General features: G+C 39.7%; 1 protein-coding gene and 1 long non-coding RNA gene across 5 annotated transcripts; one reads left to right on the top strand and one right to left on the bottom strand.

Annotated features, from left to right (window-relative positions):
* Positions 1–31,770: 31,770 nt before the first annotated feature.
* Positions 31,771–56,716, bottom strand: LOC129472417 (uncharacterized). Of its 4 annotated transcripts, XR_010118732.1 has the most exons (5): positions 56,632–56,716; positions 56,035–56,268; positions 37,707–37,832; positions 36,466–36,588; positions 31,771–32,355 (listed from the first exon to the last, which is right to left on the bottom strand). It is a non-coding gene; the product is annotated as an uncharacterized lncRNA (long non-coding RNA). The 4 variants fall into 4 exon arrangements; XR_008653925.2 differs by lacking the exon at positions 37,707–37,832; XR_008653926.1 differs by lacking the exons at positions 31,771–32,355; positions 36,466–36,588; positions 37,707–37,832 and adding an exon at positions 44,629–45,770.
* Positions 56,224–143,294, top strand: DARS1 (aspartyl-tRNA synthetase 1). Its single transcript, XM_055262027.2, has 16 exons — positions 56,224–56,745; positions 58,685–58,742; positions 62,807–62,899; positions 81,245–81,347; positions 101,143–101,245; positions 112,145–112,225; positions 113,295–113,354; positions 124,616–124,727; positions 126,194–126,328; positions 128,505–128,652; positions 133,023–133,169; positions 134,899–134,941; positions 137,140–137,220; positions 138,201–138,312; positions 138,484–138,555; positions 142,574–143,294. The coding sequence occupies exons 1-16, from the start codon at positions 56,680–56,682 to the stop codon at positions 142,663–142,665; spliced, it is 1,506 nt and encodes a 501-aa protein (XP_055118002.1). The 5' UTR covers positions 56,224–56,679; the 3' UTR covers positions 142,666–143,294.
* The last annotated feature ends 885 nt before the right edge of the window (positions 143,295–144,179 follow it).

Below are 144,179 nucleotides of genomic sequence, written 5' to 3'. Positions count from 1 at the left end.
CTATTAGTGGGTAGAGACCAAGGATAGTGTTAAGCACCCTACAGTGCACTTCAGCCCCCTATAACAAAGAATTATCTGTCCCCAAATATCAATAGTGCCAAGGTGACTCTGACAACAACCTCGGCTTATCACTTGGAGAGAATTCCCATGCTGCAGCACATAGAGAGGGACCCAGGCAGTGCCCAGGGCCCTTTTAAAGAAAGTATATTGACATGTTTAGAGAGAAGAGAGGATGGAATCATGTAAGATGCTCAATTAATAACAGAGAAATCAGAAAGGGAAGAGAAGATAAATGGGATGTAAAAAGATATACCATGCTAACACAAACTAAAATAAAGCTGGAGTAACTGTACTAATTTCAGACAAGCCAGAATTTAGAACAAGGAAAGTTTTCAGGAATGAAGAAGGACACTATGTAATGATAAAGCGGCTAATTCTCCAAGAAGATATAACAATGCTTAAATGTATATACCTAACAACACACATCAAAATACATGAGGTAAAAACTGATAGCACTGCAATGAGAAATAGACAAATATTATAATTGGAGACTTTAACACCCTTCTTTCAGTAATTGATAGATCCAGCAGGCAGAAAAACCAGTAAGGACATATTGTAGTTGAACTGAATAGTACCATCAATCAACTGTATCTAATTAACACTTATAAGTGTACTATAGAGTACCGCATCCAACAACAGCAGAGTACTCATTCTTCCCAAATTCACATGGAACATTCAATACAGACCACATTCTGGGCCATAAGACGTGCCTAAGCAAAATTAAAAGAATAGAAATTATACAAAGTATGTTCTCAGACCACAATGGAATTAAACTAGAAATCCATAATAGAAAGATGGTTGAAAATCCCAAAATATTTGGAGATTAAACAACACACTTCTAAAAAGACATATTGAAAAGAATGAAATCATGTCCTTTGCAACAAGATAGATGCAATTGGAGGCCATTATCCTATGCAAATTAACACAGAAACAGAAAACCAAATACCACACATTCACTTATAAGTGAGAGCCAAACATCAAGTACTCATGAACACAAAGATGGCAACAATAGACACTGGAGGCTACCAGAGCCAAGAGAGAGGGGGGCAAGGGTTGAAAAACTAAATGTTGGGTATATGCTCAGTGTCTGGGTGACAGGATCAGACTCCAAACCTCAGCCTCATGCAGTATACCCAGGTAACAAACGTGCATGTATACTACCTAAATCTAAAATAAAAGTTGAAAAAGAAAAAAATTATACCAATAACTCATAAAAATAAAAATAAAAAGACAAATCATATCAAGTATTAGTAAAGATGCTTAAAATCGGACCTCTGATACCCTGCTAATGAGAATGTAAAATAGTACAACCAGCTTGGAAAACCGTTTCATGGTATCTTAAAAAGTTAGACATGCCAGGCGTGGTGGCTCATGCCTGTAATACCAGCACTTTGGGAGGCCAAGACACTTGAATCATTTGAGGCCAGAAGTTCAAGACCAGCCTGGCCAACATGGAGAAGCCCCAACTCTACTAAAAATACAAAAATGAGCCGGGTGTGGTATCATATACCTGTAATCCCAGCTACTCAGGAGGCTGAGGCACAAGAGTCCCTTGAACCCTGAAGACAGAGGTTGCACTAAACCAAGATTGCACCACTGTACTCCAGCCTGGGTAACAGAGAGAGACTCTGTCTCAAAAAAAAAAAAAAAAAGGAAAAGAAAAAGAAAAAAGAAAAAAAAAGTTAGACATAAACTTATGATGTGTTCTAGCCATTCTACTCCTATGTATTTACCTGGAGAAATAAAAGCATGTATCTATATAAAGACTTAGCCATGAATGGTCATGCAGTTTTATTATAACAGCCAAAAACTGGAAACAACCAAATGTCCTTCAGTGGGTATACGGACAAACAGTTGTGATATGTCCATACAATGGAATACTCCTCAGCAATAATGAGGAATGAACTATTAACGAATGCTACAATCTGGGCGAATCTTAAAATAATTCCTGAGTGAAAAAAAACAGCCAGACAAAACAAGAATGCATGTTGTATGGTTACTTTCATATAAAATTCTGGGGAATGCAAACTAATCAACAGTGACAGAAAGAAAATCAGTGAATGTCTAGAGATTGTTGGAGGAGGAGGGGATGCAGTAGGGTAGGAGGCAGGCATTAGAAAGGGGAACAAGAGAGTGCAGGGCTGTAATGCATATGTCCTTTATCTTGATTGCAGCAGTGGTTTCATGGGTGTATACATGTGTTGAAATTTATCAAATTTTACACCTAAATATATGCACTTTATTGCATGTCATTTATACTTTAAGAAAGCAATTTTAAAATACATATAATGCAAATATTCAAGAAAATTGAATTTTATATAATGCGAATATTTCTTTTGCATGGAGGCAGATTAAGGCATTTTTCAATCTAAGCTTATTTTACTGGTTAGTTCCATTGTCTATCACAGACCACCGAAATGCTAAAAGTATAGTGAAAAACTAACTCAGCACCTTGTCTCATTTTGTTTTGTTCCATGAATTATTCCTTTGGTAAATGTGTGTTTTGTTATGAGAGTAGCTGGGTAAGAGTATGTAGATAGAAAAGAGGCTCGAAATGAATGATGATAGGTCATTTAACATTATCTTCTTATACAAAAGACAGCATATTGTATTTCTACAAATACGTATTTTATATCTACACTTTTACCAAGCATCTTCTTGCAAATGTCAGCTTCTAGAGACAGAAATCACGTTATTTATGAGTGCTTCATAGAGCATCTGGGACCCTAAACATGCTATTTGATGAGAAAGATGTTTCAACCAAATCTTGATTTTGCTCTAAAAATCTATTTACTTATTTTGCAGCTGCTTAAAACAAGTGTGGCCTTTTAGGGCTCTAAAAAAGGCAAACGAGCAAACATAACCCATTCTTTTAGACACCATGTGAATATCATGAGGTTCATTTTGTGTGACTATGTTTTAGATTCTGGGCATGTGGACCTTTATTTACTTTCATGGAAGCATTAAGTACTCTCACCTTTGTAGGCTTTCCCTGGAGATCTGTTGATGGCCAGTTTAGTTATGAGTTTCTTAACCAAAGGGTACTTTACTCAGGAATTAACGTGCCTCAGCCTGTCACCTCTACATATCATTAGCTTAATCATATTTTAAGCTTATTTCACTACATTGAAAGGAAGAGAGGAAGATTAATATATTTTATAAAGACCAAGTTAGGTGAATATATTAAACAAAGCAATGCTTCCAAAGGTTTCCATTTTAACAGGTCACATAAATAACTTTTCTCCAATGAACCGGCTTCTTTGTTTCCCTCTTTCATGAGCTGGCTTTTCTTTCTTGACATCTTTGAAATAATCACCCATTGAGAGGCGCACTTGGAGGGGTGCAGACTGTTCAGGACAGCAAACACTCTTCACTCTGAACATGGATTTAACACACTGTGTGAACTTCTCATATGGACCTTAGCACAGTCTACTGAGCACTGTTGTTTGTATTTTCCATATATTGAGCCAAAAAATGTAGGTTCCTGGGCCTTTTCTATGATGCAACAAGTCAGAATCTTAGGGGGAGGGGCCTCAGGAACCTAGCTTTGTAAAAAGCTTCCCAAGTATTTCTAGAAACTTCAACTTTTCTAGGAACTTCAACTACAGCCGAATTTTTCGGTTTATGGGTAGACCCATTATAGCATATAAAATCAATGCATTCAGTTATAATAAGCATTTTTAAAAATGAAATACAAAAATAGAATAGACTAGAATATATCAGAATGCACCCAAGTTATAAAGATATGGAACTAGGGAAAACACACTTTAGGGTAAATTTTGTGAATACATACGTATTATAATATGAAATACATATAACAACATAAATAAAATGTGTTCGTATGTGTGAGCACATATATCACATAGTGATTATCAGATATACATGACATCATGAGATTATATATTATAAATATATATTATTATATATAATAAATATAATATATAACGTTATATAATAAAATTATATATCTATAATCTCATGATGTCATATAAATACATATATATGAGAAATCTCATGTATTTTTTCCCCATGAAAACCACTAGCCAGAGGAATTCTTCAGACAACCCTCCCATTGGGCTGCTTCTCTGAACTCCAGGCAACAGTGAGTCTGAGGTCATACCTGTGAGAAGAACTCTGTAGCCAGGTAGTTGTCATGTGTCCTAAACCATCAGCCCAAGTGGGGCAAAAGTGAGTCACATTTGTGAGGAGCTGAAGAGCTAAACCAAAATCAGAAACTGAACGTGAGACCAGAGATCTCAACAAACTCCCTGAAGACTGGCCCAAGAGTCCCCTCAAGGCAGAATTTGGGATCTGCCTAGCACCAAGGTAGAATGAACAAGTCTAGGTTCGTCTCTGTGGCTGAACAGCGAGCGCCTCCCCAATCTAACCACTTTCTCTCCCTCTTCTTATATATGACCTCTTCTCCCACTCAGGAAAAATCTAATCTATATGAGTCTAGGGTTTACAGCTGAGACGTCTATTCCCTGCCTTCTCCACCTGAGAAATGCCCATGTTACAATTCCAAGCTTAATTTCTATCTCCTTGGTAAAAATTTTCCAAGCCACAGTCAAAGTTCCCTTCTCTGAAGTTCTACATTTTTTAATTCATTATGATGATTTTACTTCTATGAATGTATGCATTCATTCAAAACAAATATTTATTAAGCACCTGCTGTATGTCAGATACTGTGTTGGTAGGAAATTAATCACTCAGGCAAATGACGTATATTGTTTGACTATAAATAAGTCAAACAGAAATTGTTAACTAATTGACTATTAATATGCATTTTTGCTTCCTACCTATGTTTTTTTCGTTTTTTCTCTCTTGTCCTTTTCGTAGTTTTTAAACTGGGTAATAAGAGATGCAGTGAAAGAACATCAAAGTTCAGAGCCAATTGAGTGGCGGGTAGTTGTGCTGATTTTCTTGTAGCGTTACAATATAGGGCTGCTTTTGTATAGATGTGATCATATTTAATCAAACTAAAAACACTTACAGGGAATGTATCTGAATATATTCCAAGCATATCTATCCTAAAAAAGCAAGTCTGCTGAATGCATAATATATTTTTTCATTTGTTTCAATTTGATCAACTTGGGATGCTTAAATGAGTACATAATACACTCACATCTCCATAGGAATATCCTACACCAAAAGCTAAGAACGACTTGCTCCTTTCTTTGCTACATAAGCTTTAGGAGTAAAAAATATTGCCTTTTGCATTTTTAAACAAGGAACTAAAATTAAAATATCTTTATATTTTGAAAAAAAGGGATAAAAAATTATACTATATTTCAGTAATTGAGTAGTTTGAAATAGCTAAGAAGCTGAATCCACAAACCCTCTTACAATAAAGCTTTTGAAATACACAACAATATATATTAATTACAGAAACATTTGAAAACAGATAAGTACAAAGAAAAATTGTTTTTTAAAATCATCTGTAATCCTACCACCTATGGAATAACACTTGGACTATATCAATAGGTCTTACTGAAGAAGTCTTTAGATTTTTTTTTAATATTGATTTGAAATCTTTGGATTTGCTAGCTCTAAGAATAGAACTATGTCATCCAGCCTTTGACATAATGGTAGAATCAGATAGAAAAAAACCAGTATGGAACAGGCAGTATGTTCCAAGAAAATTCCTATGCACCTTTCTTAATGCAGGTATTAAAATGGGGGAGAAAAACTGTTAACAAAAGGTAAATTTATCACCAGGACAAGATATGCTATTATTGCCTTAATAATCAAATTACTCTGTGATATTACTTTCACTCAAGAATGTTCTATGCTTAATAAGAAGTGTCAGGATGGGATGTGCTTGGCATTTTCACGCTCATTGATTGCAGCGCCTCTGAGCATTATAGAATGTTCAATTGAAATGTAATTTTCCAGCTAAGTTACAGCTCTGCAAAGGATTAGGGAAACTCAAACCTTAGATTTCATCCTACAGATTTTGAAGTTAATGTTATTATGACTATCTCACATGCCAGGGTAAACCCAATAGTGTTAAGTTACACTCATGAGAACAGAGTGAAACTACAATCACCAACTTACAACTGACGTACAAAAAAGAAAAAATTTACACAGACTAACTGCTGCTTTAAAGGAAACTTAACTAATGACAGTATTGCAAAGATGAACGCAACTTGATCTCTACATATTAATGTCAACATGTCCATGCATATCCCACTATAATGACAATATAAAAATGGAAAGATGTCAGGATATCTAAGCATGGTGTTAATATCTAGGCAAAATTAAATTTGATCAAAGAACAAAGATATTGTGACTATCAATCTTAACTTCCTTCTGTTAAGTTTAATTATGAGTGTACCCATAATTTATTTCCAAGATCTCCGAGACGTTCTGACTAGTACTCTGGAACTTTTTACTTGGCAGTTCAGAGATTGAGATATTTTAAGAATATAAGCCTATAATAGCATATTTATAGATAATTATATATATAACATGATTCCCTGATCTTTTGATAATGCTAGGACCCGTTGAATGAGAGCTTGAGTGAAAGCAGTAATTCAAAATTTCCTTCCTTTGTGATTTTTTTCATCTAAATCTCACCATGGCTTTTTCATTGTTTGGGCCTTATTGTATAAAGGACAGAGTGAGCCTGATAAGAGCAAAGGAAAGGCTTAACACAGTTTGGAGAAAGCAGTGTGGATTTCCTCCAAAATCAGCACAGGGACCCGCCCTGGGGGCCTGGAACCATGGGAATTTCCTACTGAAGGATGTACCAGACTATAACATAATTTTCACCATAAGATTAATGGGACTTGGACTATGGAACATTCTCTGACTCTGGGTAAAATCAAATACCACAAATTAGAAGTTGAATTTTTCTTTTTTATGGATACCAGCATATTGTCGAGGAGACCCACAGACTACATACAGGGAGAAAAAAAGATTTCTCCTGCATCCCCTATGAACTGTGAAGAATTAAAATTCTATGCTTGAAGACAGCAACCACACAAAGCTTCAGAAGAAGAAAAAACTTTAAAGCCACTTCTGAAAACCGATGAATGTCACATATTATGCTCACAGGATATCCTATCCAAAAGGATTTGCTCCTTTCCACTGTCAGCTTGCAGCTGTGACTGTCACATTCTTGGGGTGAAACTATGCTCCACATCCACTTAAGCCTGATCTGTCCAAGAAAGTTACCAACCACAAAAATGCAGCCACTGGAACATCCTGCCCTCCCATTGCTACCATAAACACTTTGGATACTGCTTCATTTATTAACGTGGTAAGTGATTCTCCTAGAACAGTGGTTCTCAACATGGGGCGATTTGCCCTTCAGAGGACATTTGGCAATGTTTGGAAACATTTTTGATAGTCACAACCAGAAGGTGTTTGAGGCTGCTACTGGCATCCTGTGGGTAGAGGCCAGAGATATTGCTAAACATCCTACAAGTCATAGAAGAGCCCCTACAGCAAAGAATTATTTTGCCTGACATGTCAACAGTGGCAAGGTTGAGATATGCTGAGCTGGAGTTTTTTATTTTTATTTTTTTTACCACTGCTCCGTGGAAATGATTATGTATGTGGATGTGTAGGGATGAAATAAGAGTATATTTATTTACTCTCATATTTCTCCACCCATCAACACCCTACTGTCTACCTTTATATAAGTGGTCACCATTCTGCTTTCACCTAAAGCCATGGCTTCCTACTGAAAGACACAAAGAGTCACTTTTAGCATAAAACAAATGCTTCTCTCTTCTAGGGGCCAAATGGTAAATGCTAACTTTTCAAGTGACTTCAACTATTTTGATGATGAATTGAGCTTCTTCTCTAGCCAGTGATGAAAAACAACATAGATAATAGTCTCTGCAGCTGTTGGGAGGCCTCTCTCTCTCTCTCTCTCTCTCTGTGTGTGTGTGTGTGTGTGTGTGTGTGTTCTGTCTAGATTAGCTGTCCTGGCTACATCAATTCATGCGCTTTACCAAGCAAAATGTCTCATTCCTAAAATAGGGTAGTCAAAGAAACCAGATCAACCTGGAAGGAAACATGAAACCATGGGAAAGAAGATAAGGCTGACCACACCACGTAATCATCTTGTTTTCAGAAGAATCAAAGGCTTGCAATGCCAAGGCCACCTGTTGAAGTCCAGGAAAAGAAACATTGGAAGAAGACAAAAATGCCCATGAGGATGCAATGACAGGGCAAACCAGAAATAGAGGTTGGGGGACAAAGAGGGCCACATTCTTTTACCAGAACTACCTCAGAACCATGCCCCAAAATCTAGGCATTGCCTGCCTTCTTTTAAAAGTGCCAACGGATAATATACATCCTCCCTTGATTGCACATCACAGAGTTTACAGCCCTATTCTGATAAAAGCAGATATCTCTATTTCCTGAGATGTTTGAGTCTAAAAAGCAGAGTGGCCTGCATGACATGATAAGCCCTTATCTGGTATCATCTTTTGACATGGAGCACATTTTTATTCCATGTGCATGGATTATAGAAACTATGATGTGAAGGAAAAAAACAAGTCCTTGCCAAAAACCAGAGCCCCTTATCGGAGAGAGGACTTGAACTTATAATGAGGCAAAGTGACATAAAGAAATATCCCTTGCTCAGAATGAGTTTTCCACTGTCTGTCATAGTGCTTGAAAGTCACCATCACTGATTCATTCCTCCTTTCTCCTTACACTCCAGCTACAGAAGGAAATGGGGGTTTCTCCTTACACTCCAGCTACAGAAAGACACTTCGGGATTCTGTGTCCTGCCCCCATTCCCTTTATCACTCTGTCCCTCACCCTCATCCCCATCCTTATCTTCTCTTTTATTAAAATAGGCTCAGGTGTCATTTTGATTCTTCTTTTTTTTTTGAGACGAGTCTCGCTCGGTCACCCAGGCTGGAGTGCAGTGGCGCGATTTCGGCTCACTGCAAGCTCCGCCTCCTGGGTTCACATCATTCTCCTGCCTCAGCCTCCCGAGTAGCTGGGGACCACACCCGGCTAATTTTTTTGTATTTTTAGTAGAAACGAGGTTTTCACCGTGTTAGCCACATGGTCTTGATCTCCTGACCTCGTGATCCACCTGCCTCGGCCTCCCAAAGCATTGGGATTACAGGCATGAGCCACTGCGCCCGGCCCCAGGTGTCATTTTCAGGGAACTTCCCTTTTGATCCTACCCCACCACCCCCTTCTATGCTTCTATAATAATCAGTTCATAACATCATCATTATACCTAAGATATTTCACATCCATTCACAAATTCCAGTGGTTCTCAATTGTTTAGTGAGCAAAATGTTCACTTGAGGGAGTTGCTAAAATACAGATTCCCTTGCCCTGTGCAGATTTTGATTTAGCAATTGTGAGGTGGGCCCAGGAGGCAACATTTGTAAATAAAACCTTCCCCAGCGATTCCTTTTTTTTTTTTTTTTTTGAGACGGAGTCTCGCTGTTGCCCAGGCTGGAGTGCAGTGGCGCGATCTCGGCTCACTGCAGGCTCCGCCCCCCGAGGTTCAAGCCAGTCTCCTGCCTCAGCCTCCCGAGTAGCTGGGACTACAGGCGCCCACCACCTCGCCCGGCTAATTTTTTTGTATTTTTAGTAGAGACGGGGTTTCACCGTGTTAGCCAGGATGGTCTCGATCTCCTGACCTCGTGATGATTTGTTAATCTTTATTGAAGTATGATCAACCAATTTTAAAAATGTATATATTTAAGGCATTCAACATGGTGTTTTGACATAAGCATACCTTTATAACGATTTCCACAAACAAGCTACTTTTGTGTGTATGGTGAGAACACTTGAGGTCTACTCTCTTAGCAAACTTCCAGTATCTAATACATGATTTTTAACTAGAGTTACCATGCTGTACATTAGATCCTCAGAACTTGTTCATCTTATAATTGAAAGTTCATGCCTTTTGACCAACATCTTCCCATTTCCCCCACCCCCTGGCAACTGCTATTTCTCCGTTTCTCTCAGTTCAACTTTTTAGATTTCACATATAAGTGCCATCATGCACTATTTGTCTTTCTGTGATCCCTAGTGATTCTGGTGCTGGTGTTCATCAACTACACCGAAGAAGCTGACCTTGTCTACACTCCAAGCCCCTTGATGCTCAAGGCTACAAGCCATGTTTAATTTATCTTCATATCCCTGGTGCTGGCCCAGGACCTGACACAAGGAAAGTCCATGCTTGATAATAGCTGTTGAAGGAATGGGTCCTGAAACATCTGCAACTGAAAAGCCCAATTAAGGCCAGGCATGGTGGCTCACGCCTGTAATCCCAGCACTTTGGGAGGCTGAGGTGGGAAGATTGCTTAAGCTCAGGAGTTTAAGACCAATCTGAGCAACATAGTAAGACTCCCCTCTTCTCTATTAAATATTTTTTAAAAATTAGCCAGGTGGCTTGGGCGCAGTGGCTCACACCTGTAATCCCAGCACTTCGGGAGGCTGAGGCGGGTGGATCACAAGGTCAAGAGATCAAGACCATCCTGGTCAACATGGTGAAACCCCGTCTCTACTAAAAATACACAAATCAGCTGAGTGTGGTGGTACACACCTGTAATCCCAGCTACTCAGGAGGCTGAGGCAGGAGAATCACTTAAACCCGGGAGGCGGAGGTTGCAGTGAGCCGAGATGGCACCACTGCACTCCAGCCTGGCAACAGAGCAAGATGCTGTCTAAAAAAAAAAAAAATTAGCCAAGTGTGGTGGCATGCGCCTATGGTCCCAGCTACTTGAGAGGCTGGGGTAGGAGGATTGCTTGACCCCAGGAGGTCAAGACTGAAGTAAGCCATGATTGCACCACTGCACTCTAGCCCAGGCAACAGACTGAGACCTTGTCTCAAAAAAAAAAAAAAAAAAAAAATGTTGATTGAGATGTCAAAGTCTTAAATGTGGAGTTGCTGAGAGTGCGAGAATAAGAAGGAAACTAGAAAGCAGGGGTGATGGAGAATTCCTAAAATCAAATTTGCATTTGCTTCACATTTTGTGAAGGAACACTGCACCTGTCCCTCCTTTACTTTCAGCATCAACCCACTACTGAGCTTCCCTCGGCCCACCATGCCCATGGTTACACCAGTTAGCTACCCGTGAGATTTTATATCATCTTTCTACTGTAGCCCACACCCTCCTAGTATTGCAGTCGGGAAGTAGGTGCGCTTTAAGCGCCCCCCGTGTACTGTCTCAGCATCCTTTTTATTTTTAGCTTTATTGAAGTATAATTGATATACCGAAGTGTGCACACATTGAATGTGTACATCTTCATGACTTTGGACAAATGCGTATACCCATGATATTATCATCAAAACCAAAGCATGCAATATTTCCATCATCTCCAAAAATTTCCTTGTGTTTATTTGTTATTATTATTATTTTGTAAGAACACTTGCAATGAGATCTGTCCTATTAACATATTTTAAAGTGCACAATATAGTGTCATTAGCTATAGTTACTAAGTTGTATAGCAGGTCTCTAGATCTTAATTATCATCCATTCTTAATAACTGGTAGTGCCCAGCCTAAGATATAATGTTTAAAAGCTCAATTTGAAGGAATGCAAGGAGTGGGTCTCATATTATACTATTTTTGGACAAACATAAAGGAAAGTTTGTATTCACACAGCTAGTAAAATCTGGAAAACAATATAGATCCTGGTTTGTAAATCAAAGTCTTGTGTATGCTGTTTGGCATAGATGTTAGCCAGATTAGAAAACAAAAAGGGGTGCCCGTGTGTGTGTGTGTGTGTGTGTGTGTGTGTGTGCAGTTAAAAATGAGCTGGCCAACAATTTTCTAGTTTCCTATTGGAGCAAAAAGTTTAGTTCTTTGTTCCAGTGTTCCCATCCTGGTTCATTGTGAGCTGAAACTGTTCGCCTAACCCTCAGGGTCAAAGAGTTCTGTGTAATTGGAATGCTATTTTGTTTTCAGGCTGTTTGATGTTAATGGCTTGATTACCAATACAGTGGTGTAGCAAGGAGTTTCATTTTGGGAGGTCTTAGCACCATATGTCAACAAATAACAAGAAAAACATTCCTTCATGTCTCCAAAACGCGCGCACACACACACACACCCCAAATCCTGATTTACTCCCCCAACAACAAATCTCTTTCTAAACACTCCATCTAAAAAGCTTTCCAATTAAATACTTTTTTAAAACCAGCTTTTTATTTTGGAACAACCTTAGATTAACAGGAAGTTGCAAGGAGAGTACGGAGAGTTTTTGTATACCCTTCATCAATTTCTCCTAATGTTCCCTTTAACATAACTTTGGTTCATTTGTTCAAACCAGGGAATGACAAACTGTAGCAGCCTGTAGGCCAAATCCAGCCCACTGTGTTTTTGTAGGGCCTGCAAGCAAAGAGTATTAAATGTTTAATGCTTAAACAATCAAAAGAAGGCTAATACTTCATGGCATGTGAAACTTATATGAAACTGAAATTTCAGTGCTCATAAATAAAATTTTAGCCAAACAAGTTGGCTCACACCTGTAATCCCACCACTTTGGGAGGCTGAGGCAGGAGGATCACTTGAGGCCGGGAGTTTGAGACCAGCCTGGGCAACATAGTGAGACTCTGTCTTTACAAAAAAAAAATTTTTTTTAATTAGCCAGGCAGTGAAGTGTGCCTGTAGTCCTACTTATTTTGGAGGCTGAGGCAGGAGGATTGCTGGAGCCCAGGAGTTCAAGACTGCAGTGAGCTCTGCCATTGCACTCTAGCCTGGGCAACAGAGCAAGACTGTCTCAAAAAAATAATGATGATAAATTTAAAAATAAACATTTACTAAAATAGAGCCCTGCTCATCCCTTTATATATTTGTCTGGTTGCTTTAGCTCTACAGTGACCGAGTTGAGTAGTTGTACACAGATCATCTGGACCACAAGCCCCAGAGTCTCTGCTCTTCTCCTTTACAGAAAAAGCTTGCTGACTTGGGGTCTAAACTAAGAAATTAATGTTGTTACATTACTATTAACCAAAGGAGAGGCTTTATAGCACCAATGTTTCCGATTTCACGATGCAATCCAGGAACCACACTACATTTAACAAATGTATTTTTGTACGGTGAGCCTCCATCTATTTATCCACCAGGTGCATGGTAGGTCCTACTTTGGAAAAGTTTCCTGACTCACAAATGAATTTCAGCTGGCCACTTGAACAAGGTTTGTTTTTGTTGTTTGTCTGGGGTTATTTACGTCTTTCACACAATAGGCAGACAATGGAATACAACATCTGGGCTAGGAATGTTGTGCGAACTTGGAGATGGAGGAAGAGCTGTATTTGTTCAAGCAGTTCATGCGCAGGGCTAAGACAGGGCACCAATTCAGGGCCTTGAGAAAAGAGGGTTCCCAATGTCCCCCCTCGCACGGTGTGAGGCCTTCTCCTGATCCCACGCAATCCCTGCCTCAGCTCCCTGTCCTTTGTTTCCTGTTCCCCGGGACTGGCCTGTGAACCACGCGGCTCTGCCTTTCAACCCGGCTGCGGCGGCTTTCAGTGCGCTCTGCAGGCGCGATCGGGCGGCGTCCAGTTGCCGGGCAACGGCCTGACAGGCAGCTCACGTTGCCGCCAGGGCCAAGACACATCCGCACCAGCCAGTCTGCACCGCGAGTCTGTGGCCTGATTTCTCCCCCTCCATTGTTGTCGCTAACACAAAAGGCTACAACTCCAGTGTGGTCACCGGGCCTGCATTGAATTACACGCCAGGCCATTCTTCGGGCCGGAGCCTTTGTAGGCTGGGATGCGTTTCCTCCCAGGGCCAGAACTCTGGGCCTCGCCAGCCTTTGCGAGTTGTCTGCCTCCCTCCGCCACTTCCACCCACTTACCGCCTTTATTCCTTTCAGTTGGCAGCCAGGCCCTCGCTTGCCTTTTGGCTGGTATGAGATCACTGGCGGCGGGCTTGGGCAGTCCTTCCCACCCGCTCCCCTCACTCTCAATTAAGCACTGCACATAAAATCCCAGGCCTATTCAGTCATCTCTTCTTATCTCTTTCTCAACCATCCCCCAACCCCTATCCCTCTCTCTCAAGTTTCCAAGGCTGCCGTTGCTAGGGAACTCAAACCTGAGGGCTGAAGGGAGGTTTTCTACGGTGTCTGCCAAACTCCCAAAACTCAGAGGGCAGAGGCAGCACAAAGTCTTTGGGATTCCCCAAACGCTGAAGAGAGTTACATGTAACTCACCACCCTCTACCCCATAACCTAGTGTTCAGCATCATGTTTGGATTCCGGGAAATTCAGTGGTGAAGTGGGAAAAGAGATTTCAAATCACACTAAGAAGCAATTGCTCCTAATCTAAAAGCTGGAAGGGGTCTCCTCTCAAAGGAAAAACATCCCAAGGTATGAGTTTATTTTTCTTCAACAGAGTAACATGGACAAAGAGTGTTCTTACATCAGCTATTTGATAGAAATCCTTACTTAATGAGGGAGGAATGCATGAAGATAACAATATGATATCTGGCTTTTTAAATACTAATACCAGGCTTTACATGGTGGCTCATGCCTGTAATCCCAACACTTTGAGAGGCCCAGGTGGGAGGATTGCTTGAGCCCAGGAGTTCGAGACCAGCCTGGGAACAAAGTGAGACCCATGTCTCTACAAAAAATAAAAATAAAATTAGCCAGTTATGGTGGCCTGAGCCTGTAGTCCCAGCCACTATACAGGCTGAGGCGGGAGGATGGCTTGAGCCCAGGAGTTTGAGGCTGCAGTGAGCCTTGATCTCTGCAGTGAGCCATGATCGTGCATTCCAGCCTTGGTGACAGAATAAGACCTTCTCTAAAAAAATAAATAAATACTATTACTGTTGTGAAATGCCTCCTCAGCCGGGGTCCCCAAGTGTGGGCTCCACTCACAGCGCCATCCGCAGGCCAGGGGTGGGAGTGCATTCTGGCTACAACCAGTGTGGGAATCCAGGTCTACCTTGCTCCTGCAGCCTTCTGCCATCTCTTTGTGTTTCTCCAATTATTCCCTCTACCCTCCGTATAATATTCTGTTAAAACCTAGGCATAGGGCTGGGCATGGTGGCTCACATCTTTAATCCCAGCACTTTGGGAGGCCGAGGCAGGTGGATCACCTAAAGTCAGGAGTTCAAGATCAGTCTGGCCAACATGGCAAAACCCTGTCACTACTAAAATTACAAAAATTAGCCAGGCGTGATGGTGGGCAGCTGTAATCCCAGCTACTTGGGAGGCGGAGGCAGGAGAATTGCTTGAACCCGGGAGGCAGAGGTTGCAGTGAGCCGAGATCATGCCACTGCACTCCAGCCTGGGTAACAGAGCAAGACTCTTTAAAAAAAAAGAAAACCTAGTCACAATGAAGTAAGGTAGGCCATGAGAGGGATTCAAACCATACATTGTAACTTATTCTTAATATGCAATTCATATTATGAGGGTGGCAGGGAGAAAGTCAAAGCCTGTATACCTTTCCTCTATTTTAACTTTTTCAGTTGGTCAAGGCTAAACTCCAGTTGCCATAAATCAGTCAAGCAGGGGTGATGTGCAAATATTTGTCAACCAATGTGGCACAAGCACTGACCCATCAGAACAGATGCCCTACGGAGGGGTCTGGACCCTGGCTGGTAGCTGGCATGAGCACAACCCAGCTGAACAAGACTCCTGATACCCACTGAGATCACAGCCCCATACTAGGCAATTGCTGGGCTTCAAAGGGAAGCCCAACAGGCAACACATTGTCTTCTCCTCAAGATATTTACCTTTTGGTTAAAAAATAACTAAAACTAGCATACATGAAATGATACCAAATATTAGAAGAAAATAAAATTTACTTCATAGCTTGGCATTTTCTCATTAATAATAATAGCTAAACTTTCACAACAACCCTATGAAATTATTAGTATTATTATTACCCTCCATTTACATATATGGAAACTGAATCACTACAGACTTCTTCCCCCGGCTTTGGTATATGTAAGATAGATGGAAAAAGAAGAGGGAGACACTTATTAACCACTGCAGTGTTTCAGGTGCAGTTCCAGGCAAGATGGGCCATGCCTGCAAATGACCACATTGTAGAAACATAGATTTAATAGGTATGTGTAGGACAAATAGGAGGAAGAAAAGCTGTGATCAAGAGCACTAATTAGGAGAAGATTCGAAGAGTCTAGATCAAAAATTATAGGAAGGAAACTAAGGGAATCATAGTAAACTAGTTTCAGTTATCTAGCAAACTCAGGGGAGCAAAATCAGAATGCTTTGAGGGAAAAGAGAAAAGAATGTCAGGGCTATAGGGGATCCCTGGGAGGAGGGGCTTCAAGCCTCAACCACAGAGTGGCAGTTGGGTAATAAGGCCTTCCTTCAAGACAAGCAGATGAAGAAAGGAAAGAAGTGATGTAAGAGGCACTTGGGAAAGAATCTTAGCCACTGATTTGTAAGGGGGATGAGACAGAATAGTAAAAGTGGTGGAGGTTTTAAACATGCAGAAGTTTGTTATAATAAATAGCTCAAGTGGGCACCAAGAGTTAACTCAGCAGCCCAAAGCACCTAACTCATCTCTGAGTAGCTTACCAACAGAAAAACTGAACTAATGAATAAATATTAAATTACTTTATGTTATGCAAAACAGTGCTAGGCACACAGTAGTGGCTAATCGAGTATTTATTAATTGCTTAAATAAATTGAGGAACAAAGATATGTGCCAATCCTAAACTTTTCTTCAAATCAATGTGTTTTCAGCTTCTGCCCTGGGTGCAAGGCACGGAGGTACAATAGAAAGAAGCAGAAGACTTGGGTTTGTATCCTGGTTCCGGCTGTAACTTGGATGTAACACCTTAAGGTCATTTCATTCCTCTGTTCTTGGGTGTCGTTGCCTGTTGAATGCTGAGGCTGGACTAAATAATCTAAACTATGAAAATCCAAATTTTACAAACATATATCCATCCAAAGTACTTGAAGAAAAATGAAGCATTTTGCAGTGAACAGAGCTTGGCAATTTTCTCCAAAGGCAATAGAAATGCATCTGACTAAATGGTGAAGGAGATGATCATAGGCTCTTTTCCTATAAGAATCCTGGCAATTTTCACACTCCTGGAGAGATTTTCCCATCAATTTTGATTCCCATGATTTCACACTCATGGAAATTTCCTCATAGAAGCAGTTTCTTAGGCAACTTCATGCTCATGATCATCATAGCATCAATAGGAGTGACGCAGACATGTCAGCAGGAGAATAGGCCTCTTCTGAGCAGTGGGAAAAGGCGCTGTCTTCTTTTGTTACCAAAAAAATAAACACAGAAGACACAAAAGATTTTTACCACACTTGTCACATATGGTGGCATCAGTGGAAGATGAAGCTAAAATAATCTCCATGAAACAAAGGCTTTGTGTGTGTTTCAAAGACATTTTATGTTGCACAACATGAAATTAACTCTAGCTCTTTGAGCATTACATATATATGAGTATTAATGCTCATATATGAGCATCATGTGTGTGTGTGTGTGTGTGTGTGTGTGTGTAATGCTCAAAGAGCTGGAGCTAATATATTCTGAAATGAAAGTATATTGGATTCTTCCTTATGCTTCCCCTCCCAGGAAAACAGGATGCCACTTAAAAAAAAAGACTGAAAGGAAACATTGTTTGGGGAAAGCTTATCTATAAACAATGAGTTGTCCTCAATAATAAATAGTTCCACCAAGTGGTACCGGTGGTCACATTCCCTATGCCTTGGCTTGGTATATGTTGTACTAAAATCTCGACTTAGCTTTGATTTACTATTGTCTGTTTAGTTGCATGTTCTTCTGATTGCGGTCTGAGGATCAGCAGCAACAGCATCATCTGGGAGTTGGTTGAAACACAGAATCTCTAGCCCTACCCAGGCCTACTGCAGCAGAATCTGCCTTGTAAAAAGACCCCCAAGTGATTTTTACATTACTACCAGAAATAGACTGCTCTAGTCTACAACACCCCCGCTATCAGAGGATAATGTTCAAAAGTGGTTTGATTATTTTGAAATGGCATTTTCCTTTCTGGGGAAAAAACTGTAGAAATCATTGACTACATTGGTCAAAAATGGCACTAGTACTCTAGTGACAGAGAACAATGAAATATAGCATGCTATCATTAGTATAAGAAAATGCCAACAGACACCTGTGATCAATGAGGCTTGCATTTGTGGTAATTTTGGGACTCCTCCATCCACATTCTCTTGACCCAGCCTTCCTATGACCAAATGTTCACTTTTGCAAGATGGCTGAGGTTAAGAGTGCAATCTGGCCACAGAAAGGAGAAAAGCTTGCTGACCCATGCTGACCTCTGACCTTGACCTCATTAGCTAACCAAATGAGCTAACCAGCCATGGACATCAGAGAGCATTATGTGTTGATTGAGCCAAAGCATAAGAAGGACCAGTAAAAGATCAGTTATACAGACGTTTCTACCTTGATCACCTATACTTATTAAAACGATATAAGGAGCACATATGCGATTTCTTTTCTATCTTCCTGCATTTTTCCCCATTGTACAGCAGGACTTGAAGACAACAAAAGGTTCTTTTCTTTCATAGCTCTCTACTCTTTTCCTTCAAAGTAATTAAATTGTAATTATAAATTTATTCTTGTCTTTATTCATTTATGATAGTCTCTACCACTAAAACCCCTAAAGGCAGAGATCTTCTTCCTCTGGTTTGTCATCTATACCCAGCACTTATCAAGATCTCCAGTGCCCAGTAGTAGTTTAAGAAACATTCGCTGAGTAATGGACTAAATGAATAAATGAGTGAATAGTGGCGTCAGAGCTCTAAAACCAAATCTACCTAAACTCTCCTGTAACATTCAAGAAGCATTGAATATTCTATTATGCTAGGGATTGGATATACAAATTTGCCCTTCCTTTTTTCCACATTCTTGTGGAAAAGATAGATTTATAATAATATTAACAGCTAATATTGTAGTCACTGCTCCAGGCACGTTACACATATTAACCTTGATCCCAACAGCAGCTCTAGGAGACATTATCTCCATTCTGCAGTCTGAGCCACAGAAAGGTTAAGTAACTTGCCCAAGGCCACACATCTAGTACCTGTACATGAATGCAGGCTGGCTGGCTCCAGAAGCCATACTCTTAATAAGGCACGTTGGTTACTTGCCTTCCAATAAGCCAGCAGCAACTGGATATCATGAGAAGCGGTCAAAGAGGTAGATGCAGGATCTAACGAAGCAAAGAAGGGACAACTGGTTCCAAACCCAGCCTATGCTCTTCAGACAAATAATCAAAAGCGAGCACTTGCTGCCAAGGAAGAATTCCCTGGCACAGTCTGTGTGGTGGCTGCAGTGTGCAGCATGGTGTTCCTTGGGGTTGGGGTCAGCCTGTCGGAGGGTCAATTTCATCTTTTCTCAGCTTGCTCTTTTCAGCCTTGGTAGCAACAGAGATCCCAGTCCAATAAAAACGTGTATTAACCTACACTGTGAGTTTGAGGCAGGAAGCAAGCTCTGGCTTCAACAGTTTAGTGGATTCAGAGGAAGCTGGAACAGGATATCAATGACATCCAGATTCAGAACTTAGGGCACAAGAGGATAATCACATACCTAGGCACAATGCATATAACTGTTTTCCCTCTTGGCCATCTCTCTACCTTTATTCTTCCTTTCTCCCCTGGCCAGGGAGGGACCTGTCTCCTTCAGTCTTAACATACATTAGGGTCTTTCAAGTGGAATCACTTCCTTTAATTCCTGATAGGTTATGAGCGTGACCTCTGGTTCCGCTTCATGTGTTTCAAGCTGAGATACCATCAGAAATCACATTTCCCTTCCAGGACTTCACAAATTACTCTGGTGTGCAGATGACATAAAAATATACTCTCAGTTCCTCGAAGTAGTTTAACAGAATTTGAAATTTGGGGGAAATTATACACCGTGGCGCAATTTTTAAATAACTTGCTTAAACCAGTTAAGTTGAAAAAGGAAGATGTCATTTAATTCAAGTCTTCTCGAAGGCAACTATCTTTGAGTAGCTCCTTGGTCACTGAATCCATAACTCTGGGACCTTTTTCTAAGGAATAAGTTATAAGAAGTAAAATAAAAGAAATCTTCCACTAAATTAAAAGTTACTTAAGTCCAAGCACAGTGGCTCACATTTGTAATCTCAGGACTTTAGGAGGCCAAGGCAGGAGGATCACTTGAGCCCATGAACTTGAGACCAGCCTGGGCAACATAGTGAGACCTCATCTCTACCAAAACAAAATTTTAAAGAAACATTTTTAAAATTACTTGATATAGTCTTGGTCCATTTTATGTCTTTTTACCTTCTGCCTCCTTTTTTGGTTAATTGTACCTTTCAATGTGTTTTATTTTGTTTCTTTTCCTATTCCTTTTGTACTTAAAAGGTACCTGCATTTTTTATTCAAAAGAAAATCTCTCTTACAGCAATTCCACTTACCCTTTGCAGTTTGGTTGTACTTCCTCTTTCCCCTTCTTTTTCACCAGCCACTCCCAAATTCTTTGCCTCTAAACTTCTCTCTATTTGTTTGCTTCTCCCACCACCAAATTTATCTTATTTCTCTCTCCCTTACATGCCTGGATGGCACAAAATGAACAGTACAAGGTGATAGTATTTTTCTATGTGCCATTAAATTTATTTGTATTTTTTCCTGTCTGTGCATATATTATCACAGAACTTGGTCATTCCTTGGAAAACATTACCAATGACTTGCAATTCAATACTAAAAATTTCTATGATTCCCATCATTTTAGAAATATACCAGCTACAGCCATATCAAGTGCAACTGATGACCAGGGTGAAGGCTAGATAGTGGTGAGTGTTCTCTCCTTCCAAGTCAGTGCCCTCCCTGTAGTGGCCTGGGTGAAGGGGGCCATTTAAGTAAGGGGCACACTGAGTGGGAATGGGGTAGGATGCAATGGTAGTAAATATTTTTATTAGAAACCATTCTGTTGGGCCAGGCTCAGTGGCTCACACCTATAATCTCAGCACTTTGAGAGGCCAAGGAGGGTGGATCACTTAAGGCCAGGAGTTCGAGACCAGCCTGGCCAACATGGTGAAACCCCATCTCTACTAAAAATTAAAAAATCAGTCGGGCGTGGTGGCTTATGCCTATAATCCCAGCTGCTTAGGAGGCTGAGGCAGGAGAATCACTTGAACCCAGGAGGTGGAGGAGGTTTCAGTGAGCCGAGATCGTGCCACTGCTCTCACTCTAGCCTGGGCAACGAGCAAGACTCCAGCTCCAAAAAAAAAAACAAGAAACCGTTCTGTTGATCTCATTTGCCCTGCGTGGCCTGACAGAAGAAACTGAGAGCTTTAAATGTGACATGAATAACCACTTACTTATGATTTTCCAGCCATGTCTACTTTCTGAGTAACTGAAATACTTTTCTGTTCCTAATTTCAGACAAGCAGTACCTTCAATGTGCCACTGTCTAAGACACACACAAAAAATAATTTGAAAACTCAATACAATTAGGTAGAAATATAAATGCAGTCATGTAATGTTTTATTATTAATACCTTATGCAGCACAGAAAGAATGGTTCAAATACTTTTTTTTGAGATGGAGTCTCACTCTGTTGCCCAGGCTGGAGTGCAGTGGTGCAATCTTGGCTCACCGCAACCTCTGCCTCCCAGGTTCAAGTGATTCTCCTGCCTCAGCCTCCCAAGTAGCTGGGATTACAGGTGCCCACCACCACACCTGGCTAATTTTTTGTATTTTTAGTAGAGACTGGGTTTCACCATGTTGTCCAGGCTGGTCTTGAACTCCTGACTTCATATGATCCACCTGCCTCAGCCTCCCAAAGTGCTACGATTACAGGCATGAGCCACTGTGCCCAGCCGTTTCAAATGCTTTTAACATTTGGGTAACCACTTGCTAAATTTAACTTTTAACTAATGCATGCTAGTAAGAATAATCCTAAGCTAACTGAAGTTTTCATTACCTTCCTATCTAACAGCATTCACCACAGTTTAACTCTTCAGCCCACCAAAGGAATAAGCAAGACTAGTGGGCAATTTTATTTTCATTGTATAATACCAGTTTTATTTACATCCCAAGAAAATATGGATGAAAAATTACAGTTGAGCAGTTAGACTAAGGTGGTATGTAGTATTGCCTAATACATCAAGTTTTCTGCTAATAGTATTTCTAAATCTATTACCCTATTAGAATAGAATAATTTGCTATGCTTGTATAACAATAGAAATCAAGTTGGAAGCTTGTTTCTTCCATAGGTCTTCTGCACTGTCACTGTTCAAAACAAGGTCTCTTTCAACAAAATGCCCACATCCGACGAGTGATGTTGAAATGTTAAGTGATTTGTAATTCCTAATAATAACTTTTGTTTTGTTAAGTCTCTTTTTTCTGCCCATTAGCATCCTTCAAAGCTTTAATGATCCATGTAATTAAATTACAACCCAGAATGAGAACTTTCTGGAAACATATAATACTAGAAATATAGATTTTGATTAAAATCAAAGCAATGTAACTTAAAGACAAATGTCTAAATGTCATTAAAACTGGGGGAGCCTGGGCCTAAAACAAGTGCTTCTGATAAAGAAGCGAATTGAAGATGTTTAAGAGGGCAGAGAACCACACCCCTGAGGCCAAGGTCAAGATTAATTCACTTTCTAACTAAGACAGATGAGAATCATTGCACAGGAGCCCACAGAGATGAGGGCCATGCATCAAGCCCTGATGCCTATGGATCCCAAATGCTGCAGATAGCCACTGAAAATTCATCAATTCCAGTTCAGAGGAGCAGTCTTAATGAACAAGGAGCAGGGCTCATGCAATCACATAGTTCAGACTTGGGGGAGTTTCTACCCAAGGAGTAAGTGGTGTCAGATTCCTGCCAGAAACAGAGCTACAAGGGAAAAGAAAAAGTAAAATAAAGCTGAGTTTCATCATCATAGGAGAGCATTTTGCTATTTTGTCACCTGAAAAGAAATAACAGCACAACTGCACAGCTGATACCTTTGGATGAGGTCCTGCTGTCTTCAGAGAAAAGAGAACATCTGAGAGAAAAGCATGGCAAGTTTCTCAATCCAGATCCTCTGCTTTCATATTTTTTAGAAGGTGAAAAAAAAAAGTTAAGGTATGAAATGAATGTGAGTGCATGTATGTGTGCACATGTGTGTACTCAATCTTGCTGCTAAATATATTGTGAGATTTCTTATTGCTAGACAAAGCAAATTAGCCATGCTGTTCTAGGTGGTCAGAGGACAAAGGAAAGAGCTCATCCTCCCCTGACCCTATCCCTTGTACAGTCCAGGAGAAAATGTCTTCTGTCTATTGTAGTGCACTTTAGAGGATGATTAGCTTGGTCAGGTTCATTCTAGCATAGCATTTTAGTAGAGCACATCTGTTTGAATTTCTAGACTGATGCCTCAATGTCTACTCCCCAGACACTTAATTTAACACATCTACCAGACAGAGATCAGAATCTCTTGATATTACATGTTAGCCACAGATCAAAATAGTTGGCCACATAACAACTCTAGCTCCATCTAGCAGTTCCCACAACAGCTCAGCTCTGACCCATTATCTGCAATGATGAGAACTCATCATTGATGAGAACTGCATCATCCTAGAATTGTAAAGAAGTAGCCAAAATTTATATTTGATAGAAACTACCCTTTAGGGTTCTCTTTCTACGCCTTAGAGACTCACTGTATCTATCTTACACCTTTTTAATTGCACTTTTGAAATTACAACAGTTCATAGCTCTATGACACTTTCAAAATGGTAGGGAGGAGGTTTTCCCAAACACCTTGACTGAACGTGCAGAATCCATAGAGAAGGATAAGTAACAATTCACAAATACCGACTCAGTTTTGTTTGGTTTATGTTACCTTTGATTATCCGCACTTAAGCCATATGAGATTATTTCTCTTTGACTCAAAACCTAGTGATGCTTTTTTGTTTTGTTTTGTTTTGTTTTGTTTGAAACAGAGTCTCATTCTGTTGGCCAGGCTGGCGTGCAGTGGTGCAATCTCGGCTCACTGCAACCTTCGCCTCCCAGGCTCAAGTGATTCTCATGCCTCAGCCTTCTGAGTAGCTGGGATTACAGGTGTGTGCCACCACGCCCAGCTACTTTTTGTGTTTTCAGTAGAGACAGAGCTTTTTTTTTTTTTTTTTTTTTTGAGTCAGGCTCTTGCTCTGTCACCCAGGCTGAAGTGCAGTGGTGTGAACATGGCCCACTGCAGCCTCGACCTCCTGGGCTCAAGCAATCCTCCTGCCTCCACCTCCTGAGTAGCTGGGACCACAGGTATGTGCCACCATGCCAAGATAATTTTTATTTTTTGTAGAGACGGGTCTTGCCTTATTGCCTAGACTGGTCTCCAACTCCGGGGCTCTCACGGTCCTCCCACCTTGGCCTCCCAAAGTGCTGAGGTTACAGGTGTGAGCCACCAGGTCCAGCCTGGTGTTTTTTGTTTGTTTTTTAATGACAGTGCTGCTCCCAAAAGATCTTCCAAGATGATTTATATATTGAACTATCTAAGAATTCCTGAAAGCCAGGGCACCGAAATTCCAGACCTGCCTGTTGCCTAACCCTTTTACCTCCAAACCTCGCGAGTGCCTTTTCCATACCTCCTAGCTGGTCTTCCCTCTCCTCAACAGGGAGAAATTGAAAAACAGCGGGGAAGCAGCAGAGTGGAGAGGTAGAGGGAAGCCCAACAGAATGTGCCTGAAGGAGCCTGGAAAGAAAGAAAAATCTGTCAAGCTGAATGCCAGTGAAGAGCTTGCTCTGTGTGTTTGGAATACCAACTAAACAGGGTCCTAAGGAGAAGGGTTCTTAAAATAACTTTTTTGTCTTTATATAACCACCATGTGATACTACTTAGAGTAGGGAAAAGCCAAGTGAAAGGCAATTATTCCATCTATTCCACATGCTCCAATTAAATATTCCTACTGTAACTTGTTTGTCCTGTATTTTATACACAGGAATTTGGGACAATATAGTTCCTTCCTTGAAAAACAAGCATTTTCCCTCCTGGCCACCACACCATAACACAATTGTAACCCTGGTGTGCCTGATGGGCCCTGTTGAGCCTGCAGCCACTCCTTCCTTGCTGCTCTGAGAGCTTCCTCCTCACACTGTGTGTGCTCCAAGAGTTTGCTCTGCCTGAGCCTGTTCATAGCACAGGAGGAGGAAGAAACAAAGCAATTGTGAAGCTTGTTAATAGGCAGTTCATATGATATTAAAGGTGACCTTGCCATTTCCAGTTCTATTTATTCCATTTCCTTCCAAACCGGGGCAAATCCTTCCTTTCAGGGCAAGAGCACCGCTCTGTGGATACAGTCTGTGGGAACGGAGAAAAGTTCAAGCCCTCAGAGGTTATTCATTACCCATGTCTGGAAATATAGTATTTCCCATTCACTCACATGTTGGGTCTGTAAATCACTGCTACTTGGCAGGAGAGGAACCTTGGTGAAAAGCAGTTTTTGTTGTTGTTTACTGCAAAAAGTATTCATATCAGTGAGGTTTAATTTTATCGCACTAGGGAACTTTAAAAAAAAAAGTAATGATCTCCTTTTTGCCGATATAATACATCATATAAGAATTTATACATACTTACATACACTGAAGAATCCATACTACATAGACTCTACATATATATGTGTATATATGTGTATATATATGTGTGTGTGTATATATATATATATATGACTTTCTTTTTTGAACTTGGCCTTAGCACAATCTGCAAATATTAATCACTCAAGTATCTAACCCTGTCAGAGAGGGGACAACAGTTCACAGTTTGGTGTCAGCTGGCTGGCTGTGGTGGTGTTTTGGGTTGTTTGTTGCATTCTTCAGGAAGCAAAGGTATTTCCTGAAGGGCTGAGAAAGCCAGCAGGTGTATTGTGAAGTATAACAGGACATGTAGGTATTAGTTGTACTCAGTGGGGACAGAAAATTCCTTAGCAACACTTAGGCTTGACTATTCTGAACAGCAGTTCGGCTGTTCAGCTTAACTTCCTCACTGACAGTCTCAAGGCATTTGCACCATCAACATAAATGGAGTTTTTGCTGTATATCGAATCTGGGAGGGTAGAAATCAATGTGTGTCATTAAAACGCTTTCAAATTCCTTTTTCTCCACTGAGAACACTTTGTTTCTATTTTTATTTTGCCCTTCAACTATATGGATAGTCCTCCTCTCTTCATTTTGTGGACGAATGTGTTGTCTTTGAGGCAGTAAAAGAGCTGATAACTTAACCATAAGTGCTTACTTCGTTGCAATGTCTTCATCAGTTCTCCCTTGGTAAAAATTCCAATTTATCCCTCTTCCACTAAGTATTGGGGTGACAGGGGTTGACAGTGGGAAAGACTGCAGTTTAGTTTACCATTCTGGTCTCCCCTCTTGGTGGAAAGATGAGAGGCTCCCCTCAATGGCTCAGATGAGAAGTTTCAGCTTGAGGTCTCATGCCACACAAAAATCAAAGAGCAGCCGGGCGCGGTGGCTCACGCTTGTAATCCCAGCACTTTGGGAGGCCGAGGCAGGGGGATCACGAGGTCAGGAGATCGAGACCACGGTGAAACCCCGTCTCTACTAAAAATACAAAAAATTAGCCGGGCGTGGTGGCGGGCGCCTGTAGTCCCAGCTACTCGGAGAGGCTGAGGCAGGAGAATGGCGTGAACCCGGGAGGCGGAGCTTGCAGTGAGCCGAGATCGTGCCACTGCACTCCAGCCTGGGCGACAGAGCGAGACTCCGTCTCAAAAAAAAAATAAATAAATAAATCAAAGAGCATCTTTAGCACTTGTCAAGTTTATTCCATGTCTGCAGAGAATATGAGCATTTGGCTGCAAGTGTACTTTTGCATTCACTCACTCGCTTATTCAGTCAACAATCATTTTCCCAGCATGCTTTATAAATCTGGGGGGTATAAATCTGAACAAGATTGGCCCCTGCCCTCAAGTTGTTCAAAATCTAACAGGAACAAAACAAGACAAAAAATATATACACACACAGATACATATATTTCTGTAATTCTAACACAGGACAAGGGTGAGAAGAATAGAAAATGAACTAATTGCTGTGAGCATACAGAGAAGGAAGTAAATCCTTCTGGCTGGGTGAGGAAGGGGGACATCATAATAACATTATGTAAGGTGGCTTACACAACTGGGTCTTGAAGAGGTGAGACCTCAGAGACTGAGGAAAGCCATTGAGACAGTGGGAAAGCACGAGCAAAGGCAGAGAGGCAAGAAAGTGTATAGGGTCATTTCAGGACACAAATAGCAAGTTGTCCTATTTGGCAGAAGCACATAATATCTGAAGAGGAGGAAATGGAGGGGAGGGGATTGACCTTGAGTAGAATTATTAATACTAACTTACCTAAAACACTTGGAAGATTTTTTTTTCTAAGCCACTAGGCTTGGTTTCTAGGCATAGTGGACCACTACTGTTCCCTTCCTAGTATAATATTTTAAAATTTATTAACCTGTTTTTGGGCATTTCTTTCTTTTTTTTTTCTTTTTTTTAGATGAAGTTTCGCCTTTGTTGCCCCAGCTGGAGTGCAATGGTGCAATCTCGGCCCACTGCAACTTCCACCTCTCAGGTTCAAGAGATTTTCCTGCCTCAGCCTCCTGAGTAGCTGGGATTACAGGTGCCTGCCACCATGCCCAGCTAATTTTTGTATTTTTAGTAGAGAAGGGGTTTCACCATGCTGGCCAGTCTGGTCTCAAACTCCTGACTTCAGGTGATCCACCCGCCTTGGCCTCCCAAAGTGCTGAGATTACAGGCATGAGCCACATTTATTTCTTTACTCATTCTTCCCAATAATAAGCAAAGCTCTGAGGAATAATTTTGTACACAAGTTTTTGCATAGGTCCGTACTATTTCTCTGGAATACATTCCTGGAAGTAGACTTGATGAGCTACAGGATGTGGATTGTTCTCCAGCCACGGTGAGCCAAGGAATATTCCACAGGTAGAAGGAGAGAGCCTGTCACTCCTAACCTCCCCAATGCTTGGTGTCCATTTTTAAGTCTTTACCAATTTGATAAACCAAAAACAATGATTGAATTTTTGTACTAGTTTTCATTCCTTTGATTACTAATGAGGCTAAACACCTTAATCAAATACTAACGGCCATAGAGCCAACATATAAAATCCTTCAGGTTGGATTTTATTAGTGTGAAATGAACTAAAAAGAATGCTTCAGATTCATTTTCATTTTGCTTCCTGAAATGAGATTATAAAACTATTGATCATGAAACTGCATCCATGGGAAAATAGGAGACGGTGGCCTGATTTTCCCATTGATTGCACCTGCCCTCAGCTTCAGTCTTCGTTTGACTGGGAACAGCTGGCCTTTGAAAATTGGCCATGCTGTAATGCATTGTACCAGAACCCCAGTTCTGTGCCTTATCTTAGGCTCTTTGAACCTTGACCTCTTCTTCCAGCTCTTTGAAGCCTCATTAAAATTTATTCCTCTCTAAAGGCATGTATCATATCATATTTTGCTTGAAATAGGCACTTAGCTTTCCCTTCTACAAAGTAAGTTTTTTGAGAGCAGCTTTGTCATATTCACGTTATCCCCTGCAATTGCTAACATGATGCCCCCAGCATTTTTTGAAAATAAATAAATATAATAGTTTAAAATGTATTTATCTCCTTCTCTTCAAAACAATGACTTTTTTTGTCATTGGGATTTCTTATTCTTAGAAAAACTACCCCCCAACATGAAAACAAAATCTCAAAAAAAGATATTAAATTAAATAACACAATGAATTAAATAATACACTTAATATCTAAATAACACCCAAAGAGGGTATTTCCTCCTTTCTAGAAACTCTCCCCTTCATGGGCCAGCTATCACTGAATCATTAAATTATATTGTATTCTAGTGGATGCAAATAAGAACGTGTTTTTAAGCTAAATATGGTTCGGTTTTTGGACCCAGTTGTTTTTTCCCTTTGATTCTAAAATAATTTCAGATTTTTATACATATTTAAGGACTGTTTATTTAAAACCCCAGATTGAAGTATTTTCTAAACATAATTTATGTTGTATTTCTCCACTGGAAAGGTTCACCTCCATTGAGCACAGGGACTCCTGAAACAGAACCTTAATAGCATACTTAGCCAAGGAATAGTCACCAGCTGACTAGCTATTGATTTAATGTTCCATCATTTCCATGGTTCAATCACACCTACCATGGTGAATCACTTGGAACATCCTCAATGAACCAATAAATGAGCAATTTCCCCCACCAAAGGGATACGTTTCATGTGTGGCAGAGGCATACACAACTTATCTCAAACAATGTGAGGATCAAGTGAAGCATTGATTTACCCTGAATCATCCAGCCTTCTGTTTTCAGTAATGGTTTAGTCCTCTAATTGGCACAAACCCCACACACCAGCTTTTCGTTTAAATATTTGGGCATGTGATGTATCTCTGCTTGAGGTCAGGGACCATTTCTTACATACTTTATCATTTTCAAGACATATATTAGGTGGTCAATATGTATTTGTCAAATGAGAATCATATGTTAAGGTAGAATAGGGCCAGAGTTTGCTATATGCCTGTGGTTCTCAACCCTCGGTATCCATTAGAATCACCTGGGGATCTTTCTGAACAATACCCAAGCCTCATCCTCAAAGCTGTGGGCTTAATTGGGTCTAAGGTAGGGTCTGAGCATTCCATCCAAACCTTATGTTTTAAAAGCTTCACAGGTAATTCTAATGAATTGCTAGGCCTGAGAAGCACGGCTATATTGTCACACAATTAGGCAGCAGGAAGTATGGTAAGTGTTCTGGTAAGTACCACACAGTACTTTGAGAAGTGTGGTCCCTGGACAAGCAGCAGCAGCACCATCCTGCCACTTGTTAGAAGTGAAAATTATTGGGCCCCTTTCCAGACCTAGAGAATCAGAAACAGGCCAGGCATGGTGGCTCACGCCTGTAATCCCAGCGCTTTGGGAGGCCGAGGCGGGTGGATCACTTGAGGTCAGGGGTTCAAGACCAACCTGGACAACATGACGAAACCCCATATCTACTAAAATACAAAAATTAGCCCAGTGTGGTGGTGCAAGCCTGTAATCCCAGCTACTCAGGAGGCTGAGGCAGGAGAAGCACTCGAACCCAGGAGGCGGAGGTTGAAGTGAGCCGAAATCACGCCACTGTGCTCCAGCCTGGGCAAGAGAGCAAGACTCCATCTCAAAAAAAAAAAAAAGAGAGAGAGAGAGAATTAGAAACTGTGGGTGACATCCATAAATTTGTGTTTTTGTGCCCTCCAGATGACTCTGATGCCTCCTAAAGTTTGGGAACCACTGTAATAGAGAAATCTATGTTGAACTGAAGATGGCAAGGCTGGCACTGTCTTAGAGAAACTGATTTCAAGTTATATTAAAATCAAAACATAAAGCATGTTATGCTTCATAAAACAACACTCTGAATCATAGTTTTTTCTTTTAAAGAGACAGGGTCTCACTCTGTCACTCATGCTGGAGTGCAGTGGTGCAATCATAGCTCACTGCAGCCTCAAACTCCTAGGCTCAAGCTATCCACCCACCTTGGTCTCCCGAGTAGCTGAGTAGCTGGGACTATAGGCATGTGCCACCATGCCCAGCTAATTTTTAAAAAAGTTTTTTTAGACACAGGGTCTTGCTTTGTTTCCCAGGCTGGTCTCGAACTCCTGGCTTCAAGTGCTGGGATTATAGGCATGTTGGCCATTCACTGCCCCCACCTGTAGTTTTCCTTGGTATTATCCTTTTAGCACCTGAAAACAAAAACAAATTTCAGTATGTATAAGATACTCCACTAAGGCCAAACCGTGGAGATGGCCATGTCAGCCTTCCCTATACAAAGATACTTGGTCTAGAGGGGGAACCAACCACATGTCATCAGCTCCTGCCTTCATTGCTCTATGCTTCGTGGTGGCTCTTAATACTTGGGCAAGAGACCTGTTACTCAACCTCAATTTCCACTCATTGTAAAATCAAAGGCAGCGGGAACCTCAAACCACAGGCCCAACTTTCTAGCCAGGTTTGCAGAGCTTCTTCAGAAGCCAGGGTCAGAATTAGGTGTGCTTCTGCTCCCAGCTGTGGGCTTGTGAATGTAGAATGGGAACACCCTCATCCCGCCTTCCACAGTGGCTTCTTCCTCAAGTGCCCAATGCTGGATCTGACTCAGCTATGGAGGGTGAGGAGCAGAGGGACAGTGGCCGTTGGTGGTGGCAAGGGGGAAGTGACAAAGGGAAACGCGGGGGTTGGTGGCAACAGCAGAAGTGGTGACTGGCAGCACATGATGTGGTGAAGGGGTGATGCCGTGTCACACCCCACCGTGACAGGAGGCTTGTTTGCCACACCTTTATCTGGATCCATTCAACGGACAGGCAGATTAGGGTTGCTGGTTTAAAAGTGATTAAAAGGCCAGGCACAGTGGCTCACACCTGTAATCCCAGCACTTTGGGAGGCTGAGGCAGGCAGATTGCTTGAGCTCAGGAATTCGAGACCAGCCTGTCTCTAAAAAAAATTTTAAAAATTAGTTGGGCATAATGGAACATGTCTGTGGTCCCAGCTACTCAGGAGGCCGAGGCAGAGAGGATCGCTTGAACCCAGGATACAGAGATTGCAGTAAGCCAAGATTGTGCCACTGTACTCCAGCCTGGGTGATAGAGCAAGACCCTGTCTCGAAAAAAAAAAAAAGTGATTAAAGGCCTAACAGAAAGTAAGGTTGGTGATGCAGAGCTGTGAACAAATCTCTCCAAGTTTGGCTGCTGTGCTACCTGTGTCAAAATCACCAGAGGTAATTGTTAAGGCTGCAGCCTCCTGAACCCCCACCACAAAACTCCTGAATGAGCATTTCTTTTTTATTATTATTTTATATTTTACTTTAAGTTCTGGGATACATGTGCTGAACATGCAAGTTTGTTACATAGGTATACATGTCCATGGTGATTTGCTGCACCTATCAACCCATCATCTAGGTTTTAAGCCCCACATGCATTAGGTATTTGTCCTAATCCTCTCCCTCCCCTTGCCTCCCACCCCCCGACAGGCCCCGGTATGTGATGTTCCCCTCCCCGTGTCCATGTGTTCTCATTGTTCAACTCCCACTTTTGAGTGAGAACATGTAGTGTTTGGTTTTCTGTTCCTGCATTAGTTTGCTGAGAATGATGGTTTCCAGCTTCATCCATGTCCCTGCAATGGACAGGAACTTCTGAATGAGCATTTCTGAGGGGGGACAATCTAGAAATTTGCACACTAAACAAGCTCTTCATGGGATTCTGATACAGGTGGTTCTTAAGATCTCATTTTCAGAAAACCAACCGAACATAATTTTGTTGCTTGGAAATTTGCAGTTGCTTGTCCTTCAGTGTTGACTCTATGCAAAGAACTGCAGAAGACACATAGTCTTAAGATATAATCCCTTAAAAAGAAATTAACCATAAGTATTATTAGGAGGAGGAGCAGTAGTCATGATAAATAAACAAACACTAAACTGCAACAAGGTAGAATGAGGGAGGAAAAATAGCAACAAAAGTTTATGGGCATTAAAATGAGAAAAGTTAAAACTCGGGGTTTAGGAAAGGGATTGGGAAGGAGGTGACAGTTCAGACTTCTTAAATAACTTTTTTCCTTAAAACAATACATGTGTAACAGTGGTTTATGTTCCTTGCAGACATCTGAGATCATTCTTGGAGGAATGAAGAGAGGATTTCAACAGGTGGAACAGGAAGGGGAAAGCATAGGATTCCAGGAGGAGGGAAAAACAGACATTGATGTGTGTTGACTAGTATTTCTGTCATCTCGGGAATTTGCTCTTAGTAAGAATCCTCAAGTGCCTTAAAGTTAGGACCTTAGGAAATTGGGTTCTCTTTCAGGCTAGCCAAGGCTAATTTACATTCTTGGGGTCCAGTGATTTCTTATAATGTTTCCTGGTTCCACAATGTATATAAAATTGAGGTATTAAATTATTAAATGATGATAAAACACTATGCTGCTTTAGGGGAAGGAGTACAGATGTCTGCAATTCACTTCGAAAGGCATCCAGGAAATAAGATGATAGAAGGATGGATAGAGGGATAGTTAGAAAATAAACAAGTTTAATAAAATATTAACAGTAGAATCCAGGCAATGCATATACAGCTGTGCCTTGTAAAAATCCTTTCAACTTTGCTGTGTGTTTGAATTTTTTCACAATAAAATGGGGGTGGGGATGTTCTGCTTCTACAGGTCATGTGATTCTGAGCAAATCTCTGCTTAGCTCCCCTCGGCTTCACTTTGCCATTACTTTTAAGGGCAAAAACTGCAATTACTTTTGCACCAACCTAATGATTAGTCTGCAAGGTCCTGTCCAGTTCCCAAATTCTCTCTTATTCCCTCTTCTCAGACAGGGAACACAGGGGTTACTACTGCAGAGAAGCAGTCCTCTAACCTACCATGACTTAGCTCTGCTAATAAAGGTAGTTAATCTTCCTTATGGCATGGCAGGGATGACCTAACTTGGACCCAGACAGTGTCAAACTGCTGTCTGTGGTTCTAGAGCAGGTGCCAGGCGAGTCAGACCTTGAAATTTGTTTTGAAACTGACCACCTGTTACTGTAATTGTGTGGCTGTTTTCCTGGCTTATGGGATTTTACTTCAGCTGTTGTTCTCAGGCGAGAGTTTATTTCCTCTAGGAATCACTCAGTTCACTTGCCCTAAACTTAGAATTTGAGGGTAGGGATCTTCCGGAGACTGAGTCAACTATGCAAATCTGCATCTTCTGTCAAAAATCCCAAAGTTACCTACAGACTTGAGTAACAAATTTTAAGGGAAAAAGTGAGAATCCTCTTTCAAGTCTTTTGTTACAGATAAAACATCTTCTGAATTTTGCAGGGAGAAGGAGCTAAAGGATTAAATTTATGGTTGCTCATTTTTGTTCCTGGCTAACAGACAGCATTGTGCTGAGTCAGCACTTTCCTGGCATTCGCCACCTCGCTGAAAATTCTAGTGCCCATAAAACTTTACTGCAAGCTACAACTTAACAAAGAATAAGTCAATTTTTCCCTGATGGTTAGAAGGGAATGCCACAATTATGGAACTAGAGTGGACCTTAGTGATTAACTAGTTCAATCCTTCATATTAGAATTGAAGCAAGTAAAGTTCTGTGACATTGTTATAAAGAGACTTGATCAAGATCATAAATCTTGTTCAGGGCTGAGATAGAAATCTCCTTATGTTGCAGAATGTGCTCGTATAAAGGGAAAAATAATAAAAGCAGCTTAAAAAGCTCTGCTTATGAATATCAAGTTATTTTCTAAAAAAAAAAAAAAAAAAAAAAAGCTATGGTGTTCTAGTTTCCTATTGCCACCTAACAAACCACCACAAAACAGAGTGGCTTCAAACAACAATTTATTATTCCCTGCCATGGTTCTGTGAGAGAGAATAATACTAGGCTCCTGCAGGCAGTTCTTGCTTGGGGTGAGCAGTGTGGTTGCATCAGATGGTAGCTGGGGCTGGGCATCTAGGATGGCTTCTTCACCGCATGTCTGGTACCTGAACTGGGGATGGCTGGAACAACAGGGGGCTGGCCAGATGTCTCTCCATGTGGACAGCTTGGGCTTCATACAGGAAAGAACACTTGAGCAGAATCATGAAATACAAGTGGGAGTTTGCCATACACGGGAGATGGGAAAAGGAAAATCAATAGAACAGACACAGCATGTACAAAGGCATGGAGGCAGAAAACATCACCGAGAAGGGAAAGCAGCTTTAGACTGGGAGTGAGAATGCAGTGCCTCCTCCCTCAAAAAGAGCCCAAAATGGAGGTAATCCTAATGGGAAAAAGAAAGTCATTGAGGCCGGGCACAGTGGCTCACACCTGTAATCCCAGCACTTTGAAAGGCCCAGGCAGGCAGATCACCTGAGGTCAGGAGTTCAAGACCAGCCTGGCTAACATGGTGAAACTGTCTCTACTAAAAATACAAAAATTAGCCATGCGTGGTGGTGCATGCCTGTAGTCCCAGCTACTAGGGAGGCTGAGGCAGGAGAATCGCTTGAACCTGGGAGGCAGAGGTTGCAGTGAGCCAAGATCATGCCACTTCCTCCAGCCTGGGCAACAGAGCAAGACCCTGTCTCGAAAAAAAAAAAAAAAAAAAAGAAAGCTGTTGAATATTTCAAGGGAAAGCTGAAGGAAAATGGCCGGGCGTGGTGGCTCACACTTGTAATCCCAGCACTTTGGGAGGCCGAGGCGGGCAGATCACGAGGTCAGGAGATTGAGACCACAGTGAAACCCCGTCTCTACTAAAAAATACAAAAAATTAGCCGGGCGTGGTGGCGGGCCCCTGTAGTCCCAGCTACTCGGAGAGGCTGAGGCAGGAGAATGGCATGAACCCGGGAGGTGGAGCTTGCAGTGAGCCGAGATTGCGCCACTGCACTCCAGCCTGGGTGACAGAGAGAGACTCCGTCTCAAAAAAAAAAAAAAAAAAAAGAAAGCTGAAGGAAAATAATGTTCCTAAGTGAGTACCATCTTGGGGTGAAGTTCTCCTTCATTATTTGAAACTTCACAGTTTTGTTAGAAATTGAAACTTCTGCTGGGTAGCAACTGAACCCTCTTCTTTTGAGTTTTTCACTGCCAGAGAGAAGGGTCTTTTCTGCCTTGTGAAGGTAATAGAAACTTTCCCAGACTTAACATTGACATACATGTGTCATGTGTCTCAGAAATTAAAATGGAACACTCTTTTTTTAAAAAGTGAAAGCAGTTTGATAGCACTGAAGCATAGAGCCAAAAGGAAGGAAGAGGAGAAATGAGGTCAACTAGAAGCACCGATGAAGGGACCATTTTGGAAGCCATCTGACAGCCCAAGTAAGAGATGATGAGGGCTTGAACTGGAATTGAGATGAAGGAAGGGTTGGTGATTTGAGAGCAATCTAAGGAGTATAATGAAATGACTGGTTAGCTATCCAGAGACAAGATGAAGGAATCCAGAAACTGCCTGGATTCCTGGCTAAGATGACACAGTGGGTGATATATATAGTCATTAGCTGATAGAGTGTAGCCAGGAAGAAGAATGGATGGGGTGGGAAAGAAAGTAATGAATTTGGACATACTGAGATGAAGACGCCCACAGGTCATCTAGATGAGAACTGTTCCATATGCAGTTCAATGTATGGGCCTGGAGCTGGGGGAGCTGGGGCAGGAGAAGAGATTTGGGAATTACTTGCCCATTTGAAGAAGTATTTTTAAAAGTTACTGTTTCTAGGCCGGGCACAGTGGCTCATGCCTGTAATTCCAGCACTTTGGGAGGCCAAGGGAAGTGGACCCCTTGAGCCCAGGAGTTTGAGACCAGCCTGGGCAACATGGCAAGACTCGGTCTCTACAAAAAAAGTTTTTTAAAAATTAGCCAGAACTGGGCATGGTGGCTCGCACCCGTAATCCCAGCACTTTGGGAGGCTGAATCACCTGAGGTCAGGAGTTTGAGACAAGCCTGGCCAACATGCTGAAATCCCGTCTCTACTAAAAATACAAAAATTAGCCTGGCATGGTGGCACATACCTGTAATCCCAGCTACTTGGGAGGCTGAGGCAGAAGAATCACTTGAACCCAGGAGGCAGAGGTCGCAGTGAGCCAAGATCGCACCATTGCACTCCAGCCTGAGTGACAAGAGTGAGACTCCATCTCAAAAAAAAAAAAAAAAAAAAAAATTAGCCGGGTGTGGTGGTGCACTCCTGTAGTTCTAGCTACTCAGGAGGCTGAGGTGGGAAGATCGCCCCCAGTGGGTGAGGATGCAGTGAGCCAACATGGTGCCATCGCACTCCAGCCTGGGCAACAGAGTGAGGCTCTGTCTCAAAAAAAAATTTTTTTTAATAATAAATAAAAGTTCCTGTATCACAAACTAATCAGGAAAACCTGCCACCCCTTAGTTGATGTCCATTGAGTTGGTTCTATACACAACTAAGTTATATACAAAGAAACAGTCCATGGTCATGGAGTTTGATTCTCCCTAGTTTACAACAGTAGCAAGTAGGGTTAGGGTCTAATAAAGGTGAAAGAATTATTGCCAGTTTGTTTTAACTATTTTCACTAAAAGATACTAAAGATCAATATCATTCCTTATCAGAACTTACTCAAGACTCTCTAAGAGCACGCCTTAGGAATGAGGGGCTCTAAGTTCTGATATCTATTCCACTGTTTCCTGTTGCAATTGGTTCTCAAACTTTTAGCTTTAGAATGTCCTAGGAGCTTTTTTTTTCTTCATCTAGATTCCAGAGCCCCAGCCCCAGTGATTCTGATTCAGTAGGTCTAGGGTAGAGCCCAGGTATCTACAATTTTAACAAGCATTCCAAGTGATTCTGATAAAGCAAGTATTACCAACACAAACGGAATCATTTCCTAGGGCTCAATTTCTTCATCTATAAAGGGGAAATAATGACACCTGCCATGCCTATTCTCAGGGCTTTTATGAAGTCCAGAACAACAGTGATATATGTAAGAGAGCTCTGAACACTGTGGGTTCTCCACACTGGTAAGATGTTGGTATTGTGTGGGGCAGTGCATCAGAATTACCTGGCAGGCTCCTTAAAACATAGAATGGTGAACCCTATTGCCAAGATTTCTGATTCAGTAGGTCTGTGGTGAGGCCCAAGAATTTGCCTTTCTATCAAGTTCCTAGGAGATATTGATGCAACTGCTCAGGGGACCAGGCTTTGATATGCTCATCCAGGCACCCAAAAGCACTGGTGTTAGGTCAATCAACTGAAAGCTGTCGGGTTGGTTCACAGGGTGACATATTTTACCTTAGAATTGTCTGGGCCTAGGTTCTCAATGTCCATGATTCCCAAAACTGTATTCATTTACCCAATAAATATTAACTCAGCACCTTTGATGTGCCAGGCACTCTTCTGAACACTGGACACACAATCCTGAATAAAACAGACCCAAAAATGAATGAATAAAATTACTTCAGATAACAGTAAGTGCCATAAAAATATAAAACAGGGTAATTGAATAGAGAGTAGCTGGGTTGGAGGTAGTTCTTCATATAGAGGGGTCAGGAAAGCATCCTCAAAGGAAGTAACTTTTTTTTTTTTTTTTGAGACAGGGTCTCGCTCTGTCACCCAGGCTGGAGTATAGTGGTGCAATCTTGGCTCACTGCAACCTCAGCCTCCCAGGCTCAAGCCTCCTGAGTAGCTGGGACCACACGTGTGTGCCACCACACCTGACTAATTTTTGTATTTTCTGTAGAGAGGGGGTTTCGCCATGTTGCCCAGGCTGGTCTCAAACTCCCGGGCTCAAGTGATCTGCCCACCTCGGCCTCCCAAAGTGCTGGGATTGAAAGTGTGAGCCACCGCTCCCAGCCAGAAGTAACAGTTAGGCTGAAATAAAAGAGTCAGCCATACTAGATGGGGCAAGAGCACTCCAGGCAGACACAACAGCAAGTACAAAGGCTTGAAGGCCAGAACGAGAAAGACTAGTGGGGCTGGAACTAGTGAATGAGAGGTAGAGTGACATGGGATGAGACTGGAGAAGTATACAGGGCCAGAAACGTAGGATCTTGTAGGCTTTGGAGAGTGTGGGTTATGAGTCAGGCCTATAGGGCAGATCTGTGCAGATCAGCCCTTTCCAAACTAACATGCATGCAAATCACCAAGGATCTTGTTAAAATACTGATTCTGATTCAGTAGTCATAGGATAGTGCCTGAGATTCTGCACTTCTCATAAGCAAGATGCTGCTGTTCTGCTGCTGGAATCACACTTTCCATAGCAAGAGCCATAGAAGAACATGCTAGGAAGCAAATAGACTCTTTCTTTCAGTCAGGGAAAAGTATGGATAAAAGGTAAAGGGAATGGCAGAAGATAGGGACCAAGGAAAAAAATCACCATATTGGGGAACCGTGGACACTAAAAATTATCTTTCAGGAGGATCTATAATGTCCTTTTCAGCATACAGCTGAAAGGATTAAAAGATTGTCACCGAAATGAGGAACCCAAATAAAATAATAATTCTCTTGGTAGTTTACTTAGAAGTGGCTGCATAGGTTTCCGAAGTGAGTTTGTCTGCTCACAGTTGAGTGCTGCTGCTTTCTCAAACCCCACCAGAACTGCTTGCAAAACAAATGACTGTTTCCACTACCTCTTTAACCTTCTATGACTCTCTATGGCTATTGCCTGCCACTGCCTTCCTCGAACATTCTCTATTCCTGTTAACGAATGTTGCTGGCCCTTCTCCCTCCCTCTGCCATGTAAGCGCCCAGGACTTGGGTGGAGTAAGGGGGAAACATAGGCCTGAGGATAGCAGGGGGAAGAAGGCATTTCAGAGCCTGCCTGTTACCTCTGCAGTACTGCCTGGAGTGCAGCCATAAAAATATAGCCAGAATCTGCTTCCCTTCCTCCATACTCTTCTGGGGGTTGGGGTGGGAACTGAGTAGTCTTACCTTATAAGCCATATGGCTATTTCTTTTAAGGAATGATCTTCCTAGAATGCAGCCAGAAGCCCAGAACGGTAAAAAAAAAAAAAAAAAAAAAAATCTTCAAATCGGACGCCTCTTTGTGTAAACTTCTATACCACACGATAGATCCCTTGTTTGTTATCATAAGCATGTTTCCCCAAAATTTCCTGTTTTTTAGATGATTTGTGAATTGAAAATTCTGTCTGTGGAAGGAAAGCCACATTATTGAAGCCCCAAACAATAGAATGACTATGGCTTTAATCCTTTGAATAAGGCTTTGTTTCCCATTGACTGAAAACTTCCGAAAGGAAGAAAAGGTAGGAACATTCAGGAAGGATTTGTATTTCATTTTACAACAGTTTCACGAAAGGGGAAAATCATCTGGAGGCCTTAGACTCCCTTTCCTGGTTGATGGGTATCCGAACACACAGCCGTGCTGGGAGCTGGCTGCAGATGGTGGCTCCCGCCCACCAAACACTTCCCCACCCTACTGCCAACTTTGTTTCATTATTGTTGTGCTGACACCAACAGACGTTTATCCTGAGCCAGAGTTTCACATATTCCCTGGGCATGACTAGGAACAGGTGCACCCAGTCTATCTCAATTTACTTGCATGGATCAAAAATGTTTCCCTAATATATTCCACAAGGCTTATATTGCATACTCCTTAATTTATGAATTTCCTGTTAATAAAGAGATATCATAATAATTGAAAAAATAGTCATCAACCATTGAACTCTTAAATTACTTTCAATTACACTCCTCCTTGACTGTGTGTTTTCATTTACTTTACATATCAATAATTATTTTCTTTTAAAATAAAGTGAAATCAATGAGCTGAATCCTTACAATTTGGGGAAGAGGTCTGTGGATAAAAGAAGCTGCTTTAGCTGGGCATGGTGGCTCACGCCTGTAATCCCAGCACTCTGGGAGGCCGAAGAGGGTGGATCACCTGAAGTTGGGAGTTTGAGACTAGCCTGACCAACATGGAGAAACCAGTCACCACTAAAAATACAAAATTAGCTGGGCGTGGTGGCACATGCCTGTAATCCCAGCTACTCAGGAGGCTGAGGCAGGAGAATCGCTTGAACCTGGGAAGCGGAGGTAGTAGTGAGCCGAGATTGTGTCATTGTACTCCAGCCTGGGCAACAAGAGCAAAACTTCATCTCAAAAAAAAAAAAAAAAAAAAGTTGTTTTAAATCCCCAAATGCAGATACGGCCATTCCTGCTTTGCACAGATTCTATGCCGGAGGCATAGATTATGGAGCTCAGTTCACGGGCTGTAAGGCCCCATTGCAGAAGTCAAAAGGGCCTCTTGGACACCTGCCCCTTCTGAGTGATATCATCCTCATTTATAAATCCCCACTGAATGTAGAATACCACACACACCCTCTTACGGCCAACAGCCCTTAGGGTTTTGTCTCAGGTATGTCTCTGGGGACATAATTTAGAGATTCATCATCCTGAGAATTGTTTCAGGTACCAAATCCTAATTATAGGTCTACTCCATAAGTGACTTCCCAGAGACAGAAGGTGCAGTTGAGGTTAGGCCTGGGTCTTTGTTAGCTGTAATTAGAGAAGGCAATACCTCTTCGTCCACGTGGTCCTATCATTACCGCATTACCTGTACTGGTGGGAACAGTCAGCCTCACCACTCTGTTAGCGACACATTGGAGAAAAGAGACCAGTCCTTGGCTGAGAAAGACAGGATCCATTTTTCCAGTGCTTTCCAAAGCAGCATCCACTTTAAGTCAGGGAAGACCTTCAAATTACTTTCCATAGAAGAAGAGTTAAAAGAATGTTTCTGTTTAGGGTTTTTCAGTCTTTTGTCCAAGGACTCTTCCATCTTTTGTCCAACCACAGAATCCTTTGAGAGTCTGTTGACAATTATGAATCATTTCCCCTCAAAAATGCACATATGTGTAGACACAAACAATGTTGCATGCAATTTCAAAAAGTTCACGGACCCCTGGAAACCCATAAGCCTCAGATTGAGCATTTAATCAAGATTTAGACACTTTTTAAATTTATAAAAGTTGTGAATTTATAGAAGTTGAAAGCAGAAGAGCTATTAAATGCTCCAAAACATTTAAAGAACAAAACTAAAATAAGAAAGTAAAAAGAGAAGCGATTAAAAGATAGCATTTTTCTTCCATTTGTTTGTATCCTCTTTTATTTCATTGAGCAGTGGTTTGTAGTTCTCCTTGAAGAGGTCCTTCACATCCCTTGTAAGTTGGATTCCTAGGTATTTTATTCTCTTTGAAGCAATTGTGAATGGGAGTTCACTCATGATTTGGCTCTCTGTTTGTCTGTGATTGGTGTACAAGAATGCTTGTGATTTTTGTACATTGATTTTGTATCCTGAGACTTTGCTGAAGTTGCTAATCAGCTTAAGGAGATTTTGGGCTGAGACAATGGGGTTTTCTAGATATACAATCATGTCATCTGCAAGCAGGGACAATTTGACTTCCTCTTTTCCTAATTGAATACCCTTTATTTCCTTCTCCTGCCTGATTGCTCTGGCCAGAACTTCCAGCACTCTGTTGAATAGAAGCGGTGAGAGAGGGCATCCCTGTCCAGTTTTCAGAAGGAATGCTTCCAGTTTTTGCCCATTCAGTATGATATTGGCTGTGGGTTTGTCGTAGATAGCTCTCATGGGTTGGAAGAATCAATATTGTGAAAATGGCCATACTGCCCAAGGTAATTTATAGATTCAATGCCATCCCCATCAAGCTACCAATGACTTTCTTCACAGAATTGGAAAAAACTACTTTAAAGTTCATATGGAACCAAAAAAGAGCCCACATCGCCAAGTCAATCCTAAGCCAAAAGAACAAAGCTGGAGGCATCACGCTACCTGACTTCAAACTATACCACAAGGCTACAGTAACCAAAACAGCATGGTACTGGTACCACAACAGAGACATAGATCAATGGAACAGAACAGAGCCCTCAGAAATGATGCCACATATCTACAACTATCTGATCTTTGACAAACCTGACAAAAACAAGAAATGGGGAAAGGATTCCCTATTTAATAAATGGTGCTAGGAAAACTGGCTAGCCATATGTAGAAAGCTGAAACTGGATCCCTTCCTTACACCTTATACAAAAATTAATTCAAGATGGATTAAAGACTTAAATATTAGACCTAAAACCATTCAAATCCTACAAGAAAACCTAGGCAATACCATTCAGGACATAGGCATGGGCAAGGACTTCATGTCTAAAACACCAAAAGCAATGGCAACAAAAGCCAAAATTGACAAATGGGATCTAATTAAACTAAAGAGCTTCTGCACAGCAAAAGAAACTACCATCAAAGTGAACAGGCAACCTACAGAATGGGAGAAAATTTTTGCAACCTACTCATCTGACAAAGGGCTAATATCCAGAATCTACAATGAACTCAAACAAATTTACAAGAAAAAAACAAACAACCTCATCAAAAAGTGGGTGAAGGACATGAACAGACACTTCTCAAAAGAAGACATTTATGCAGCCAAAAAACACATGAAGAAATGCTCATCATCACTGGCCATCAGAGAAATGCAAATCAAAACCACAGTGAGATACCACCTCACACCAGTTAGAATGGCCATCATTAAAAAATCAGGAAACAACAGGTGCTGGAGAGGATGTGGAGAAATAGGAACACTTTTACACTGTTGGTGGGACTGTAAACTAGTTCAACCATTGTGGAGGTCAGTGTGGCGATTCCTTAGGGATCTAGAACTAGAAATACCATTTGACCCAGCTATCCCATTACTGGGTATATACCCAAAGGACTATAAATCATGCTGCTATAAAGACACATGCACACGTATGTTTATTGCGGCACTATTCACAATAGCAAAGAGTTGGAACCAACCCAAATGTCCAACAACGATAGACTGGATTAAGAAAATGTGGCACATATACACCATGGAATACTATGCAGCCATAAAAAATGATGAGTTCATGTCCTTTGTAGGGACATGGATGAAACTGGAAAACATCATTCTCAGTAAACTATCGCAAGGACAAAAAACCAAACACCGCATGTTCTCACTCATAGGTGGGAACTGAACAATGAGAACTCATGCACACAGGAAGGGGAACATCACACTCTGGGGACTGTTGTGGGGTTGGGGGAGGGAGGAGGGACAGCATTAGGAGATATACCTAATGCTAAATGATGAGTTAATGGGTGCAGGAAATCAACATGGCACATGGATACATATGTAACAAACCTGCACATTGTGCACATGTACCCTAAAACCTAAAGTATAATAATAAAAAAAAAAAGATAGCATTTTTCTAAAATAGATCACGGTGATTGTCTTTTTTCCTCAGCAAACATTGTACAGCAGAGCATGAAACACCAGCTTTACCCTTTGCAGCTTACATGCTAAGATTGCATGGTATGTTAATGGTCTCATAGATCCAAAATATATTCTATGTTTGTAATTAATAGCTACCCTGATGGTTGCCTGGTATATATGAGGCCAAGGGTTTTGACTATAGGATTACTTACTGCTCACAACAAGCACACAGGGTAAATATCACTAACCCATTCTATAGCCAAGAACATTGAGAATCTGAGAAGAAAACAGCTTTACCAAAGCCACACAGCAATTAAGCAGCAGAGATGGAACTCTGACCCAGGGCTGTCTGTCTCCAAAGGCCTCATTCTTAATACAATGTAAGAATGCAGGCCTACTGAATTTAATAATTAGCTTTTAAAATGTTCCTTCAGAGTCCTTGGGGCAGTTATCAGGCAAATAGGAAGCAGGAGAACTTCAAGGGCTGCTTGAAGCAAAATCACAGGCTTTGCAGTGACAGCTCCAGGATGCCTGCCTAGGAGGGATCTGAAGGTCGTGGGGAGCTTGCCTTAAGGCTGCAATTGCAATTGCGTAGCAAGCAAGGAGACTTTCCTCCCCTTCAAGTCAGATGGCACAGTTTTGGCAGCCACAGCCCTTGCTATTGGAAGAAGAAGCTGCCCTTGGTGAGAGTTGGGGCTGAGCTCCAGCCTAGCTCTCACGCCTGAGATGTGCAGATAGCTCCGCCCACCCCTGCCCTGCCTGGGCCCTCCATCAGTTCTGCTTCTCTGCCCCCTCTGCACCCTCAGCCTGTCACTCTGCTGCCCTCTGCGGTGGCCACACAGGGATGAGAAACCTGGGAAAACCAAGCAAGCACTCTATCCTACCCTGAACTGTGAATGTAGGAATAGTCAATTTAGACTTTTCTAACATTAGAGTTTTCTAAATGTAACTGCCAGCATGGGACACAGCCTGGAACCTAGAATAAATGAAGGAGGCAATCAAAGCCTTAGATGATTTTCTTAACTCAAGTAGGGCCAGACATGGTGGCTCACCCGTATAATCCCAGCACTTTGGGAGGCCAAGGGAGGAGGATCTTTTGAGCCCAGGAGTTCAGGTTTACAGAGAGCCATGATCATACCACTGCACTCCAGCTTGTGTGACAAAGCAAGATCCTGACTCAAAAAGGTTTTTTAAAAAAATTAAAATAAGCTTGAGATATTATTTACGGGAGGCAGGACATCACAGTAGCTAAGCATGTGGCTCTGGGGGCTGATGCTTGGGTTCTGATGGTGATTCGACCCACTTACTGTTTTACAAGTTACTTTGCCTCTCTGTGCCTTACTTTTTTTATCATAAAATGGAAATAATAATAGTGCCTAGCTCAAAAAAGTTGTTCTAAAAATTGTTTAGATGGAAAAACCCTAAACAGAAACATTCCTTTAAATCTTCTGCTAATGAAAGTAATCTGAAGGCCTTCCCTGACTTAAGACAAAGAGAATACTGCTTTGGAAAGCACTGGAAATGGATCCTGTCTTTCTCAGCCAAAAAGTTGTTCTAAAAATTAAATATTTGAATAAACATATTATACTTAAAACAGTGCCTGGCACATCGTAAGCATTCAAAACATCTTAATTAGTATTGTGATCATTATTTGGCCACTTTCATAGTCACTGATGAGTGAACCACTTTGTCCATAGAGCTAAAATGATTGTGAAAACCCAGAAAGTAAGTTGTATTTCCCTGCAGAGGTTTGAGGGTGATGAGGTGAGTAGGTGAACATGGTGCAAGGCCTCAAAACCAAGCTGAGCAAAGGAGCCCCAGTGTTTCGGTCAGGTATTGCTGCATAACAAACCACCTCCCAGTGTATTGGCTTAAAACAGCAGTTTATTATTTCTTATGATTCTGTGGGTCGATCAGGCAGTTCTAGTTTGTGGAGTGTTGGCTAGGGCTCCAATGGGCTGGAACACTCAAAATGGCCTCATTCACATTCCAACTGGGAGCTCAGCTGGGGTTGTTGGCCAAAGTCCTTGGTTATCCTCCATCAGGTCTTGTCATATGGCTCTGGAGCTTCCTCACAGCTTGGCAGATGGTTCCAAGAAAGAACATTCTAAGACATGAAGACAGAAGCTGAAGGCTTCTTAAGGCCCAGCCTTGGAGATTATATTATATTGGACAAAACAGGTCATAGGCCAGTCTAGATTCAAAGGGAGTGAATCTAGACTCTACTTCTTGATGAGGGAGTGACACAGTCACATTGCAAAAGAACATATGGGATGAGAGATACTGTGGCAGCCATCTTTGGAAACACGATCCACCACAGCTACGGGAAGAGAGAGGAACCGGATTTTCCTACCAAGGTTTGGATTGAGTGACTCACCTAGGAAGACCAATCTGAGTTTGGATCACAAAGTTACCTACTAAAATGAAGAAGTAAATGGAACTAAATGTTTTTAATTTAGCACAACTTGTTTATACATGACTTAAATAGGATTATTCTTCAGAATATTAAAAATAGTTCCTTTAGGTCAAAAATCACATGGAGAGGTCGGGCGTGGTGGCTCATGCCTGTAATCCCAGCACTTTAGGAGGCCAAGGCGGGTGGATCACCTGATGTCAGGAGTTGGAGACCAGCCTGGCCAACATGGTGACACCCCATCTCTACCAAAAACACAAAATTAGCCAGGAGTAGGGGCACACACCTGTAGTCCCAGCTACTCAGGAGGCTAAAACAGGAGAATCGCTTGAACCCGGGAGGCAGAGGCTGCAGTGAGCCTAGATCACGCCACTGCACTCCAGCCTGGGCAAGACAGAGTGAAACTCCATCTCAACATACATACACACATACAACCAGAACCATAAATGAAAATAGAAAAAAAGACATTAGGTTGGAGAAAATAATTATCAGTAAGGTGCCTTTCTAAAAGTAAAAACTTTTCCTTAAAAGATAGATGATAAAACCACATACTCCCTGATAGTGACAATGGTGAGCTTGTAGTGAACACTGAAGGGTACTGTGTTAAAGTGAGCAAAGCAGAAAACCATAAAAAGGAGGCTGAGTGATGAATAGGAAGAGTCAGACAAGAGCCCCAGGAGAGTCTTGAAATTGCTATTGCTGAGATCTTGATTTTTCCCTACCTCCTCGCACATGTAGAATTCTTTTTAAAGTGTGATATACTTTATATTTGTATTTTACATTGTAATTTATTGGGGTTGGGGGTTAACACCTTTTATAAAATTTCTGGATATGGCTGCAGTCATACGTGGATTTACAAAATAAGACTGGAGATAATCTCACTAAATGAATTATGATTTACCTTGAATGTTCCAGTTCTCCACAATTACAAAAGGTCCGGTCTTTAAGATTCATTAGAGATGGATAATGTTAAAGAAGTAAAAAGCAGAAAGACTTTGATAGATTTTTGAATGCTGGGGAGAAGAGAAAGCAACAAGAAATGGCACCAAGATTTTAGGCCTCGGTGATAAATGAATGGTTATGTTTCCTAGAGTGATTGAGAAGGTGAGTAGAAGGAAAGAGAATTGCATACTGCAGGGCAGAATTACAAAAACAACAAGTTTGGGACTGAAAGACTATATTAAGGGAAAGTAGCAGCCATTCAGCATTTTCATAACATCCTGATGTCCCTGGCTTACTTCTATTTGGGAGAGGGGCTCCACTCGTTCTCATTTTATGAGACTATAACTTTTTAGTATTCATTTTACTTTGTCATTTATTGAGTTGTTTCTACCCAGTGTGTTTACAACTCACATAAAATACTGAAGACAATCAAATATACAGAAACAAGGCTGGGAAATGCAACTTGCCCAGTGAAAATGTCATTAGTATCTAGTGGCAGCTGCATACTGTAAAACCATTGGCATCGCCTCAGATAAAAGGCAGATGAAAAACAAGGGAAATGACTATCTAGATGCCTTGATGGAAAACTGTTTTTAATAGAAGGTGGTTTTAAATAGGCTGTCAGGGAAAGAGGATAAGTTGTCCAAGTGAGAAACTAGACAATCCATCAAGAACAGAATGCAAAGAGGAGAAAAAGGTAAAGTTCTCATGGGAACAGGATATAAAGTTGATGACAAAAGGCCTTCACAGGGAATGAAGAGCAGCATAACAATGTGTGCCATGTATTATTTGCATAAACTCCAAAGAACTTGGCACAATTTATATTTCCCACATCACAATCATAAACCAGGAAGTAAGAAAAAAGAGTGTCAAGCAGCCAAAATAGGTGGAGTATTCAACTTCACTCAAGGGAGTTAAAGGAGTTCTCAGGTCCTCACTTTAACAATAATTCCAATAAGCTTGACTGTCCATTTCTCCAAACCCAACCATTTCAAGTGAGATGCAGATTCAACATTTACATGTTATGTATCTCAACAGTAGCTCACACTTGTTGAGCATTAACTAAGCATCAGGTACTGTTCTAAATTCTATCTAGCTGGACCTATTTATCACCATAGCAACCTAAGAGGTAGGGACTAGAATTATCCCCATTTTACAGATGAGGAAGCTGAAACACAGAAAAGATTTTAAAACTACCCACCAATCACATAGCTAGTAAGTGGTAGAGTCAGGATGTGAACCCAGGCTAGGCAGATTCCTATATCCTTAACAACTAGGCCAGCCCTACCCATAACAATCACCTGTTGGGCTTTTAAAACAGTTTGCTGGGCTCCACCCTGAGAGCTTCTGATTCAGTAGGTCTGGGATGGGGCCAGAGACTTTACATTTCTAACAAGTTCCCAGGTATATTCGTTTGCTTGGACTGCTGTAACAAAGTACCATATACTGGGTGGTTTTAAATAACAAAATTTATTTTCTCACAGTTCCGGAGGCTAAAAGTCTGAGATCAAGATGTTGGCAGGGTTGTTTTTTTTCCGAGGCCTCTCTTCTTGGCTTGTAAATGGCCCTCTTCTCCCTGTGTCTTCACATAGCCTTCCCTCTTGTCTGTGTGTGTCTGCGTCCTATTTCCCTCTTCTACAGACACCAGTCATACTGGATTAGGGCTTACCCCAATTACCTCATTCTAATTTAATTACCTCTTTTAAGACCCTATCTCCAAACACAGTCACCTTCTGAGATATTGGGGGGCTCCAACATATGAATTGGGGAGGTGGAGGTGGGACTACACCTTCAGCCCGTAATACCAGGTGATGCTGTTGTTGACATGCTGGTCCAGGGACCACAATTTGAAAACCACTGAAATTAGCAAAAGTAGGTGTCATGGACTGTTTTCTCTTTCAATTTTTTTTATGCTTTTATTTTTATTTATTTTTATTATACTTCAAGTTTTAGGGTACATGTGCACAATGTGCAGGTTTGTTACATATGTATAAATGTGCCATATTGGTGTGCTGCACCCATTAACTCGTCATTTAACATTAGGTATATCTCCTAATGCTATCCCTCCCCCCTCCCCCCACCCCCTGCCCCGGTGTGTGATGGTCCCCTTCCTGTGTCCATGTGTTTTCATTGTTCAATTCCCACCTATGAGTGAGAACATGTGGTGTTTGGTTTTTTGTCCTTGAGATAGTTTGCTGAGAATGATGGTTTCCAGCTTCATCCATGTCCCTACAAAGGACATGAACTTTAATCCTTACATGAGAAAACACCATGACTCTTATTTTCTTGACAAAACTGAGGATCCAAGATGTCAAATGACTCTCTTCAGATCACACAGCTAAGGTAATGGACACAGCTGGCTATCTACTCAGCATCCATTCTTATCCTTCCTCCATCCTAACAGAATCTGGTTTTATTTAGATGTCCACCCCTCTCCCAGGTATACATGTGCTCCAGTGGAGGCAACACTCCCAACCCACCCCCAAAATTCTGAGGTAGGCCTGACTACCTATTGATCCCATTTCCCTTACCAGTAACTGGTTTGAACACAAGCATGTTGATCCAATTCTGGCCAATCAGGTGTGAAGGAAAGCTGGCTGCAGAAATTTTAAGGAATGGTTTCTACATTTAAGGGAGAGGCACGGGAAAGTACGAGGTCTGTCTCCTTCCCTGATGTTGTCACAACTGAATGTGATGCCTTTTTGGTTCCTGCATGTTGAAGCCAAAAATGGTTGGTTGCTGCAGTTGCCTTGCTACCAACCTGAGGGTGAAGCCTCCAGAGCAGCGAGAAGGAAAGAACTGCTCCATCCTTGATGACATTGCTGAATGCATGGATCAACCAAACGTGGACTCTCCTCTTTCCCCAACTTCCTTCTGGATGAGCAATACATTACTGTTTGAAACAGGCTGAGTCAGGGTTTCTCTTATTCGCAGCCAAAGGCATCCCACCTGATTCAGCTGGTAAACAGGGGTGTTAAGATTTGAACTACATCTAGGCGTGAGAGAAGTAATAGCTAAATTCAACATGACAGCAAGGCTGGAGCCAGAATGAATTTTCAATACAAGAACTCAAAAAGCTTGGCAATATACAACAGGACAAATACTATATGATTCCACTTATCTGAGGTATCTAAAATAGTCAAAAATCATGAAATTAGAAAGTGGAATACTGGTTGCCCAGGACTTGGGGGAGGGGAAATGCCAAACTGTTACTCCATGGGTGCAGGATTTCTGTTTTGCAAGATGAACAATTTCTAGAGATTTATTACACAATGTGATATAGTTAACATTACTGAACTGTATACTTTTAAAAGGTTAGAAAGATAATTTTTATGTGCTTTTCCACAATTTTTTAAAAAGCTTGGCAAACTAGAGTCATTCAGGATAAAGAATCCTACACACTTCAGAGGCCTTAAAGATGTTACCCTAGGTATAGAACATTGGCCTCCTTGCTCCTCCCATCTTAAAGCCCTTACACTGGTTATCCTCTTCCCTGCAATGCTCTTTCCCCAAATATGTACACAGGCACATCTATCAGTGCCTTCAAATCTTCAAATGTCACTTTCTCACTGAAGCCTACCACCACCATATTTAAAACTGACCAACCACCATATTTAAAACTGCAACCTCACCACCCCAGAACTCCTGTTCCTCTTAACTTGCTCAATTTTTTTCCATTTTCTCACGTTACATAATTTACTTATTATGTTACTTATTTTGTTATTTATTATCTGCCTCCATCCTCTAAAACATAAGATCCACAGGAACAGGGACCTTTATCTACTTTATTCTCTGATGTATCCCAAATGTCTAGACTAATGCCTGACACATAGTCGACTCTCAATAAATACTTGCCGAAAAAATGTATGAGCATTGGGACCAGGTGTAGTGGTTCACACCTGTAATCCCAGCACTCTGGGCGGCTGAGGCAGGTGGATCATTTGAGGTCAGGAGTTCAAGACCAGCCTGGCCAACATGGTGAGATCCCATCTCTACTAAAAGTACAAAACTTAGCCGGGCATACTGGTGCTCACCTATAATCCCAGCTACTTGGGAGGCTGAGGCAGGAGAATCTCTTGAACCCAGGAGACGGAGGCTGCAGTGAGCCAAGATCGTGCCACTGCACTCCACTCCAGCTGAGACAGAGTGAGACTCTGTCTCAAAAAAAAAAAAAAAAAAAAGTATAAGCATTGGTATAAATTTTGGTAACTACAGTCATCAGCCAGAAACTTTGTATACATGAAAAGTGACTTCTGCACTAAGATGGCAGATCTAATCTTGCTCCTGCCCTTAATGTCACAAAAACTATAATCGAGACGATGGGAGAACAGGAGAGGAGACAATTCCCCCAAAAATGCAGGAAGCCAAAAAGCAGCAGGTGGGCCAGTGGTAACCTACTTAGCAGATATGAAAAGCTGAATCCTAAGGGAACAGTCAAGAAAACTGAGAAGTGACCTCACTGATACCACAGAAATCACAAAAGACTCAAGACAAGCAGCACCAAATACCTCTGGAAATGGAGATGGGGAGTGGGAATGATAATGACAATTTGGGGGAAGCTACACGAGAAATCTGATCCCTGCAGCCCTCCATACTCTACTCTTTTGGCAAGAGTCTTCTCCTACCCTGACATGATGGATTCTCTAGAGAAGGTAAAAGGTGGGTCTTTGACTTCAGGAACTGGGTACTGTACCCAACTAGGGGAATTCAGTGACCAAACACATGTGGGATGCCAGATATTCCCAGAACACTAGCAGTCAGACCTTTATTCTTCATGCAGCAGATCAGAAGAGCTTTTTCCCTGAACAATCTGACCAGCCAAAGGGAAAGATCTAAAGACACTGACACCCATCAAATGGCCCAACCAGACCATCATACAGTAAAACCCACAATGGACAAACCCCATGGAAGTGCTCAGAGCTTCTAATCAGCTTTTTAGTCTCCACCTTTTTTTTTTTTTGGAGACGGAGTCTCGCTCTGTCACCCAGGTTGGAGTGCAGTGGCGCGATCTCAGCTCACTGCAAGCTCCACCTCCCAGGTTCATGCCATTCTCCTGCCTCAGCCTCCTGAGTAGCTGGGACTACAGGCCCCCACCACCACGCCCGGCTAATTTTTTGTATTTTTAGTAGAGACGGGGTTTCACCATGTTGGCCAGGATGGTCTCGATCTCCTGACCTCATGATTCTCCTGCCTCGGCCTCCCAAAGTGCTGGGATTACAGGTATGAGCCATTGCGCCCGGCCACCACTTTGATTCTTGGTCCTTTGTATGTGGTTCTTTTCCCCCTGGAAAAGAAAGAAGCTCACAGGACATCTGCTAAGTAGACTACATGGGTCCTTCTTTGTTCCTAATGCTCAAGAATTTCATAATATTTATCAGCCTGTGGGTTTAAATTCATCATTGTGCTGGACATTGGGCCATTCCATCTGGAAGCTCATTAGTTCTGGGGCATTTTCTTGAAAAACGTCTTTGATGATTCTCTACCTTCCATTTCTTCTCTTCTCTGTTTCCTGAATTCTTATTAAGTATTGGACTTTCTGAGCTGGTCTAATTTCCTTATAATTTCTCTCCATTTTTCCATCTTACTGCATTTTGATATGCTTTTGGGAGATTTTTTCAACTTTATCATATAGTCTTTCAATTGTGTTTTTCCCATTATTGCCATCATTTAAGAATTTCCTAAAGCACTCTTTTTGTTATTTGAATGGTCCTTTAAAAGAATAGAATCCCGATCTTTTAAAATGTATATAATATCTTCCCATCGTACCTTAGAAATGGAAGGTAGAGAATCATCGAAGACATTTTTCAATTAAATGCCCCAGAACTAATGAGCTTCCAGATGGAATGGCCCAATGTCCAGCACAATGATGAATTTAAACCCACAGGCATTTTGGGAAGCCTAGGCGGATGGATCACTTGAGACCCAGAGTTCAAGATCAGTCTGGGCAACATGGGGAAACCCCGTCTACTAAAAAACAAAAAAATTAGCTAGTCTCATAACCCAGTCTTGAAAAAAATAAAGAAATAAAAGAACCACAATGGCACTTCAACCCTCTTAACAGCAACAACTAGGTCCATGGACCTACCCAAAAGTCATTTTCCTGCTCCCTAAATGTATAGTTTGGGATGGATATCGTATTGGAAATTGGCAGAGTCCCATGCTGACTGCTGTCAAGACAGGAACACACAGGACAAGCAAGGAAAGGTCAAGGCCTGAATGATTCCATCAGTAAAGCTGTAACATGCTGCTTTTAGATTTAGATGGTTTATTACTTACATAGACAGTGAAAACAAGAATAAGCCCCCAGCCTGGACAACATGGTGAATCCCCATCTCTACAAAAAATACAAAAATTAGCTAAGCATGGTGGTGCACACTTGTAGCCTCAGCTACTCCAAAGGCTGAGGTGGGAGGACCCCTTGAGCCCGGGAGGTCGTGGCTGCAATGAGCCTTAATCGCAAGGCTGCATTCCAACCTGGGCGACGGAGTGGGACCCTGCCTCAAAAAAAAAAAAAAAAAAGGCCAGGTGCGGTGGTTCACGACTGTAATCCCAGCACTTTGAGAGGCTGAGGCAGGCAGATCACCTGACATCAGGAGTTTGAGACCAGCCTGGCCCACATGGCGAAACCATGTCTACTAAAAATACAAAAATTAGCCAGGCATGGTGGCGGGCACCTGTAATCCCAGCTACTCAGGAGGCTGAGGCAGGAGAATCACTTGAACTCAGGAGGTGGAGATTGCAGTGAGCCAAGATCACACCACTTCACACCAGCCTAGGAGACAAAGGGACACTCTGTCTCAAAAAAAAAAAAAAAAAAATTAAATTAAATTTAAAAAAAAAGAGAGAGAGAGAAAGAAGAATAAGCCAAAGGTGCCAGCTCTCTGTGATTCTTGTCCCATTAAGGACATCACTGAAACAAAAGGCACCAAATGACTGCAACATGAGTAGTGGGACACTCGTTGCTGAAGAGCCATTTCTAGACTCCAGTTAAGCAGTAAGATATTATATACATTTTTGTATTCTGCATTTCCCTTGAGGGAAGGGGGCAAGAAGTCCCACACCTCATCAGAATCTAGGAGGTAATAAGAAACCATCCCATGACAGCCTCTCAGGGACACAGGGAAGTGAGTGGGAGATGGCCTTCCACCCTCTCATGTTCCAGCAGGATCACAAGGTGTTTTTCCAAGATTCAGGTTAGCTGCAGTTCACGCCCTTGCCTACATGGCTTATGTGGATCCTGCAAAGCAGCCAGAGCACCATGGCAGAGCTGTTCCCCTATTCCTTGGTCTGTGGAATAGGCTACCATACTGGATAAAGCTAAGAGGAAATTTCTAAAAGTCACTTTCCCAGCCCCCAACTAGGATAGTAAATCATAAACCATAACATGTCCCCAAGAGGAATAGTGGAGATCAGCGCAACCCTTAAAGACCTGATGGTTGGCAGTCTCCATCACATTCCTATTGTCACCGGTGTGGCTCCAGCAAAAACCAGACAAATTCAGGAAATTGACAGTAGACTACTGCAAGTTCAACCAAGTCACAGCCTCAGTTGCAGCTGTGGTATCTTTACTACAGCAGATTCTTAAGACCTCAGGCACAGGACATGTGGCCATTGATCTGGCAAATGCTTCTTTTCTATCACTATCAGGAAAGGAGGCCAAAAACAAAAATATATATTTACAGTCTTATTCCAGGACTAAATAAGAATACTTTTATCAAGGCAACGGGGCCAAAGTAAGAAAGAAGTACATGGACAGGCCTCGTGGACAGATGGAAAGGTAAGATCGCTACCCTAGCAAAGAGATAATAGATGGGATTTGTATTCAGATTTCTGATAACCAGTCCATACATTAGGACTATACCTGATTGAGGCAATCCAAGCTTTAAAAAAAATTCCAAGATGAAGCAACTTCACAGACCTCCTTCTGTATTCCAATCCCATGAGTATAATGGGATGCCTTTTTTAACGGAATGTGATATTGATCATGAATATTCAGTGTTGCTCCCCAAGGAATGAGTAAATTCTCCTGCCCCCATGAACTCAGGAATGACTATGTGACCTTGTTTTGGCCAATAAACTAGGAGAATGTGAAATGTGTCACTTCCAGGCAGCCATTTTAAGAGGTAAATTCTCTTCCTGACTCTGTAATCATGGAAGCATGTATCAAGATGGCGCATCTATCAGCCTAGGTACCTGTGTAATATTAAGAACAGCAATTAGGACTTATCTTTTTATTGCTAGCACCTGATAGAATGCCTGGCACAAAGTAGATGTTTGTAAATAATCTTTGATCAATTAAATAGGGAATAAAATTTCATACCACCTGCAATTAGAAGGAAAGCTACAGGCGAGCAAGGACCATGGCTGTCTTCTCACTACTCCACGGGGGAGCCTCCCGAGAGAGCCTTTCACTTGCGCTGGGATCTATGTGCACCCCTTAACACTTTGTGCCAGACTAAGACACTACCAAGTCAGTGGAAACGACGGGGCCGGGCGCGGTGGCTCACGCTTGTAATCCCAGCACTTTGGGAGGCCGAGGCGGGCGGATCACGAGGTCAGGAGATCGAGACCACTGTGAAACCCCGTCTCTACTAAAAATACAAAAAATTAGCCGGGCGTGGTGGCAGGCGCCTGTAGTCCCAGCTACTCGGAGAGGCTGAGGCAGGAGAATGGCGTGAACCCGGGAGGCGGAGCTTGCAGTGAGCCGAGAGCGCGCCACTGCAGTCCAGCGTGGGTGAAAGAGCGAGACTCCGTCTCAAAAAAAAAAAAAAAAAAGAAACGACGGAGTGCAAAGTCTGGCAGGGGAAAGAGTATCAAACCAAATCTCCAAATTATTTTCAATTTCGATCCAAAACTCATGAATGATAGTTTTTTTAAAAAAACAGTTTTTTAAAAAAGCCTAATTTGGGGATATTCGCCCATTGGGCAACCAACACTATGCACTGTCCCTAACACTGAACAGATCCAGGCAATCAGTGCAATTGTACGGGTTTCTTGTCGTTGCCACTGTACTTACACTTCACTTACACAGGGACTGGTACCCCATGCTGCCTTGGCAAGCCAACTGCACTCCTCTGTCCCAACAAGCAGGGCAATGGATTGCGAAGAGGCCTCCTCCGTCCCCAAGCAGCTACGTCGCCCAGGGGAAGAGAGAAGGCGGGAAACTCCAAGAGAGGAGAAACCAAGGCCCGCGCTTAGGTGGGTGTTTTAGTGACGAGTCTGCGGTTACAGCCGAGCGGAGTTGAAAGGGCTGTTAGAAGAATGGAGCAGAAGTCGCAGTTGGGACGAAGTTGAAGAGAGCTGGCATTCGCCCAGGTCTACAGCCAGCCACCTGGTAACCCCAGGCCCCGCCCCCAGAGCCAAACCAGCGAAACTACCGCGAATTCCCGGGATTTCCCTCCAACTTCGGGAAAACTCCCGGAGGGGCGGGGCCAGAGTGGGAGGAGACCCCGCGCGCGCGGCCGCCAGCCCTCCGGGATCTCGAGATAGCCGCAGCTCTCGCGATCTTTCTGGAGCCGCCCCTTCACACGGAGTCCGAACGCGTGTGCTGAGACCCGAGGGTCGGGAGGGCGGAGACTGGGAGGGAGGGAGAAGCCCCTTTGGCCTGCCTTACGGAAGCCTGCGAGGGAGGGTGGTGTCCACTGCCCAGTTCCGTGTCCCGATGCCCAGCGCCAGCGCCAGCCGCAAGAGTCAGGAGAAGCCGCGGGAGATCATGGACGCGGCGGAAGTGGGTTTCTTCCTTTCCCGGGCCTGGGAGGACAGACCCCTGGGCCGGGCTGCGCCGAGGGAGGGAGGAGGGGGAGCGGGGCCCTCTAGGTCCTTGTCGGCACGTTCTCCGCAGGCTGCGGGCGTGGGGTCCGGGCGCCTAGAGCCCTTGCCCCATCAGTGGGGCCAGACCCTTTCCGGATCGCGTTTCTTGCGGGGGTCATCTGGGAGTTTGGCCTACTAGAAGCGTGTCCCCGGGGTGGGGAGGACGAGAAGAACCAGCCGCCCCGGAAGTAGGAGCGCGGCGTCACACTTGAGTCTGGGTTAGGCACGTCCTGCACGTAATGCACAATCCCTGGGAAAAATTTAATAACCACTAGTAATCGATATGTACTCAGCCCTCCTGTTCCTAGTGCTTTAGCAAGTAATGACAGTACTTAGCAAAACCATCTGCCAATATGTTTAATGACCATTTCCCATGTGACAGCTTTAAAGAACACATGTCATTTTTATTTACTTTCTCCCTCAGTGACCCAGTAAGATAGGTAATAGGAGTTACTGAGAATGCATTTGAGGTGAAGTGTCCCCAAATCACGTGGATAATTCATAACACCCAGTGATCCTTCGGTGCTTTTCAGAAATCAAAGTTTGAAACCATCCTACAAGTTATGTGTGCTGTAGTACTGTTAAGCCTTAATTTCCGTCTGGCTCCCTAATTTTTCTATGAGGAGTTCTGAGTTTGTGGTAAGCAACATGAGAAATAGGTCATCTTAGAATCCTAAATGAGGAAGAGTCACTGAAATATTAATAGTACTAATTGTGAATGCAACTTTTTTGTCCTTCACACAATTTAATCTCCTTCTGTTGCCCTCAGGCTTCATTGCGTGACTGTATCTCTCTACTCTGGCCAGGGTTGTCTTTTTCTTTAAATTGTTCAGTAAGCGCCTTAAACATGTCTGGTTTTATTTTGGTGTTAACACAAAATCCAGCACCCTCCTGCTCTAAAGGAGAGGATTCCAACAGGTAGCTGTAAAGTGACAGAAACTTAATTGTTTCATACAGATCTTAAGTTACCTTGTAAAAATCTAGGGCAATTATTTTTGTGTACTCTTAATCTGCTTAATTACATAAACTATCAGTGTACCCTTACAGATAGTATAGGTCTAGATACAAGGTAGACATTGTGGCAGAGTTAATGCCATTTTATAGCTAGAAGAATCTTAGATCATTTTAGAGGTAAAGTAAGATTGAAATAAAGGCCACTTATCTATTTAATAAGTATAGTTTGTTAACAGATTGGACCCTAGGTCTCCTGTTTCCTGTTCCTAACTAATCTGTAACAAGAAATTTGATATTATTATATTATCAGTGTCAAACTCCTGTAACCTGGTATCCTGAAGCTGGTTTTTAGAAACAGGAAGCTAGTGAATTTTTTGATGATGTTTTACAAAAGGAAAGTTGTAGTTAGCTTATACCCAGCATCTCCAGTTTCTAAAAACTGTGGACATCTGGTGCTCAGAAAGCTTACCCAAAACGTTGGTTCTCTTTGAACATTTCTTCCTGTAATAGGAAGTTAATAAAACTGTGGTACTTCATTCTACTCCCTTCACAGAGGAAATTTATGTCCCTGCTTTGAAGTAGTTTCATCTTTTTGAAGAAGGTAGTTCAGATGTGTTGTACATATGTGTAAATTTTACTGAGAATGTTATTAAGTATGGTAAATCCATCTAGGAGTGGTGATCTTCAAAACAAACTAACCAGGAACAGTACTTCTCTGTTTTCTGTAGAGTACATGTGTAAATGAATGACAGATTTCCACATTATGAAACTTCTGACTTTCTGAATTAATAAAATGATCCTGAAAGTTAAATTCATTTTTATATTCTATTATTAGTATTTATGTGTTTACTGTGCTGTTAGTGTTTACATAAAAATTCACGATGCAAAAACTTTTTTTGTAGGATTATGCTAAAGAGAGATATGGAATATCTTCAATGATACAATCACAAGAAAAACCAGGTTAGTAGCTATGTGACAATAAATAAAGCTTTTTTGCTTTCTAATTCCAGGAAAGCTCTTCATGAAGTTTTAAGTAAGGTTGGCATAAATCTGAAGGTATAATTCTGAAAAGCTTAAATGACATTAATAATCCAAGTAGATGTCATAACCCTGCGTAAACATTGTCAGTTTAGGGTTCCGACTCTAGAAAAGGAAAAAAAAATGTTATTAGGTGTTGTAGGTTAAATGGTATGTTTTAAATGGTAGCTTATATTTTTTAAATACTCCTAAATGATTAGATAAGATTCAACCGTCGTCTAGATAGGAGAGTGGCTAATAATAACTGCCTTCATCACATGTAGCCTTTTTGCATGCTTTAATAAAGCTACCTCTTTTACTTCCCCCAACCCCCACAACTTTACTTCTCTGACTGTTTTTAGCTATTACTTATTCCTATTTTGCTTGACTCTTCCCAAACATTTAAATTTTCACTTATTCTCTACAGCATCCTTGAAAACTAAGGAACCAAAGTTGAAAGATAAGAAACTTGACTTACACAGAGTCTGCCAGACCTGGGATTAGAACCAAAGGCCATCTGACCCTAGAGTCCATGGGTCCTTCCATCTTACATCTTCTCTGGCTTCTTTGGCAGTACTATGATTTGAGTTTTAAAGCCTCCACCCCTACTCCATTTTGTTTACTCTTAGCTTTAGTGTCTGGGAATGAAATTAATTATTCTTAGACCCCAGTCTATCTTTTCTCATAACCGCTCTTTTTTGTTAGTGTATGTTGGCATCTTTATATTTCTTTTTTTTTTTGGAGACCGAGGCTCACTCTGTCGCCCAGGCTGGAGTGCAGTGGCATGATCTCAGCTCAGTTCAACCTCAGCCTCCCAAGTTCCTACAATTCTCCTGCCTCGGCCTCCTGAGCAACTGGGACTACAGGTGCATGCCGCCACGCCTGGCTTATTTTTTTGTATTTTAGTAGAGATGGGGTTTCACCGTGTTGCCCAGGCTGATCTCGAACTCCTGAACTCAAGGCAATCCACCCATCTCGGCCTCCCAAAGTGCTAGGATTACAGGTGTGAGCCACCGCGTGCGGCCTTATAGTTCTTTGAAATTGACCTGACTCATGTTGTTTCTCTCAGACCTGTAGATTTTTTATTTATAAATGTTTGCCTTTCTTTTACTTCTGTTTTATATATGTAATTTCAACAGATTTATCTTACTCAACTATTTGACAGTCTTTTTTCTTTTGGTAGACACTTCAAATTATGTCTCTCACTCTTTGGTGCAGTAATTGTAGACCTTTACATTCTCGCCCATTGGAAGCACTGCTTCCAGTTTAGAGGGCTGCCTATGAATATTATGCTTTGGAAATAAAACACCTCTAGGTTAATTTTATTGTTATATTTGGTTTACCACATGATCACAAAATCACTTTTCTTTCCCAGCCTTGTTGGGAAAGAATACAATAAAAGACCAAAATTCAGAGACTGAGTTGGGAGGATCACTTGAGCCCAGGAATTTGAAACTAGCCTGGGAAACATAGTGAGACCCCATCTCTACAGAAAATAAAAAAATTAGCTAGCCATGGTGGCATACACCTTTTATCCCAGCTACTCAGGAGACTGATGGGAGGATCACTTGAGTCTGTGAGGTCAAGGCTGCGGTGAGCCATGATCACACTACTGGACTTCGGCCTGGGCAACAGAGTGAGACCCTGTCTCAAAAAAAAAAAAAAAAACCCAAAACCAAAATTTCTGAAAATCATTTCCAAAACATAAAGATGAAATAAAATAATTGAGTACAGGTTGAGTATCCCTTAGCCAAAATGCTTGAGACCACAAAAGTGTTTTGGACTTTATTTATTTATTTTTTTTGGACTTTGGAATATTTGCATTATATTTACCACTTGAGTATCCCTAATCTGAAAATCCAAAATCCTCCAATGAGCATCTCCTTTGAATATCATGTCAGCACTCAAAAAGTTTTGGATTTGGCAGCATTTCAGGTTTTCGGGTTAGGAATGCTCAACCTACATAAAATAGACTATGAGCAGTAAAGTGTAGGGGATGATATTCCTCTGCCAGGGCAAGCAGGAGGAGACACTTGAGACTTTGTTTTCAGGTTAGGTGTCTTTCTCAACTGTACTTCCTTGAGCTGTAATACAAAGAAGCTCACTGGAGTTAAAGTCTTTAACATAGGCCCAAAGCAGCCATTAACATAATTGCTGTTCTTCTTTTGCTGGCAAATCCACAGACTGTTGGGTTCTTCCACTTAGAGAGAAAGATAACCTATGTATGTAATATGGTTGTAGTAACATAACAATAAAATTCTACCTTGGGTTTTACCTCTGCAAAAATCCCAATTCTTTGCTCAAGGTAGTTTCCTTTCTCATCTGCTTCCATTTCTCCACATTAATCACTCTGATGCCCGTGACTCTTAAAAGTGCAGTTTTCAAACTGAAATCCTACTACCTTGCTTGTTACTGGTTAGCCAGTCATACTGGTGTGAGTATGGCATGGGCTTCAGGTGTGTTCGGATGTATTAAAGGTTGAGAACCCCTATGCTAGTTAATTGCCATGCCACAAGAAAGAAGAGCCATTACCCTTTTTCTTCTCCAAAGTGCTAGTAAAATTATCCTAATTATCACATATCTCTTAGATTTATGCTTTTCTGTTTTGTGTGGTTTTGAGTTGTGATTGCTTGGTTAGCCATTGCTTTTTCAGTCTTGGCATTTTCAAATCTGCCTTTTAAAATCTGCTGATGTGTCTTGTCTTTTCTCTTTCACACTTTCTTTTGCCTGAGTTTACACAGCAGACTTGGAAGTTGGCTTAACTCATAAAGTCTGTTGGCAGTGTTTTGCAGAAATCCTCTTATGATGCCAGTGGCTTTAAAATTCCTCTTTCATTCTCTTTGCTTTTGGCTATGAGAACCATGTTATTTATTCTCCTGTAAATGAGATTCTCTCTGCAGCTGCATCTTTTCTTCAATAGGCAAATTATAAATACATTTAGACAAATTCGGTAAGACATACAGTATTTATAATTTGACTTCATTTTATGTCTCAAAAGGTATTCTTGTTATTGTAATGTCATGTCTATTGCTATGTTTAATTTAACTAATACTTAAATGTTTTTCTCTAATCAAATGATTGCATTTAGAAGAGTAGCAAAAATGTTGTTGAATGTTGCGTTGTATACACATCTTTACATAATAGTTGTTTTGTAACTGTTTTCCTGTTTAGGAACTCTAGATGAATGTAGTATTTTGTTTAGTATTAGGAGCATAATAGTTGGGGCTCACTTATACCCAAAAGGCTCGATAGGGAAATGTATGAGATGACATCAAGCATGATTGGATCTTGGGGCTCAGGAAGCATCTACAGGCCTTTCTCTCTCCACCTTTTGGCTCTGTTTCCTTTAGGATATTGGCCTCCTTCTCGAATCCTGCAAACATAGCAGGAAAGGTGAAAGCTGCAGCCCTGGGCCTGCACCGTGTCAGCGCAGCAATCCCAGCAAAGAGAGCTTCATTCCCAGCATCTGTATATTTAGTCCCAGAGAAAGACTTTGATTAGCTCGGAGTCACTGCATCCTGGGGAATAGGATACTGCAACTGTCCAGACTTGGCAGAGACTAGCTGACTTAGGTACTGTGGCAGGCAGGCAAAAGTTCCATGTCCTAGGCAGGATAGGCTGTGTTTGGCCTTACAAGTCATTGAAGTGTTCAGATATGCATTTTGAAACTGTCTGACTTCAAAGGAGGCTGAATTAGAAGGGGACACAGGGATTGCAGTTAGGAACCTATTGCTGTAGTTTAGGTAGGAGACAATAGCTTGGTTTAGTGTGGCGGCAGTGAAGATGGTAGAGAAATAGATGGATTTTAAAAATATGTTTAGAAAGCACAATTCACAAAACTTGAGGCAAATTGCATATGGAACATGATACAGAAGACAGTGTTGTCAAAGATTGAGAATTATTCAAGATGGTTCCAAGTACTTTTGTCAAAAATAATTATGATCTCTTTGTAAATTCTGAATTTAAAAATTATTTTACTATATACAAATTGTTTACTGTTATTACAGATCGAGTTTTGGTTCGGGTTAGAGACTTGACAACACAAAAAGCTGATGAAGTTGTTTGGGTGCGTGCAAGAGTTCATACAAGCAGAGCTAAAGGTAGGATTGATTTCTTTGTTAAAGCTCTTTCGGTAAGGACTCCGAATTTTTTGTCTTACATATTCCTTACAGACCAAAGTAAATCTTTAAAAACAAAACAAAAACATATAACTTTTCTTTCTTAAAAGTCACCGTAAAGTATTAACCCATGGTTAATCAATTTTAGATTCCTGTAAGACATCCTTACAAATAATTTGACCCTAAAGACTGATGAAATCTAAGACTTCAAGCTACTTTTCTAGCATCGCTCTAAAGTTTAATTATTTTCAGCTGGAGAAGGAGTAGCTAAAAAAAATAATAAAAAGAGAGTAAAGTTTAATTATTTAAGTGAAGACTGTTTTTGAGAAACCTCCTGTTTGTTAATATTTTTATATTTGTAATTATTTAGATGAGGAGAGAAGTGAACAAAAGATAAGACTGGACAATTCAATACAGTAACCACTGACCACATGCAGCTATTTACATTTAAATTCAGTAATTCCGTCATACTAGCTGTATTTCAAGAGTTTAATGACCACATGTGGCTAACGGCTCCCATTTTGGACAGACAGCACAAATACAGAATATTCTCATCGTAGAAAGTTCTTTCAGACAGTGCTAAAAATTTAGCCTCAACAACAGACAAGAAACATTAGGATCATTTAGACAGACCTCTGTTTCTTATAGAAAATTGGCCTACTATAGTGTTCAGAATTGTCTAAAAATATCAATTGACACGTTAGTTTATAACTTTATGCTTTTCATACTTTTTCACATTTGATCATCCCTACAAGTTTGTGAAGTAGGCAGAACAAGCGTTCCTATTCCACTTTATAAATGAGGAAACACGTTCAGAATGAAGCTACTTACCCAAAGTCTCGTAGTAATTGGTGGAGTATAAACAGAAGCTAGAAGCTTTCTAAGACACCTCCGTCTCTTTAGCAGAGTTCTTTGCTTCTGTAGTATTTAATGTCCCATGATAATAACATTTTTTAATTGTGTTTTATAATATTTTTATTGTAGAATTAATACATGCCCATTATTTTAAAAATTCTACTTTGCTTCTATAGTATTTAATATGTCCCATGATATATAGCATTTCTTTTCTTTTCTTTTTTTTTTTTGAGACAGAGTCTTGCTCTGTCACCCAGGCTGGAGTGCTGTGTTGCGATCTTGGCTCACTGCAACCTCTGCCTCCAGGGTTCAAGTGATTCTCCTGTCTCAGCCTCCCAAGTAGCTGGGGTTACAGGCATGCGCCACCATGCCTGGCAAAGTTTTATATTTTTAGTAGAGACAGAGTTTCACCATGTTGGCCAGGCTGGTCTTGAACTCCCAACCTCAGGTGATCCTCTCGCCTTGGCCTCCCAAAATGCCGCGCCCAGCCAATAGAGCATTTCTTAATTGTGTTTTATAATTTTTTTATTGTAGAATTAATACATGCCCATTATTTTTAAAATTCCAGCACTTTGTACATATATTTCACTCTCAGGGCCACCATTGTTAAGAGTTTGTCTATTCTTTCAGTATCCTCCCCTGATGAATACTGACAGACTTTGAGAAGAATACTGGTGGAGTTTTAAATTTTCAAATAATGTTGATTTGCCTTCCTGAAAGGTTGGGCCATTTATTCTGCCAATAGTCAGTCACATTGTATTATAATCCTTCATTTACTCATCTCTCTCCCGTTATACTGAGAGCCTTTGTTCTGTCCAAATTGGGCACTTTTTCCTAAACATAGTAATTTAGCAAATTAAAAGATAGAATGCATGCTACAAGTAAGCCTGAACCAAGAATATTTCCCTTCACACCCATCCCTTTATTTTATGACTGCCATGTCTCTTTCTTCTTAACAGTTAAAACGCATGAGTGATACTTCCCAGTGGTTATAAGACCTTTTCAATGAGACAGATGTGTGTTTGAATCCTGGATTTGTGCTTACAATCTGTTTAGGCAAATTGCATAACCTTTCCAATCCTCAGTGTTTTCTCTTAAAACAAGTATATATTAATACCTAGCTTATAAGATGTTATGCAGTAATATTTATAAAGTCTTTAGCTCTATGCTTGGTGCAGTGTAAGCCTTCGATAATCGAGTCATGTTAATGAGCATGACAGTTACTTACTTGCCTTCCATTGTAGTTTTTTATGTGTCTTATTTCCTGTTGTCAGCTCTTGGAAGGTGCTACTGCTTATTTTCTTGCTTTGTTTGGTACACAACACATAATAAGAACCCTACCGAATAATAGATGAATAAAATAGGTGTTTTATACACATATAATAGAGCATTGTCTTCTGGGTCTTACTCTTGCTGTCCAGTAGCTCACTCTAATTGAGATCAGCATGGAAGTATGAAGCATCACGTAAGTGAAAAAATATACAGGTTGAGTATCCCTTATCCAGAATACTTGGGACTGGAAGTGTTTTGGATTTTGGGTTTTTTTTTTTTTTTTTTTTTTGGAATATTTGCATTACTGGCTGAGCATCCCAAATCTGAAATCCAAAATGCTCCAATGAGCATTTTTTTTGAGAGTCATGTCGGCACTCAAAAAGTTTTTGGATTTCGAAACATTGCAGATTTTCGGATTTGAGAATGTTCTTCCTGTACCATCTGCTAGTGTTTTTTTTTCCATTTGTGACAAATTATTTTAGTCTCTTAATTGATATTGCCTCCTGCCTCAAAACCTGAAACAAATTGCAAGGTGTAAGGACTTTATTGATGATACGAGCTAATAATGGTGGGCCAATAGGGAGAGTTTATGAGTGTCAATGTTACGAACAGACTGAATGGTTTAAAACTTTCTTAAGAGTTTTTAATTTAGGAATTTCATAGCACTTTTTATTAGTATATTAACTAACTTATTCTTTCTCAAAAAAATGAGTCATTTATGGGTATTGGGGAATTTTGGAGGGGCTAAATGCCAATGCACTATTTTAAAACTCAAACAGCACAAAAACTAAAGAATAAAGCAGAAAGTGTAATTCACTTTTTCTGCTCCCAAGAGAATAAAAACACTGCGAAAGTTGGAAATGATAGAAATTGCTTTAAACAAAAATTAATACTTTTTCTTTTACAAAAATTAGTTCATATGCTATATCAGTGTTTTATGTAGCTCTACATGATCATTTACAGTATTTTTAATTTGCAAAATAGAAAAATTTGTTCTAGATTATAAAAGTAATAACCATTTTTTGTGAAATACTCAAGCATTATAGAATTAAATCAGATATAAAGTGGAAAACTGACTGTAATTCTTCTTTACAGATTTGTGGGGTTTTTTCTGTTTGTTTGTTTGAGGTGGAGTCTCGCCCTGTCACTCAGGCTGGAGTGCAGTGAGGCGATCTCAGTTCATTGCAACCTCTGCCTCCTGGGTTGAGGCAATTCTCGTGCCTCAACCTCCCAAGTAGCTGGGATTATAGGCACCTGCCACCACGTACAGCTAATTTTTGTATTTCTAGTAGAGATGGGGGCTTTTTTTTTTTTTTTTTTTTTTTTGAGTCAGGGTCTTGCCCTGTCACCCAGGCTGAAGTGCAGTGGTGTGATCTCGGCTTACTGCAGCCTCCTTAGCTAGGACTACAGGCATGCGCCACCATGCCCAGCTGATTTTTGTATTTTTAGTAGAGACGAGGGTCTCACCATGTTGGCCAGGGTGGTCTCAAACTCCTGACCTCAGGTGATCTGCCTACCTCGACCTCCCAAAGTGCTGGGATTACAGGCTTCAGCCACTGTGCCCGGCCTCAGATTTGTTTTTATGGGGAAGTTGAGGGTCAGTGTGAGTGTATATGTGTGTTTGAGCTAAAATTTTTATAATACTCTGTATTATTTTATAACCTGCACTTTTCTTTATCTTTTGGATATCTTTTCATGTCTGTGCGTATAGTCCTGCTGCATCATTGTGTTTTTTTTGTTTTGTTTTGTTTTTGAGACGGAGTCTCGCTCTGTCGCTCTGTCGCCCTGTCGCCCGGGCTGGAGTGCAGTGGCACAGTCTCGGCTCACTGCAAACCCCACCTCCTGGGTTCACATCATTCTGCTGCCTCAGCCTCCCAAGTAGCTGTGACTACAGACACCTGCCACAACGCCCGGCTAATTTTTTTGTGTTTTTAGTAGAGACAGGGTTTCACCGTGTTAGCCAGGATGGTCTCAGTCTCCCGACCTCGTGATCCACCCACCTCGGCCTCCCAGAGTGCTGGGATTACAGGCGTGAGCCACCGCGCCCGGCCGCATCATTGTTTTTTAATGGTTTCATAGTATTTCATAGTATGGCTATATGTATTTACATATATTTTTCCCATTTGTATGAAGTTCAGGTTTATCCATTGTTGCTTTAATTTGTGTTTCAGTCACTGGTTAGATTAAACTTCTTTTCCTGATATGTTAACTATTTTGAACTTCTTTTGTATATTGTTTGTTCTTGCCCTGTTCGTATTTTATTTAAAAAGAACAAATAATTTTCTCCAAGTCTGTTTGCATTTCAGTTTTTTGAGGTGAAGAGAGGCATTACAAATAATGATCATTATGTCCTTTTCTTTCAGGTGTTTGTATCTCATTTCTTGTTTCTCTTTGCAATACTAGTAGGTTCTCTAGTACTTCAGGGATTCACACAATGAAGAATTTTTGAAAGAGCAGAAATTCCAGTTCTAAATGAATGATTTTGAGTTTAGGGTTCTACATAAAATGTCATTAGAAAATAAATGGCAAAGTTTTAAAAAGTAGATTAAAAGTAGTTTCCCATCCAAGTTTTCTGTTTGTCAGGAGGAGATGTTGAATTTTATCAGACCTTTTTCTAGCATTTCTTCCCTTCAAAATATAATTGTGTTATGTAATGTATATGTAGAGAGGTTCATTATACTATTCACTCTGCTTTTGTGTTTGTTGGAAATTTTCTGTGTAATAAAATAAATTTTAATGTAGTTGATCCTCATTATTCATGGACTGTGTATTCGCAAATTCACCTACTGGCTAAAATGTATTTATAACCCCAGAACACTTGCAGCACTTTTGTGGTCATTCTCAGTCATGCCAGACCTGTACATGTGCAGAGTGGCAGAGTATTTGCATCATCCAGTACACACATTCCCAATTAAAGTCAAACACAGTAATGCTTTGCCTTCTTGTTTCAGCTCTCATATTGTAAATAAGTGTCCCTTTCACAGTCTCTTTAATGCCACATTTATGCCTTTTAAAAAAGGACTTTTAAAAACTTTGTGTGGGTACATAGTAGGTGTATATATTTATGAGGTACATGAAATATTTTCAAATAGGCATGCAATGTGTAATAATCACATCATAGAAAATTGGGTATGCATCCCCTCAAGCATTTATTCTTTGTGTTACATACAATCCAGTTATATTCTTTTAATTATTTTTATTTTTTAAATTTTAATTGTTTTTTGAGACAAGGTCTGGCTCTATGGCCCAGGCTGGCATGCAGCTGTGTAATCTCAACTCACTGCACCTGTGGCTCCCAGGCTCAAGCCATCCTCCCACAGCCTCCTGAGTAGCTGGGACTACAGGCACATGTCACGACGCCCAGCTAATTTTTATTTTTTATTTTTTCATTTTTTTTGTAAAGATGGGGTTTTACCATGTTGCCCAGGCTGGTCTGAAACTCATGAGCTCCAGCCATCCGTCCACCTCAGCCTCCCAAAGTGCTTGGATTACAAGTGTGAGCCACCACGACACCCAGTCATTCTTTTAGTTATTTTTAAATGTACAATTATTATTGGCTATAGTTCCCCTGTTCTGCTATCAAATACTAGGTCTTATTCATTCTATTTTTTTTTTTTTGGTACCCATTAATTTCCCCAGGACCCCCCGCCTTCAACCCCTATTGCCCTTCCCAGCCTCTGGTAACTATCTTTCTATTCTCTATATCCATGAGTTCAATTGTTTTGATTTTTAGATCCCACAAGTAAGTGAGAATATGTGATGTTTGTCTTTCTGTGCCTGGCTTATTTCACTTAAAATGACCTCCACTTCCATCTATGTTGTTGCAGATGATAGGATCTCATTCTTTTTTATGGCTGAATAGTACTCCGTTGTGTATATGTAGCACATTTTCTTTATCCATTCATCTGTTGATGGATACTTAGGTTGCTTCCAAATCTTGACTGTTGTGAATGCTGCTGCAGTAAACATGAGAGTGTAGATATCTCTTCCATACACTGATTTCCTTTCTTTTGGGTATATACCCAACAGTGGGATTTGCTGGATCATGTGGTAGTTCTATTTTTAGTTTTTTGAGGAACCTCCAAACTGTTCTACATAATGATTGTACTAATTTACATTCCCACCAGCAGTGTACCAGGGTTCCCCTTCCTCCACATCCTCACCAGCATTTGTAATTTAACTTTTTGTCATAAGCTTTTTTAACTGGAGGGAGATGATACCTCATTGTAGTTTTGATTTGCATTCCTCTGAAGATCAGTGATGATGAGCACTTTTTCATATGCCTGTTTGCCATTTGTATGTCTTCTTTTGAGAAATGTCTATTTAAATCTTTTGCCCATTTTAAAATTGTATTCGATTTTTTTCCTATAGAGTTGCTTGAGCTCCTTATGTATTCTGGTTAGTAATTCCTCGTCAAATGGGTAGTTTGTAAATACTTTCTCCCATTCTGTGGGTTGTCTCTTCACTTTGTTGATTGTTACCTTTACTGTGCAGAAGCTTTTTAACCTGATGTGATCCCCTTTGTCCATTTCTACTTCAGTTGCCTGTGCTTGTGGAGTATTACTCAAGAAATTTTTGCCCGGACCAGTGTCCTAGAGAGTTTCCCCAATGTTTTCTTGTATTAGTTTTATAGTTTGAAGTCTTCGATTTAGGTCTTCAATTCATTGTGATTTGATTTTTATATAAGGTAAGAGATGGGATCAAGTTTTAGTCTTTTGCATATGGATATCCAGTTTTCCCAGCAACGTTTATTGAAAAGACTGTATTTTCCCCAGTGTGTGTTATTGGCACCTTTGTCAAAAGTGAGTTAACTGTAGATGCGTTGATCTGCTTCTGGATTCTCTCTTCTATTCCACTGGTCTGTGTGTCTGTTTTTATGCCAGTACCATGTTGTTTTTGGTTACTATAGCTTTGTAGTATAATTTGAAGGTAAGTAGTGTGATTTCTCCAGTTTTATTATTTTTGCTCAGCATAGCTTTGGCTATTCTAGGTCTTTTGTGATTTCATGTAAATTTTAGGATTTTTTTTTTTTCTATTTCTGTGGAGAATGTCATTGGCATTTTGATAGGGATTGCACTGAATATGTAGATTACTTTGAGTAGTATGGACATTTTAACAATGTTGATTGTTAACATCCATGAACATGGAATATCTTTCCATTTTTTGTGTTTCCTCTTCAATTTCTTTCAATAGTGTTCTATAGTTTTCAGAGATCTTTTACTTCTTAGGTTAATTCCTAGGTGTTTAATTTTATTTGTAGTTATTGTATATGGGATTACTTTTTTTTATTTCTTTTTCACATTGTTCACTATTGGCATATAGAAATGCTACTGACGTTTATATGTTGATTTTGTATCCTTCAACTTTACTGATTACTGAATTTATCGGTTCTGATAGGTTTTTCTGGAGTCTTTAGGTTTTTCTAAATATGAGATCATAGTATCCACAAAAAAGGATAATTTTACTTCTTCCTTTCCAATTTGGATGCCTTTTATTTGTTTCTCTTATCTGATTGCTCTAGCTAAGATTTCTAGTCCTACGTTGCATAACAGTGGTGAAAGTGAGCATCCTTGTCGTGTTTCAGATCTAAGAGAAAAGGATTTCAGTTTTTCCCCATTCAGTACAATACTAGCTGTGTATCTGTCATATATGGCTTTTATTAATGTTGAGGTATGTTCCTTCTATGCCCAGTTTTTGGGGGGTTTTTATCATGAAGGGATTTGAACTTTATCAACTGCTTTTTTAGCAACAGTTGGAAATAATCATATGGCTTTTGTCCTTCATCCTGTTGATACAATGTATTACATTGATTGATTTGTATATTTTGAACGTCCTTGCATCCCTGAGATAAATCCCACTTGGTCATGATGAATGATCTTTTTACTGTATTGTTGAATTTGGTTTGCTAGTATTTTGTTGAGGATTTTTGCATCAGTATTTATCAGATAGTGGTCTGTAGTTTTCTTTTTCTGATGTGTCTTTGGTTTTGGTGCCAGGGTAATACTGGCCTCTTAGAATGAGTTTGGAAGTATTTTCCCTTCCTCTGTTTTTTGGAACAGTTTGAGTAAGATTGGTGTGAGTCCTTTAAGTGTTTAGTAGAATTCAGCAGTAAAGCCATCAGGTCCTGGGCTTTTCTTTATTGGGAGACTTTTTATTACGGCTTTAATCTTGTTATTTGTTACTGGTCTGCCCAGATTTTGGATTTCTTCATGGTTCAATCTTGGTAGGTTGTATGTGTCTAGAAATGTCTTCTAGATTTTCCAACTTACTGGCATATAGTTGCTCATAGTAGCCACTAATCTTTTGAATTTCTATGGTATCATCTGTTGTAATGTCTCCATTTTCATCTCTAATTTTATTTATTTAGGTCTTTTCTCTTTTTTCCTTAGTCTGGCTAAAAGCTTATCAGTTTTGTTTATCTTTTCAAAAAACCAACTTTTTGTTTCATTGATCTTTTATATTGTTTCCTTTATTTCAAATTCATTTATTTCTGCTCTGATCTTTATTATTTCTTCTTCTAATTTTGGGTTCAGCTTATACTTTTCTAGTTCTTTAAGATGCATTGTTAGGTTATTTGAGGTTCTTTTTTTAGGTAGATACTTATAGGTATAATTTTCCTCTTAGTACAGCTTTCACTGTATCCCATATGTTTTGGCATGTTGTTTCCATTATCATTTGTTTCAAGAAATTTTTTGATTTCCGTAATTTCTTCATGACCCACTGGTCATCCCAGAGCATATTGTTTCATTTCCATGTGTTTATATAGTTTCCAGAATTTCTCATTATTGATTTGTAGTTTTATTCTGTTGTGGTCCAAGAAGATGCTTAATGGGTCCTTTTTTTTTTTTTTTTTTTTTTTTTTTTTTGAGACAGGGTCTCACTATGTTGCCCAGGCTAGAGTACAGTGGTTATTCACAGGTGTGATTGTAGCGCACTGCAGCCTCCAACTCTTGGCCTCATACAATCTTCCTGCCTCACCCTCCCAAGTAGCTGCGACTATAGTTATGCACCACTGTGCCCAGCTTGCTTTTGCCTTTTAAATTGGCCCCCAAGTATGGGTCTCAAATGTTTCTAAAGTTCGCAAGCACAAGAAGACTGTGCTGTTCCCTTAAGGAGAAAATACCTGTGTTTAGATATGCTTTGTTTAGGCATGAGTTACAGTGCCCTTGTCCATGAGTTAAGTGTTAATGACTCAACAATATATATTAAGGTATCTTTAAACAGAAACACACACAAAAGAAGGTTATGTATTAATCAGTTGGCAAAAATATTGTGACCATAAGCGTGAAGAAACCTAACCTTAAACTTCTCTCAGGAGCAATGATTCAGTATGCCCTAATTCAGTATTGTGGCAGCTTTACAGAGCATAACTTCTATAAATAACAAGAATCAACTTTATGTAATTGTAGTGATTGACAATAATGTATTTTATAATGTTGAACCATTTTTAGATTCTTTGAATAAACTCAATTGCGGGTGGCTTTTTTTTTAGTATAGTGCTTGTTTAACTTACTTTTTGTGGAATTTTGCATTTATAATCTGGTCTTCATAAATTTTAACTGGAAAATTCTATTCTATTTTTAAGTTATAATACTTAATGTAAGTTACTCAAATAATACATTAATACTTGCACATGAATCTTTAAAAGAATACAGAAATAATGATACTCCCTTTTTTCTTCTATGCTACCTATCCTCTGCCCCAACCTTTTCTATTCATTCTTTTTTTATTATTCATTCTTAATTTGTTCATTGTCTTTCCAAATCTTTGTAATGCACGTATGTGCATGTACACACCCACACACACAGTTTGTTTTATTTTGGGTGTGTGTATGTTTAATATGTCTTGTTATACTTTACATTTTTTTTTCGACTTTTTAAAATAATTAACTGTTTCTTGGAAACCCTTCCATGGTAACCAGTTATAGATCTACACGAGGTAGTATTTCTACAAGATGGGTATATAGAAATGAGATTGCTGGGTTAAAGGGCATGCATATGCATTTTCTTTTTTTTTTTTTTTTTTTTTTTTTTTTGAGATGGAGTTTCGCTCTGTCGCCCAGGCTGGAGTGCAGTGGCGGGATCTCGGCTCACTGCAAGCTCCGCCTCCCGGGTTTGTGCCATTCTCCTACCTCAGCCTCCCGAGTAGCTGGGACTACAGGCGCCCACCACCACACCCGACTAATTTTTTGTATTTTTAGTAGAGATGGGATTTCACTGTGTTAGCCAGGATGGTCTCAATCTCCTGACCTCGTGATCCACCTGCCTCGCCCTCCCAAAGTGCTGGGATTACAAGCGTGAGCCACCGTGCCAGGCCTGCATATGCATTTTTAAAATTTCTAATACTAGATTGTCCTCCCAAGAGGTTGTATTCAAATATATTCCCACAGGTATGTCACAATACCACTTTCTCCACATCGTTGCTGCCATGGTTTCATTATTTTTCCCCTGCAAAACTCATATTGAAACTTAATCCTGGTCAGGCACAGTGACTCACATGTGTAATCCCAGCACCTTCAGAGGCTGAGTCAGGGCAGATCACTTGAACCCAGGAGTTCAAGACCAGCCTGGCCAACATGGTAAAACCCCATCTCTACTAAAAATATAAAAAATAGCTGGGCATCATGGCACACGCCTGTAATCCCAGCTACCCGGGAGTCTGAGGCATGAGAATCACTTGAACCCAGGAGGCGGAGGTTGCAGTGAGCTGAAATCGCACCACTGCACTCCAACCTGGGCAACAGAGTAAGACTCTGTCTCAAAAAAAAAAAAAAAGCTTAATCCCCAGTGTGGCATTGTTAAAAGGTGAGGCCTTTAAGAGGTGATTGGGTCATGAGGGCTCTACCCCCATGAATGGATTATCACAGGAGTGGCATTAGTGACTTTATAAGGAGACCTAAACTAGCACACTCAGCTTCTCACCTTGATGCCCTCTGCCACCTGAGGACTCTGCAGAGTCCCCACCAGCAAGAAGGCACTTACAAGTTGTGTCCCTTCAATTTTGGACTTCCCAGTCTCCAGAATTTTAAAAAAAAAGTTTGTTTCCAATTTCGAATACTCTGTTATAAGCAACAGAAAACGTACTGAGACACTTGTCAGTAGTGATTGTCAGTGTTTTTTATTTCTGCCAATGTAGATTATTTATTTTTTGAAACAGAGTCTCGCTCTGTTGCCCAGGCTGGAGTGCAGTGGTACGATCTCAGCTCACTGCAACCTCCACCTGCCGGGTTCAAGTGATTCTCCTGCCTTAGCCTCCCAAGTAGCTGGCTGGGACTACAAGTGTGCACCACCACATCCAGCTAATTTTTATATTTTTAGTAGAGTCGGGGTTTCACCATTTTGGCCAGGCTGGTCTCAAACTCCTGACCTCAGGTGATCCACCCACCTTGGCCTCCCACAGTGCTGGGATTATAGACGTGAGCCACTGCCCCTGGCTGTAGATTGTGTTTAAGAATAAAATCTTGTGCTCTGAATTTGCAAAAACCCTGATTGCTAGTACCCTCTTCTTCCTATATCTTATGTACGAAAAATCGTATCAATAAATACGACTTACTTGGGATCGTTTGTGTGCTTTAACCCCAGGAGTAATAACATATTAAAGCTGGGCTTGAAGGAACAACTCATAGTGGCAATTTCTAGTAGAGCAAAGCCCTGAGAAACTATGAATAAGGAAATGGAAGTGTCAAAATCCTAGTGTCAAAAGTATGACAGTTAGAATCCTGTAATGCAAAAATAAGAGTCTCTTCATATAAAAAAGCAAAACAAGAAAAGCCTGTATATTTTTTCCTTAAGGGCAGTGTTTCAGACATTTTTTAAAATGAAAATCAGATTTCTTATAGTAGGTTTATATATAACATCCCTAAAGTGAAGTGTTTTAAATAGGAGCAAGGAGAAATTTCTTACCTTAATGATATGCTTAAAATTAGTTTCTTTCAAGCGTGAAACATATGAGCATAAGTCTGCATATTGAAAGAGTAATTGGAATGTCTGTCATTCCTTTCAAATTTTATACATACCATGTGGAAGGCACTGGCACAAAATAATTATTTCAACACTATTCTTCCTAAAAACTTACTTACACTTCCAAAATCAACTTAAATCTATGCAGGAACATTGCAGGGGAAACAATAAGTGGAAAATACATCAGAACGTTTAGATCTTTGTTGTTTTGATCCCTAATTGATTAATACAAATGATGAAGGAAAATATTAAGATTGGGTATTAGGAAGTTAAGGTACGTTATCTAAATAATGAATCCAGGGGGCTTAGCAAGCTAAAAGTCAGCAGGAAGAGATGAAAACATAGGATTGCCTCACATCTTTGATAACCTGGTTCTCCCATGAAGGCCTATTTCATTGCTGAGCCATCACCATATTGGAGCTGAGAAGAAACTTTTTGTCCTAACTACCTACCATGTTTGTTCTTCAGCTCAGAAATAAAGACTTCATGAGAAAAAATTTCTAACTTTACATTTTTCTAAAACACTACATCCATATAAATTTAAGAAATAAACTGCTTCTTCTAAAAACTTAATCAAAATGCAGCACAAAGTTTTAAGTATTAAGAATTTAAATTTAAAATATCAGAAGATAGACCAGGCTTGTAGTCCCAACACTTTGGGAGGCTGAGGCAGGTGGATCACTTGAAGTCAGGAGTTAGAAACCAGCCTGACCAACATGGCGAAACTCCATCTCTACTAAAAAAAAAAACAAAAATTAGTTAGGCATGGTGGTACACGCTTGTAATCCCAGCTACTCGAGAGACTGAGGCAGGAGAATCACTTGAACCCAGGAGGCAGAGGTTGCAGTGATCGTGCCATTACTCTCCAGCCTGGACAACAGAGCAAGACTCTGTCTCAACAAAACGAAACAAAAACAAATAAAATATCAAAAGATAGTTCATTCAGCTGTTTTGAACACTGACTTTGTTTTCTATAAGCTGTCTTTTGTATTGGAAAGTTCCAAGAAGAAAGATTAATAATATTTAGCAGTTGATTAATCTGCCCTCTGAAGTTCATATACCAGCTTTTGAAGTGAGAACTTTTTACTAAACTGAGGAATTATATATTTGCTTCTTAAAATAAAAAGTAATTTATGGGTATGGTAAAAATAAAAATTCCAGTAGTAGAAAAAGATATGGAAATAGAGGTCTCACAATTCTCCTCCATCTCACCACAGTCTTTTCCCTGCAAAATAGCCACTGTTTTTTCTTGTGTGTTCTTGCAGAAAAAAAATATATACATATACATTTACAGGCAGACAAAATATACATACAGACATGACCATATTTTTTGTTTTTTAAATTTGCACAAAAAGGATCATGTACACACTGCTCCTATTTATCTCTCAGCATGTGGAAGGTAGTGCCTTGTAAAACATGGAACTAAGCTAGTCATGCAGTACAATCTGTCACCAACCAGAGCCAAAGAAAGAACGGTTTTGTTTCCTAATACATGACAAGAGCTTGGTCTCAAAAGTACTTCATAGAGAAGTAGTCTGAGTGGACAGTTCTGTTTACCAGGAAGCCAGTACTGATTGTTTGTTTGTTTGAGTCCTTTAAAAATCATTTTAAGTGGACCATCAAGGTTCTTGTATTTGAAAGTGCTTTGAACGTAGAAAGCTTGGGGACCATAGCATTAGTCACAAGTAGTTCTGTTTCAATTTTCTTAACATATATTCTAAGAAATGTATTTATTGAGTCAAAGATAACGTTTTTAAGCCTTTTAATGCTTATTGCCAAATTGTTCTCTAGAAGCATTACGCAAGTTTACCCTGCCTTCAGCAAGTTATAAAGGAACAGTTTTACGATTTTAATTCTCCCAAGCATTGAGTAATAATTTGATTTTGTATTTTGTATTTTTTTAATCTTTGCTCATTTGAGAGGTAAATAATCTGTCATTGTTGTTTGCTTCAACTTGCATTACTTGCATTACCAGTAACATTTTTTTCCTTATACTGTATTTACTTACTATGGTTTTTTTCTTTCTCCTTCAGATTATCTGTTTTGGTCTATTGCCTGTTTATCTATTGAGATCTCAGTGTTCTTTTCTCATAAATCTTTAAGATCCTTATATATTAAAAAGATTAACTTATATAGGTTATATGCTGTTCAGCACTTATTTTTTCTCAGTGTTATTGTTCCTTTGATTTATTTTTGTATATAGATGTTCTTTCATTCTTTTTTTTTTTTTTTTGAGACGGAGTCTTGCTCTGTCACCCAGGCTGGAGTGCAGTGGCGCGATCTCGGCTCACTGCAAGCTCCGCCTCCCGGGTTCACGTCATTCTCCTGCCTCAGCCTCTCCGAGTAGCTGGGACTACAGGCGCCTGCCACCACTCCCGGCTAATTTTTTGTATTTTTAGTAGAGACGGGGTTGCACCGTGGTCTCGATCTCCTGACCTCGTGATCCGCCCACCTTGACCTCCCAAAGTGCTGGGATTACAAGCGTGAGCCACCGCGCCCAGCCAAGTTCTCCCTTCTTCCGTGATATATTTTAATATTCAGTTCCATTTTTTACTCTGTTTTTGTATTCGTTGGGGTGTTTATTTAAATTTTGTAATCTCCTGAATTCTGTTTAGAATTAGGATCTCCTTTATCTAATAGGCTCTATTATCAATTTTTTCTTATGTTCTATTGATCTGGTTATTTTTGTACTGGCACACTTTTACATACTGTATAGGTTTTTATAAAACAATATGCTCATAGACTGTTCTCACTACTTCATTCCCTTCCTCCCCCATCTGTTGCCTTTTTTTATAAGAAAAATTTTTTAGAATTAAATCTAATAAGCACAGTAAACATTTAAAGGATATAGTGAACATTCTCCCCTTTTTTTTTTTTTTTTTTTTTTGAGATGGAGTCTTGCTCTGTTACCCAGGCTGGAATGCAGTGACACAATCTCAGCTCATTGCAACCTCTGCCTCCTGGGTTCAAGCAATTCTCCTGCCTCAACCTCCCAAGTAGTTGGGATTACAGGCATCTGCCACGACGCCCAGCTAATTTTTGTATTTTTAGTAGAGATGGGGTTTCACCACGTTGGCCAGCCTAGTCTCAAACTCCTGACCTCAAGTGATCTGCCCACCTCAGCCTCCCAAAGTGCTGGGATTACAGATGTGAGCCACCATGACTGGCCTTCACTTCACTTATAACCGTTGATTTTATTTCTTTTCTCTAGCAGGCATGCGAATCTTAGGAGGTACATTTGCTCCTATGTTCAGCTGCCTAAAACTTCCCAGGTTCTACTTACTGCTTGTGTTTAATTTTGAACTTGGCCAAAATTTCCTTTCAGCTCTTACCTTTCTTCTGTACCTACCTCTGAGTGTATAGTTCTCTTAAAAAATTTTTATTCTGATTAGAAAAGTAGTGCATATTTATTGTAGAAAGTTCAGAAAATACAGAAAAATACAGGGACAGAACAATTTCCTATAATTTCACCATTCATTGGTAGCCACATTTTGGTGGTTTTTTTCCCTATATGATCAATCTTAATATACTTCTTACACAAACAAAATTGGGACTACACGTTACATATGGTTTTATCACTTTTTCCTCATGTAAGAGTCTATCATGATTTTCTAACAAATATTTACGTTTGTGTTCCCAGCGCCCTGCATACTTTTTGTATATAGTCATCCACCTGCGAAATAGGAATGATAATCAATCATCAAATAAGTAGTCAGTGATAGTGGTGTTACTAATAATAGTCATTAAGGCCGGGCACAGTGGCTCACGCCTGTAATCCCAGCACTTTGGGAGGCCAAGGCAGGTGGATCACCTGAGGTCACGAGTTCAAGACCAGCCTGACCAATATGGTGAAGCCCCCGTCTCTACTACAAATACAAAAATTAGCCAGGTGTGGTGGCAGACACTTGTAGCCCCAGCTACTCGGGAGGCTGAGACAGGAGAATTGCTTGAACCCAGGAGGTGGAGGTTGCAGTGAGCCGAGATTATGCCATTGCATTCCAGCCTGGTCAACAGAGCAAGACGCCATCTCAAAAAAAAAAAAAAAGTCATTAATAGGCCGGGCACGATGGCTCACGCCTGTAATCCCAGCACTTCGGGAGGCTGAGGCGGGTGGATCACCTGAGGTCAGGAGTTCGAGACCAACCTGGCCAACATGGTGAAATCCCATCTCTGCTAAAAATACAAAAATAAGCTAGGCCTGGTGGCATGTGCCTGTAATCCCAGCTACGCAAGAGGCTGAGGCAGGAGAATTGCTTGAACCCAGGCGGAGGTTGCAGTGAGCTGAGATAGCACCATTGGACTTCAGCCTCGGCAACAAGAGCGAAGCTCCATCTCAAAAAAAAAAAAAAAGTCATTAATAGTTAACATTAATTGGGCTCCATCTCAACTTTAAACATATTATAAAATCCTCATGATTATGGAAGAAAACCCCATGACTATTACCATCTCCATTTTCCAGATGAAGAACTGAGATATAAAGTGGTTTAATAATTTTCCCACAGGCCCCTTCATAGGAAGTGATAGGATATGATACCAGGCCTTTTGATTTCAAAGCTTACTTTTTTTTCTACCAGACACTTACACTAATTGTTACCCCCTAGTGCTGACCCATAGACTTATCCTGCGCTCACCCTTTGTAAGTCCTTTAGAGTTCTCCATTCTTTCTCCAGGGTCTTTGTGTAGCACTGAAATTCATCACTGGACAGCTTTGTGAGGCAGCTAGGTTGGTGCTGCTTCTGTCTGGACTATTAGAGTAGGTAATATACTCTGACTACATTATGGCTTAGCCTAGCACTGTCGTCTGCACATTACCTTCCATTTCATAGTAACATGCTTTTCTAAGTGGGGTAACATGTGGCTGTGGTTTCAGTAGTAGTTCCTAGGAAAATGTTATTTTTATTCATCTGCAAGTTTCTCTGTGGTAATAACCTTTGTCCATTCAGTATTTTAAAATTCCTTTGAATTTGTTTCGTGTATTAATACAACTTCGTTTTTTAGGATTTTACTTTGTGACTGGATCATCCTCCAAAGGAAAAGGGAAAATTAAGAGTGTTTTTTAGTGGTTAAAAATCTTCCAATCATATATGACTCTAAAGTCAATAGATTATGTCTGTGTTGACACTTTGTTTGCAACCTGTCTTTTTTAACTTGTGATGGGTATCTGATTTGCATTTCAAAATACTGTATGTTAAAAGTAGTAACTGTAAGTCTGCTTGCATTTTTGCTTTCCTTTTTCTTTCTTTTTTTGGTTAAGGCCCATTCTAAATGTAAAATATAATGCTCAGTTTAAAAAACAAAATCTTCTTGTGATGTTTTACAAAACAATCTGATGTGAAAAGTGGTCTTGGAGAGATTAACCCCTCTTTTACGAAGAAGTGATTTCCCAGAATTTGATCAGAGACTTAAGAAGGATCTGTTTTGGAGGAAAAAGGGATGTCACAAGGATACATAATAACTGAAATATATTATGAATAATGTTTTTCAGAAGGTTAAGAATAAGGAGTGACAGTTCTTTATCAAAGGAGGAGGAATAAAGAGGCCCAGGATATGTAAAAATAAAACTGGTTGTAGGGCTTGAAGAAAATGATCTTTAATAGACAATATAAGTTATTTGGAGTAAAAAAAAATGCAAGACTCATAAAATATGAAGGACTAGGAAGATGATAAAGGAAAAATGAAGAACGTAGAACATGAAAGGCACTAGCCTGTCAATTTAAATGCTCTTTAAAATGTGCTTTGGTAGGAAGAAACTCTGTAGATGGACCACCCCCATAGAATGTTTGTGTCCTTGTTTTTAAGCTCTGTGTAGCACTTTTGTGGTTGCAGTATTGAAACTTCCATAGTAGTACAGTGCCTTTGCATGTAGAATATACTAACTATTGAATGAATTTTGAAAGTGATCTCAAGTTACTTGAAATTTGTTTAATAAATCAATGCAATGACAAAATAATTTTCTTGATTTAGAAGTTTTTTTGAAATTGGTGATTTGCCTGTGTTCTTACAACAAACAAGTTGAAAGCGTTTCTTGTTACTCATCACAGGAACTTGAGTTTCTTTAAGGGTTGTCAGTTGAATATGAGTATTTTGGCTGTGGAAGCCAAATGGATAGTATACACATGTGTGCGTGCCTGATGAGTGTAGTAAATTTTGGCCCACTTTTTAAGTCGAGAGCATTTTCCTTCTTTGTAAAACCTGAAGTTGCATGTCCTTAATACATTTGTGTTCTTTCTGTCTGTTTCAGGGAAACAGTGCTTCTTAGTCCTACGTCAGCAGCAGTTTAATGTCCAGGCCCTTGTGGCAGTGGGAGACCATGCAAGCAAGCAGATGGTTAAATTTGCTGCCAAGTAAGTAAGCAATTATATCCTGTTGTCAGAATAAACAATGGTGGGAACCAAGACTCCCAGGGGTTTGGAACATTTTCATACATTAACATCAATGCTTCGTTTGTTTAAAAATGTAGTTATTTAAATTGTCAGTTCAGTGTTGCTGAATACATTAAACTTACAAAAGGGAAAATATGGAGCACAGGCTTAAAATTCATTTGGAACTGCTGAAGCAGCACTCTCTACAGACAAGTCACATTTACTTTCAAGTAGAGTAACAAAAAGCCTGGCAGCCTCAACATAGCAGAGCAACTTTATTTTGTTGTGTTTGTTGAGCTTCATTTCCTCCCTCCTTCCCTCCCTCCCCCAGTTTGAGATTTGCATATTGAGCAACAAGTTTTCTAACCAAAAAATAAAAGTATATAAAATAAAAGAATGTAGTTTGGCAAATGATTTCCTCCAGAAGGAAGTAAAACAAATGTTTTACAACTTTTAGCTTTGACACCAAAAGGGTTTAGGAGAAAAAAGGTGAAACTTGCTTTTTCCTCCTGTAAAAGTCTGGGCTGTCTGGCCCAGAGTTCCCATAGAAGCAGCACATTGTTTTGTTCAGCTTGCAGGAGGCGGATATAGAGATAGAAGTGTGGTTGTGTGTGCAGTGGCTCTAAGGTGATGAGAGCTGTTTTACTTGGTAGTGGTGATGTGGCTAATTTTGTTTCATGTTTTTTTCAATTTCATCAGAATTTTATTTCCATGATAATGATCTCAGAAAACATGAGAAAATGGATGGTCTTTGTGTTTTAAGTAATAAAGTAATTTCATAGGTGTAAGTGTTTTTTAAAAGAAAGAATTCAGTCAGAGTAAATGATATATTTTTTCTATTGATTTTTGTAAATGTTTGCTTTTTAGATGCATGCTTTCTAAGAATGAGTTAATACAGATGGAATTATGAATTTTAGAATTGGAAAGAAACTTAAAAATTATCTAATTCAATATCCTAATTTAGCTTTCAGCCCTCCCTGACCTTCTAGCACAATGTTATACATATAGAGGATGCTCAGCAGCTGGTTTTGGTTTAGATATTTATTTATCAAATTACATCATAGTAATACCTGCACTCAGATTTAAGGACTTAAGTGCTATGAATTATATCAATTCATTGATGAGATCAGTAGTATTTTAATACTACTAGTACAGTAGCCCCACCTCTCCCTATCTCCCTGTCGTGCTGCCCAGAGATGACCACTTTTCTTCTACGTGTGTCTTCTGGTAATTAGGTTTGCTTGTTTCGTCTCCTGGTTAAGAGTGTGTGCTTGTGGGGTGCATTTGTCTTCCAGCCTTTTAAGGTTAGTGTGTATCCTATGAAGTCAAACATAAATGAGCTTGGTCCCTAGAAATTTTATCTGCACAGAGAACCTTCTATAAAAGAAAAAAAGATGGTCCTGGAAACCACAGACGTAGATGCTAAATTCTATTACATATACTGAAAAATACGGGAAAAAAGTCAACCTCAAATCAACAAACAACTTTTGTTTTTTGTATAATAATTTGGTTTTGAAAACTAATACATGAAGCTGACGGTTACATAGAGAATATATTTTTCCATTAAACTGCATTATAACCTCGGTGTTACATTCCTAAAGCTTCCAGTGGAAAAGCCTTTTGAAAATCCCACTTACCCACAATATTCAGTGAGAGGCATTCTACTGACAAGTGGACAGTTAATCCATGTGATGTGTTTAGAAGCAGACACATTAAAGTACTCCACAAATAAGTTATTCCCATTATTTTGGATCTCCTCAGAAACTCCTGGGACTTGACTAAGTAACAGCGATTGACTATATCACATGTCAACCATAGCTTAATAGCTAAAAGAGCTACTTTCAAATGGTCTCCCAAACAGAACTTAGTTCACTAATGCCCTCATAAAATTAAAGAACATCTTTTTATCATTATTTTATTAAAAGGTTTCATCCAAATGGGATGATATATAGGCGATCTTTCTTTTTTTTTTTTTTTTTTTGTTTGTTTGTTTGAGACAGAGTTTCACTCTTGTTGCCCAGGCTGGAGCTGGAGTGCAATGGCGTGGTCTCTGCTCATCGCAACCTCCTCCTACCCGGTTCAAGAAATTCTCCTGCCTCAGCCTCCCCAGTAGCTGGGATTACAGGCATGTGCCACCATGCCCAGCTACTTTTGTATTTTTAGTAGAGACGGAATTTCTCCATGTTAGTCAGGCTGGTCTCGAATTCCTGACCTCAGGTGATCTGTCTGCCTTGGCCGCCCAAAGTGCTGGGATTACAGGCATGAGCCACCGCGCCCGGCCATGGGTGATCTTTCTTGTAGACAAGGGAAGAATATAGGTAATTTAGCCTAGATTTTTTAATTCCTGAAGTGGAACTCCATAAAGATCTAGATGCAGTTCAGGCTTAACTAAATTGTGACTTGATTTTTTTTTTTTTTAAGCAAAGAACATGCAGCTATTTTTAGTCCCTTTAAAAAATGGACTTTATATAAAGTAGCAATGTGTGGGAAAAGGTTGAGCTGTTCCAAATTATAAACCTTGTCACTGGTTATATGTAAGTGAATGGAGCCAATTTTATACAATAGGTTCAACATGTGGTACATAGATAACTATTATTAAACTTTTGGCACTAGTATGTTAAGGAATCGAGCCTGAATAATTACCAGTAGGTGGGTTAATGGCTTTTGCTATCTTGTGAAAAAGGAAAATTCTTATGGCTAAGACTCGTTGGCAAAAAATGATGCGTTTTTAGGTTTTGTAGTTGGTTAAGATAATTTTCTTAGGAACATGATTTTATGTTCCAGGTGGGTCAGTCAATTTGTCCTTTCTGTGTGATGTAACCTATACTTCTAAGATAGTTCAGAAATCCTGATCCTTCTTGGTAGAAGTAGTCCACTTTTAGACTTCAGCAAGAACTTTTTAGAACTTTATTAGGGAAAAGAAATATGGGATTTTTCTTCATCTTTTAAAATCCTTTTCCTAAAAATTGTTAACTGTGTTTTATCTAAAATGGGTATGCACTAAAATTGTGAAAGCAAAAATTAAGGTAGCTTTCATATGTTTATCTCTGAGGTCACTTGTTTAGGCAGTACCATTTGTTGAACTGATACTTCTAAAAACAAAAATCTAAGGTGTAAGGTTATTATTGAATCATAAATAGCAATAAAAAGAAATTCCTCTATTTGTTATTAACAGATTAAAAGAAATTTTATAACCTGCTGTTGTCTAACTATATTCACTGTGGTTTTTAGTATTGTTATTCACTAACTGTATTCATTATTGTTGTACCAAATTGCAGAAACCTTAAGTTCACTTGGACTTTTTGTGTTTTTGTTGTTGTTGTTGTTTTGAGTTGGAGTTTTGCTCGTTTCCCAGGCTGGAGTGCAGTGGTGTGGTCTCAGCTCATTGCGACCTCCGCCTCCCGGGTTCAAGTGATTCTCCTGCCTCTCAGCCTCCTAAGTAACTGAGATTACAGGCGCCCGCCACAACGCCTGGCTAATTTTTTGTATCTTTAGTAGAGATGGGGTTTCACCATGTTGGTTGGTACCAAACTGGTCTTGAACTCCTGACCTCAGGTAATCCACCCGCCTCGGCCTCCCAAAGTGTTGGGATTACAGGCGTGACTTTCTGTGTTTTTAAGCATGGAAGATAATTGAATTTTCTGATATGACACCAGAATGAAAGCAGTACTAAAATCTCTAAAACATTTGAGAGTAAAGTCTTAACGTTTGTCTCTTCACATGAGATTTTAAAGATATTTGGCTTCAATTTTTCTTGTCTGCTTTTAGTGTCGTTCTTTATATTTTCTGCCATGTTATTTGGTTTAGGACAAAATAGTCCAATCATTTATTAAGCTAATATTTATTGAAGGATACATGCCCTTTTTGCTCCCTCTCTAGGTTCACACTTGCCAGAAGTTTTATTTTCAGTGCTAGTTTATCTAAAATCTTTAATGGCTTCCTACTTCCAACCATGTCCAAGATGAATCCTGCCTGTTGGTTCCCTCACTACAATGTTATTTCCCACTACTTCCCAGTACATACTCTTCAGATTGGGCAGACACTCCATGCCTGCAGTGACCTGTCTTACTTCACTTCTCATTTTAAAGGTATTGGCTTTATTCATTAATCCTCATTCTTTGTCATTTAGCTTAACCGCATATCCTTCATTATCCTCATTGTTTGGTTTCTCTGTTCCTTTCTTAGGGATCCACATATATATTCTTAGGAGGCTGAGAATTATATATATTTACATACATGTATTATATATATTTAAAATTTTTAGTATACATTTTGATGATAATCTTAGAGCTACATTATTCCATATCATCTTAAAGACAGATTTATAACTGAAAACTGCCATGTGAATCTAGTGCTCCATTAGCATTACTGTCTTATTTACAATTGCATTCATGCCAGCTGAAGCCAAATGATGTTCATATTCTGTGTAGTTTGAATAGAGACACATGCTGAACGAGTTGGGTTACCAGGTAGTACTTGGTAATTTAGAGGAATTCTGAACTCAGAAAAGCCTGTACCATTCAAGCAGATATATTAAATTCTCTTTTTGTCTGTATAGGAGCAGCAGATCTCTAGTAGTATAACAGTTTGATGCAAGGAAAAATATCTCTATTTCTAGTTCCAGTTAAGTTTCAGATATTTGATAATTCATTTGATACAAATTTTAATTAATGCCACATTAACTTTCACATAAGTAAGACAGTTTTATAAAATGATTGACTGATACTTTATTTAAATTGTCATTCTTAGATTACTCTTTGCAGAATTTTGGTTAATTATGAAGCTGAAATGTCCTGACTCTACCTCAAAGTTAATGTTTTAGGTGACTGAACAGGTATTCTTCCCATTACTAGTATTGAAGTCAGAATACAGAAATAAATTAATTATGGAACTGGCTCTGAGGCTACAAGCTTTATACAGTAAACCAAATGTCAGCAATTTAGTTTTAGTGAAACTAAAAATATTACTTACTAATTTGAATTTTGTTTTTATTTAAAAATTTATTTCTGTTTTAAAGTTAAGGGCTATAAGCATAAGCATTTACACTAGTTTGGTATTTGTAGGTCTTTAAGTAACATGACAGAACTTATTTGAGTGATTAATGGGGTTTGCTGACATGTTTTGTTCCACTAAAGAGAACCCATATAGTAGTTTTAGAACTGCTAGTCTGTGCCTTACTGAGTAGTGCATACTTCTCACCACGCTTATTTTGGACCCAAAATTCTTGGGATTTTAGTGAAGAAAAGTAAGTTCATAAAATAAGTTATCAGCTGGGCATGGTGGCTCATGCCTGTAATTCCAACAATTTGGGAGGCCAAAATGGGCCGTTCACTTGAACCCAGAAGTTTGAGACCAGCCTGGCCAACATGGCAAAACCCCATCTCTACCAAAAGAAATGTTTTTAAATTAGTCGGCCGGGCGTGGTGGCTCATGCCTGTAATCCCAGTACTTTGGGAGGCCGAGGCTGGCAGATCACGAGGTCAGGAGATCAAGACCATCCTGGCTAACACGGTGAAACCTCGTCTGTACTAAAAATACAAAAAATTAGCCAGGCATGGTGGCGGGCACATGTAGTCCCAGCTACTCGGGAGGCTGAGGCAGGAGAATCAGTTGAACCCAGGAGGCGAAGGTTGCAGTGAGCTAAGATTGTGCCACTGCACCCAAGCCTGGGCGACAGAGTGAGACTCTGTCTCAAAAAAAAAAAAAAAAAAAAAAAAATTAGTAGGACATGGCTGCATGTACCTGTAGTCACATCTACTCTGGAGGCTGAGGTGGGAGAATCACCTGAGCCCAGGAGATCCAGGCTGCAGTAAGCTGTGATTGTGCCACCGCAGTCCAGCTTGGGCAACAGAGCAAGATTCTGGCTTAAAAAATAAGTTATCACAGGTCGGGCGTGGTTGGTCAGACCTGTAATCCCAGCATTATGGAAGGCTGAGGTGGGTGTATCATCTGAGGTCAGGAGTTCAAGACCAACCTGGCCAACATGGTGAAACCCTGTCTCTACCAAAAATAAAAAAAATTAGCTAGGTGTGGTGGTAGGCGCCTGTAATCCCAGCTACTCGGGAAGCTGAGGCAGGAGAATTGCTGGAACCTGGAGAATGGAGGTTGCAGTGAGCCGAGATCACACCATTGCATTCCAGACTGGGTGACAGAGTAGGACTCCATCTCAAAAAAAATGAATAAGTTATCATGGTTTAAAGAATGATTTACATCTTTAATTTTTGCAAAGCACCAGTGGACAGATGGGTGTAATAGAGGTACAGAGAATGCAAGGATTTAGTTCCCTACTAACTAGTGACAAAGAGTCCCCCATTGACCAAACTCTCCTCAGATTCCTTTTGAAGAACTTTCTGCTCCAGTAAGCCTCCACTTTTTTACTTCATGTTTATGCTTGCATTGTTCAGATTTAGTAAGAATCCTGCTGAGTTGCTTTAACTACAACCCCTGTCATCCCCCCTCAGTATCTGATCACTCACCATAGCTAATTGGGTTCCTTCTCCTCCACCGTCCCTCAGGTGATGTCTGATCACCCTCGCCTGCCTTCAACAAGAATCCTGTTAGGTCACTTTAGCCAGCATCTTCCCTTTCTCCTGATGGCTCCTCTTAGTAATTTTCCATCCGCTGACTCTGTGTTCCCATCTTTGGCACTAAGTTTCCACTTGCCAATGATGTATTCAAAGTTGAGCCCAGTTCTATACTCAGATCTCTTTTCCCCTATTGCAATAATCTTGAATAAAATTTGTTTTTACCACTTTAAGTATTGTCCATCTCTGGTTTTCCCTGACACAACCATGTGACTTCTTATATTATTTACTGTTTGCTTATCTTAGCTCATTCTTCAAAGCTAAGACGCTTATTCAAACACTTATTTCTACTTGCCTGAGAAATATAAAAGTCTGAGATCTAGTGTGGTACTAATTCACTATAATTGAAAGAAGTGCTTGACCTATAAATGAAGCTTATGCTTACCTTAGAATTGAAACATATGGCTGGGTGCGGTGGCTCACACTTATAATCCCAGCACTTTGGGAAGCGAAAGCAGGCAGATCACTTGAGCCCAGAAGTTCAAGACCAGCCTGGGCAATAGGGTGAAACATCATCTCTACAAAAAAGGTCAAAATAATTAGCCGGGCGTGGTGGTGTGAGCCTGTAGTCCTCAGCTACCTGGGAGGTGAAGGTTGCAGTGAGCCGAGATCATGCCAAGGCACTCCAGCCTGTGTGACAGAGCGAGACCCTGTCTAAAAAAAAAAAAAGAAAGAAAAAGAAAAAAAAGATTTTTATTTTCAAAAGGTGGTTTTATTATTTTTTGAAGTACTTACTTAATTTACGTTTGTTCTTTTGATGCTGTTTTAATTAGCAAATACGTGGTTTCTTGTGTTTGGGCATTTTGCACTTCTTTGCCTCAGTGAATTGTACATTTAATTTATAACATTGAAGCATTTTATGTTGGTGCATTATTTGAAGAACTGGTGTGTGACAACTTTATGGCATGCCTCTTTTCTAACTAATCTTTTATTACACCCCTGCAAAGATTTAAAAATTACTCATTTGAATGTGGGTGGTTATGTAGATCTGTAAGTATATTTATCATTGAGTATATAGTAAGATTTAACACATTATTTCTGACAACCAGAAAGCTAAAAAATTTATCGGTTTTGCTGAAAATCTTTAATAGTCAAGTTTCTGTGTTAAAAATTTTAGTAGTTTTTATTGATATAAGGATATATAAATATGCAAATGGAAAAACTATTAATGTACATAGTGTCTCTTTCACCATTATTGATTTTTTTTTTTTTGGTGGTGATGGTAATAAATGGAAATAGTTTAGAAAAATATGAGCCGATGACTACCCAAAAATAAAATTTGGTCATCCCCCAGCCTCTACCAACTCCCAAGTTTATCCCTACTATTAACAACACAATCAGAATACATCAATATATAGGATTTCTGTTATCTTTTAGGCCTTTATTGAGACTATCTAGTATAATGAAATACTTCAAGGTGCTTAAATCTGTGGTACCTAGAATGATGAGAAATAAAAGGTAACACTATTTGTATAAAGGTTATGCTGCCCATCTTCTGTCATCTTGGGTTTATTGATAGATTATGTGAATAATGATGGGCTACTCTTCCTCGACCTCCGTAGCAGGTGTCATGTATTTTTTAGATGAAAGGTCATGGAAAACCCATCCCCCACCACATACCAGACTCATTGCATGTGGAATGTTATTTTTAATATTTAAGAAGCTTAATCTGAAATTAAAAGTATATTAACTACACTTGCTTTATTTTGCCACCTTTCCAGTGTCTAGCATGGATTTTTATGCTTATTTGGATGCCTATTCTCTGTTAGTCCCTGTACCAGACCCAAAAGTTACAGTACAGTGGTCACCAGCATCTTCCCCAGTTGATGTACAGGGGAAATAACAGGTTCATGTATAATAATAGCAATAATAACTGACTGTTATTATATACTAAGCATGGAGCCACAAAGTGCCAGACTTTTTTCTCACTTGATCCACACGACAGCCCCATGATTTGTAAATACCGTTTTTGTCTTTTTTTGTTTTGGGGCGGGGAGGAGGTTGGTTCTGTTCTCTCTCTCTTTGGTTTTGTTTTTGTTTTCAGATGAGGAAATCGGGGTGTGAAATATTAAGTGTCTTGACTAAGGTCTCTTAGATGCTGGACTCACACTCTAGTCTCTGTGTCATCTTGCCTCTCTGAAATTGTGTGTAATGGTGTTAGATCAAAACCCTCCACATTATAGCTCCACTTAGAATACAGTTTGTTAGCTAGACACTGCTCCCAGGGTATTACAAGTCAAAACTAAAGGGAAAAAAGTTTAGTTTAAAAAATAGAACTGGGCCAGGTGTGGTGACTCGTGTGTGTAATCCCAGCACTTTAGGAGGCTGAGGTAGGACGATCACTTGAGCCCAAGAGTTCAAGACCAACCTGGGCAACATGGCAAAACCCTGTCTCTACAAAAAAATAATTAAATAAATAAATAAAAATTAAAAATAAATAAAAAGTGGATCTGATTATAAAGTAATAAAAAATATTTTTATGTTTGAGTGATAAATTCCTGCTAAAAATTCCAAAGGAGGAATTTATTTTGTTTTGTTTTGGTTTGGTTTTTTTTTTTTTTTTTTTTTTTTTTGAGACGGAGTCTCGCTCTGTCGCCCAGGCTGGAGTGCAGTGGCGCAATCTCGGCTCACTGCAAGCTCCGCCTCCCGGGTTCACGCCATTCTCCTGCCTCAGCCTGTCCGAGTAGCTGGGACTACAGGCGCCTGCCACCACGCCTGGCTAATTTTTTTTTGTATTTTTTAGTAGAGACGGGGTTTCACCGTGGTCTCGATCTCCTGACCTCGTGATCCGCCCGCCTCGGCCTCCCAAAGTGCTGGGATTACAAGCGTGAGCCACCGCGCCCGGCCCAAAGGAGGAATTTATTTTTAACCATTAGTAACACTAATTAGTTCGTCTCTTCCACTGTAAAGCAGTAGCTGCCTTCTGAGGAATCACCCTATTGTTAAAAAGCATGCTCTAAAAATAAGGGGGAGGGACAGGGAGTTGGAACCTAGAGAGTTTCATGTTTTCAGTGACAGTTATTCTTCCTGAATAATCTCAATAATAAAAATTTTGATAGTTATAAACATAAAACCTAACACCACTAGAGGCAAATCTAATAATTAATTGCATCTACTTTTGCTTAGGCTTTGGGCTTTTTTTTCTTATCAGCACTGCCGTTAACACAACATAAATACATTTTGCACCTTTGTATCACTCTCTTGAGAAATAAGGCACAAAGTCACTCAAAAAAGCAGCTGTGTGGTATATGCCACTGACGTTGAAAATAAAACCACAGACTCAGAATTTAAAATAAGAATTTATCTTTTACTAAGATTGTGGATGCAGGAAAGAATTGAAAGGATTTGGCTGGATAACTAATACTGTTCCTTAACACATCAAATTGCAGGCACTTTGTTAGACACTTGTACCAACTAAAGTCCTTTCCTAGAATTGTTCCGTCAACAGCAAGGGAGAAGAGATCTTGGGACATTTAGATATGGGTGTCATTTTAGATTAGCTTTTTGTAGAGTGTGCTAATGTACTGTCAGTTCTGCTGTGTAACATATGCATTCCTAAAAATAACTGTCCTATGCAAATTTGCGCAATAAAAACCACAGTGTTTATGGAGAAAATGGGGTTAATGGCGTAACACTCAAAAACTTGATGTGGAGAAAGGGAACCCATCATACACTATTGGTGGGAATGTAAATTAGTATAGCCTCTATGGAAAACGGTATGGTGGCTCATGAGAAATTAAAAACAGAACTACCATATGATCCAGTAATCCCATTATGGGGTAATTATTCAAAGGAAATGAAATGATTATGTCAAAGAGAGATACGTATTTGCACTCCAATATTTATTGCAGCACCATTCACCATAGCCGAGATATGGATTCAATCTAAGTTTCCTTCAACAGATGAATGGATAAAGTGTGGGATATATACACTCTGGAATACTATTCAGCCATAAAAAGTGAAATCTTGTCATTTGTGGCAACATAGATGAACCTGCGGAGCATTATGTTAAGTGGAATAAGCTGGACACAGAAACAAATACTGCATGATCTCATGTGCTAAAGATGTTGATCACATAGATGTAGAGAGAATAGTTGGTGGGGGGCAGAGGGGGATGAGGGAGAGATTGGTCAGTCTGTTCAAAATTACAGATAGGAAGAAGAGTAAGTTCTGGTGTTCCCTTGCACAGTAGGGTAACTATGTTTAACAATATTGTATATTTGAAAATAGCTAGAAGAGGGGATTTGGAAAGTTCTCACCACAAAGAAGTGATAAATGTTTGAGGTGATAGAAATGCCAAATGCTCTGATTTGATTTTTATACAATGTGTACATATATGGAGACATCACACTGTACCTCATAAATATGTACAATTATGTGTCAATTTAAAAAAAAAACTTCATTAATGGCATACTTTTTGAAAAGACGAGATGGAGTCTCACTCTTGTTGCCAAGGCTGGAGTGCAGTGGTGCAGTCTTGGCTTACTGCAACCTCTGCCTCCCAGATTCAAGTGATTCTCCTGCCTCAGCCTCCTGGGTAGCTGGGTAAATTACAGGCGCCCACCACCACGCCCAGCTAATTTTTGCATTTTTAGTAGAGACAGGGTTTCACCATGTTGGCCAGCCTGGTCTTGAACTCCTGACCTCAGGTGATCCACCCGCCTCAGCCTCCCAGAGTGCAGGGACTACAGGCATGAGCCACCACGCCCGGCCAGTAACCTAACTTCTTAAAGGTAACAGTTTTATACTCGTTGAATGGTTAAGAAATACATAAATACTACAATAAATGTAGCATTGTACCTTGAAAAAAATGTGCAGTTTGCTTGTAGAAGTGGGTATCAAAAGAAAGGCAGTTTGTAAGTTATTGTGAAGTGATGGAAGGAACAGTGTCTGAAATCAGAGGGAAAGTTGTAACACCAGATGTGGATGGGTCTGGCTCATAACATGAGTTACAAGTAGATGTTTAAGGTGTGTGCATTTTGTATATTCCTGCATGGCCGAGTGCACCCAAGTGTTGTTGTCTGCATTGACTGAGTGTTCTCACTGATGAAATCTGGCATAGGCAAAAGCAAAATTCTCATTATACTCAAATTATTCCCTAATGTGTCAAAGATGTTGAAACAAATTCACATTTTCAAAACAAGCTTTACAGCAAAACTGTACTCTTGAAAGTGACAACAGGGTTTGCTAGTGAATGGGTAAAACATGAATCTTATCTGTTTGCTTACTACTTATGTGTGGGGGTAAGGAAAATAATGAATTAGAAAATTACTGGTTTGAGAAACTAAGTGGAAATGACACCATTAATCTGTAATAAATTGCCAACATGGACTGAGAGTACACATGACCCACTCTTTGGAACTGAGATGGGCTCATCTTCCCATATAGCACTTGGCCAAATAAAGAGTAGACACCGAAGAGGAGTGAAGCTAGCCTCTTTAGCAAAGAAGAAAGGAACTCCATTGGGTAGGCAGCCAGTAGTGTCTCCTAAGCTTGACTATATCGAGTTAATTGAAGAGAAGTTCCAGGCTTTCGAGTTTATAAAAAGCCCAACAGGTTGTTTTACCCAATAATCCTCTGATTATGATTTCCACCAATCTGCCTCCCCCAGGCCGCCTCATTTTCTGTTGGACCTCATCAAGACTTCTAGTCTTTTTATCCATCTCCACATTCTCTCCCAGTCTTTTCAGCCTCCTCCTGACCTCATGTGGCCCCATGCTCCATTGCTGAAACTACTCTCTGCACCTTTATCCACTGTTCCCCGCCCCTTTGTTTCTCTTGCCCCACAAACACCCTACAAACTCCCCTGTCCCAAAGACTCCTGATTCCATCATCTAACACCAGGCTAGAGTATCCTGTGTGTTCATGGCATGACAACTGATTCCTATTCCTCAGCTGGGCCCACTAGTGTATATTCTACTTTATAATGAAAATAGAGGTTTATGGGCTGTGCCTGTATTTTCGTTGTTTCACTGACCTCTTCAGGATCTCATTCCTCTTTATCTCTTAGTTTCTAAGTATAATTGGAAAGGCAAAATTTGGAAAGCACTGTGAGTTCCATTGCTTAGTATTCTACCACCCTTCTGTTATTATTAAAAACAGTACATCACCAACATCTAAACCAATTCTAGTGGATTCTGTTGCTTAAATAAAACAAAAATCTTTACTTAGAAACTTGAGGATCAATGAAGCATGAGATAATTCAGAAGAATATTTAGTTAGTAACACATTCTCTTTGGGAAGCTAGCAGCTCATTAGTGGACGAGCTAACTATTCTGCCAGAATCTCGTTCGGAAAATAGTATGGATAGAAATATGTCTGTGAGGAAAAGGCCATTTCTAATCTGCATTTAATTTTAATTCTGTCTTAGATCAGTTGTTATATATAAAATGCTTGGAGCTAGAGGAGTACCGAAGGACTATTTGTTTATTTTCAAGATGTTACGTTTCCATACTGCCCAAAGAGACTGGACATTAAAGCATGTGAACTCATACACAACAAATTGGGAGAAATAATAGTATTTATATGTTAATTCCATGAAGCCCTATATTTAACTCTATTCCCTCTGGCCATATACCAGGTGGAAAAAAGCAAGGACTCTGCTATTAAAAATATCAAATCAGATAGTTCCAGCTGGGGTTTCTTAATCATTTAAAAGGCAAAGTATGAGGTCACTTTTAATATCTTAAGTAGATAACGATCTTAGCATTTACTTTAGATATTAAATCTGAAGTGTTTATCTTTTGCCTTACTGGCTAGACAATACTACTAGCAGTTTCTAGCTTTGGAGTATTTTCCTTAAAAGAAACATTGGAATTTAATACGGAGCCAACTATTTTGCCTCAAATTGTCTGTCTTAGGAATATCCAATTCATCAATAGAGTAATCTAAAAAGTTGATTCACTAATTGGATTTAAGTGCCACAGGACTCTTCACACATTATTTTAATCAATTTGTTGGAAAGATCAATTTTCTCATGGCTGAATGCATATAAAAATGAAGCAACTGAATGAGTTACGTAGGAAGGTTGGCACATCTAATTCCCTAGAGGTTCTAGGAACAGGTTCTTAATTATATATCTGAAATGGTTTGAGGTTTTTAAACGAAATTTGTCTAGAAGCAGGAAGATGCAATACCTATCTATCCAGGCCTGTATTTCTGGATCCCCATCTTATCTAATATTTAATAGTTGATCCTGAAGTTGAGATATTATCCCTTTTTTCTTTAAAAAAATTTTTTTTGTATGTGTGCCGTTTTAAAGTAATTAACAGAATAGTTTGTGTTAGTTTTGGTTAAGTGTTATAAAGCCAGTTTTTTTTAAAGGAAGTCCTGGAGGCCTTTTTGTATTGACTGTTAGAGAGGACAGTGAGTGTAAACACAAGTTTTTAAAGTTTAAAGTTACAGTGCCTGCTATAAAGGACTACAATTAATGTGAAAAGTAGTTTTAAAGTTAAAATTTATATATCGCTGTTTGTGCTTATATAATACTTCCCACTCTCCCCAAACATGGAGGTATTTTGATTCTGAAGATAAGCCTTTTTTAGTACCATTATGTGTATACATATATATTTTATTTTATTTTTCTTCATATTAGTCATTGTGGTTAAATGATTTATTGGTAGCTGATGAGTCACAAGTATGTTTCTCATTCTCTAATGAGTCACCTAGCTACATACAAGTTTGTTTATTTTCTTCCCTTTCTAGATCTTTCACCTAAAAGAGATGTTTTACTAGTTGGTAGGTTAAAATTTCAGTTTGCTACATTAACTTTTTTTTTTTTTTTGGAGACGGGAGACGGAGGCTCACTCTGTTGTCCAGGCTGGAATGCAGCGGCACAATCTTGACTCTCTGCAGCCTCTGCCTCCTGGGTTAAAACAATTCTCTCTGCCTCAGCCTCCCGAGTATCTGGGACTACCGGCACACGCTACCACGCCCAGCTAAATTTTTTTTGTGTACTTTTAGTGGAGATGGGGTTTCACCATGTTGGCCAAGCTGCTCTCAAACTCCTGACCTCAAGTGATCCACCCGCCCTGGCCTCCCAAAGTGCTGAGATTACAGGCATGAGCCACTGCACCCAGCCTACATTAACTATTAGATCTGGAAAATACCAAAATAATACTCAGAAGAAGTCTCATTGATTTTTACAAACTTGTATTTAGCACGTGCCCTGGTCCAGGTACTCTGCTGGGCTTGAGTATGCAAAGATTTATGTGTGTCATATATGTCTTAGGAGAAGCTTAATTTTGGGAGAGGGCAAGGGAGATAAACAACTGCATGCAGAGGCAGGGTATACAGGTGTTGTGGTAGGAGTGTATATTGTCTATAGTTGAGGCCCAAAGAGAGGTATGCATGTGGATACCCGTTGAGCATCCATGTGGATAAATTGGTGAATGTAGGCGAGGCCATTATACTATTGTGTATTGCAACTCCTTGAACAGTTGCACCTACATTTTATACCTCTTTGTTGGAACAGGATATTTATCTGTTAGAGGAAAAATAGCTTCCATTTTCAGTCCTGTCCACTGCAACATCTGTATTGAAAATTTGGGTAATGCTAAAGATGTGCTAAGAAAAAAAACGGGTCTAAAATCTGCTGTCAGAAATTTTCAGATCGTTTGTAGGATTAATTCTCCTTGGCTAAATATAACTTTGTATAAAACAATATGAAATTATTATTTAAAGATTTTGCTGAATTTCTACTAAGGTTGGCAACAACAGCAAAACATCGAGATACATCAGTGTTACTGGGGAAGGTAGTATGATTCCTGGACATTTGGGAAACTATTACTAAAGGGCCTATCAGTTTCAGTTTTTTTGTTTGTTTGTTTGTTTTTTCACAGAAACTATAAAGCAATCTAGTAGCTCATGAGCTTCTAAGAATGAAAATGTATTATTTCAGAGTGAGTTGATGATGCATTCTGAGATATTTAAATTTAGTTCTAATTTGTCAGTCTGTAACAGAACTGTCTAGTGCAATAATCATTAAATGATCTTATTAGCTATGTGATGGTAGTCTAATTACTTAACCTTGTAGAGTCTCAGTTTTCTCATCTGTAAAATGTTGATAATACCTACCGTGTAGGCCTTTGTGAAGCTCAAATGAGATAGTGTGTACCTAAAGCACTTCACACAGAACCTGGAACATAAAAGAGAATTGCTAAAGAGTTAATAGAAATAATACTTTAGGGATTTAGTTGTTAAATCTCTTTTCTCTTTTTTCTTTTTCTTTCTTTCTTTTTTTTTTTTTTTCTGCGACGAAGTCTCGTTGTGTCACCCAGGCAGGAGTGCAGTGGCACAATCTCTGCTCACAGTAACCTCTGTCTCCTGGGTTCAAGCAATTCTCCTGCCTCAGCCTCCAGAGTAGCTGGGGCTACAGGGCCGTGCCACCACAACCGGCTAATTTTTTTGTATTTTTAGTAGAGACTGGGTTTCACCATGTTAGCCAGGCTGGTCTTAAACTCCTGACCTCAGGTCATCCACCCACCCGACCTCCCAAAAGTGCTGGGATTACAGGCATGAGCCACCGTGCCTGGCCTAAAATCACTTTCATTTGAGCTATAAAAATAAAAGTGTGTTTTCCAGGCATGGTGGCTCACGCCTGTAATCCCACCACTTTGGGAAGCAGAGGCAGATGGATCACTTGAGCCCAGGAGTGCGAGACCATCCTGGGCAACATGATGAAACCCTGTCTCTACATAAAATACAGAAATTAGCCGGGCGTGGTGGCGCCTGCCTGTAGTCCCGGCTACTCAGGAGGCTGAGGTGGGAGGGTCACTTGAACTTAGGAGACGAGTTTGCAGTGAGTCGATCCCAGTGCTTCTTCTCTATACTCTCAGGAGGACTTATCAGATTCAAAACCTGACACTGGGAACCAGCAGCAAGAGATAAACTACTTTTTCTCCAGATTTATGTCTCCATTTATTTGCAAGATGGTAACCTCTTTGACTGGAGTTGTGTGCTGTTAAATATTTTTTCACCTATCTCCTATACAGAAATTACACCTTCACCCTTGGTTTTCAGATCATCTACAGTAGCCATTTCTCAGGGTTTATGATTCTTGTTCTCTACCCCAGTGCTCTCCAAAGTGTGATATGCTCAAGATTACCCATTGAGGGAAAGAAAATAATTCAACTTCCTTCATTCCGCCTACCCTTTCTTCCCTGCTTTTTTCCTTTATCTAAAAGAATGAGAATGAATTTGAGTTGTTCCAATAGTTAATTTATACATAAACACTGGACCCATAACTTGGATTGCTTCTCAGGAGGTCACATATCACCTATAGCATGAGAGGTTTCTGAAGGAAGATTGTGGAATTCCAATAATTAAAAGAAGCTAGCAGTGGTACCCTCATTCTCCTCTCTCCTCCCCTCTTTCTTCCCCTCCTCTCCTTTCCTCTCCTGTAGATATTATGCCATCTTCATATACAATGTCAGTTAAAATCATATAATTAGACTGTTTCTACAATCAGTAGAATTTTATTCTTCTACTGGCAGTAATGTACTCAAGTATTCCTGTCTCTCTTGTTTTGACTCTATTTTATACATACACATAAAACCCTCGGATAGTCTGACCCTTTTTCACAAATGGAACCTTTTTGATTTTAATGTTTTTTCTTCTGAATTCACTCATGTCTATAGTAAGATAAAAATAGATGTAGATACAGATGTAGCTGTATAGAGATAATAGAGCTAAATTGTCCAAAATCATGGAATAGTTTTACTAATGTCTAAATAGGTTATGATTTTTAACAGCTGCAAATAATAAGGGGAAATACTGAGATTGGAAGGGTTAAAAAAAATTAATTGTTCTCTATGTCTGATTAATCCTGCCTTCTTTCACGTTGATTCAGTAGAACAATTTGTAATTGCAGAAATTTATAATAGCTTTGGCCCTAGCTTAAGAAATAGTTTGTGGTTTCAGAAGTTAATTTGTAAGTTGTTTAGTCCTGGAAACAATGTTCTAAGTGGTAGTTGTTTTCTAGACTAACTGATCTAATATTTTAGCACTCAGTACTACGGAATTAAAGTACTAAAGGTAGATATAGTTCCAGGTTTCAGGTCCTGGGTTAAAAGAGTCATCTGGTACTTTTGAATGAGAAAGAAGCGGAAATTTTTGTTTGCTTTAATTGGACCTACAGCCAGCCCTGGGCAGAGTTATCTTTGACTACATTCCACCTTCTTTCTAGAAGGATACTAACATGACGCTCAATCCTTAAAAGTAAATGTGTTTGGGCCAGGCACAATGGCTCATGCCTGTAATCCCAGCAGTTTGGGAGGCCGAGATGGGTGGATCACCTGAGGTCAGGAGTTCAAGACCACCCTGGCCAGTACGGTGAAACCCTGTCTCTGCTAAAAATGCAAAAATTAGCCAGGCATGGTGGCACATGCCTGTGAGCCCAGCTACTCAGGAGGCTGAGACAGGAGAATCACTTGAACCCGGGAGGCAGAGGTTGTGATGAGTCGAGATGGAGCCACTTCACTCCAGCCTGGGTGACAGAGACGAGACTCTGTCTCAAAAAAAAAAAAAAAAAAAAAAAAAAGTAGATGTGTTTGACTTGAGTTGGCTTGAAGAAGACTGTCTGATAATGGAAGGTGCAGAGGGCCAGCAAATGCCTTCTAATAGGAGTCAAAGGAGGTGAGATGAGAGGACCAAGGGGTCAGGGATATAGAAGAAAGGTAGCAGAGTGGACCTCTACTTGGGACAGGTTAGATTGCTTGATGAAGCAGTACATTGATCGATACAGAGGAGAAAACCTTCCTTGTGAAGATGTGTGAGATAAGCAATAGAATTCTCACCAGGCCTGAATATACACTCAGTTATCACATTTACTGGTAGGTGGCAGTCACATTGAAGATAGATTCATTCAGTGACACTAGATTGCAAGCATTAGAAAGCCCTTATAACAGTCCACTGGAGCCTCTTGATGCCTTCAAGCCTCAGAAAAGCCTTATCTTAGTTCACCAACTACTTCTTTTGCCATAATAAATTCTGAGTTTCTTCAGTAGTCAAGATTTTAGCTAGGTGTTAGGTGATAGCCCCAGTGCAGGAGACTTACAAGAGTACAAGAGATATGCATGCTGTTGATTTTTTGTTTTTTTTTAAGTTAGTTGGCAACAGACATAAGGTTTCTAGGCAGTGTAGCCAAGTGAAATAAACAATTTTCTTTCTTAACTACTCTTCACGTATTATCCTCATTTTGATCCTTTTTCATTGGAATGGATTCTGGTGTTCTCTTATATAAAGTAAGTACTGTCTGGTTTCTGGAATGTCTAACTGCACCACAACTACTGAAGACCCAAATCCTCATCAGAATGAATAGAATTTTTCCATGAAAATTAAATCTTATCCTTTTCATCAACTGTATTGTGATATACTTTGTCAGTACAAGAATATACACAAAAGTAAAACGGGTACATTTTGTATGGGAATCACCATTTTGGGTTATACATTTTCTTCCTTGGTTATGTACTAGTGATTAAAAAAATAATCATTGTGTTTAATAAGCTACTTTATAAATTTTGTATTTTAGAATTTCAGTGTCTGGTGTTCAGAATTCAAGTTATTATAAAAATAAGCTGTCCAGGAGATGCATTTATTTTACATTCATCATATATTAAACTTCATATAGGCATCCTTTTAAATGGGAGTACACAATCCAATAATCATAAATCCCATGACAGAGTATACTCAGAAACTAAAGGTAGTGAGGATTTAATTGCAAAACAGCACCCTAGTGTCCTCTTATTACCTTAAAATCTTTTCAGTTGACCTTCTTCTATTATTTAATTCCTTCACATACCAGTAATTGCATTTATTAAAGCCAGTATTTCTCATTATAGGAAATGCTGATCTTAGTGATTCTCAAAAAATAGGGAGGGAAATGTTCTTTAATAAATAATTAAGACTTTTTACTACTTTTCCCAATTCGGTACTGGTTTTATTACCTTTTATGTCCAGAGTATTTTATAAGTGGTAACTAAATTATGGCATCTAAAAAATCATCTCTTCAAGGAATCTCACAAGGTATGCTACATAATAGCTTATTCTAAGTAGGTTAAATAGACTGGCTTTATCTCAAGTGGCTTACTGTATTAAAGAAGAGTTTAACATATTCAGCTTTACTGCTGAAACACCAGGTGAGTTCTGACACCTCTGATGAGATGATTAAAGTTGGGAATTTTTTCTCTTGACAGCATCAACAAAGAGAGCATTGTGGATGTAGAAGGTGTTGTGAGAAAAGTGAATCAGAAAATTGGAAGCTGTACACAGCAAGATGTTGAGTTACATGTTCAGAAGGTAACTTTTTTCAAAATATAAAATCGCATATAGAAATAGATTTGGGTTCTAATTGTTTTCATGTCAAATTTATATGTTCTTACTAATTAAAATTAATGTAAAATACTGAGGTTTATAAATTAGTTACTGAATCAATTAGCTTTTGTTATGTAACAAATCACCCCAGTACTTAGTGACTTGAAACAACAAACATTTATTTGCTTACAATTCTGTGATGCACCCAACTGAGATAGCTCATCTGCTCCATGCGACATTGGCTGGGCTCACTGATAAATCTGGCGTATCTCTTTCTGTGGCTTCCTCTCATCCAGCAGGCTAGCCCAGATATGTTGATATTCAGGTACCAGGAGGGTTCCCAAAGGCAAGAGAGTAAAACCCTAAGAACAGACACTTTTCAAGCTTCTACTTGTGTCACATTAGCTAAATATTCCACTCGTCAAAGTCACACAGCAAAACTTAGATTTAAGGGGTAAAGAAATAGATTCTAGCCCTTGATGGGAGGAAAGGCAACATGATTGCAAGGGAATATACATGCAGGAGCAAGAGGAAGTATTGCAGCCATTTTTGCAAACAGTCTACCACAGCCACATAGGGAAAAATATAAAACACATCCGAAAAACTACTCACCAATGTAAGTGAATAATAATGGACCTATCTTGCTGTAAGTTTTCTGATGATGTACTTTTATTTTATTTTTCAGTTTCCATTTTTTATTTTTTCTTTATACTTTAAGTTCTAGGATACATGTGCACGACGTGCAGGTTTGTTACATACGTATACATGTGCCATGTTGGTGTGCTGCACTCATTAACTCGTCATTTACATTAGGTATATCTCCTGATGCTATCCCTCCCCCCTCCCCCCACCCCAGTACAGGCCCTGGTGTGTGATGTTCCCCTTCCTGTGTCCAAGTGATCTCATTGTTCATTTCCCACCTATGAGTGAGAACATACACTGTTTGGTTTTCTGCCCTTGTGATAGTTTGCTCAGAATGATGGTTTCTGGCTTCATCCACGTCCCTACAAAGGACATTAACTCATCCTTTTTTATGGCTGCATAGTATTCCATGGTGTATATGTGCCACATTTTCTTTTTTTTTTTTTTTTTTTCAAATACGTTTATTACTCATGGCAACAAGGGAGAAGTGTGGGGTGATTCAGTAAGGTGGTGATTATAGGATCTTGGCTTTTGTTGGGTAATTTGGGGGAGGGTCTAAGTAAGTAGGGGTTCTGAATTGGGTGCCTCAGAAAACCAGGGCAATTCTAGGATCTGAAATCTTTTTTTTTTTTTTCAATGATAATAACTCAATCCTCTATTTGACAAAGAAGAAGGAGAAGGAAGAGGAAGAAAAAGAAAGTGGGATAAAGGATCAGAAAGGGAGGAAAATAGAAAAAATTAGAGTATGACTCCAGGGTAGACCTGTTCTGTTGTCGCTGGGTTGGTTGGTTGGTTTGTCTGTTGTATTTTTCATATGTTTCACCATGTTGGCCAGGCTGGTCTTGAACTCCTAGCCTCAAGTGATCAACCCACCTCAGCCTCCCAGAGTGCTGGGACTACAGGCGTGAGCCACCACGTCCAGCCCCCACATTGCGTGTGGCCTCCGTGGTAGACCTCCCAGACGGGGCGGCTGGGCAGAGGCGCTCCTCACTTCCCAAATGGGGCGGCCAGGCAGAGGCGCTCCTCACTTCCCAGACGATGGGCGGCCAGGCAGAGACGCTCCTCACTTTCTAGATGGGGTGGCGGATGGGCAAAGGCGCTTCTCACCTCCCAGACGGGGCGGCCGGGCAGAGGCGCTCCTCACATCCCAGACGATGGGCAGCCAGGCAGAGACGCTCCCCACCTCCCAGATGGGGTGGCGGCCGGGCAGAGGCTGCAATCCCAGCACCCTGGGAGGCCAAGGCAGGCGGCTGGGAGGCGGAGGCTGCAGCGAGCCAAGACCACGCCATAGCACTCCAGCCCGGGCAACACCGAGCACCGAGTGAGCGAGACTCCGTCTGCAGTCCCAGCACCTCGGGAGGCCGAGGCGGGCAGACCTCCCAAGGTCAGGAGCTGGAGACCAGCCTGGCCAACATAGCGAAACCACGCCTCCAGCCAAAGGAGAAAAACCAGGCAGGGGTGGTGGCACGCGCCCGCAATCCCAGGCAACCCGCAGGCCGAGGCAGGAGAATCATGGGAGCCAGAGGCAGGGAGTCTGCAGCGTGCCGGCTATACTGCAGTCCGGGCAACAGGGGAGGGGGGTGGGGGAGGAAGGCAGGCAGGCCGCATTTTCTTAATCCAGTCTATCATTGATGGACATTTGGGTTGGTTCCAAGTCTTTGCTATTGTGAATAGTGCTGCAATAAAGACACATGTGCATGGGTCTTTATAGCAGCATGATTTATAATCCTTTGGGTATATACCCAGTAATGGGATGGCTGGGTCAAATGGCATTTCTAGTTCTAGATCCCTCAGGAATCACCACACTGTCTGCCACAATGGTTGAACTAGTTTACAGTCCCACCAACAGTGTAAAAGTGTTCCTATTTCTCCACATCCCCTCCAGCACGTGTTGTTTCCTGACTTTTTAATGATCACCATCCTAACTGGTGTGAGATGGTATCTCATTCTGGTTTTGATTTGCATTTCTCTGATGGCCAGTAATGATGAGCATTTTTTTCACATGTCTGTTGGCTGCATAAATGTCTTCTTTTGAGAAGTGTCTGTTCATATCCTTTGCCCACTTTTTGATGGGGTTGTTGGATTTTTTCTTGTAAATTTGTTGAAGTTCTTTGCAGATTCTGGATATTACCCCTTTGTCAGATGGGTAGATTGTAAAAATTTTCTCCCATTCTGTAGGTTGCCTGTTCACTTGGATGGTAGTTTCTTTTGCTGTGCAGAAGCTCTTTAGTTTAATTAGATCCCATTTGTCAATTTTGGCTCTTGTTGCCATTGCTTTTGGTGTTTTAGTCATGAAGTCCTTGCCCATGCCTATGTCCTGAATGGTATTGCCTAGGTTTTCTTCTAGGGTTTTTATGGTTTTAGGTCTAACATTTAAGTCCTTAATCCATCTTGAATTAATTTTTGTATAAGACGTAAGGAAGGAATCCAGTTTCAGCTTTCTGCATATGGCTAGCCAGTTTTCCCAGCATCATTTATTAAATAGGGAATCTTTTCCCCATTTCTTGTTTTTATCAGGTTTGTCAAAGATCAGATGGTTGTAGATGTGTGGTATTATTTCTGAGGGCTCTGTTCTGTTCCATTGGTCTATATCTCTGTTTTGGTACCAGTACCATGCTGTTTTGGTTACTGTAGCCTTGTAGTATAGTTTGAAGTCAGGTAGTGTGATACCTCTAGTTTTGTTCTTTTGGCTTAGGATTGTCTTGGCAATGTGGGCTCTTTTTTGGTTCCATATGAACTTTAAAGTAGTTTTTTCCAATTTTGTGAAGAAAGTCATTGGTAGCTTGATGGGGATGGCATTGAATCTATAAATTACCTTGGGCAGTATGGCCATTTTCACGATATTGATTCTTCCTATCCATGAGCATGGAATGTTCTTCCATTTGTTTGTGTCCTCTTTTATTTCATTGAGCAGTTGTTTGTAGTTCTCCTTGAAGAGGTCCTTCACATCCCTTGTAAGTTGGATTCCTAGGTATTTTATTCTCTTTGAAGCAATTGTGAATGGGAGTTCACTCATGATTTGGCTCTGTTTGTCTGTTATTGGTGTATAGGAAGGCTTGTGATTTTTGCACATTGATTGTGTATCCTGAGACTTTGCTGAAGTTGCTTATCAGCTTAAGGAGATTTTGGCCTGAGATGATGGGGTTTTCTAAATATACAATCATGTCATCTGCAAACAGGGACAGTTTGACTTCCTCTTTTCCTAATTGAATACCCTTTATTTCCTTCTCCTGCCTGATTGCCCTGGCCAGAACTTCCAACGCTGTGTTGAATAGGAGTGGTGAGAGAGGACATCCCTGTCTTGTGCCAGTTTTCAAAGGGAATGCTTCCAGTTTTTTCCCATTCAGTATGATATTGGCTGTGGATTTGTCATAGATAGCACTTATTATTTTGAGATACGTCCCATCTATACCTAGTTTATTAAGAGTTTTTAGCATGAAGGGCTGTTGAATTTTGTCAAAGGCCTTCTCTGCATCTATTGAGATAATCATATGGTTTTTGTCTTTGGTTCTGTTTATATGCTGGATTACGTTTATTGATATGCATATGTTGAATCAGCCTTACATCCCAGGGATAAAGCCAACTTAATTGTAGTGGATAAGCTTTTTGATGTGCTGCTGGATTCGGTTTGCCAGTATTTTATTGAGGATTTTTGCACCAATGTTCATCAGGGATATTGGTCTAAAATTCTCTTTTTTTTGTTGTGTCTCTGCCAGGTTTTGGTATCGGGATGATGCTGGCCTCATAAAATGAGTTAGGGAGGATTCCCTCTTTTTCTATTGATTGGAATAGTTTCAGAAGGAATGGTACCAGCTCCTCTTTGTACCTCTGGTAGAATTCAGCTGTGAATCCGTCTGGTCCTGGACTGTTTTTGATTGGTAGGCTATTAATTATTCCCTCAATTTCAGAGCCTATTATTGGTCTATTCAGGGATTCAACTTCTTCCTGGTTTAGTCTTGGGAGGGTGTATGTATCCAGGAATTTATCCATTTCTTCTAGACTTTCTAGTTTATTTGCATAGAGGTGTTCACAGTATTCTCTCGTGGTAGTTTGTATTTCTGTGGGATCAGTGATGATATCTCCTTTATCATTTTTTATTGCATCTATTTGATTCTTCTCTCTTTTCTTTGTTAGTCTTGCTAGCGGTCTATCAATTTTGTTGATCTTTTCAAAAAACCAGCTCCTGGATTCCTTGATTTTTTGAAGGGTTTTTTGTTTCTCTATATCCTTCAGTTCTGCTCTGATCTTAGTTATTTCTTGCCTTCTGCTAGCTTTTGAATGTGTTTGCGCTTGCTTCTCTAATTCTTTTAATTGTGATGTTAGGGTGTCAATTTTAGATCTTTCTTGCTTTCTCTTGTGGGCATTCAGTGCTATAAATTTCCCTCTACACACTGCTTTAAATGTGTCCCAGAGATTCTGGTATGTTGTGTCTTTGTTCTCATTGATTTCAAAGAACATCTTTATTTCTGCCTTCATTTCATTATGTACCCAGTTGTCATTCAGGAGCAGGTTGTTCAGTTTCCATGTAGTTGAGTAGTTTTGAGTGAGTTTCTTAATCCTGAGTTCTAGTTTGATTGCACTGTGGTCTGAGAGACAGTTTGTTATAATTTCTGTTCTTTTACATTTACTGAGGAGTGTTTTACTTCCAACTATGTGGTCAATTTTGGAATAAGTGTAATGTGGTGCTGAGAAGAATGTATATTCTGTTGATTTGGGGTGGAGAGTTCTGTAGATGTCTATTAGGTCTGCTTGGTGCAGAGCTGAGTTCAATTCCTGGGTATACTTACCTTTCTGTCTCGTTGATGTGTCTAATGTTGATAGTGGGGTGTTAAAGTCTCCCATTATTATTGTGTGGGAGTCTTAAGTCTCTTTGTAGGTCTCTAAGGACTTGCTTTATGAATCTGGGTGCTCCTGTATTGGGTGCATATATATTTAGGATAGTTAGCTCTTCTTGTTGAATTGATCCCTTTACCGTTATGTAATGGCCTTCTTTGTCTCCTTTGATCTTTGTTGGTTTAAAGTCTGTTTTATCAGAGACTAGGTTTGCAACCCGTTTTTTTGGTTTCCATTTGCATGGTAGATCTTCCTCCATCCCTTTATTTTGAGTCTGTGTGTGTCTCTGCACGTGAGATGGGTCTCCTGAATACAGCACACTGATGGGTCTTGACTCTTTATCCAATTTGCCAGTCTGTGTCTTTTAATTGGAGCAATTAGCCCATTTACATTTAAGGTTAATACTGTTATGTGTGAATTTGATCCTGTCATGATGTTAGCTGGTTATTTTGCTCGTTAGTTGATGCAGAAAAGCTGAGAATTCTAAAAATCAGAGCGCCTCTTCTCCTCCAGAGGAACGCAGCTCCTCACCAGCAACAGAACAAAGCTGGACAGAGAATGACTTTGACAAATTGAGAGAAGAAGGCTTCAGACGATAGGTAATAAACTTCTCTGAGCTAAAGGAGGATGTTCGAACGCATCGCAAAGAAGCTAAAAACCTTGAAAAAAAGACGAATGGCTAACTAGAATAAACAGCATAGAGAAGAACTTAAATGACCTGTTGGAGCTGAAAACCATGGCACAAGAACTACGTGATGCATGCACAAGCTTCAGTAGCCAATTTGATCAAGTGGAAGAAAGAGTATCAGTGATTGGAGATCAAATGAATGAAATGAAGCGAGAAGAGAAGTTCAGAGAAAAAAGAGTAAAAAGAAATGAACAAAGCCTCCAAGAAACATGGGACTATGTGAAAAGACCAAATCTACTGTCTGATTGGTCAGTAGATTGGTCAGTAGTCTGACTGGTGTACCTGAAAGTGACGGGGAGAATGGAACCAAGTTGGAAAACACTCTTCAGGATATTATCCAGGAGAATTTCCCCAACCTAGCAAGGCAGGCCAACATTCAAATTCAGGAAATACAGAGAACGCCACAAAGATACTCGAGAAGAGCAACTCCAAGACACACAATTGTCAGATTCACCAAAGTTGAAATGAAGGAAAAAATAAGGGCAGCCAGAGAGAAAGGTCGGGTTACCCACAAAGGGAAGCCCATCAGACTAACAGCTGATCTCTTGGCAGAAACTCTACAAGCCAGAAGAGAGTGGGGGCCAATATTCATCATTCTTAAAGAAAAGAAATTTCAACCCAGAGTTTCATATTCAGCCAAACTAAGCTTCGTAAGTGAAGGAGAAATAAAATACTTTACAGACAAGCAAATGTTGAGAGATTTTGTCACCACCACGCCTCCCTTACAAGAGCTCCTGAAGGAAGCACTAAACATGGAAAGGAACAACTAGTACCAGCCACTGCAAAAACATGCCAAATTGTAAAGACCGTCGATGCTAGGAAGAAACTGCATCAACTAATGATGATATACTTTTAAAGGATGATTAATTAATTAATTCTTAATCTTATAATCATTATTTTTCAGATATTTTTTACAACATAGAGAAGTCAAAATAAATAGTACCTTATTGGTCTTATATTCCAACAGTAGCTTCCTTTTTTTTTAAACAAGACTTATCTCTGATCTGTTTTTTTCTCAGGATTAAAAACTGAAAGAGCTCATTATCATTGACTTAAAATACCATAAGTGTCACTTGAGATCAGGAGTTCAAGACCAGCCTGATCAACATGGTGAAACCTTGTTTCTACTAAAAATACAAAAATTAGCCAGGCGTGATGGCAGGTGCATGCAATCCCAGCTACTCAGGAGGCTGAGGCAAGAGAATTGCTTGAACCCAGGAGACAGAGGTTGCAGTGAGCCAAGATCGCACCACTGCACTCCAACCTGCGTGACTAAGTGGGACCCCTCTCAACAACAACAAAAAAATCATAAGTGAATTCACACATATTTAGTACTATTCAAATAACCCTGCCAGTTTGAACCTACAGTGCTCAGATTTAGGTCTAGATTGTATCTACAATATGCATCACTAGATTTCTCTTAAGGAGTAGTCTTTAAGACAGCATGGCCTCTTCTCGCCCTGATCCGTGTGCACATGCATGACCATATGTAAGAGTCAGGCAGACAGATTCAGAGATAGGCCCATATGTACTTACTAATTTAAGAGTAACATTGTATTTAACTGGAATCTATTTTCATGGAACTCTTCAAGACTTAGAAAACCTTGTAATTTTTACTGACCTAATTTGACAAATGACTTTGTTGTGTTTGTGTAAGTCTCATCTTGAACCAACCCCACCAGGAAGTTTGTAACCTAGTAAAGACAAACTGACCAAAGAGTAAGAATAAAGATAAATGAATAAACCCATTTATGTTGACCAAGAAAGATAACTCCCACATTTTCCAAGTAACACATCTTTTTCAGTACTTGAATAAAGAAAATTTGAGGCCGGGCATGGTGGCTCACACCTGTAATCCCAGCACTTTGGGAGGCCGAGGCGGGTGGATCACGAGGTCAGGAGATCGAGACCATCCTGGCTAACATGGTGAAACCCCGTCTCTACTAAAAATACAAAAAATTAGCCGGGCGAGGTGGCGGGCGCCTGTAGTCCCAGCTACGCGGGAGGCTGAGGCAGGAGAATAGCGTGAACCCCCAGGGGGCAGAGCCTGCAGTGAGCCAAGATCGCGCCACTGCACTCCAGCCTGGGTGAAAGAGCGAGACTCCATCTCAAAAAAAAAAAAAAGAAAATTTGGCCAGATATGGTGGCTCACACCTGTAATCCCAGTGCTTTGGGAGGCCAGGGTGGGAGGATCGCTTGAGCCCAGGAGTTGGAGGTTACAGTGAGCTATGATCACGCCACTGCGCTCTAGCCTGGGTGACAGAGCAAGACCCTGTCTCAAAACTGAAAAAAAAAAAAAGTGTGTGTGTGTGTGTGTATCTATATTTCTGTTTTTTTACTAGAAGCAAATGTAGTTTTAAGATATTCTTATTGTCTAGATGTGTGCAATGCAACATTAATAAATATTAGTAATAAATTTTAAGCCTAAAGAGCTTACAGATTTTGCCATAATAAAAATAATTATAAAGTATTTCACAAAGCATGAAGTATTACCTACTAAGTAGAATCTTATATAAGTAATGACTTTGCTTTATCACTTATTTATTTATTCAGCCAGTAGTTACTGTTGATAGGTACTATGAGCCAAGCACTATGTGAAGACTCTGGGGTCAGAGTACTCATGGTCTAGTAAAGAGGTGATGAATTCCCACTAGTTATAAAAGTAGAAGTAGCAGCTCTTCAGTTCTCCAATTTGGATTGGAGATCAAGTTTCTGTTAACTTGTCAAAGGGAATGCTAGAATTTGGGTTTAGGGAGTGGTGACAAATAATTCTATTTTATAATAAGGAATACTAGAGTATCCTACACTATTTCTTGGAGTATCTAAGCTGAATGCCAATATTGATCTGCCAACTAGAAGAGTATAATTCCCTTTCCTGAAGTAATTAAATAAGGTATTTTTCCCGTTTGTGCTTTAGCAGGTTTTCCAGACATAGTTTGGGTTAACTAATATGGTAATATGCTTTAAAGGTAGCCAGAAAAACAAAAAGCAAAAAACTCTAGTTCAGTCTTTATGAGCCAGTTGCTTTTTATCACTAAAATGTGAAATTAGTGTGAGTGAATATTGAGGGAATTTTTATTTTTTATTTATTTTTTTTTTCTTTTTGAGACAGAGTCTCGCTGTGTCACACAGGCTGGAGTGCAGTGGCGGGATCTCGGCTTACTGCAACCTCCACCTCCCAGGTTCATGCCATTCTCCTGCCTCAGCCTCCCGAGTAGCTGGGACTATAGGCGCCTGCCACCACGCCCCACTAATTTTTTGTATTTTTTTTAGTAGAGACGGGGTTTCACTGTGTTAGCCAGGATGGTCTCAATCTCCTGACCTCGTGATCCACCCGCCTCGGCCTCCCAAAGTGCTGGGATTACAGGCGTGAGCCACTGCGCCTGGCCTATTGAAGGATTTTGACAACATAAAGGAACATCCTCTAGGGCATTTCCTAACCAGGAGACTGGCAGGAAATGAGATGTTTGTAACATGTTTGATGAGAGAGAGCAATGAAGGGGTACTTGAAAGGAGAAAGAATGAGAAAAGAAGTGTAGCAGAGCTGGACTGAATTTGATCCTAGTGGTGGCAGTGGCAGTGGCACTGGCCAAATGCTGTTAAAAATAACAAGACGGCCAGGTGTGGTGGCTCATGCCTGTAATCCTAGCACTTTGGGAGGCCAAGACAGGCAGATCACGAGGTCACGAGTTCGAGACCAGCCTGGCCAACATAGTGAAACGCTGTCTCTACTAAAAATACAAAAATTAGCTCGTGTGGTGGCACGTGCCTGTAGTCCCAGCCACTTGGGAGGCTGAGGTGGGAGAATCGCTTGAACCCGGGTGACAGAGGTTGCAGTGAGTCAAGACCACACCATTGCACTCCAGCCTGGGTGACAGAGTGGGACTCCGTCTCAAAAAAAAAAAAAAACAAAATGATAACAAGTCATATGTTAATTGCTCCTTCACATGAGTAAAGTGTTTTCACATTTATTATTCTGTTTGATTCTTATAGCAGGCTTTATTTTAAGTGAAGCTCTGAGATTAAGTGATTTCCCTAACAATAGCTTTTTTGTGTTTGTGTTTGTTTTTGTTTCTGTTTTTGTTTTTTTGAGACAGGGTCTCACTCTGTCACCCAGGCTGGAGTGCAGTGGTGCAATCTTGGCTCACTGCAACCTCTGCCTCCCAGGTTCAAGTGATCCTTGTGCCTCAGCCACCCAAGTAGCTGGGATTTTAGGCACGCACCACCATGCCTGGCTAATGTTTGTATTTTTTGTAGAGACAGGGTTTCACCATGTTGCTCAGCCTAGACTCAAACTCCTGGGCTCAAGTGATCAACCCACCACAGCCTCCTTAAGTGCTGGGATTATAGGTATGAGCCACAGCACCAACCCCTAACCATAGCTTTTTTGACATAGCTAGACCGTAAGCCAGTGCCTACACCCCAGTCATTACTTATTACATTGGTAGGCATCTTAGAATTTACAAATAATTTTTATATATGTTATCTTATTTGACTGTTCTAACAACCATAGAGGTAGGCAAAAAATATTATTATCCCCATTTTAGACAGATCATCAAGGTGAAAAAACCTGTATCATCTTGTTTGATTTCAGCAAGTAGTTTCAAGTAAAGATGTATGCAAACATTGCTTCATGCTTAAGTAAATTGTAGATTGTTTTTTAAGCAAAAGATGCAGATTTTGTGTGCTTTCTACTATTTTTGGCAATCTCTCACTTACAGATTTATGTGATCAGTTTGGCTGAACCCCGTCTGCCCCTGCAGCTGGATGATGCTGTTCGGCCTGAGGCGGAAGGAGAAGAGGTAAAAATTATACTTATGAAATATTATGCTTCCTCTGTATATTTAGTTTGCAAAACATTGAAAACCTGATGTACTAAGGGTACCTGTGAATTGATTTTAAGCTCCATTGTTATTTAAACTTACTCTTAAAATCAGCAATTCTCAAACCTTTTGGTATCGAGTTGCCTTTTACATTATTAAAAATAATTAAGAACGCTACAAGCTTTTGTTTTTATTGATATATATATCAATATGTACAGTATTGGGAATTAAAACAAATTTTTAAATATTTACTAAAAATTATATATACATTGCATACATGTTTGCATATGTAGTATTATGTAAATAATGAAGCTAATAACATATTTTATGAAAAAATTACAGTTGTCCAAAGCAAAAAATAATTATTGTTAAGAGTGACATTGTATTTAGCAGTCCATTACCTTAACCACTCAGCTACCTCATCTTTTGGATGACATTCTATTTATATAACCACAATTCTTTGTAATTTCTGGCTTAATAGACAAAACTAGATTCTCATATTGCCTCTGCATTCATTCTGTTGTGATAATACACATCATAGAAGCTTTAGAAAACTGCTCAGTACACTCATGAAGAGTGAAAAACAAAAAGTATTATTATGAAAAAGTAAGTTTGACTTCATCAACTTCTGGAAAGTCTCAGGGAGCTTCACTGCTCCCTAGACCACATTTTGAGAACCACTATTCTATGTCAGCTTTTATCTGTTCCTTCACCCTTGGGCTAACAGGTTAAATCCAGGAATCAATGAAGAAGCGGGTGGTTAATTTTTCTTATATCCCAATAATGAGGGAAGGCTTTGAGGGGTGGAGGAGGGAAAGAAACCATTAATATCTGTTCATTCTTTGTCTTTTTTCCATCTCTCTTTTAACGCTAACTTCTTTCTGGCTGCACTTTGTGTTTCTACCATTATTTGAGGTCCCTGATTTTCGGGCATAATATTAACGTACACACATCCTACTCAATTAAAAGTAAACAAGGCTTCTAAAAGTATTTTTTGTGTTCTTCAAAATATTAGTAAAATTTGTTTTTTTCTTTTCCTTTTTTTTAGGAAGGAAGAGCTACTGTTAACCAGGATACAAGATTAGACAACAGAGTCATTGATCTTAGGGTATGCCTCATTTATTTATTAAGTGAAGCGATTATGCCACATTCGAGAGGGGCAGGGATACCATACCTGTCTCAGGCTTATAAAGCTAAATGGTATTTGCCTGACAGTAAGTATATAATACAGGAAACAATGTCCTTTTCTGACTGACCCTTCCCCTAAAAAGAACTGCAGGCAACAGGAACGGTTAAATACTAGTTAACAGAATATTGACTTTCTTTGTTTTAAAATGACAAATGAATTTGAAGCAAGTAAATGATCTTGCTTCCAGGTGATATCTTTTTTAGACAAGTTATTCAGCAAGTAGAAACATAACCGTTAATATCACTACAAAGTTACGAAAAAAATTACATGCACATTTTAGATCGACCAGGTGGAAATGAGTAATTAATGCTTCAATCCTTTGAATTTGATTGGAGCACCAAATTAAAAATATAGAAGCAGTTGGCTGTGGTGGTTTATGCAGTAGTCTCATGGGTCTTCAGTTTCCCTTTCTGGTTTGGTTGCAAGTGAAAGAGAGTTTAGTGGTTTCATCATTATTGTAGTAAAACCATTGCATCTTTCTTTCTTAATATTTTGACCACATCTTCCTTTTTTACTTAAATATTCTACCTCAAGCTCAAATTTTTTGTCACCTTAAGAGTTCTTCTTGGCTCTTCTACCATCATGTGAGTCTACCCTTATTATATACTCATGTTATTCCTAATTATTTGCTTTTTGTCTTTTACCTTTTCCATTTTAATTTGTATAGGAAAAGCAAGCAGTAATCCAAAGTCCTCTTGATACTACCTAGAAACCTCAGGTTTTTCATGTATGTTGGCCACAGGAGTGAGATATCTTTCTTTATTTATTTGCCCTTGCTAGTTGTTCACACAAGTTATTATTGGTTTGTGCCTCTAGAATTTGGCCTGAGGGGTTTTTGGGTTTTGGGTTGTTTTGTTTTGTTTAAATTCATTGCCACCATTGAAAAAATGGGTTTTCACCTTAAAATCTTTTCTTAAAAAGAGGAGAATCTGGAACATGAGCTAGCATGCTAGATGGGACATATACAGGTTTCTTACACTGTCTTTTGCTTTGCCCTGCACCACCCAGCAAATATCATTCATTTCATTCATTCATGTTATTTGGCCCTTGCAAGCATTCACATGTTTAACTCTTTGACTTTACATTTTGGGAGATGTTGTGTACATTAGTAACTCTAAGTTTTTAAGCACCTTAGTTTCCTTCTAAACTACTGTCTTGGTTTGGTGCAGTGTCTCACATCTGTAATCCCAACACTTTGGGAGCCTGAGGTGGGAAGAATGCTTGAGCGCAGGAGTTTAAAACCAGCCTGGGCAACATGGCGGGACCCCTGTCTCCTTAAAAAATTTAAAAATTAGCCAAGCATGATGGCGTACATCTATGGTCACAGCTACTCAGGAGGCTGAAGCAGGAGGATTGCTTGAGCCCAGGAGGTTGAGTCTGCAGTGAGCTGTGTTTGTACCACTGCACTCCAGTCTGGGCAACAGAGCAAGATCCTGTCTCAACAAAAAATAAACTACTATCTAATTTAGTCCCCAACTAGCTCTTTCATAGACTGTCAGCAAAGTCAAGGGTTAAAGAATTTGGAAATAAAAGGCAAAATTGCCATTCTTCTTCTATAATACAAACGTTCTAAGATATATCCTCCTTTAGGTTCTAGTGTAGCCTAACTTTTTTCTTGTATATGAATTGTTTTCTCTCTGAACTTTACAGGCAGGTGCCCTGATTAGAAATACTTCACCTTCCAGCCCCCAAGAAGGTTAAAGCAATTTTCATTCCTAGAAAAGTGAATTAAAATGTCTTTGGCACCCTTTTCATACATAGCACTCACATAGCTCATATTCCAGATTGGCACGGCAAATTAGCTTCATCCTCATAGGTTAGCAAGTTGTTAGGAGGGTTTTCTGGGAACCTATTCAGGAGAGTTCCCTTTAGATCAGAATTGTCCCCTTTATTTCACCTCACTCTTAGGTACAGGTGAAGGTTGTCCTAGGAGTAAATGTTAGTCTTCCCTCTTGAGAATCATTGTTTAAGTACTTTTCCCAAATACGAATGGATTAGTTGGTTCAAAATTACAGTCTATTTATTTTATTTCTTTATCTAAACCCCCTATACTATAGCTAGTCTACAAAATATTTATTATGTTCGTATTACAGGTTTCTTATACTGTGGAATATGTGTTGGTCATCTTCAAAGAACACATCATTTTGTTGGGGAGATAAGACTAGTAGTGTGAGGTCTCCTTAATAGGGATGCCCTCCCTTGGGTTGCCAGGTAAGCATAGAAACTGAGCCATCTTTAAAGGTGAATCATCAGCTCTTTTTTGCTACTTGGTTTCACATGCCCATGGGATAGACAATTCAGGACTCATGGGCATCCTAACCCTTGAGACCCCATGGCTTTCCTAAAGTTCCCTTCATTTGCTAATACACCACATTATCCTCAGTGCTACCTCTGAAATCACACTATCAAATAGCCCCTACTATGTAATTCTGTAAGTTTTTTTCTTGAATGTTTAGGTATATTTTGGCATGCAGGGATTAAGAAATAGCTATCTGAGCATATATTTTATTGTTCACTAATGAACTCTACTTTGACCCTGTGGGTTAATGAATGAAAAGTATCTGCTATTATGGTGTGGTTTCAGCTTATCAGTTACATATTTTTGTTTTGAAATTTGTCACCTTTGTCTTCACCATTCTTTTCTCTTGGACAGACTCTTAGCCCTTTAACTCATGTACTTGCGTTAAGTTAACAGTCTGTCCAAGAGAAAAGAATTACATTCATGGCAAATGCCCCCAATCAGGCACAACATACCACATACACATTATTCTTGATGAGCTTCAAGTAGCCACACAGCACTCAGGGCAGCCTCCACTAACTGATTGGAAATAAGCCTATTTGCCATATCTCCCTGAAACTGTCTATTAACAAAGCCACAAAACGCTTAAACAAAGAAAAATTAGATAATATCAATAGCCCATCTTCTAACACATTGCCTAGCTCATTACTTTCTTTTTTTTTTAAATGTTTATTACTTCTGTTTTTAATATAATTATTTAATCATAAGTTTATGCAATTTAATTTCAATAATGGTTAACACTTGGCTTGCACATTTTCTGAATATTTAATAAGCAGCTCTCATAAGCTGGCTCCAGCATATTTCTTCAGTGTGAGGATTTATCTCTTTTTTTTTTTTTTAATTTTTTTTTGCATACAAAAACAATAAACATTTTCTAAAAATACATACAAACAAAAAGATGCGTATCAAACATATTAGGAAGGTTGCACATGGGAAGTCGGGGAATAGAAATGGGGTGGGAGTTAAAATAAATGAGAGAGGGACTTTATATGGATCAGTGATAATAACTCAATCCTCTATTTGACAAAGAAGAGGGAGAAGGAAGAGGAAGAAAAAGAAAGTGGGATAAAGGATCAGAAAGGGAGGAAAATAGAAAAAATTAGAGTATGACTCCAGGGTAGACCTGTTTTGTTGTCACTGAGTTGGTTGGTTGGTTTGTCTGTTGTATTCTTCATGTTTCGCCAAGTTGGCCAGACTGGTCTCGAACTCCTAGCCCGAAGTGATCAACCCGCCTCGCCCCCCAGAGTGCCGGGACCACAGGCGTGAGCCACCACGTCCAGCCCCCACATTGCTTCTGGCCTCCGTGGTAGACCTCCCAGACGGAGCGGCCAGGCAGAGGCGCTCCTCACTTCTACACAGACACGGGGCGGCCGGGCAGAGGCGCTCCTCACTTCCCAGACGGGGCAGCCAGGCAGAGACGCTCCTCACTTCCCAGACGATGGGTGGCCGGGCAGAGGCGCTCCTCACTTCCCAGACGATGGGCGGCCGGGCAGAGGCTCTCCTCACTTCTTCCCGGACGGGGCGGCCGGGCAGAGGCGCTCCTCACTTCTTCCCGGACGGGGCGCCCGGGCAGAGGCGCTCCTCACTTCCTCCCGGACGGGGCAGCCGGGCAGAGGCGCTCCTCACCTCCCAGACGATGGGTGGCCGGGCAGAGGCGCTCCTCACTTCCCAGACGATGGGTGGCCGGGCAGAGGCGCTCCTCACCTCCCAGACGATGGGTGGCCGGGCAGAGGCGCTCCTCACTTCCCAGACGATGGGTGGCCGGGCAGAGGCGCTCCTCACCTCCCAGACGATGGGTGGCCGGGCAGAGGCGCTCCTCACCTCCCAGACGGGGCGGCCGGGCAGAGGCACTCCTCACTTCTTCCCGGACGGGGCGCCCGGGCAGAGGCGCTCCTCACTTCTTCCCGGACGGGGCGGCCGGGCAGAGGCGCTCCTCACTTCTTCCCGGACGGGGCGGCCGGGCAGAGGCGCTCCTCACTTCTTCCCGGACGGGGCGGCCGGGCAGAGGCGCTCCTCACTTCTTCCCGGACGGGGCGCCCGGGCAGAGGCGCTCCTCCCTTCCTCCCGGACGGGGCAGCCGGGCAGAGGCGCTCCTCACCTCCCAGACGATGGGTGGCCGGGCAGAGGCGCTCCTCACTTCCCAGACGATGGGTGGCCGGGCAGAGGCGCTCCTCACCTCCCAGACGATGGGTGGCCGGGCAGAGGCGCTCCTCACCTCCCAGACGATGGGTGGCCGGGCAGAGGCGCTCCTCACCTCCCAGACGGGGCGGCCGGGCAGAGGCGCTCCTCACTTCTTCCCGGATGGGGCGGCCGGGCAGAGGCGCTCCTCACTTCTTCCCGGACGGGGCGCCCGGGCAGAGGCGCCCCTCATTTCTTCCCGGACGGGGCGGCCGGGCAGAGGCGCTCCTCACTTCCCAGACGGGGCGGCCGGGCAGAGGCGCTCCTCACTTCTTCCCGGACGTGGTGGCCGGGCAGAGGCGCTCTTCACTTCTTCCCTGATGGGGCGGCCGGGCAGAGGCGCTCCTCACTTCTTCCCGGACGGGGCGGCCGGGCAGAGGTGCTCCTCACTTCTTCCCAGACGGTGCCCGGGCAGAGGCGCTCCTCACTTCTTCCCGGACGGGGCGGCCGGGCAGAGGCGCTCCTCACTTCTTCCCGGACGGGGCGGCCGGGCAGAGGCGCTCCTCACCTCCCAGACGATGGGTGGCCGGGCAGAGGCGCTCCTCACTTCCCAGACGATGGGTGGCCGGGCAGAGGCGCTCCTCACTTCCCAGACGATGGGTGGCCGGGCAGAGGCGCTCCTCACTTCCCAGACGATGGGTGGCCGGGCAGAGGCGCTCCTCACCTCCCAGACGGGGCAGCCGGGCAGAGGCGCTCCCCACTTCCCAGACGGGGTGGCCGGGCAGAGGCGCTCCTCACTTCCCAGACGATGGGTGGCCGGGCAGAGGCGCTCCTCACTTCCCAGACGATGGGTGGCCGGGCAGAGACGCTCCCCATCTCCCAGATGGGGCGGCGGCTGGGCAGGGGCTGCAATCCCAGCACCCTGGTAGGCCAAGGCAGGCGGCTGGGGGGCGGAGGCTGCCGCGAGGCCAGACCACGCCACCGCACTCCAGCCGGGGCAACACCGAGCACTGGGTGAGCGAGACTCCGTCTGCAATCCCAGTACCTCGGGAGGCTGAGGCGGGCAGAGCACTCGGCGTTGGAGCTGGCGACCAGCGAGGCCAAGATGGCGAACGCGTGCCTGCAGCGAAAGGAGAAAAGGCAGTCCGCGGCGCGGACAGCAGGAAGCCGAGTAGATTGCAGCCTGGGCCACAGAGGGAAAGAAAGAAAGAGAGAGAGAGAGAGAGAGAGAGAGAGGGAAGGAGGGAGGGAGGGGAGGGAGGAAGGAAGACTCATTACTTTCTATACATATTTTCCAAACTAAAAATTAAAATATCAACTGTTTAAGAGAAGTTTTGTAATTTTGTAGTGTAAGAGATTATCCTGGCAATATAGTTTTGATGCCAATATATTGAAACTTATATGACATTTCAGTGGTTTTGCAGTGTTTTCCCAAGTATGATACCTTTACCACTGGAGGTACACAGTGATTTCTGGGTGTTAAACAGATGAACATTTTTTATTTTAATAGCTATACAATATAACCAGCAAATAAAATCCATGTTTTCATGGATATTATTGCTTAGAATTAGTTAAGTTTTAAAATGTGATTTAAAGGAAAATATTAAGTACTAGTACGAGAGATACCCAGTATGACAGAAATGATAGAAGAAGGCAAAAGACAAGTTTAAGAAATGCTGGTTTGTGTCAGCAGTGGGCAGAAAATTGGGAACTCGGGGCTGCCATGAAAATGATAGGTGTTTGATCACCACAGCTATAGGAGTTCTTTGAAAGTAGATCTGGACAGTCTGAAATAGTCAAGGGGAGGTATCCTCAGGGATGTCATAACTGTTGACCTCAAGACCAATGCATCAATTAGAAAAACATTTTAAGGATGCTCAGCACTGCTATGGATCACAGGGTCCCTCCATAGGACATACGTACTTGATCTGCTAGTGTTTTTGTCATACGTTAGAATGAATGGATATGTGTTGGAATGTCTTGACACAGAGTTAACCTGAACACACAGCTGGAATACCCCTGTTGGAATTGTTATTATATGTAATGTAATAGCAATTGCAGACAGCTCAGATTCTTTCTCACAGATATTACTTTTGTTCGATTAGAAATTCTATGTAATTCTGGCCGAGCGCAGTGAATCACTTAAGGTCAGGAATTCAAGACCAGCCTGGCCAACATGATGAAACCCCATCTCTACTTAAAATACAAAAATTAGCCAGGCATTGTGGCAGGCACCTGTAATCCCAGCTACTTGGGAGGCTGAGGCAGGAGAATCGCTTGAACCCAGGAGGCAGAGGTTGGCAGTGATCCAAGATCACGCCATTGCACTCTAGCCTGGGCGACAAGAAAGAAATTCCATTTCAAAAAGAAAAAAGGAAAAAGAAATTCTACATAAATCTGGCCAGGCGTAGTATCTCATGCCTGTAATCCCAGCACTTTGGGAGGCTGAAGTGGGTGGATCACTTGAGGTCAGGAGTTCAAGACCAGCCTGGCCAACGTGGTGAAACCCCGTCTCTACTAAAAATACAAAAAAATTAGCCAGGCGTGGTGGCATGTGCCTGTAGTCCCAGCTACTCAGGAGGCTGAAGCAGGAGATTCGCTTGAATCCCGGAGGCAGAGGTTGCAGTGAGCTGAAATCATACCACTGCACTCCAGCCTGGGCAACAGAGTAAGCCTCTGTCTCAAAAAAAAAAAAAAAAAGTTCTACATAAATCTGATTTTTTAAAATAATAGTTCCCTTTGGAATTAAATCAGATATCATTTTAGAAATGTCTTTCCCACTTCCTTTTCTACTATCTCTCCTGACCCCTAGTCCAGCTTCACAGTAGTGTCTCTGTAACCTGATAAACCATAAATAAACAGGAATTCTCTGCAGCCATTAAAAGCAAAAGATATAGTGGGTATCTTAACTAAGATGATAACTTAAATAGGTATTTTTAAAAGCTACAAGTCTAATACAACATGGAAGTAATTTGTTGTGAGGATTGTAAGGCGCTAAGTACTATTAAAGAGTGCCTTATAAAGTTTGGGTTTGTTTGAATTTTTGTCTCCTATAGGAATTCTTTCAACACTCTTACTTCTCTTCATGTACCTACCTCTCTTCTCCACAAAAGATATAATTTTGCTTCCTAGTGCTATGAGGACCTCAGGGAAAGGAATTCTATAAATGCAGAATATTGTTTTTCCCCTTATTTCAGATCTTTCACGTAATACAGAATAGCAGTGTTTTAATTTTAACAACCATACTTTTGGGAAGTTCGCTATAGAATTTAAAAATACTATTTTAATATAAGAATGTCAAGCTTTTTTAGAACTAAAGTTCAAGGACTGAGTTTTTCGTTTTGTTTTTCTAAAATTAATTTTTTTAAGTGTAGAAAAATTAGTTTTCTGCTTTCTATTTAGTTTATCTTCTACCTCATGCCCTCTGTAATCACTGTTATCGTCTAACACCTAGCCCAGTACCAGGAGGCATATAATAAATATTTGTTTAATGAGTGAGGAGGAAGTACTATTTTTTTTTACATATTATGGAATCATGAAAATATTTGTTTGACCCAAAACAATTTTTAGATGTAAACATTAAGGAAACTAATATTATTAGTATGGTTTATAACGTAAATGATAAAGAAAGCCTTTTTCCTGTTCATTTAGGTATCTTAAGGTAAGGGTAAGTATAGTAATGATAAATTAAATATATAAAGTATTTGTACATTCCTTGGCAATTGAAAATAAGGTTGTTATATATTTGCATTGAAATTAACATATGTTGCATTCATTTTATGTACTATATTTTAGAAGCATTTAATTTGAGATAGATTTAATATATAATTATCCTATTAAACATACTTTTCTTTTGTTATATACACTCTGTAATCTTACTGATAAGTTGTATCATTGTTGATTTTTACCTTAACCATCAAATTCTTACACACGTGTAGAAGTCAGTTGTAGTAATCAGTATGTAATAGGGAAACAGTTTTAAAATGAGTCTATAAAAAATTGATTTTGTTTCTCTTTAGATGTGTTCTACCCAGAGTGTCTTGTTTTGATCAGGAGAGGAAAAAATACCATTACCATTTCTTATTTTAACTATATTGTGTTGTTCTCTCATGTAATGATAATGCTTTTTGAAAGAGGAATAAGTGTAGAAAGACAACCCAGCAGTAGGTACAAAAAGTTTCTCAGACTCTGATGTAGTCTGCTTAGTACTCTTCCTCTACTAAATTAACTGACTAACCTGGGCCTGAGGACATTATTTTCCTCTGAGCAAAGTCAGAGAGTTTACAGGATACTAATCTTACCTCTTTGTCTTGTTCCAACTAGCAGAGATAGCTAGTCTGAATTCGCTCGCACAATGTGATTCTCTTTGCAGTAATGGGTATTCTTGCTAGTAAGATACATAATCAAAATAGTTGAAGATTTATTTTGAAATATTTGTTTTTCTTCCTTGTTATTTACTTTTAAAGAACATCTTATATTTAGTAATTCCTTTTTGTTTAATTCTTTTCCCATCTACCCCTGTGATTGGTGGTTTTCAAATTAAACCATTTAAAAGCTGGAATCTGCTAGAAAATATTCTCCAGTATGTAAATGCTAGGTGGAAATTAGGATGTATTAGAATTGTCATGTGAATAACTGTTCACTGTCTAATCAAGTAGGTGCCTGTCTTCCTATTAGCAAGTGCCTTGAAGAAACTAATGAGAAAAAAATCATTTTTCTTATATATGACAGATCCATTTTCCCCATAAATGTTACACATTAACATAGTTGTTTGTACAATCAGGAAGTGAAGAAGTACAGTTTTTTAAAAACATAATTGGTGAAATTTCAATTCATATTAAATAATCTATGACAACCAGTTCATAAGTTTAATTTCCATTTAGCAAGATGCTGAAGTGAGTTTAGGCAGGCGTCGTGGCTCACAGCTGTAATCCCAGCACTTTGGGAGGCCGTGATGAGCAGATCGCCTGAGGTCAGGGGTTCAAGACCAGCCTGGCCAACATGGTGAAACCCAGTCTCTACTAAAAATACAAAAATTAGCTGGGCATGGTGACGGGCACCTATAATCCTAGCTACTCAGGAGGCTGAGGCAGGAGAATCACTTGAACCCAGGAGGTGGAGGTTGCAGTGAGCCAAGTTTAGTTGAACTAGCCAAGGGACAAGCGGCAATAAAATGTATTCAGTGACCCTCTTATAGAATATATTCTGAAGTGAAATACATCTCTGTACATTTGTCAGTAACAGTGAAACAGCTTTTTGCTAAATAGGTCACTAGGTTTTTGAAAGCAGAAGATAATGCCATTTGTTTTGATTGGATGAACCAAATGTTTCACTAAACCACATAATGTGAAAAAAACGCAAGTCTTTTTCTGTAGTTTAAATGTAGACATCTTGAAAATGAGTAAGTAAATAATCTAATAAATTGTTTTTTTTTTTTTTTTTTTTCTTTTTCGGGAGAACGGGGTCTCGCTATATTGCCCAGGCAGGTCTCGAACTCCTGGGCTCAAGCTATCCTCCCGCCTCTTGCCTCCCTGAGAGCTGGGATTACAGGCGTGAGCCACCGCGCCCGGCCAATCTAATAAATTATAAAGACCTTTGAAATGGTTTTCATTGTTTTATGAGAAACTATTGATTTGTAACTTTGTATGTAAGTTATAAAATAATGTTACTTAAATATGACCAGTTTACATGAATGTTTTTATCTGATCTGCAGAAATTCAAGATTATTTAAATATCATTCTTTAGAGTGAAAGAAATGTAATCATTCCATTATTAACAGTGTTTTCACAGGGTACTACTGTGTAAATGCAGAAGGAGTGAGCCCTTTGATATAGGAGAAGTAATTGAAATTCTTGTAATGAGACTAAGAAGACACCTTCTTCACCTAACTCAGTTATTCACAGCTAACTTAGTGGTTTGAGGTCACATGTTTTACTAAACACCTACCTAGCCATAGGATAGCTATTTTTTAGAAATGTAATAAGCCAAGACCTAAAGATAAGAAGTCACTTCTTTTGACCAGAGAAGTGGACAAAAGTTAGTCTAAAGTAGAGATAATTACCTCTAGAGCTTTCTGGTCATCATCACAACTGATTGAGGCTAAAAGTAAAATAGGAGGACCAGAGAAACTGAGAAAGGAGGGAAGAGAGAGAATAGAAAGAACAGGTAACTGTGCTGCACAGTTGGAGTGCTACTGTTGTTTTATGTACCACGTTGGAAATCAGTGTCATGGGATGCCTACCCCTTTTATTGTATTTTTTTTCTTTTTAATTTCTTAATCTAATTGAACAAATACACAAGTATCTGCAATTGTATTGTTGTAATGGTTAAAATAAAAATACATGGTTTTTATTTATTTATTGTCAAGTACCAAAAGCTTACTTAGAACAATAGTATGCTGCACAAACATTGCTATGTCTCACTTTATGGGTTGCCTTTAAAAAAAAACAGTAAGACCATTCACAAGTAAGTTGTTTCACTAATTGTTAAGAAACATTTTTCTTTTATGGAATTCCTACAAATTAAAACATCTGCTCACTAAGCGTTTCTGGTGAAATACCTTTATATGATCATATATAGCCATTATATTCCAGCATGCCTTTTTGCCTTGTATTTATTTGTGTCCTTTTGTCTTCTCTCCAATTATTAGAATTTAAAAGTGTTGAAAGCAAGAATTGTTAGGTTTCCATAGTGCCTAGCCCACAGAGTTAGTGCTTAGTAATTAACTACATTGATTTAATTAGATTTTATTACTGTCTTCTAGACATCAACTAGTCAGGCAGTCTTCCGTCTCCAATCTGGCATCTGCCATCTCTTCCGAGAAACTTTAATTAACAAAGGTTTTGTGGAAATCCAAACTCCTAAAATTATTTCAGGTATGCTTCAAAATACTTGTCTTAATTTTTAAAAATAAATTTGCTCTCCCCAGAGTTGCTTTATATTAATAAAATTTTTAACTTGAGAATCCCGAGTGTCCATTAATGTTTATTGCCATGAGACTACTATTTTGAAGACCATCTTATATAGCAACAATCATATATCACCAACTTTAATAAGTACATTTTCTTATTCCAAGAGTCATTTTGTGATAATGATTGTAATGTGAGGCAGTAACACACAAAGCAAGATTCTTGTTACAGAAGTTATACCAGGAACTACTTTCATTATATAGATTTCTTTTGAAATTAGTATTGCAGTTTTGTTTTGTATAAACTACATTGTAAAATCAGTAAATACTAATGATGGGAAAATTTCCTTAATTCTTGTTGCCCAGGCTGGAGTGCAGTGTTGTGAATTTGGCTCACTGAACCTCCACTTCCCGAGTTCAAGCGATTCTCCTGCCTCAGCCCCGTGAGTAGCTGGGATTACAAGCGTGCGCCACCACGCCCAGCCAATTTTGTATTTTTAGTAGACACAGGGTTTCTCCATGTTGGTCAGGCTGGTCTCGAACTCCCAACCTGAGGTGATCCATCTGCCTCGGCCTCCCAGAGTGCTGGGATTACAGATGTGAGCCACGACGCCTGGCTAATTCTTATTCTTGTATGAGAATCTTGTCTTAATCATTTTACCGTTTTTAGATTTGTTTAACACTAGAAAGTGTGTTACAAATGGCATTTTGTTACAAATTCAAAATTGAACATTGCATTCTTAATAATTAGAAAAATGATTATTCCAGGCTGGGCACAGTGGCTCATGCCTGTAATCCCAGGAGTTTGGGAAGCCAAGGCGGGTGGATCACAAGGTCAGGAGTTCGAGACCAGCCTGGTCAAAATGATGAAACCCCGTCTGTACTAAAAATACAAAAACTAGCCGGGCGCGGTGGTAGACGCCTGTAGTCCCAGCTACTTGGGAGGCTGAGGCAGGAGAATCGCTTGAACCTGGGAGGCGGAGGTTGCAGTGAGCCGAGATCGTGCCTCGGCATTCTAGCCTGGGTGACAGAGCAAGACTCCATCTCAAAAAAAGAAAAGAAAAGAAAAATGATTATTCCAGCTCCTGGGGAAATTTTTTTAAAAAAGGAAAAATGATGAAGAATATCTTTTTTCATTTAAAAAAAAAATTTTTACAACTCCAAAGGGGCTTTAATAGTTTTGAAATTGATGCAGAAAGGGAGCATATATATCCACAGAAGTGAAATAAAAGCATAGCCAAAGAAGTAAGTCTGGTTTAAATATAAACTATTTAGAATCATATAGAAGACAATGTATATAGACTATGATTTAGCCACAATTTTTCATTTTCCAGTTTTTCTTAAAGTGAGCTACCTGAGTATAAACTTTTTAACTAGAAGTTTGCATTGATAAGCTTACAATTGATTATAATAATATAAATGTTTACCTTTCAGCTGCCAGTGAAGGAGGAGCCAATGTTTTTACTGTGTCATATTTTAAAAATAATGCATACCTGGCTCAGTCCCCACAGCTATATAAGCAAATGTGCATTTGTGCTGATTTTGAGAAGGTTTTCTGTATTGGACCAGGTAAGATTTTGGCAGTTATGTTTATCCAAGTTCATTAATTATGCAGTAGTTACAATTTTAGAAACATTTTACTTATATAATGTACAGACACTTTGAAAGCTTAAATTATTTTATCTGCTGACTACACAAATGCTAGGCTTTGAGTTAGAGATAATATATTTGGGTAGACATTTTCCTAAAAGTAATAATAATAATAATATGGTCAATAGTACTTTAAACAGTTGAGCAACATTCCGTGTGAATACAATTATAAGCATACGTATTCTTACAGGAGTGCTGAAGAAAATTTTTATCTTGAGAATGTCATTTTAAAAATGCATTTTTTGAAAATATATACCATCTGAAATATACCTAAGTATATGTTTTAATATACCTCAGTGCAGTTAGAACAGAATTAGCTCCCATTTGGACTCTTTTCAGCTCCCTATCAGCAGTAAAGAGCAGGTAGTTGCAGTGGTCAAAGTAATATATGTTTTTGTCCTTTATAACTTCTTACTCCTGTAAGTTTACAGTGTACCTCTGTCTAATTTGCTATTAATTTTATTCCAGAGCTGTTCTGTTTCACTATTTTGTTTGTATTGTCTTTACTATTGGTAATGTGCTGATGTCCATTAGAAACTACTAACAAATATCTTATATTTAATAAATTATATTAATATGGTCTTTAAGAAATGTTTGCTAAAAGTCAAGCACAGGCACGTAATCATGTGGCAGATTCTTTTTTGAAGCTAATTGTAAGTGAAAAGCCAGCGTTACTTTAACACTTACCAAGTTATTTTATATATGTTTTTTGATTCCTTAATAAAAATTAAATACTTGCTAATAGAGAAACTGGCAAGATCATTAAGGGTCTTAATTTTCTGAATTTATTAACTAGTTATTTGTTGAACACCTGCTGCTTATATAACCTTGTGCTAGGTACCATGTACATAAAAGAAGAACCAGCCAGCACTTCTCAAATGTTAATATGCACACAGATTACCTGGAGATCTTGTTAAAATGCAGATTCTGATCAGTAAATCTGGGGAGAGGTCTGAGATTCTGCAGTTCTCACAAGTTCCTGGGTATTGTTGATGCTGCTCATTTCCAGACCATGCTTTGAGTGATAAGAGAATCAATATTGTGCCTGCTAACAAGACTAAGACATACATACATATCACAGTCATAGGGAATAATCAAATAATTTTCACAACAAATAATCAGATTGTCCTATACAATCAGCAAATGGGTGTTAATTATGTAGTATAAATAGTAAGTGTAAAAAGAGAGAAAATGGAGTTTGCTAAAGTCACCATAAAAGAAAATTCAAACTGAGATTTGCTTTAAGGGCAAAGTAGGATATATAGACAACAGAGATGGCATTCTAGACAGGAAGCAGAGTAAGTAAAGAGCAAGAATTACACAAGAAAACAAAAATAAGACAAGTTAACTATTAAGAAGTGAGAAATATAGGTTAGGATAAACTTATGAAAGCATAAAGGTTTTAGGGTTTTTTTGTCATGTTATGTCTTACTACAGTAGTCATTTGGGAACCATTGTTAAGTTTCTGAGCAAGGATGTATTATAGGAATATTAGTGATGTGAAAGGTGAGTCGAGCTAGAGTCAAAAAGACTGGACAGTAGGAAAAGGCACTGAGGATATTAAGGCTGGACTGGATATTAGTTGGACTGAGCTAATGGCTCTTAATATCCTCAGTGCCTTTTCCTCCTGTCCAGTCTTCCTGACTGTAGCTCGAGTCATCTTTCACATCACGAATATTCCTATAAATGACTACTGTAGTCAAATGGAATATGTATGTTACTTTATTTGTAGAGTTTCACTTAGTTTGAGTCAGGTTTTAATAAAATTGAGAAGAACTCACTATCTTGGTCATAATTGAATGTATTTTTAAATATTGAGAAGACACCTCAGGCTCTTGCATTCCCCCAGGGTTCTCGTGAACCTCTCTTATTAATTTACATTTGGTACGGCTTTTATTGCATGACCGTAGGAGTTTGTAATGAACTTGCTGTCCAAGAGAATGCTCAAACAGATGGTTCATCAGAGGTCCTTCCAGCCCTGTAATATGAAAATAATACCACTGGAATCCAACTAGATAAAATTTTGTATTTAAATCCCAATTTATCCAAAATTGAAAACAGTATTTGCTCTCTATTTCTTTTATTAACTTCACAGTATTCAGAGCGGAAGACTCTAATACCCATAGACATCTAACTGAGTTTGTTGGTTTGGACATTGAAATGGCTTTTAATTACCATTACCACGAAGTTATGGAAGAAATTGCTGACACCATGGTACAGATATTCAAAGGACTTCAAGAAAGGTAAGAAGTATTTTATGCACCTAGATGGACTTAATTTCAAATGTTTGGGATCTTTAAAAAAAAAATCTTCAGGCCGGGCGCGGTGGCTCACGCCTGTAATCCCAGCACTTTGGGAGGCCGAGGTGGGTGGATCACGAGGTCAGGAGATCGAGACCATCCTGGCTGACACGGCGAAACCCATCTCTACTAAAAATACAAAAAAAAAAATTAGCCGGGCGAGGTGGTGGGCTCCTGTAGTCCCAGCTGTGCGGGAGGCTGAGGCAGGAGAATGGCGTGAACCCTGGGGGGCGGAGCTTGCAGTGAGCCGAGATCGCGCCACTGCACTCCAGCCTGGGCGACAGCGAGACTCTGTTTCAAAAAAAAAAAAAAAAAATTCTTCAATTTAAACATACAAACTTAAGTTTCTATGAACATATATATAAAGATTTATCAGTTAGATGATCTATTTAATTGGTTGGAAAAATCTACACTCAGAATACTGCTTCTGGATCCAAATCATTTGGGGGCTCAACTAATTAACCTCTATTTTGTTAGTAAATTTACCACATTGTGAACAATCCAACTGTATTTTGTTGTTGTTTTTGTTTCCTTTATACTGACGTCCCGAATGTCTCAAGAAATACAGCATGTGTTACTTTTAACAGTTTATTATTTGTGAAATAGTATGAAGGTAGTGCGTAAGAGGTTGGATTCAGCAACATCCAGATAGCCTGAGTTCAAATCCCAGCTCTGCTGCTTCTCTGTGTGGGCCTTGTGCAGGTTATTTAACTCTGTGCCTCAGTTTCCTCAGCCATTAAGTGGAAATAGCATTATTACCCACCTGAGAGGCGAAAAGTTCCTTCAGTCAACTGAATCTGTTGACATGTAAATTAAGCCTGGTCAAATATGGTTAATTCTTAAATCAATTTATATTTACATTGAGTGCTCAGAAAAGATTAGAAACTAGTAGACAGAAGGGATGTTTAAACCTATTTGGATCTGATGAATTAACATTTACAGAAATATTACATGTGTTCTAGATGTTCAGAAAATTGAATTATGTAGAATGTCCACTTCACCTACACCCTCTAAACTAGCAAAGAGCTCTTCCCTTTAAAGGTCATTGAAAGTTGTTTACTTATGATGATGTTTAACATGGAGAAAATAGGAAAAGAAAATAGAAGCGAGTCAAGTTGATTAAGAAAGTCTCTATATTTCCCTCTTTATTTGTGACTATATTTCAAGTATTAGGTAAGCTATAATAGTCTAAGCTAGCATTTTAATAACTGACAGAAGATCATATTTAAAATTTTATTTGAAGACCAGCAATTCAACTATTCCTTGTTGATGTATTTGATATGTTTCATTGGTATTTTAAAAGAGTTCAAAAATACGAATTTTATTTACTGCATTGCAAGGCTAATGAGTATGTTTAAGAATGTAGAAATTGGCCAGGCAAGGTGGCTCACGCCTGTAATCCCAGCACTTTGGGAGGCCGAGGCGGGTGGATCACTTGAGGTCAGAAGTTCAAGACCGACCCAGCCAAATTAGCAAAACCCCATCTCTACTAAAAATACAAAAATTAGCCGGGCGTGGTGGAACGTGCCTGTAATCCCAACTACTTGGGAGGCTGAGGCAGGGGAATCACTTGAACCCAGGAGGCGGAGGTTGCAGTGAGCTGGATCACGCCACTGCACTCCAGCCTGGGCAACAGAGCAAGACTCTGTCTCAAAAAAATAAATAAATAAAATGTAGAAATTAATCACTGATCTTAAGAATACTGTAGCATAAGTGCCAGTATTTCCAGGCATTCTCTGCAGCTTTGTACCTTTGATGGCTAGTTAATTGCAGACAGCCTTTTTCTTTTTATATCTTTGTTCTCTAAAACATTTTGATGCAGTTTATTTTAATCAATTTTCAATGGTTCATGGAACAACTGATAACATTTTCGTTATAAAACGAAATATATTTTAGAACTACAATGAAGGAACACACACAGCTTTTCTCATTGTCTGTTCACATTTATAATTCAAGAAAGTTTCAGAAACTCATTTTTTAAAAATACTGATAGCTTCTCTATTAAATAATAGAGTTTGACATTTCCACTTTGATTTTTATAACAGACCAAGCATGAATTTGAGTCCTTGGGATTAATCAAATCTCTGCTTACAAATTAGACTCAAACGCCATTACTGCTGAACTTTTTCAGTAGAGTTAAGGTGGCAATTTGAAAATAAAAGCCTTCTTTGTATGTTCTTCAAGTCATTTAGGAATTTTAAGTTTTGGTGTCACTTGTTTATTGGGTTGTCTGACCTGTGTCATGTTCCTGTCATGTTTATTATTAGTATTTACCTCTCATAGAAAAATACATATACAAATGTATTTGTATTATATTGTATGTATATGTATCATATATATATCCAAATATGTATATGTGTATAAAATACATATATAAATGTATTTTAAAGTATTGATAGTCATATTTTTGTACTACCATTGATAGACATGATGAATGGGAGTTGATATATAAAGCAAAGAAAAGCTATTTAAAAATCAATTGGGGGCTGGGCTCAGTGGCTCACGCCTGTAATCCCAGCACTTTGGGAGGCCGAGGTGGGCAGATCAGGAGGTCAGGTTTGAGACCAGACTGGCCAGCATGGTGAAACCCCACCTCTACTAAAAATACAAAAAATTAGCCAGTCATGGTGGCACACGCTTGTAGTCCCAGCTACTTGGGAGGCTGAGGCAGGAGAATTGCTTGAACCCGGCAGGCAGAGGTTGCAGTGAGCCGAGACAGCTCCACTGCGCTCCAGCCTGGACAACGGAGCAAGACTCCGTCTAAAAAAATAAAAGATAAATTAAAAAAAATCAATTATGGGGTCTTTCTAACCCTTCTTACATCAAGATTTTCATAAATCAATGGCTAAGCTTTATTATTCCCATGAAAGCCTGTAAGACCAAGAAATGGTAGTGTTTTAATTTTGAGAACATAAATTCTAGGCCAGGCATGGTGCACATCTGTAATCCTAACACTTTGGGAGGCCGAGACGGGCAGATTGCTTGAGCCTAGGAGTTCAAGACCAGCCTGGGCAACATGGTGAAACCCCATCTCTACAAAAAGTAACAAAAAATTAGCCAGTCATAGTGGCACATACCTGTAGTCCCAGCTACTCAGGAGGCTTGAGGTGGGAGGATTGATTAAGCCCAGAAGGCCGAGGTTGTGGTGAGCCAAGATTGCACCACTGTGCTCCAGCCTGAGCAACAGAGTGGGACCCTGTCTCAGAAATAAAAAAAAATAAAAATAGAATGTAAATTCTAGTTAAAGAATTCTATATATAAAATACAAACATACTTTTTTTCTGTATATAGAATAAAAACATACTTTTTTCAAGTCTGTTAATTATGGAAAAATTTCAAACACATACGAAAGGATGTGCAGTAGTCTAATGAGCCCCCATGAACTCATCAGCCAGTTTCAGTCCTTGTCAACCTGTGGCCAATTTTGTTTACCCATTTCCCTCATTCACTATTATTTTGAAGCAAATCCCAGCCATCATTTAATACATAAATACTCCAGCAAAAATAGACTTCTTTTTTTCTTTTTTTGAGTGGAGTCTTGCTCTGTCGCCCAGACTGGAGGGCAATGGCCGATCTTGGCTCACTGCAACATTCACTGCCCAGGCTCAAACAGTTCTCCTGCCTCAGCCTCCCGACCACACCCAAATAATTTTTGTAGTTTTAGTAGAGATGGGGTTTCACCATGTTGGCCAGACTGGTCTTGAACTCCTGACCTCAAGTGATCCACCTCCCAAAGTGCTGGGATTACAGGTGTAAGCCTCTGCACCCGGCCAAAAATAGACTTTTTAAATCTCAATAAAATATTGTCTTCCATAGCAGAAATTCAGCTCAGTGCGGTAAACATTGTCCTGTACCTTCTGTATATGTAGGGTAGGCATTGTACTATAGAGATTATCAAAATGGGAAAGAAATTGGCACTCCCCTGAACATACAGTGTAATACTGATGGGGGAAGATAAGACAAATACTCATTAATTTGGTCTTCCTCAGTGATAACAAGAATTGTTAAAGATTAAAAAGTCAGATTTTTGTAATACTTCATAAAATGGGCATTTTATGTTTCTAACCATATTAACTGATATGAATTATAAAGAAAATTTTTAATCCTTTGATGTTACTGTGGTTACAAAAACGAGATTGAAAAATGGTGTTAAATATTTGAAGTATTTAAATTTTATTTTTTAATAATTTGATAATGCTTTTCCTGGTGTATATACTGATTCAAAGATTGATTTTTGTATATTGCCACAGTGACCTCTTGTGGGGGAACCATTTATCTCATACATTTTATTAACTAAATCATTCTGCAAATAGGTTTCAGACTGAAATTCAAACGGTGAATAAACAGTTCCCATGTGAGCCATTCAAATTTTTGGAGCCAACTCTAAGACTAGAATATTGTGAAGCATTGGCTATGCTTAGGGAAGCTGGAGTCGAAATGGGAGATGAAGACGATCTGAGGTTTGTCTTTGTGGATTTTTCTGTTTGTTTTTTTTTTTACTTAAGTTCCAGGATCCATGTGCAGAACGTGCAGGTTTGTTACAAAGGTATACATGTGCCATGGTGGTTTGCTGCACCTATTGACCTGTCCTCCAAGTTGTCTTTGTGATTTTTAAAACCTAGTAATTTGGTTTAAGATAAGAGAAAATGAAAATATTAATAAATGATTTTTTTCACCTAATACACTTATATTTTATTAACTTTGGTATACAGTATGATGCTCTTTTATATAATGTGTGATCTGAAATAAAAATGTTTACTATAGTTTGCCTAAGTTTTCATAATTTTGTTTATAAACACCATTTTCTCTTATTTTCCCTCATGTTTGTAACTCTTTAAAGAGTATAGAGAGTTTTGCCTGTGATTTTATCTTCTAATATGTTACTTCTCTTTCCAAATTAGTGGTATTAGAGAAGGTAGACAACAGTCTAAATCCATCCCCACACAGGATCGGGGTATAAACTGTTAACATCCAAAAGTCATAGAAGTCAATATTGTTTATATAGTATCATACATACTATATTATATATAGTATTTGGTATAGTATTATCTAAATTTAGATCATACGACTTACAATTTTGAAACAAATTATGCAGTTTAATAAAGATTGAGGCTGGGCATGGTGGCTCATGCCTGTAATCCCAGTACTTTGAGAAGCCAAGGTAGGAGGATCATTTGAGGCCAGGATTTCGGGACCAGCCTGGACAACACAGAGAGATGCTGTCTCTACAAAAAAATTAAAAATTTAGCTGAACATGGTGGCACACACCTGTAGTCCCAACTACTCCGGAGGCTGAGGCAATTGGATCACTTGTGCCCAGGATTATCGAGGCTGTAGTAACCTATGATCATGCCACTGTACTCTATCTAGCCTGGGTGATAGAGTGAAAGCCTGTCTGTGAAAAATAAATAAACAAAACATGTAAAGGTTGAAAATTTCTATCTACTTATATTTTATTCAAGACTTCCTTCAATGATTCCTTTAAACCATCACAATACATATGTATTTAGGAGGGAAAGGAAATGATTATTGTCACCTTTTAGGGTTTCTCAAAAAACAATTCACCCAAAACCCTTTATTTTTGTTTAACAAAAAATATATATATGGCTTTAAACATTGCCTGCATTGCTAGATGACATTTTAAGGCAAAATGAAAATCCTATAAGCTTGGGTAGTATTTTTTTAAGTATTTTAGAAATTGCTTTTACATAAGATAGAAGCTAAAGTAGCTACCTCTTGGCTATAGAAATGTAACATGTTTATATAAACACTTTTAAAACCTTGGATAATACTAATTTTTATTTCATAAACCATTGATAAAGAGTACCAAAAAGGGAAGATTATTTCATGGCAAGACTAGCCCATATTAGTATAGCGAACTTTTATTATGTGTAATTGTAGGAAATTACTTCATCCATGATATTTCTGAATCAATGAATTGCTATATTCTGTTTATTGCTTTAATTAAATAGTTGAGCAGCATCTACTAAGCACTGAGTCACTGTACCAAGGTATACTCGTAAGTGATTTTCAATAGTACTTGCCTTTTAAAAAAAGAGCAGAATAGACAACTGCGTGTTTTGGCCAAATTTTGTAATCCCTTGAGAAACTCAAATAGAAGAAGTTCCTTATTAACGTTTTTAAGTTGCCATTTGATCTTCAAACACTGATTTCACGTTTCTTTTTCAGCACACCCAATGAAAAGCTGTTGGGTCATTTGGTAAAGGAAAAGGTAGGATTCTTGTATATGCTGGATTTCTTTTTCTAATTCTGAAATGTCTCTTGGGACTAAAAACAATTGCAAAGGGGTCTGAGCTTCCTAGAATGGTGTGATTCTGGAATAAATGAAAACTGAAGAAGGACAACATTAAAAAATGTTTTTCTTAGAAAATTGAGAAATATTCAGACAGCCTGCCTTTCTCCCAGATGATCTGATTAACTCAGTATTTAATATTTCTACGAAGTTGTTCTGAGGTGTCTCTAAAAGTGATACCTATGTCGGATTAGTTGGAAATGACCTCCAAATTATTTGAAATTATTTAGAAATGATCTTCCCTGTGTACCCCTGCTGTCTTATGAGACTTAAAGATGAGTGAGCTTCCTCTCTGCCTCTTATGTAATAGCTACTTTGCAATCTCATTTTCTAAAACGAAGACTCCAAAGAGGATAAAAGCTAAACTTAGTATCATCTTTTTAAAAATTTTAAGATATAATGAAAAGGAAAATTAGTCCTTGGGCTCCTCCTACTGGTTGCAGTTGAAACTGTTAGACTAGAGAACTGATATTTCTGAAGTCATACAATATTCGGTTTATACCTTTAAAATGCTGTTTCAGCAGAGCCAATTTCAGTTTGTCAGCTGTTAACATCCTCATCTCAAGTTTTATCAAAAATGTTGAAAGTCAAAAACTGTTGAAATGTAATTTTTTTTTTTTTTTGAGACGGAGTTTTGCTCTTGTTGCCCAGGCTGGAGTGCAATGGCGCTATCTTGGCTGACTGCAACCTCCACCCCCTGGGTTCAAGTGATTCTTCTGCCTCAGCCTCCCGAGTAGCTGGGATTATAGGCGCCCACCACCACACCCAGCTAATTTTTTGTATTTTTAGTAGAGATGGGGTTTCACCATGTTGGCCAGGCTGGTCTCGAACTCCTGACCTCAGGTGATTCACCTACCTTGGCCTCGCAAAGTGCTGGGATTACAGGCATGAGCCACCGCGCCTGGCCCTCAAATGTAATTTATTTATTTTTAATTAAATCTAGGTCACATAGTAAGCATTCTCTAAAAAAAAGTCGTAATTTCAAGTTAATGTCATGTATTTCTTTCAGTTGTAGCATTCATTTGAAGAAAACTACCAAAATCTCATGTATATATATCTAGATAAAAATTTAAATTCTTGGGAAGATAATCCATGTTTTTCAATGATGAATACTGTAAGATACGTCAAATTTCCCAAAATAATTCATAGACTTTAAATACAGTTTCTATAACAACCAAAAGGATTTGAGATAATTTTTTTCATTATAAAATGCATCAGAATGACTAGATGAACTAGAATAACAAAGAAAAAAGTAAAAATCAAAGATGTTTATCAAAGCATAATTTAGAATGGGGGAGAAATTAGAAAGGACTTACATGTTCAAAAAAAACAAAAAAAAATGAATATTTAAACGGTAGGCCTGGCACTGTGGCTCATGCCTGTAATTCTAGCACTTTGGGAGGCCAAGGTAGGAGGATCATTTGAGGCCAGGAGTTCCAGACCAGCCTGGGCAAACATAGCGAGATTCCATCTCTACAAAAAATTTTAAAAATTAGCCAGGCTCCTGCTTAAGCCATGATCTCATCATGCACTCAAGCCTAAGCAACAGAGCAAGACCCCATCTCTTAAAGAAAAAAAAATTTAAAAACTATGGATAGTAAGTAATGCCTGAAAATTAGGTATTACAAGAATTTATGACACCATGGCAAAATGCTATAGGATAAAAATGTTACTTGAAAAAAAGCAAGATATTTATTGTATATACAATATAATTAGAGTAATTATGAAGAACCAAAATTTTTGTATAAAAAAGTTAGTTACTGGCCGGGTGCAGTGGCTCACGCTTGTAATCCCAGCACTTTGGGAGGCCGAGGCAGGCGGATCACGAGGTCAGGAGATCGAGACCACGGTGAAACCCCATCTCTACTAAAAATACAAAAAAATTAGCCGGGCATGGTGGTGGGCGCCTGTAGTCCCAGCTACTCGGAGAGGCTGAGGCAGGAGAATGGCATGAACCCAGGAGGCGGAGCTTGCAGTGAGCCGAGATCGCGCCACTGCACTCCAGCCTGGGCGACAGAGCGACACTCCGTCTCAAAAAAAAAAAAAAGTTAATTACCAAAATGTTAGCCATCTTACTTTTTTAAAATGTATTTTAATTGCATTTATTCTTTTTATAGTATGATACAGATTTTTATATTCTTGATAAATATCCATTGGCTGTAAGACCTTTCTATACCATGCCTGACCCAAGAAATCCCGTAAGTAATTTGGTTTTAAGTAACCCATTTTGGGGCAGAAGGGAAATTTTATTGTCACTGTCAGATTGTATAATGGGGATCATGGTTTTCATTAATAATTTGCAGTTTTGATAGACATACGTATTACCACTGATGTCTGTCACCACTGGTCAAAATGATATTGTAAAATTTGAATATTCTAGAAAATTAGTTTTAAAAACCTATGTTAAAATCATTTTCCTTGGTCATTTTTCTGAAGATTTATGAGGGAGAAAGACTATGTAAATTATAAATAGTACTACTAGATTTGCATACTTTAGCAAATCATCCTGTCATTGACCTTAAACTGGGAATTCACTTGTATCCTGGGAGTTAATAATCTAAATAATGTCTTACGGTCTTTTACCGTTTTTCCATTTTAGTGGTTTCTAAACTTTACCATGCATCAGAATCACCTGAAGGGCTTTTTAAAACACCAGTTGCTGAGGCAGAATTTCTCATTAGTTGCTCGGGAATGGGAGCCTGATAATTTGCAGGCCCCAACTAACAAATTTCTGGTAATACTGAAGCTACTGGTCCAGGAATCACACTTTGGGAACCACTGGTTTGTTGAAAGACAGGGGATTAAAGTAAAAATAATAATAATTTAAAGACTCACACCTGTTGATAACTTGGAGTTCCAAAAGTCACCCCAAAATCATACCATGCTTAAAAACATCTCAGATGATAAAGTGAAATAAGGATCAGCACTACTTCTTAAAAATTAGATGTGGTGCTCTGATTTGTTATTGGGGGGTGTGGGAGGAGAGCACAAAATCTGATATAAACAAAGAAAAAGTTATTCAGCCCTCAGTAGTTTAATTCTACTTTAGAGAACAAGGTTGCATTGTTAATTGTAGGAAAAAATGAACTTGCTCTTCATGCAGCAGAGATTTTTTTCCGTATATATGTAATAGAAGTAGGATGGTAGTCACTTGAGGAGTGTTGTTTTTCTCTTGCAGAAGCAGTCCAACTCTTACGATATGTTCATGAGAGGAGAAGAAATATTGTCAGGAGCTCAAAGAATACATGATCCTCAGCTGCTAACAGAGAGAGCTTTACATCATGGAATTGGTAAACAACTTAAAATAATTTAGGAGAGTGTATATTCTGAAAATAATACATTGTAAACATTTAAAAGACTTCTCAGTCTTTTTAAAAATCTCCATTGAACAGTCATTGCTTTTGTGATCTTTTAAGATAAATAAGATGATAAATTATATTTGGTTTTGTGTCTTTTTGCAGATTTGGAGAAAATTAAGGCTTACATTGATTCCTTCCGCTTTGGAGCCCCTCCTCATGCTGGTGGAGGCATTGGTAATATTCTGTTATTGCTTACAAATAAGTTCATAAGTTCTAAGTATAATACAAATTTGAATTACAAGAATTTTTAAAAGTGAATTACGACGTAAGTGAAAATTTGATTTCCAAGAAAGAAAATAAATAGCTAATTTGTGTGTTATAAAATATTATTGTCATAAAGTTCTAGCCATTTTTTTCTCTTAAGAGTTTAGAAGCCAGATGTCTTGTAAGTGGAGTATCCTGTTTTCTCTCTGCTGCTGTGAGTTCATTCGCATTAGCACAAATTAAAGCTCTACCTTAAAATACCTCAAAGAGCTGCTAAGTGTTTTTATTGAGATGTAGCACTTGATTGACTTTAAGAACACTTCTACAGTATATGTAAGGGACTGCTCTGCAATTTAAAATGGGTAAATATTTAACTCATCTTTGGATGTCCATATCAAACACTCTTAAAAATTTTTTTGAATGTATAGTTTCATTGAAGTTTTTATTTGTTGTTTATTTTGGGGTTTTTTGGAAAATACAAAATGTACTTAAAAAATTTTCAAATTAAAATTGGTCAAGGGACAGTTTTTTCAACAGATGGTACAGAGAAAACTAATGTCCATTTGCAGAAGATTGAAATTAGACCCTTACCTAACATCATATACAAAAATTAACCCAAAATGGATCAAAGGCCTAAATGTAAAACCTACATATAAATGGCCAATAGGTATATGAAAAAACGCTCAGCATCACTCAACATTAGGGAAATATAAATTAAAACCTCAATGAGATCTCACACCTCTGGCTGTTAGTAAAAAGATAATGGATAATTGTTCGTAAGGATGTGGAGAAAAGGGAATCCTTGTTTGTAAATAGTTGATGGGAATGTAAAATTGGTACAGCCATTATGAAAAACAGGATGGAGATTCTTCTGGACATTACAAAGAGAATTACCATATGATTCAGGAACTCCATTTCTGGTCTTATATACCAAGGGAAATGAAATCAGCATGTTGAAGAGATTTGTGCACGCTCATGTTCAATGCAGCATTATTTACAATAGCCAAGATATAGAAATGACCTTAGTGTCCATCAGTGGATGAATGGATAAAGAAAGTATAGATTGAGTATCCCTTATCCAAAATGCTTGGGACCAGAAGTCTGTCTGATTTTGGATTTTTTTCAGGTGTTAATCATATTTGCATTGTGCTTACTGGTTGAACATGCCAAATCTAGAAATCTGAAATGCTCCAATGAGCATTTTTGGTTTTTTTGTTTATGTTTTTGAGTATCATGTTGGCACTCAAAAAGTCTCAGATTTTGGAGCATTTTGGATTTTCATATTAGGAATACTCAAACCTATTTTATCTATATAGTGAAATAACACTCTGCCTTAAAAAAGAAGGAAATCCTGTCATTTGTAGCAATGTGGATGAACATAGAGGACATCATGCTAAACAAATTAGCAACTCAGGCACAGAAAGACAAATACTGTGTGATCTCACATATATATGGTACCTTTTAAAAGTTGAACCCATAGACAGAGTAGAATGGTTATTGGAATGGGGAGCAGATGGTCAAAGCTGATAAAGATTGAGTTAGGATGATTAAGTTCTGGAGATCCATTGTTCCACATTGTGACTACATGTAATAACGTGTGCTTGAAAATTGCTAAAAGAGTAGATTTTAAATGTTCTCTCCACAAAAAATATAGGTATGCAAGATGATAGATGTGTTAATTAGCTTGATTTAATCATTTCACAGTGTATCAGAGTGTCACATCATACACTGTAAATACATACAATTTTTGTCAATTATAACTCAATAAAGCTGGGCAGAATTTTAAAAATAGCACCGGTTAAGGTCATTACATATGGTTTTTTGTTTTTTTAAGTTCTGGGATACATGTGCAGGATGTGCAGGTTTGTTACATAGGTAAACATGTGCCATGGGGGCTTGCTGCATCTGTCAACCCATCACCTAGGTATTAAGCCCTGCATGCATTGCTCTTTTTCCTAATGCTGTCCCCTACCCCACCCTCCCGACAGGCCCCAGTGTGTGTTCCCCTCCTTGTGTCCATGTGTTTTCATTGTTCAGCTCCCACTTATAAGTGAGAACATGTAGTGTTTAGTTTTCTGTTCCTGCGTTAGTTTACTGAGGATAATGGCTTCCAGCTTCATCCACGTCCCTGCAAAGGACATGATCTCGCTCCTTTTTATGGCTGCATAGTATTCCATGGTATATATGTACTACATTTACTTTATCCAGTCTATCATTGATGGGCATTTGGGTTGATCCCATGTCTTTGCTATTGTGAATAGTGCTGCAATGAACATACACGTGCATGTATCTTTATTACTCAAAATCCACAAGGGACTTAAACAAATTTTCAAGAAAAAAGCAAAACAAACAACCCCATTAAAAAGTGGGCAAAGGACATGAATAGACACTTCTCAAAAGAAGACATTTATGAGCCAACAAACATATGAAGAAAAGCTCAACATCACTGATTATTAGAGAAATGCAAATCAAAACCACAATGAGATACCATCTCCCGCCAGTCAGAATGGCGATTGTTAAAAAGTCGAGAAACAACAGATGCTGACAAGGTTGCAGAGAAATAGGAATGCATTTACACTGTTGGTGGGAATTTTAAATTAATTCAACCATTGTGGAAGACAGTATGGCAATTCCTCAAAGATTTAGAACTGGAAATACCATTTGACCCAGCAGTCCCATTCCTTTGGATATAAACACGATTTTTTTTTTTTTCTTGAGACGGAGTCTCGCTCTGTCACCCAGGCTGGAGTGCAGTGGCGCAATCTCGGCTCACTGCAAGCTCTGCCTCCCAGGTTCACGCCATTCTCCTGCCTCAGCCTCTCCGAGTAGCTGGGACTACAGGCGCCCGCCACCACGCCCGGCTAATTTTTTTGTATTTTTAGTAGAGACGGGGTTTCACCGTGGTCTCAATCTCCTGACCTCGTGATCCGCCCGCCTCGGCCTCCCAAAGTGCTGGGATTACAAGCGTCAGCCACAGCACCTGGCCTTAAACATTATTTTTTTTAAGACATGGAGATGAATGACAGTGATGATTGCACAACGCTGTGAGTGTATTTGGCACTACTAAACTGGACACTTAGAAATGGTTCAGATGGTAGATTTTATGTTATACGTATTTTAACACTATTTTTTTAATTGGAGGAGGAAAAAGAATAGTGCGTATTCGCCTCCCTACGGGAAAGCATTGTTTCTAGTTTTCAGCTTAACCTTTGCAAAGATACCTTTGCATATACGAAAAGACACACACATTTCTTTAAATATTTTTACACAAATTGCAGCATACTATTATATATAAACCATTTAGTACTTTGCATTTTTTACTTAATGTATCATTTTTTTAATGAGTCCAGATAGAGAAGAAATACTTTAATGTATCTTGTAATTTGTTTCTTATCAATACCTGAAGAGCTTTTTCATTCTTTTCACATCTCTACATAGAATCAATTGAAAGGAGGGACCATAATCTTGTTAACCACCTTCCAAAAATCAGTTTCTTCTTTACAGTCAAAACACTTAGTATAATAATGTACTCCAGAGCTTTTTATCATAAGGTCCACCATGTTAAATGTCTATAGAATTAACAGTAAATTTTCTCATACTTCTATTATTGCTTAAGCAAGTTTATGGCTCTCACCCTCATTGCCTGGGCTGTATAATCAAAGTGTGGTATCATTGGAAACATTCAAGCTTATAAATTTTCTTATTGTTTACATCATAGATTTTGTTCATTCTTATAGATTTTTGTGGTTCACATTTTAGACTCCTTACCACTTAAGGATATATTACTTAGTCCTTTTCATTTATAGTAGCATCTTTATTCTGAATCAATACTCAAAACAATTTTAAATAAACCCAAAATAATAGGAGTCATTTTCTTTCCTAACAAGGAAAAGTATTTAGTTTAACAATTTTATTTATGTCTGTAGTTCTAAGTAAAACCCTGAGAGATTTTCAAAAAGGAATTAATCATTATTTTTGTCTTCCCCAGGATTGGAACGAGTTACTATGCTGTTTCTGGGATTGCATAATGTTCGGCAGACCTCCATGTTCCCTCGTGATCCCAAACGACTCACTCCTTAAATTCACACTTTGCCACTTAACTCCATTGTGGATGACAGAGCAAGACCCTGCCTCAAAAAAAAAAAAAAAAAAAGCCACACTTACTCTTTTCAGTAACTTGCTAGTGCACAGGCTGTACTTTAGGTACTTAAAATATGCACTAGAATAAATTTGCAAGGCCCTAAAGTATCACTGTTATTTTTGGAGTAATTCAGTATAGATTCGTTTAAAAAAGATTTTTATAACTTCAGACATGCATCAGTAGGAAATACTTGAGAAATTCATATGGTTATGTTAAAAATTCATATTCTGTTACTACAGTAAACGTTAAGAGTTTTAAACAGTTAAGATTGTACAATTTTTTTTCTTTTATATATTACAAGGGCCCCAGTGTTGATGTCTTAGATTTTCAGTATTTGAACTTATTTTTTTAAATTCTGACATTGGGATAAGAATAATTCAGGTAGCATCTGAAATTTTAATGAATGTATAATTGGCGTATCTTGGAAAATTAACCAGAAAGTATCAGTTCTTAAAAGTTATGCCTAGAAATTAGGTAAAGCTAAACTACTGGTTAGAAAGTATTCAGTGTAATATTGTATTAATTTGTTAAATTCTAAACTTGAATTTCAATAAAATTTTAAAGCTAATTATAGTTTGTTTTTGTGTAACTTTCTGGCCATTTTATTTTATAAGTGGTGCTAGGCATTTATAATTTGGGAAAAGAAAAAATACACAACTAGTTTATATAAATGAAGACTAATAAGTTGTCAACATGTAGTCATTTCAGGATATTAGTTTAGATGGGCGTAGGGATAGAGCTCTTAAAGGTGACAGCTTGGGTCGGTTGACAGAGTTCATTTCACGTGGGTTAAAATATATTGCAGAATTTTGTTTGATTTTTAACTGGAACTGGTACTGATACTTAGTGAACGTAAGTAAAATCCAGTCCCATCTTATCCATCAAAAAGAAATTTTTGTGTAAGAATTACAATTAGAAACACTTTCCCTCTAGATTATTACAAATGTTGATGCTAACGTTAATTTTACATGAACCACAAATATTGGGAAGGAACAAAACATAACATTTTTGTACAGGAAGAAAAAATTATATGCAGAAAAATAGGAGGGTCAAAAAGTTAGGAAGTTACCCTGGACCACAAACATCTGCCCATTATTTTTGAAAGTTAAAGGGGGTGTTTACCATCTAGATTGTGCAGTCTTTGAAAGTTTAGATTCAGTTCTTATTTTTTTCTTTCATATCCTACCAGAATACCTTAAATATAGAAGGCATCCCAAAAGTATTTCATAATTTAATCCACAGCAAGAATAAAATATCCATCTTCTTCTATAGTGTCTAATTGCTAGACTCTAAAATAGTACAATAATATTGGCCCTAGAGCTGTTCTTAATTTCATATAATTATAGCTTGTTTCAAAATGAAGTTTGTAAAGTCTTAGAATGATATAATCTTTGGAGAGGCTGAGGCAGGAGAATGGCATGAACCCGGGAGGCGGAGCTTGCAGTGAGCCGAG

The sequence above is a fragment of the Symphalangus syndactylus genome, chromosome 22 (genome assembly GCF_028878055.3).
Source record: "Symphalangus syndactylus isolate Jambi chromosome 22, NHGRI_mSymSyn1-v2.1_pri, whole genome shotgun sequence".
Lineage (NCBI taxonomy): Eukaryota > Metazoa > Chordata > Mammalia > Primates > Hylobatidae > Symphalangus > Symphalangus syndactylus.
Note: the sequence above shows the minus strand (reverse complement) of the source record. Positions and strands in the feature narration are given on the sequence as shown.

Coding starts and splice junctions, on each gene's coding strand:
- DARS1 (XM_055262027.2), top strand. CDS start 56,680: ATGCCCAGCGCCAGCGCCAGCCGCAAGAGTCAGGAGAAGCCGCGGGAG. Junction 134,942..137,139: donor GTCATTTGGTAAAGGAAAAG/GTAGGATTCTTG, acceptor TTCTTTTTATAG/TATGATACAGATTTTTATAT. Junction 138,556..142,573: donor TCATGCTGGTGGAGGCATTG/GTAATATTCTGT, acceptor TGTCTTCCCCAG/GATTGGAACGAGTTACTATG.